Source organism: Gasterosteus aculeatus, chromosome 12, assembly GCF_964276395.1.
Source record: "Gasterosteus aculeatus chromosome 12, fGasAcu3.hap1.1, whole genome shotgun sequence".
Classification (NCBI taxonomy): domain Eukaryota; kingdom Metazoa; phylum Chordata; class Actinopteri; order Perciformes; family Gasterosteidae; genus Gasterosteus; species Gasterosteus aculeatus.
The window spans coordinates 1407304-1510650 of NC_135700.1; the positions used below are offsets into that span (position 1 = coordinate 1407304).

Below are 103347 nucleotides of genomic sequence, written 5' to 3' on the forward strand. Positions count from 1 at the left end.
ATTTCATGTGGTCAGCTGCTTGCATATGGTTGAAACAGTTTCTGTTTATTTCATCGTTTGAAAATGTTCACCTATCTAACTGTAGCCTCATTGATAATTAATCATAGATATTAAATACTATGTAATCACTAATGATGTATCCTATCTGACTAGCCTCAATGATCACTGTATACTAAATACTATGATGTTAATCACTAATAATGTAGAAAGACGGATCGAACAGATGAGGTTCAGCTACAATTTCAATTTAATATATAGTGATGTTCGTGCATTTAACTGTACAAGGACCACCACACTGATTATTGGCCTCTTGACGTTTAAGTAACAAGAAGACAAACGGTATGTGTGTGTGTGTGTGTGTGTGTGTGTGTAGAATGTGTTACTATCCAGTAAACTATTAACTGTTTTATTGTTGTTACTGTATCCAACCTTCTTTTACTTTAGGAAACCATTATAAATCTAATGCAGTGTGATGCAATACAACAGCCGTGAGTTAAATGTTCTCCTCAGTATTTTTTCATGTGTTTCTTCCATCCCATATGGATAAAAATAGATATATACAAGATATTGACCCTGTTTTGCTTTCTCTTCTGAAGCAGAAGAGACTTGAATCCTTAAACTCTCAGTTTGTCAAAAGACCACATGGTGATTGTTCACTGATTAGGGTGTCAGGCGATTGATGTTTTGCATTTTGAGGAGTTTCTGCCGAGGCCAATCGACCTTTTGTCTCCTAAACGACGGGGGAGTGGTCTGCGCACCCGTAGTCGACTTCCACTAACGAGAGAGTATTTAACTACTGTAGAGGTTGAGTGAAGTGTTACCCCCGATTTCCACCAAATGCGTCGGCTGCGGAACGGCTGAGCTGCGTGACAGCTCCGTGTTCCGTCGTCCGTCAATACCCACCAGGTCCGGATTTGTTGCGGAACGGCTGCGGCCATGATTGACAGCTGACGTCACAAGGCCCCATGTAATCTAGCGAAATCTGGTGTGATCGCCCGATATGTAGTTTCTATAAACTTAAAAAAACTTCAACAGGCCTGTTTCCGCCCATTATGACGTTTTCAAGGTGTAGTGTAGGGAAATATGTTCCGCCATGAGCACGGTGTATTTCATTTTGAAAATTAAACGGATCTTATATTTTGTTTCTGGCTGTTCTGTTTTTTTGCTTGACTTCCTGTCCTGCGTATTCTGCCCTATAGTGCTGCGCAGCGCTCCGGCATCCGGCAAAAATAGAAGCTCTGCGTATTTGCTCCGAAGGGCTGCGGATCGGCGGAGTCGGAACGCAGCCGTCCCGCAGTCAGTGGAAATACACACATTGACTTTAATGGAAACCTTTTGATTCCGCCGCCGTGCCGGAGCCGTTACGCAGCCGTTCCGGAGTTGGTGAAAATTGAGGGTGAGCTTCAGCGTTTGCATAACCTCCTAGCACGAAGATGAGCAGGACGAAGACAAAGGAGTCTTTCGTGGGAGTCAAGACGAGCTGAACAAAGACAAAGGAGTCTTTCGTGGGAGTCAAGACGAGCTGAACAAAGCCAAAGGAGTCTTTCGTGGAGTCTTCGGGGTGGCTGAAAACGGCTCCTTCTGCTATTTTTAATAATGTGTTTGAGCCCTTTACCTGTACCTCTCTTCCCGCAGATACTACAGGCCTCGGGCTAGATCTGCACTCTATCGTAACCTTTCCTCTCTCACCTATCCCACCCACTCCACACACGTCCAGCACCTCGTCACAGGAGGCCTCTGGAACTGACAGTCAGTTACTCGCAAGGCTGACTTCATCTCCAGCTTTGCTATCCAGCAGAGTCTCACAGAGACCTGGATCACCTGAGGAGAACACATCCACCCCAGCCGCTCTCTCCTCTGCCTTCTCCTTCAGCCACCCACCCAGGCCCACTGGTAGGGGTGGCAACACCGGTTTACTCATTTCACCCAAATGGAGCTTTTCTCTCTACCCTCTACACCCGTCCACCCCACTGTCTTTCGAATTCCATGCTGTAAAAGTTACTCATTCGGTAAAATTAAATATCGTTGTCCTTTACCGTTCGCCAGGCTACTTGGGTCATTTCTTGGAAGAACTGGACATGAACTGGTCATGTCCAATTTCCCTGAAAATGGCCTTCTGCTAATCCTCCTGGGTGACTTCAACATCCAGACAGAGAAGTCATCTGACCTCTTACACCTACTTTCTTCTTTCGCTCTGTCACTCAGTTACTCTCCCCTACTCACAAAGCTGGCAATCACCTTGACTACATCTTCACTAGAAACTGCTCTACCACTAACATCTCTGTAACTCCACTTTATGTGTCTGACCACTTCTTCATCTCCTACTCTCTCCCACTCTCTATAACTAACGACCGCATCAACTGACTCTGTACCTGTTCGTCGCAATATTCTCTCCCTCTCTGGCATCCTCTGTTCAATCTGCTCTCCCTTCAACTGACTCCTTCTCACTCTTGCATCCGAACGCTGCTGCTGAGACTCTCCTCTCAACTCTTTTCCTCCTCTCTAGACTCTCTGCCCTCTTACGACACAACGGACTGGCAAATCCCCTCCGGCTCCGTGGCTGTCTCAACTGGTGCGTGCCATGAGAGCCACCATGCGAGCAACGGAAAGGAGGTACGTAGCGTAAATATAAACAATCTGACATACGCTCCACTTTCAAACCCACCTCCTACTACTTGTGTCCCACCTCTATCACCCTCACTTTCCTCCTTCACCCCCCTGTCTCCTACCCAAATTCTTACCCTAGTAACCTCTGCCCGTCTGACCACCTGCCCTCTTGACCCCATTCCATCACATATTCTAAAATCTATCGCTCCTGAACCATCACTCCTTTCCTCACCTGTCTCATCAACAATGCTCTGTTATCTGGCTGCTTTCCCAATTCTCTGAAGGAAGCAGGAGTTAACCCACTCCTGAAGAAACCTACCCTCAACCAGAAAATAACTACAGACCGCTTTCTCTTCTTCCCTTTTTGTCCAAAACTCTTGAACGTACAATCTTTAACCAACTCTCCTATCTCCACTGTAACAACCTCCTGGACCCCCACCAGTCAGGCTTCAAGGCCATTCCACAGAGACTGCTCTCCTTTCTGTCTCAGAACAACGCCACACTGCTAGAGCCGCCTCTCTCTCCTCTGTCCTCATCCTTCTGGACCTCTCTGCTGCATTTGACACAGTCAACCACCAGAGTCTTATTTCCTCCCTTCAGGAACTTGGTGTCACAGGCTCTGCTCTCGTCCTACCTCGACGGCCGCACCTACCGGGTAACCTAGAGAGGATCTGTGTCGGAACCTTGTCCTCTTACTACTGGAGTTCCTCACGGTTCCATCCTGGGTCCCATCCCCTTCTCGCTCTACACCAACTCTCTCGGCGTTGTCATTCGCTCGCATGGCTTCTCTTACCACAGCTATGCTGATGACACCCAACTACTTCTCTCCTTCCCTCACTCGGACACCCAGGTGGCGGCACGGATCTCTGCCTGTCTGACTGACATCTCTCAGTGGATGTCCGCTCACCATCTGAAAATCAACCCCGACAAGACTGAACTACTTCTCTTTCTGGGAAAAGATTCTCAGACCCAGGACTTGACGGTCAACTCTGTGTTAACGCTCACTTCAACTGCTAGGAACCTCAACATGACACTTGACAGCCAACTCACCCTGACTCCCAACATCACTGCAACAACACAATCCTGTAGATGCACGCTCTACGACATCAGGAGAATACGCCCCCTTCTCACTCAGAAGGCGGCGCAGGTACTGATTCAGGCTCTTGTCATCTCCCGCCTGGACTACTGTAACTCCCTCCTGCAGGTCTCGCTGCTACCGCCATTTGACCTCTGTAGCTCATCCAGAATGCAGCAGCTCGACTGGTCTTTAACCTTCCGAAATTCTCCCACATTACTCTCCTCCGCTCTCTTCACTGGCTACCGGTGGTTGCCCGCATCCAGTTCAAAACATTGTTGCTCACGTACCATGCTGTGAATGGATCGGGTCCAGCTTACATCCAGGACATGGTCAAACCCTACATCCCGACCCGCACTCTCCGCTCTGCATCTGCAAAACTGCTTGTCCCTCCCTCACTGAGAGCAAAACACTCGACTAGATGACGACTCTTATCTGTCCTGCTCCGAAATGGTGGAACGAGCTCTCTGATGACATCAGGACCGCAGAGAGCCTTCACATCTTCGGCCGAAACTAAACACACACCTCTTCAGACTCCTCGACACCTTGACTAAAAGACTAACAAATTGTAGCACTTAAATTGTACTTGTAACCAGGAGTACACATAACCTTTTCAGTGAGTTACTCAGGTGAGTACCGGGAGATGGTGTTTGGTACTCACTCCATATGTAGCGTGGTCTTAATAAGTGCCGTCTTCCTCACTGTCCTCAGTGTCGCATTACATTACATGTCATTTAGCGGACGCTTTTATTCAAAGCGACGTACAATAAGTGCATTCAACCATAGGGTACAAACTCAGGAGAACAAGAAACAAGAAAGTACAATTTCCTCAAATAAGCCAATTTACAATTTGCTGTAGATGAGTGACGTTACAAGTACAATTTAAGTGCTACAATTAGTTTTTAGTCGAGATAGAGTCTTAAGAGGTGTGTCTTTAGTTTGTTTTTTATTATGTTGAGATGTGAGAATCCTCTCTCACAAGCTGCACTGCTTAAAGGCAGTGTAAGAGACAACTTAACCACCTTGTTGATGTTGGAGTAAGCTTCTGGGTTACTTGTATTTACTATTTGGACCAAGTCATACACAGAAGAAGTTCCCAGGCGTTTTCCTGCCTGCTTTAAGCGCATCCATTCTGTCACAGTGGTGTCTTTGTCAAGTAGTAAGGTGGCCTCATATTTCTTGAGAATGTTGCAAACCGTTGTGTTTCCAAAACTATAGAGGTCTTGCATTTGCTTAAGCCATGTACTAAGAAATACTAAGAAATGATCACATGACTTGAGGGAGTTATATCTCATTTCAAACTCTTCAATTAACCCCCTGAGTAAGTTTGTCTTGTCTCTGTCAGCTCTGTCATGGCTGTCTCGCCATCTGCCAAGTGGGCGACTGGACATTTCTTCTCGGCTAGCTTGTTTATTAGCGATGGCTTGCGCCACATTCACATGCTCCTTGCTCTTTTCATGTTTGTCAAATAAAGGATGGTTGAAATTCTTTGACCCTGTTTCGCTAGATGTGGATGTGAGCGGCAAATCTTGCACCACATTTCAGTGCACTCATCGTTCGCTTCAAGCCACTGCACATCTTGGAGACACTTTTCCGAAAAGAGTCTTTTCTTCGGCTCTGGCTCCAGTTGCCGTTTCTTTGTAGGTGGCGAAACGCCAAAGAAGCTGCTTAAGATCTGTTGATTTTTGGACATCTCTGACAGATTTAATAAGATGATCGGTCGAGTACGCAAAGGCGCAAAGTAACACAAGTGGCATTGCGCATTGTTGATTTACGTCGCGCATGCGTACCTGCGTACCAGTTATGTGCACCCCTGCTTATATCGCCACTTATCTATAGCAAATGGGCTTGAGTTTGTATCCCTATGGTTGAATGCACTTATTGTAAGTCGCTTTGGATAAAAGCATCAGCTAAATGACATGTAATGTAATACACCTGTGTAATCCAGTAAAGTTCAGCAGCCCCACAAACTACACTGGACTCTTTTAAAACTGGCCCGAAAACCTTTTTATTTAAGAACGTGTTTTTTTTACTCAATCTAAAGTTGTTTTTTTTCTTCCCCTATGTTTTTACTAGCTTTTACTTTTTTAACTAAGTTTTGCCATCTCTGTAGCACTCTGAGAGCTGATGATGAAGAGTGCGCTATAAATACAATGTATTATTATTAAGAACTGTATTAAAATGTATTAGCAAGACCAGCTGAAGTAAGCTGCTGTTCCCATTGCTATTCTCGTCCCGTCTTAGGTATTGAGAAAGGGCCAGAGTCTGATGCGTCCCTGATTTTTTCCTCCTGGGTTGAATCATCTGCACCTTCCCAGTGTATTTAAACAATGTTTGTCTGTTGATTGTATGGGGATGTTTTTCCTGCAACCTGTGTTATTGATTAGTGTTATTGTGTCTTGAAAACAAGTCTATGTTTGGGTCCTACTTCCGCCACTCTCCCGGGACAGAATGTACAATTGTTGTAATAACTTCTCAACTCCCCAACATCCTCCACGTCGCCATTTGAACAATTGGCCTTTTGTAAAACAATTTTTAACTCAAAGTTCTGAAAGAAATCAAGCAGACATGTCCAGCTTCAGCTACAGCATAATCTTTATTAATAAGATATTATGATCTTATCAAGCTAAAATGCATGTTAATAAATCAGTTATAAATACAGGAATTATGGATGCAGACAATGTTTTGTGATTGGATTACTACATTTATGGCCCTATTAATTCATGCTCATTGCATAATTGGCCAAAGCAAATGCTTGTCTTGGTTTTTGCCTCATCTCCTGCGTCGACGTGATTTGACGTTGGTGCTTGCCATTGTACTGGGGCCTGGCACAGAGCATTCTGTCTTGAGGCACTGGCAGTTGTCAATGTGGATGTAGGGAAAGCTGATCTCCGTGTTGTCGGGGCAGGAGAGCTGGACTATCCGCTCAGATGTAGCCACCTCCTGGCAGCAGGAACAGGTGTGCTGCAAGGATCTCATTGTGGTAGAGTAGCTGACCGAAGAAAAATGACATTGTGAAAAAAGGGGAAAAGGAGAGCGGCACTTTATCCTATCTATGTTCCTCAATATGGTCATTATATGATTGAAAATGCGTTTATACATAACTGACTATAGTTTCACTTTTAGTAATTTCCAATTCCCCAACACTTTTACAAATAAAGAACAGTATTACTGCCTGCATTGATGTAAATTGTGTCCCATCTAGTTTTATGATTTATATGTAATTGTTTAAAGTGTTTGTGTGTAGCACAGGGAAGGCAACAACCTGTTGTCCTAATGAAATTGATAAATCCTTGACTAAAAGTCACGATGACTCAGGCCAGTGCTGCACTGTTAACAACCATTCTTTTATCTACTTTAGTTTTGTGTACTAATTCTGTCTCATAAAGTTTCCCCAATGCTATGTAAATGCACCTGCAACGTGAACAATTGAAACACAATACTACAAAATTTCCCAGAGAGAAAGACATGAGGGGAACTCACAAAGTGATGGTGCCACAAGCTCCACTACAGGACGTCATATTGACCGGTTCTTTGGACTTGCAGCCCTGGCTCTCCAGATACATCGTAGTGGTGGACACGTTGCATGCATTACCCTTTAGAATACCTGAGGCAGCCAAGAGAAAAATGTTGAGGGGGGTGTACAGCTCATTTGCAGATAAAAACACCTGTGTGCTCCATAAAGACGCAAGCAAATGAAGAAACCTCTACACAACCTGGCAACACACCAAAAAATGTAAATGTAAATAATATGCGGGTATAAAGAAACTCATGGAAGCAATACATACAGAGGGGGCAGCATCCGTCCGGAGCTATCATCTCTGTTCCCTGCAGGACACACACACATTCACATCAGTATTCTGTAGTTCATGTTCTTTCACATTCACGTTAGACTGTGGCTAGCAGTGTGTTCTACCATCTTGTCTTAAACGTGTCAGAGTAACAATAATGATTGTGTGTGTGTGTGTGTGTGTGTGTGTGTGTGTGTGTGTGTGTGTGTGTGTGCAATCACCGATATGCATTCTTCAGGGTCATAGGGAGGACACACGGTCTTGGCCTCTACAGTGACAAACTGAGTAGCGATCTTCACACACTCAAACCTCACACAGGAGTTGTCAGCAGGAGTCCAAATGGTGCCAGGCTGAAGAATAGCAAAACAAAATGTTGGATCAGAGCCACTAACATCTCCTTGTGAACATTTATGGATTGTTCCTGAGCTGACTTTCACTGCCTTTGACTCTGAGCTTGTCTGCCCCTGCTTTAGAACAACTTATTTTGCAAATTTATAGGATTATTATTATTATGTTATGCTGAACAATCAAAAATGTAAAAAAAACAATAGCATAATTATTGAATTTAAAAGACAGTTGTTAGACTCTTGAAATTATAGATGTAAGCAATCCAATCCCTTTTGCTCTCTCACACTGTTATGCACGCATATACCAACCTGCAATGTCTTCGTTACGTTTGAAAGCACGATAACGCAGCTTGTTTGGAGACACTTCCCACAGCACTGACCAGCAACCGTCTGATAGTCATAACCCTGAACAGAGACGAAAGGACAAACTTAGCATAAGAACAAAATGTAAAAGTAGAAAACCAGCACTAGCTCTGGGAGATTTTTCCTTTGGGATTCAGGATGGAGTATTGGTTACTTTTGAGTTCACAGTATAGCTCATATTTTCTTTTAATTCCATTTGTAAGATCCAATTTGTGTACATGCACTAGTGCTTTAGCGCAAACCACAATTGACCTTTAAACATTCAGATCATGTGTGTAGGTCTTAAGGGACACTTATGAAATGGTGAACTGAAGCAAGATTTGATTTCGCTCTGACTTTTTCCTGAAGATATTCTGATGGAGGCTCAGCTCTGTTGAATTGTAGAAGGTTTCTTTAAATCAGCTTTACACTCCCTTAACTGACAGTTATACTCAGCAACACATATTTCACTGTTAGATGTCCAATTGGACCTTGTAAAGTAGTGCCTTGTTAAATGTGTTATTTTGTGACCAAATATTTTGCTCAATTGAATGTATTTTCATACAAAGTATTTGGTGTTATCATTGTTGTGCTGTGATTGGCACATTTCCAGCAGGAATGAAATCAGCAGATGAGGTCAGTTAAAATGGACTAAAGTACAAGCTACATACACGATACCTGTTTTAGCTTTTAATGTTGAAAAAAATCAACAAATTTGAAAAAATGTTCTCATCAACGGACTCATAAAGTGAGAGTATGCGAGAACAAACTTGTGAAATTGTTGAATAGGTTGTTGTTAAACTTGAATAAACTCACTAAATGTGTGTTTCTGAGTGAAATAGGGAGGAGAAGTACTGAGAGAAACCCATTTTACCAGAGGGCAGTGTGTGTCACATGGCGTCGGCTGACATTCCACTATGTTAAAACCGCTGCTGACATCTGTATTTTTACTACAAATGCAGTTGTCGCATGGCTTCTTCATGGGCACCACGTCTCCAACCTGGACAGACAGGGTGAGAAGCTCAGAAGGGATGCACACAATATAATGCAGTCCACAGTCCACCACCACTGCAAACTACAACTACTTTAGCAGCACACATAGTTAAGCAAATACCTTTAAAAGTATACACTGAGTGTGTGTTCATATGTCCCTTTTCTTTAAAGCTGAATTACCATCACTTTACATCAGTTTCATATAGAGATGCAAGGTCTCACCTGATAAACATTGTTTTGGAAGACACACACATCCTTTTGAATGACTGTGAAAGAAAGAGAACAACTAATATATTTAGAATGTGATGCAACAATCAGTGGCAGCAATGACCCTTGCTATTCAGTTCCAGTAACATGCACACGCATGGTACACTCACCGCAGGAAGCATTGGGAAAGCAGGTTCCCGTAGTGAGTTCCACAGTATAACCGACAGGACAAATTGGCATATCTGGACACGTCGTCACATTACAAACTGTTAAATGAAGGAGGGAATATTCAAAAGAGTTAATAAGAACAGTGCAGTAGCTCTTTCACTGAGGAATGGTAAAGAGTGCCTTCATTTTTACTACGGACAAAAAAAAGGTGTTATGTTGTGGTCATCGCTTTACAATAACTGTGCTGAACATACATCCCAGGATTTGTTCGTGCCATAGGTTGTTCATGCATCAGAACCCCAGCTGCTTTCATAACAGCTTTCCTTTTACACTGTCTGACACTAGAAGTTGAAGTCCTAGTGAAATGGAAGTAACAGGCGGTATTTAGATCAAATCTTCGATCGAATGGACTTTGTTGGGAGGCTTAGAATGTCGCGCAATGAGGAGCTACAGAGGACTGTGTCCGCTGAAACCAACAACTACCATGTTGGTAAAAGTTGCAGATCCATTGGTCGATGGAGGTCATGATATTATTGGATATTGGGCGGAAGCTATACATCTTGTTTTACAAAGATAATCTGATTGTGACTACAGAATGTGACTTTGATGTATATCAATTAAAGCAGTGCAAATTCCTTTATTCATTTCATCTTAACTCGTATGGATATGGATTTGAATAAATTATTCTCAGTAAGCTCTGGATGTTTCACTCATGCATGCTGAGATAAGCTCAAGACTCCTTCTGTTAAAAATGAATGGATAACACACCGACTATGTTGGAATTATAAATATGCTGTATTTAATAGATGTAGAATGCATTGCTCCCCTTCCTAGTGCTCACTTACCACACTTCTTCTCTTCACAGCAGCCAACGGTGTCAGTGACCATGACCTGACCCTCTTGGTCACAGCTGAGTGGTGGCTGTGCAGGACAGGAGATGTTACGGCAAACCACGTGAAATGTGTCCTCCTCACATGTACATTCCTGGCAGCCTTCTGTCCATGTTGAATTGGGCTGAGGACACAATGATTATTGCAGAATGATGACTTCTTTTCTGGCCTGTGAAAACGGTTACATCGAAAGGTACTAGAATTGCAGACAAATTACTTACCATTTTCCATGTTCCATTTGCCAGCTGACAAATTTCTATCAAGAGGAAAATATAAAGCATAAAGTAGTTACTGTCTCCACTTACCTAAATCCTTACAGGTCACTTTTAGCTAAATATACATATACATACTGAACGAAATAAGCTAAGCAGAAGTGTGCAGTTTAACTAATTGATTTGACATTTGACTGCACTGCGTGTGAACGCACATTCTATTTCAGTGCAACACAGAATGGAACGCTAGCAGTTCCTCTGACCTCTACACTCATCACTGCATTATACTAACACTATCCATAAAAAAGCCATCAAAAAGTGCTGCACATGCTTAAATTCCACATGTTGCCGTGTATTTTGCTATCGGCTCTTACCGCAGCTGGGAACGCATTCATTACTGGTGGAAGAGAGGAGGTGGGTTCCATTTGGGCAGAAGCAACCCTCCAGCTCCATTTCTGTCATTTTAGAGAACTCACTGACCGCGAAGATGAATTTATTGTTGTACCTGCAGACACAACAGCATATTATGTAAAGGCCACACCTTGATGTATGTCAGTCAAAGCATGAATGGATGGAATTGACTGCAACTGCTGTACCAGGATTCACAGGTACTCTCCACCTGGGGGCCACAGGCCCGATACACCTTGGGACTCTGGCAATGATAATCTATTGAGAGATGAAAAGAAATGTCATGTTTTGTAGTTGAGGTCAGTGAAATGATAAGTAGTAGTATTAGTGCTTGAATTTAACATCACATGATCTGGTTACATACCACAGATTCCATCAGTGGCTGTCCTCCAGTCAATACAAATTCCAGCCTCAGCACAGGCATCAGCATACGCTTGTAAGCTGCTGCAGCCAATGTGTTGAATGTGCATGTGGCACATGTCAAACTCACAAGCCTCAACAAATGGGCCGTAGCCGATTTTCGTGTGGCAAGCCTCGAACAAACTGGGGAACATGGGATTTATCGTCAGTGTGGACACTTCACACAAACCGAATTCTCTAAATGGCGATGCTAGCAAATTTCATTCTAAAACCTTTTCACATCTGTTTTACAATATACTAGAGACTTCTAATGTCTGGTATTTCAAAAACGTGATGAGATGTAAAGTTTGAACTCGTGTTTAGTAGATTATTTGCTCATTTTATTTTGGGCTAGTCATTGAGGACATGTTGGATAACCATTTTTTCAAACATTCACACACTGCCGGAACAGCCATTGCAGGCATTAAAGTGGAGCTATTCCAATGCAGGAATCCAAGGACAGAGGATGACGTGTGCCTTTTTAAAGAGATCTGCAGCCAATTTGCGATTTTTGATTTTGGAGTATGCAGATTAATTGAATTGAATGAAGGGTTCAGTTGAATTGAGCAATTTCCTGATTGTTTGCCACAGTTCCTCTTACCTGCTTTTAATGATCTCACACATAGTTGTATTGCAGACATCAGGCTGAGGTGTTGGTGTCGGGGGCACTCGTTCACAGTGACTGGTATTAGCACGCCATTCATGTGCCATATCAGGACATGAAGGATCTATTTTGCCACTGGGCAACCTGCAGTCATCTGTCCGGTTGTTGTCACATGTGCCTAGAGGAACAGACATAATATATTTATTGATTGCATAATGTTTCAAGTAGGTACAATAGGTTCTTTCTGTTTGACATATTAATTATGCATGTCATTTATCAACTGCTGTTCAAACTCAACATGCTATTCCTTTATACCGATGAACTCACCACACTGTCCCTGAGTGTTGCCGCCAAAATCACTATAGGGCAGGTAGATTCCGAAAATGAGCCCTGAGAAGGTGATCTTGGCTTGGATGTTAGGGATGACAAGCACTGTTTCTATGCCAGTGGTAATTAAACGGAAGTCTTTATTCTGGTATGCAAGACTTACAGGCTTGTCATTTACAGAAATCTAAAAAAAAGAAAGAAAGCGATACAATATGATATACACATCAGAAATAAGTGTTAGCATTTCTTTACAAAACAAAAGATATTGATGAATTAGGATCAGGCTTACTGCTGCTAGAATAATTAGTTTGAAGGTTGAATAAAGAATGGTTAATAGCAAAATGTAAATACCTGATTTGTGAAATTGCCATTGATATCATCCTGTGTTATAAAGATCTTGTAGCTTTGATAGAAGATGGTGATAGACTGAGGACAGGACAAGCCGTCACCACAGTATGTGTTATCAATCATAGCACTGAAGTTGTATTTGGGCGAAATCTCTTTCATCAGCCAGTAGGAGCAGTTGCCTTGAAAATCATAGTACGTTCCATCGAAGGTGACATAATGGGGGTCTCCCCAACCATAGCAGATACCTTCATATGACACATACACAATATTTTTAAAATAGAATTCCAATTAAATTGGTCAATGAAACAATATCCAAGGTTGAATTGAATGTATAAATAGAAATAAAAAACAAAAAATAAGACATTGTTCCGGGTAGAATACTCTATGCAACATTTGAGATTGTGAGACTTACATTGACATTCATAGTGGGGGCAACATCCATCTTCATCCGTCACTTCAACAGCAGGGAAATTATTTGCACACACTACAGGTTTTGAAGTTGGACACTGTATATCGTGATATGTCACATTGCCATCATGGCAGCTTCCTGTAACACAGTTACTAACCTTCCAAACTTCACCATTCTATAAGGAAAAGAATAGATTCTGGTTTGTATAGAACATTCAATTAGTTAGTCATGACAAGGAAATCATCATAGCATTTTAAACATTGAGCAGTACTTATGAAATAAACATAAACACTGTTAAATATGTGTGTAAAGTAAATAAAGAAGTACCTTTTTTGGAGGTGATACATTATCACACTGTTTAAAAGAGTGACAGTTGTCGACCTTAACTACTATTTGACAACTTGCATTGCAGTATCCAGTGAAACAGTAGCCATCATTGTCTGTCTCATTGTAGACCATGGAGCCTGAAAATTAGGCACAGGAAGATTGTTGAAACATACATCACACATCACAATGTTATTTAATTAATGAAGGGGGACTGTTATATTTTACTTAACACAGACGTATATGTGCTAATTACCAATTACACAAAATGAACCTACAGCAGGCTAGTGATCTGCAACAGGCCTAGATCTATGGTACATATGCCCAACTGTTCTCTGCTCAAGAGACTGCTTTGAAGGGAGATGAGCGTGCAGTAGCTCCAGAGACTAGCTAGCTAACTAGCTAGCACTTAAAATGGATCAGCTAACTACAACAGCTATTTCCTGCGGAGCTCCAAACTGTTTAATTTCCAAAGTATCAGCCAGCAGCAGAGAGGTGGGCTATTATAGTCATTTTTTTGGTTGATATTCCATCCATCCATCGTCAAACCGTTTATCCTTCATACAGGTGTTGTAAAATGGTGCGGCCCCTTTAAGAGCAGCACGTACGGAGCAGGGGTGAGCGAGCGAGAGAGCGAGAGAGTGGGAGAGAAGGAGCGGAATTTTTGTTAATGTTGTGTGTGGACGTAGCGACCGGAGAGACCCATGTGCTGTAACCGTGTTACTCAGTGTTCAATAAATCCTCAAACAAAGCATACAGCGGGCATTTTATTCACTAACCGGCAGGAGGAAGGAAAGTGAAGGGTATTAACCCCGAAGTATTAGCAACAGGCAATACTTGGCCCTGGAGAAGTGAACGAGGTCTCCCCTGCAGTCTCCAACTACGGTCAGAGACGGACAGGCAGGGAAGGTTAACACAGGGTAACGGGGGGATGGAGTCAATCTCAGCTAACTTTGGGCGAGAGATGGGGAAGACCGTGTATTGGTTGCCAGCCAATCGCAGGGCTAAACTTTTTTTAGGTAATACTTGTGATCTCGCCAAGTGGAGCAACGGTACTTATTGAAATAAACTTTCTTCAGCAATTCTGAGAAAAACTGTTGAACTAGTGTTAACAGGTTCAGAGGATTATGCTACCTCCATGAATGCTCCATCCTCAAAAATCTATTGTTATGTATATCAACAGAAGAGGGTTTAATTTGTAATAACAAAACATCAACAATTTGGTTATTGGGTTTCCAGTCTTTCTGATAATCTGCCTCATGTTTCCTGCCCTGTTTTACTGATGTTACCAAACTCAATCTCAGCGTACACACATTCATGACATTAATTGTTCCAGTAAACTAATAAGGAACTTAATACGTCTTGAGAAAGTAACATGGGGGAAAGTGTTTTTGAAAAAAGCTAAAATTGGCTATATGGTGTGTTCTCAAATGCAAAAATGTGTATCAAATAGACATAACTGTTAACATCACATTAACATTAACAACAAATGTTGTTAAAAGGTGTGTGTCTTTATTAAGCTGAACTTACCAGGCGTGAAATATATACCATCATGAAGGCAGTGGCATTTGGTTGTTATTTCAGTTGTGGTAGGAGTTGTGGTGGTTGGCGTAGTTGTTGGTGTTGTAGTCGTTGTTTCGGTTGTGGTGGTTGGCGTAGTTGTGGTGGGAGGCGGAGTTGTGGTTGTTGTATTAGTTGTGGTAGGAGTTGTGGTGGTTGGCGTAGTTGTGGGAGGCGGAGTTGTGGTTGTTGTTTTAGTTGTGGTAGGAGTTGTGGTGGTTGACAGAGTTGTGGAAGGAGTTGATGGAGTTGGACATCCACAGCAATTAAATTGAATTTCATAATCAAAACATCTTTGATCAGGCCCTTGTTGATTGTTGATGCATATGAGACCAACTTCCTTATTGCAGGTCACATTTTGACCCAGCTGCGCCATGGGCACTAGTGGAAAAGTAACAGCTCTACACTGGACTTCTTTGGGATCTGAGCATACAGAAAACCCAGAAGAGACTATGTCCTGGATGGATATATGATACCCGCCAGTAGGGCCCGGCGTAGACTTGCCAACCTCAATCCATTGTGACCAACCACATGTCATATCATGTCCCCCAGGGCAAGGTGTAGTTCTCGGCACCGGGGTTGTAGTTGTGGTGGTTGGCGTAGTTGTGGGAGGCGTAGTTTTGGTTGTTGTTTTAGTTGTGGTAGGAGTTGTGGTGGTTGGCGTAGTTGTGGGAGGCGGAGTTGTGGATGTTGTTTTAGTTGTGGTAGGAGTTGTGGTGGTTGGCGTAGTAGTGGAAGGAGTTGATGGAGTTGGACATCCACAGCAATTAAATTGAATTTCATAATCAAAACATCTTTGATCAGGCCCTTGTTGATTGTTGATGCATATGAGACCAACTTCCTTATTGCAGGTCACATTTTGACCCAGCTGCGCCATGGGCACTAGTGGAAAAGTAACAGCTCTACACTGGACTTCTTTGGGATCTGAGCATACAGAAAACCCAGAAGAGACTATGTCCTGGATGGATATATGATACCCGCCAGTAGGGCCCGGCGTAGACTTGCCAACCCCAATCCATTGTGACCAACCACATGACATATCATGTCCCCCAGGGCAAGGTGTAGTTCTAGGCACCGGGGTTGTAGTTGTGGTGGTTGGCGTAGTTGTGGGAGGCGTAGTTTTGGTTGTTGTTTTAGTTGTGGTAGGAGTTGTTGTGGTTGGCGTAGTAGTGGAAGGAGTTGATGGAGTTGGACATCCACAGCAATTAAATTGAATTTCATAATCAAAACATCTTTGATCAGGCCCTTGTTGATTGTTGATGCATTTGAGACCAACTTCTTTATTGCAGGTCACATTTTGACCCAGCTGCGCCATGGGCACTAGTGGAAAAGTAACAGCTCTACACTGGACTTCTTTGGGATCTGAGCATACAGACAACCCAGAAGAGACTATGTCCTGGATGGATATATCATACCCGCCAGTAGGGCCCTGTGTAGACTTGCCAACCTCAATCCATTGTGACCAACCACATGTCATATCATGTCCCCCAGGGCAAGGTGTAGTTCTCGGCACCGGGGTTGTAGTTGTGGTGGTTGGCGTAGTTGTGGGAGACGTAGTTTTGGTTGTTGTTTTAGTTGTGGTAGGAGTTGTGGTGGTTGGCGTAGTTGTGGGAGGCGGAGTTGTGGATGTTGTTTTAGTTGTGGTAGGAGTTGTGGTGGTTGGCGTAGTAGTGGAAGGAGTTGATGGAGTTGGACATCCACAGCAATTAAATTGAATTTCATAATCAAAACATCTTTGATCAGGCCCTTGTTGATTGTTGATGCATATGAGACCAACTTCCTTATTGCAGGTCACATTTTGACCCAGCTGCGCCATGGGCACTAGTGGAAAAGTAACAGCTCTACACTGGACTTCTTTGGGATCTGAGCATACAGAAAACCCAGAAGAGACTATGTCCTGGATGGATATATGATACCCGCCAGTAGGGCCCGGCGTAGACTTGCCAACCTCAATCCATTGTGACCAACCACATGACATATCATGTCCCCCAGGGCAAGGTGTAGTTCTAGGCACCGGGGTTGTAGTTGTGGTGGTTGGCGTAGTTGTGGGAGGCGTAGTTTTGGTTGTTGTTTTAGTTGTGGTAGGAGTTGTGGTGGTTGGCGTAGTAGTGGAAGGAGTTGATGGAGTTGGACATCCACAGCAATTAAATTGAATTTCATAATCAAAACATCTTTGATCAGGGCCTTGTTGATTGTTGATGCATTTGAGACCAACTTCTTTATTGCAGGTCACATTTTGACCCAGCTGCGCCATGGGCACTAGTGGAAAAGTAACAGCTCTACACTGGACTTCTTTGGGATCTGAGCATACAGACAACCCAGAAGAGACTATGTCCTGGATGGATATATCATACCCGCCAGTAGGGCCCTGTGTAGACTTGCCAACCTCAATCCATTGTGACCAACCACATGTCATATCATGTCCCCCAGGGCAAGGTGTAGTTCTCGGCGCCTGGGTCGTAGTTGTTGGAGGCGTAGTTGTGGTTGTTGTTTTAGTTGTGGTAGGAGTTGTGATGGTTGGCGTAGTTGAAGGGGATGTAGTTGTTGTAATCGTAGGTTTTGGTGTTGTGCTGCACTGCACTGTCTTGCAACATTCTGCCCTAATTGCATAATCCAGACATATCGGAGGAGTTTGTAAAATGTTCCTACAAAGAAGTCCTTGCTTATTACAGGTAACTTTCTGTCCCAGTTCTGATAATGGTTTAAGGGGGTAGTGTGTAGCCCTACATTCCACTGCCACAGGATTCTCACAGATATTAAATCCTTTCTCAATGGCATGTTGGATGGTATCGTTGTCTCCTCCTCCAAAACCCTGTTCAGGGTAATCTGAACTTATCCATTCTGTCCAAGTGCATAATTCTTCCTGGCAAGGTGTAGTTCTCGGCGCCTGGGTTGTAGTTGTGGTGGTTGGCGTAGTTGTGGGAGGAGGAGTTGTGGTTGTTGTTTTAGTTGTGGTAGGAGTTGTGGTGGTTGGCGTAGTTGTGGGAGGCGGAGTTGTGGTTGTTGTTTTAGTTGTGGTAGGAGTTGTGGTGGTTGGTGTAGTTGAAGGGGATGTAGTTGTTGTAATCGTAGGTTTTGGTGTTGTGCTGCACTGCACTGTCTTGCAACATTCTGCCCTAATTGCATAATCCAGACATATCGGAGGAGTTTGTAAAATGTTCCTACAAAGAAGTCCTTGCTTATTACAGGTAACTTTCTGTCCCAGTTCTGATAATGGTTTAAGGGGGTAGTGTGTAGCCCTACATTCCACTGCCACAGGATTCTCACAGATATTAAATCCTTTCTCAATGGCATGTTGGATGGTATCGTTGTCTCCTCCTCCAAAACCCTGTTCAGGGTAATCTGAACTTATCCATTCTGTCCAAGTGCATAATTCTTCCTGGCAAGGTGTAGTTCTCGGCGCCTGGGTTGTAGTTGTGGTGGTTGGCGTAGTTGTGGGAGGCGGAGTTGTGGTTGTTGTTTTAGTTGTGGTAGGAGTTGTGGTGGATGGCGTAGTAGTGGAAGGAGGTGATGGAGTTGGACATCCACAGCAATTAAATTGAATTTCATAATCAAAACATCTTTGATCAGGCCCTTGTTGATTGTTGATGCATATGAGACCATCTTCTTTATTGCAGGTCACATTTTGACCCAGCTGCGCCATGGGCACTAGTGGAAAAGTAACAGCTCTACACTGGACTTCTTTGGGATCGGAGCATACAGAAAACCCAGAAGAGACTATGTCCTGGATGGATATATGATACCCGCCAGTAGGGCCCTGTGTAGACTTGCCAACCTCAATCCATTGTGACCAACCACATGTCATATCATGTCCCCCAGGGCAAGGTGTAGTTCTCGGCGCCTGGGTCGTAGTTGTTTGAGGCGGAGTTGGGGTTGTTGTTTTAGTTGTGGTAGGAGTTGTGGTGGTTGGCGTAGTTGTGGGAGGCGTAGTTGTGGTTGTCGTTTTAGTTGTGGTAGGAGTTGTGGTGGTTGGCGTAGTTGTGGAAGGAGTTGATGGAGTTGGACATCCACAGCAATTAAATTGAATTTCATAATCAAAACATCTTTGATCAGGCCCTTGTTGATTGTTGATGCATATGAGACCATCTTCTTTATTGCAGGTCACATTTTGACCCAGCTGCGCCATGGGCACTAGTGGAAAAGTAACAGCTCTACACTGGACTTCTTTGGGATCGGAGCATACAGAAAACCCAGAAGAGACTATGTCCTGGATAGATATATGATACCCGCCAGTAGGGCCCTGTGTAGACTTGCCAACCTCAATCCATTGTGACCAACCACATGTCATATCATGTCCCCCAGGGCAAGGTGTAGTTCTCGGCGCCTGGGTCGTAGTTGTTCTAGGCGGAGTTGGGGTTGTTGTTTTAGTTGTGGTAGGAGTTGTGGTGGTTGGCGTAGTTGTGGGAGGCGTAGTTGTGGTTGTCGTTTTAGTTGTGGTAGGAGTTGTGGTGGTTGGCGTAGTTGTGGAAGGAGTTGATGGCGTTGGACATCCACAGCATTTAAATTGAATTTCATACTCTAAACACTTTAGTTGAAGCCCTTGTTGATTGTTGATGCATAGGAGACCAACATCTTTTTTGCAAGCCACATTTTGACCCACCTGCGACATTGACTGTAGTGGATAAAGAACAGCTCTGCACTGGACTTCTTCGGGATCTGAGCATACAGAATGATCAGAAGAGACTATGTCCTGGATGGATTTATTATACCCACCATTAGGGCCCTGTGTCGGCTTGCCAACATTAATCCATTGTGACCAACCACATGACATATCATGTCCCCCAGGGCAAGGTGTAGTTCTAGGCACCGGGGTTGTAGTTGTGGTGGTTGGCGTAGTTGTGGGAGGCGTAGTTTTGGTTGTTGTTTTAGTTGTGGTAGGAGTTGTGGTGCTTGGCGTAGTTGTGGGAGGCGTAGTTATTGTTGTTGTTTTAGTTGTGGTAGGAGTTGTGGTGCTTGGCGTAGTTGTGGGAGGCGTAGTTGTGGTTGTTGTTTTAGTTGTGGTAGGAGTTGTGGTGCTTGGCGTAGTTGAAGGTGATGTTGTTGTTGTAATCGTAGGTTTTGGTGTTGTGCTACACTGCACTGTCTTGCAACATTCTGCCCTAATTTCATAATCAAGACATATCGGAGGAGTTTGTAAAATGTTCCTACAAAGAAGTCCTTGCTTATTACAGGTAACTGTCTGTCCCAGTTCTGATAATGGTTTAAGGGGGTAGTGTTTAGCCCTACATTCCACTGCCACAGGATTCTCACAGATTTTAAATCCTTTCTCGATGGCATGTTGGATGGTATCGTTGTCTCCTCCTCCAAAACCCTCTTCAGGGTAATCTGAATTTATCCATTGTGTCCAAGTGCATAATTCTTCCTGGCAAGGTGTTGTAAACGTTTCAGTTGTTGTATGTGTTAAAATTTGAGGTGCTGTATGAGGCATGGGCGTTGTATAACATGCACTATTGTCACAACACTGAACTCTGACATGGTAGTTAAAGCACAAGGCCAGTGGTCCTGACTGGTCTTCATTTCTGCATGTCAGCCCCTCAGCTAGATCACATTGCACCACTTGTCCGACATTGTCAATTGTGACATTAGGGAATTTCTCAGCTCTGCATTGGATTTGGCTTGGCTTTGCACAGATCTTATGCCCTGCTTCTCTTAGCTTTTCGTAGGTTTCACTGTCTCCTCCTGAAGTTCCCAGTGTAGGGAAGGTAGTATCATACCATGGTGACCATTGACAGGGATTACATGTAACTGGGGAAGGCTCTGTTGAGACATACAATATAAATGTTAGTTATCTGGTCAAGCTTATGGCTTAAAGCTAAATATTTCTTAAGTTTCCAAAAATGAATATTTTTTCCTACCTGATGTGGTTGTCTTAAAAACAAAGGTGGTTGCAGTAGTGGTTGAAATGGGCATATGTGTTGTAGGGCATGGATATGATCTCTTATCCAAGGTGCCATTGATTCCACACACTGCTGTGATGCAGTTACCATGTCCATCTGTTGTGTTATAGATGGTATGGCCAGGCGGATATTTGTTTCCCAGATACGTGCAAGTGCATGCTTTAAAGAGAGGAAATGTAATATTAATATGATTAGCCATTTTAAAAAAAAGTTAGTATTTTTACAACCAAGAATCTCTTCCAGCCTTACCTTGGTCATCGTAATGGCATTGGATGGTCATTGAACTGCATACACTTAAAGAAAGAAAATATAAAATGTCGGTTTTGAATTGATTGCATTGCTATTGCATTTCACTTTACACAAAATTGTGTAACCTTCTTTGGTACATATATGTAATACATACCATGTTTGACAGTTTTCAGTTGTTGGCACTTTGTCACCATCATTATAGTGTCTTCCCTCTTTGTCGTAGCAGCCGCATTTTTCGCTCAAAACACATGTCATTGTATCCTCATCAAAGTATGGTTGTGTAGGAGGACATTTTGGATAGCAACCTAATTCAAAAAACAAACAAATGTTCACTTGTTCCTTAATGCCAAACTACGGCTACCACTTTTTGAATGTGTTTTTGTCTGAGCAACTTTTTAAACATATCTTTCACAAAAACAGCCAATGTTTAATTTAATTGAAATGATGAAAAGTTATGAAGACTTCATCTTGTGACATACCTTCTAATGGAGGTATCTGTGCAGAGCAGCTGCCTGAGGGACTCCTGCAGGTTTTTTGACAAGATCCACATGGCATGTAGTGCCATTCACATTCACCCGGGGGATTGTAGTAATCACAGAAAAGAGCTGGAAAAGATAATACTACTTAGTAAAGGCACATTCCAGACAGGACTATTTAAAGAGCATTCTAAAGACTTTAGGCCTATGCTGGTACTTATATTCAGCTTCCTACTACAAAGTGTGGATGACCTTCATGATGTCTAGAGACTGTAAGCGACCAATTACTGTAAATATTTATGGTGGTAACTAATAGGCGGACCCGGATGCCGTTCTTTCTGTTGCCTGGACCAAAAAACACACTTTTATTTTAGTTGGTCAAGTAGGAAAGGGGGTAGAAGGATAGTGGGGAGGACTATCACAGCTTCTGTTTTGGCTGTGATTTCCAAAAGTCTGACACCTTGTAAATTTGAGGTAATTGAATGATAAATGGGTTGTATTTTTCAGTTTAAAAAAATAACCTTTTTCACTCCTATATTGGTTTAATTGCACTTCTCAGATCTTGGGAACCCAGATCTCCAAATGGATAAACAGCATTTAACATTTAAACTCTAAAGGCTAGGGGGAAAACATGCATATAACTGATAACAAATGCTAAAAATGTATACATTCATGATACAAGTTACTAGAGATTTAATTAATTTTTTTCTCCCTTTGGCTTAAAAGTAAATTCAGATATACTTTATGTGTGTGTTCTTGTCGATTTTAAAAATGAAATATTTCATCTTGGTTACTCACGACAGATCTTCGGGGTTCTCCATGGTATACAGATGCCAGCTTGGTTACAGGATTCAGCATAAGCAGCCACAGCAGTGCAGAAACACTCGCAGTCTCCACCCGTGTTACAAGCACATGAGTCAAACACACAGGCCTCAAAAAAGGGAGCAGGATCCACCTAGAAGGAAGAGCATGATGATTCTTATCAAGTTAAACACCGTTCCATTTGTCTAAAATCCGCAGTAACTGATTACTTTCCAAACCCACATGTTATGGAATATAATATGAAATCTATTTACAAAACTTTACTTTAACTAACTAACATCACAATGCAGCCAAAATGCTTCTGCGTTGAAAATAATGTTTTAATAATAAAGTAATATATAATAATTTAACACTGTAAATGTGCAATATGCACTTTAACTGTTGATACTTTTTTTAATTTTCCTATTTTGTTATGTGACCTTAAGATGGAGAGCAAAAAGTCTAACCCTGTCTCTGTCTCTATGTAATAAAAACCTACAATGGAGTGGCAGGCAGAGAAGACGTCACTTTGTATAACGCTGCACTCTTTCTGGGCCCAGGCCTGTCTGTATGGGTTGGCTGTACAGGGGCTGGTGATGCTCTGAGCATCGGGGCAGCTTGGCAGATTCTTCCAGCTGTTTCCAAACACCAGCGAGCTGACAACAACATTATTGGATCTTGTGGTGAAGTCATTATTTGCATTGTTGTCATAGTTGCCACACAGTCCACATACACGACCCTGAAAAGAAGAGTTGCTTATGTCATGTTGGTCAATTTAAAAATCATCTTTGTGAACAAATAAATGGTATTCCTCTTAAAACACCAAACCTCCTTTACATATTGGAGGGTTACCTTATAGTTTGGGCTGAGCTTGATGAACAAACTGGTCTTCCTGTCCCACATGAAAATGAGTCCATTGTTGGCTTCAATAACCAGGTAGATGCCCATAGTGCTGTATTGGAATGGAACGGTTTCTTCATTGCCACTTGAAAGCAGCTGGTAGCTTCCGTCAGTTAGAATCAGTTCTGCACTCTAGAGAAACATCACTGAACGGTTTACATCAAATTTCAACATTCTCAGAAAACTTGGCCGCTGGAGCTAATGTTCACATTATAGGCGGCAATGTGAAGCTCTTTTTTTAAAGCAGCTCACATATTAAGTGGATGGAATCTGCATATTCATATTTCTGTTTTTTCAAGAGAGACATGTCTGGTCATTCTTTCAGTCAACATCGGCTCTTTGTTTTAATTTGTCACATGTGTTCTTTTAAAAAATGTTATATTAACTGTTTACCCCCAGGAAGATCTTGATGTTCTTGGAGCAAGTGGTTCCTGTCGTTCCACATGGAACATTCTCAGTAAGCACTCTGAAGGTTCCATTGTTCTGAGCACTACCACAGTAGTCCTGAAGAAGATAGACACACACACACACACACACACACACACACACACACACACACATGTATACAAATCCATATAATAGCTGATTGTTTACTCGCTGCTTCTCATCTTTTTCATAGCTATGATATAGCTATGATATGGAATGCTGGTATCCTGAAAGAAGTAACTACTGAAGCAGGGCTGTACTTTAAATACAGTTTTATCCCTTGAAATAAAAGAAAAGAGGTGGAAAGTGTAAATCATACCTACATCTAATTAGATTTAGCTAACGAAAAACATTGATTTGTATTTAATGATTAATCCATATTACTTGACTCTGTTACAGGCCAAAGAACTGCTGTGTACGAGAACGTAGCAGGACTATGTGTGAGTAGAAAACAATGGAGTAATGTTCCCGTAGATTACTCACAAACTTGTCTGAATTCATACCTGAGTGAGAATGTATTCGCAACTGCCATCAAAGGTGAAGCGCTTCTGATCAAAAGTCATGTAGTGTCCAGCACCGTAGACGGAGCAGGTTCCATCACACTGGTTGGTAGTGCACTGCCACTTCATGTCTTTACAAGTGCTGTAATTGGATACACATTATATCAGGCTTATAAAGTACATGTCTTCTAACCACCTAGCCAGACCTGCAGGACCAAACATCAGTGAAGTGCCGCAGGGAGGGGGAGGGAGGAGGGCAGACATAGGAGTTAAGCTGACCCAGATAGCACCAGATGCTGCTCCACTACCCAGACTACTCAAGACAGTCAGATGTTGGTTCGCAGGAAAATAGGATGGATTAAATATGACTTGAGGAGAACGGTGACTACTGAGCCCACATCTTTACAGAGATCAAGCAGTACTTGATGGGCAAACCACAGGATACAGCACAGGACTCTGGTGGGAGGAGAGGAAGCGGACTCTGGTTTTACATTTAGGATAAATGATGCTCACAGTGCAAGTTGATGGACATGGTTACAACTGCATTTTGCATCCCTGTGTCGCATAATACGTCAATACGTGATCTTTGAATCCTTGAATTTGTACATTTCCGTCACAGGTGGAGTTGTAACTCAAGTATCTAGTATAGTTGTGATTCACCTACCAGGTGTTGCAGTCCACCATGGTGGTTTGTCCAGGCTGGTAGGAAACACCGTTGTGAAGGCATGGACAGGCCTCTGGCTGGAGGCAGCTTCCTTTACCATCAGACACCATCCCAGATGGACACATACAGCCAGAAATGCACGCCGTGGTCACCTGAAGAATAGATACAATGTATAATCCACTGCTTGGGTGAAGTAAAGACGGTGCAGGCTCTGCAAGGCGCATGGGGAAAATATTTTGCTTTACCTCGAAGATCTAATGACCTGAATATAGAATCGAGCTATGAACAATAAATCTGTATTTTCAGACTTACGCAGGCCATGTCTAATGTGTCGCAGCTCTTCACACACTCTGTTCCTTTAGCAGCCGGACCATTAGCAGAGCAGTTGAAGAACACCATGGGAGGTGCACAGGTCACTGAGAAAACACATATGGGAAATAATTGGTTTTCTAACATGAATTGCGGTCACTACCGTAAGAGCCATTTACCACTCCTGATTTAATGCAACATCCAAGATGCATTTTTACACCAAATCAAATACGGTGTCAAGGTGTCAGAACAAATATTCTGTAACATATTTAAATGACGAAGAGTCACATTTTTTGAATCACAGGTAAAATCCCTCTTGTAGTAGGAAACACTTGAACCAACCCATGAGGTGAGTGGATGGGCTTGAATCTAGTAAAATAAAGAATCCTGGGACTCATTTGTTTTTGTTCCAAATTTGTCCCCTAAAATCCTCAAATGATGTAAATGATGAATGGACTGTACTTGTAAAGTGCCTTTGCAGTCTTTCAACCACTTTTACAATTTAAAAGGAGCACATTTGTTTAATGTGTTTCCCTTTTGATTTATGTCCACACGCACTGCTTTGTGCTGAGGTAAGGAAACATTGAGCACTACATGTTACAGCAGAGCCACTTCTAACAAAAAGTAGAGCAAATGTAATCGTTTCTTAATCTGTGCTGATGTCTCCCTTTTGACTTTTATATTATTCAGGAGTTTATTTGTATTTTCACTCATCTTTTCTGTGTGTAACAACTACTGAGCTGAAGATAACAGCTTCCAAAGCTCACGTGGTTCTGGTTTGTTTGGCCCGTGATCAGTTATGGTTTCAACCACCTGAGGCGGTTAATTGTTAGCTTCTGACAACTTTGACATGGTTATCCCACATCTGTTGTAACAGATGTAACATATGAGCTTTAGAGGGCAATGAAGCACTCGCTACTTACATGGTTGTGTAATCAGCTCCCCAATGCAGCCCAGTTTGCCATCCCTACAGGTACTAGTGGAGGAATTAAAAAGAGAAACGCATTAATATACATACCTATAACCATGCAGCACGCTGTTTAAACAGACATCATATTTTCTGTTCATCACAAATAACAAGAACAAATATGTTCCATCATCCAACAGCAGACAAAAGGAGTGAAGATCAAAAATGATTTGTTGGCTTTAAGAATCAGATAAAAGGTCTAATAGTACATTCATTTGACACAAACGTAATGCCATACACATCATTGCGATAACTAATAAAAACACGTGCAATATATCATGTGCACTTTACATACCACATGACCCCGTCCTTGGTGACCACCTGTCCGGCAGGCACCACGGAGCCTTGGTCATAACAGGGACACTCCTGGGGTGGGACACACTTGCCAGCGTCATCAAGGTAGGTTCCGTCAGCGCAGACACAGCCGTCGATTGGCGGGAAGGAGAAGTGACAGCTGAGGTCAGAGCTGCTGATGCAGCGGCAAGTGTGGCTGCTGGACGTGATGCTGTAGGTGTAGACCATGCTGCTGGGGCAGGAGTTGGCATATTTCCCTGAGGAGATCAGAACACAGAATGGGTGAAAAACTGTGAGACTGTGTCTATATGTTTGTTTCTTGTTTATATGCCAAATACATATTGAATTATCAATGTCAGTTTTCCTTCATTTATATTCAAAATATTTTGTTTTCTGCAAAATGGTTTCAACTGTTTGATGACAGGTCAACCAGTAAAACAGTATTCAATCCAATGGTGTGAAATTTAAGGAACTACGTGCAAACTGTAAATGGCACTTTCGTATATTTACATCCGGGTATTAAGGAGTCGGGCAATCTAATGCTGATACAAATGGCCCGTGGGTCTTAGTTCTCCAAGAGCCCCAAAGACCAAAGGTCACTCAGTTTGTAGTGTTACAAATCAATTCAAATCAGTTTGAGAATTTACAGCACCAAGTTAAGACTAGGGTATTATAAGAAAATAACATGACATTTATACTATAAGTTAAACTTCCAAAGCAGTGGTCGTCAAACCCATCGATCCTGATCACCTGTCAAGTAAACTGAGACCTAACTTCAGGGGTCCGTTCTATTCCAATTTTAAACTTGGTGCTTATTTATTTATTCACCTACATTTGCAGTGCTTGTGTAGTGCTTTTGTTTATTTTGGGATATCGCAATGTCTCCTAGAATCATGACTATAAATGTGAAACGTAATTGTTAAAGATTCAAACATTTTCGTAATTATTATTATTCTAATTATTTAAATCCGAGGATGTCTGAAGAGTTGATGTGGACGTAATCACCAACTTTTCAAACCCCTTCCTGCCTAGTGATACAGATGAGGTGTCAAAGGACAGGCATTTTGGGGGACTTGTCAGCAGAGACAAGTTTCCTCTCCACAGCAGATGTGCACTTAAAGTGAGTGCCTACTTTTGATCAACTTTCACAGATGCTGACAGAGCTGAACTGCACTTACTTTAGTTTTACTGACTGAGAAAGTGTTGTAACTTCAGTTGATAAATACAAGAGTTAATATCGGTAGTTCAGCCAGCCTGCTTATTGCAAATGTGTTTTTTCTTGTTTATATTGTGGATAGCAAATCATTTCCTTTTTATGTGGTCAGGGATCTTTAAAGGGGTTGGTGACCTCTGCTCTAGTGTGATATCACTGTGTGACAATCGAACCGAGTAAACAGCTATACCAAATACAGGGAGCTTGTATGTCAGAACACTCAAAAGGAATGTTATGTTAGGATGTTTTCATCACATCAGAGATCACATGACCATCCAAAACAAGGCCTTGTTAGGTCCCTTGTGGATGTTGACAAAAGTATCGACAATAAAGAAAAAGTTTCTTACCACAAATGGTCTCCCTCCAGCCGCTCATCTGGATTCCTGCTGCTGCACAGGCATGCACGTAGGAGGAGACGGCAGCACACATGCAGTCCTCACTGTTCTCACAGTTGCAGCTGTCATACATGCAGTTCTGCGATAAGGCAAAATCAAAAAAAAAGCAGTGCAGCGTCAGATTATGTCTCAAGGTCTGGAGACTGATCCACAGAAACACGTGATGGCTGTAGCGGTGAGCCTCACCTCTTTGTAGGAGTCAGGGCTGATCTCTGAGTGACAGGGGGCAAACACTCCTTCAGGGTCACTCAGCATGGAGCACCAGTGCTGGGCGTATTTCTCTGTCATTGACAAAATAAGGCCAACGTCAGTGATTCAAAGAACCCACAGTGAGAACAGAGAATCGAAAAGAGTCGGACTTACCATTGTCCAGACTAAGACTGCAGGGCCTCTCAAAAAAGGGCTTAACATCAGGGCAACCAGCATGTGTCTTCCAGCTGTTGACAAAACCAGTTGCTGTGGCATCTGGGACTCCGCTGAGCTTAAGGAAGTCATCAGCTTGGTTACTGTTGAAGTTCCCACAGAGACCTGCAAGCAGATATCATACATAATGACCAAAAATACTTAAGTGACAGACAGGATGGATTGCGGCAGGTACTCTGTCTACTATCCCAACTATTGTCTAAATGTAAACCAATTGGCTTTTGCAACTTTCACGAAAACTGTTTTAATAATTACAATTATGGGGTCCATCAATGATATATTTTAAAACTGTAGAAAACCAAACAATTTTCTTGTATTCACTGGTTGACTGTTTGCAACAACACGTAGAGATCAATAACAGCATCCCTGTTGGAGTCCCGAGGGATGCTGCCAGTCCGGGAACACGCATACGTCACTGTAATGCACGTACCACAGGTCTTGTCCTGGTAGTCACTGTTCACTGTGACGTGGAGCTGCATGACTGGCTGGAGCTGCACCTCCAACAGAACACCAACAGACGTCTGCACCAGGAGGTAGAAGGAGGAGGCTTCGATGGCGGAGATCCCAGCTGGGGGTTAAGAGAACAGGATGGGATCTTTTTAGAAGAGTGGGGGGGACGAGACAGAACAAATGACTGTCCAGGAGGCCAATCAAAGGATGCTGGCTCTGCAGTGAACATGGTCCAACTGATGGGGAGGATAGGGTGGGAAAGGCAACTGGATGTTCATTAAAGAAATTATGCTGATGAAGGGAGACGTTAGTGATTGCATTATAACGACAATGTTAGGATTTTTAAAAATAACTTAATTTCACATTTTTGTCATTACTTTCCATATGAATGAATGATTTCCCATCGTCTGGGTAAGTTAAGGAATAAAGTTTGGGGATGCTGCATGGGCAAATAACTTTCATCTTTTCTATTGTAGCATCCTGAAACAGCATGTCCCACATAGTCAGATCGTTCCGCTGAGAGCTGTCAGTGTCTTTCTGACTTTCTCCTTGATGACGTCAAACATTTGACTTTCAACATTCTAGTTTTGGGATACGGAAGAAAGTGCTCATTTTTGCAATATAAATTGGACTTTCTCCAACCATAGGAATAACATGTATGACTGTTTCTAATTGTGTATGGCCTTGAGACGTGACATAAGAGACTGACGACAGCCAGCAAGTAAATTCACCCCACACCCACACTGGCACTAAAACTCTCCCTCCAGTAGGTGTTGCTATAGCAGCAACTGGGACGTTGGTCCTCAATTGTTTCCCTGCCCCAGCCACAGGCAATGTGCATCAGACTGAGGGACTGCTGCCAGGAAGTAAGCCACAAAGCTGGAAACAGCTGTTTAAAGCAGCTTGTATTCTGTATTGTATAAAAATGCACAATTTTTATTTGGATGTCGATACAAAGGAAGAATTTAGATACCGTAGTTTAGGCCTATCGACAAATGAGGAATAAGGAAACAAAATGAATTGACTGTGCAGCACATCATCCACAAACACTCGGAGCATGCCGTTAGCTCCTCAGTCACAGTGTACTGTGTACTGTGATAATCTTTTTCTACAAATGAGACAAAGAGAGAGGACAAGACAGCGGAGCGTCTCTCACCAGCAGAGAAAGGTAGCTGAGCGTAGATGCCGTTCACAAAAACCTTGCCACTGGGTTGGATGGTGATCACCTTCATATGACAGGAAACCAGATGTTAGTAATGAAATCTTACCACTGCGGTGCGTTCAATGAGCTAACTATCCTGCTTACAGCTTTCCATTGAAAACAGTTACATTTAAAATATTGTCTATTTTATTCTTCATGAAATCCTTTTTGCATTTTTTGTATTATTATTCGGATTCTTGCACTGCTTTACCATGGAACAATGTAAAAGCCCTTTTTTTAAGTTTGATTAAAACATGAGACATCCTTATAATATGCTCTCTAGCAGCTTGAGAGTTGGAGAGCAGCTAGAGTCTAGCGGCAAGATCACAAGATCACTGGATGTACTGAAGGTACTGAAATGTAAAGAAATCATCATTCAAACATACGTATTTAAATGTATGAAGATGATATGAAGAACAAAACTTTTCTGGTTCTGTTTTATTAATTACCTTCCTAAAGTAATACAAATAATGCTGAATACCTTGTGGAAGAAAATGTTTTTGTAAAAGACACTTCATTTTGTAATATTGTTATTATGTTTCATAAAACACAGGAATTAACTTATCAGCTGCAAATCAGGACACCCACAATCTTTTTCCGATTAAAGCAAAGTCGTTTTTTCTGTGTGTATCGTACTCACATGAGCCCCTCCGGACAGACCCAAGGTGACAGACTTGAGGCAGGTTTCACTCTCAGTCAGTCCACATTGCACCAGCTCTCCCTGAACCACAAACTGGTCTCCACGGCAGTCCTGAATACACAAACACACAACTATACAACACAGAAACAACCGAGCTGCAGATGGCAGTGGATTTATTACTCCTGTTTGGTATTTTCCTGGAGTGGTGTTCAGCTGTGATGCAGACAGCTTTGTATCATGACGTATATTGTCTTGATTTTGTTGTTAATGCTAATGCTGATGATAAATCCCAACCTTGTATTGATACTAGCTTAATGGTTTGAGGTTGAGGTCTTGTCTTATATAAGAGTGTGTGTGTTTGTGTGTGAGTGGCACTGAGGATGAAGTGAACTACCTTAGCCAGGACGTAGGAGCAGTCCCCGTGGAAGGTGTAGTCCTTTCCGTCGAAGGTGTTGACGTGAGCCCCCCCCTCCACAGAGCACATGCCTGGACAGTTCTCCTCCGTGCACCTCCACTGTCCACCATCACACACGCTGGCAGCACACACAAGTTGGAAATATACAGACATTCTTGATCAAATAATTGTGATATCAAAACTCCCCAAACACTTTGAATATTTTAAATGTAGGTTTTAGTATTATCTGTAGATCTGTCAAGGGATGTCCTTAATGTACCACCTCCGAGTATTTAGATGAGTAATACACTTTCCCTCAAAACTTGTTGGATACCTCATCCTGTGAGCTGTTTGCAAAAATACTGAGCAGACTGCTCATATGAAAGGGCATAAACCTCCGTCTGAGGTTTAGTTGAATAGATGAAGGGATACAGTGTCACACATACGTCCACATCATAGTTTATTTTTCATCTTCACTGGGTGTTCACATCATAGTCTATTCATCTCCACTGCATGTTCACTAACTCTCCTGTCATTTCAGATCCTCCCACCTCGTCACCTGATTTCCTGCACCTGGTTCTCCTCACCCTCACCTGTGGTGCCTTCCCTCGTCAGTCACTCACTATTTAAGCCAGTCACATTCTGTTGCTCACTGCCAGATTGTCTTGTGTGTTCTACCAAGTTTTCCAGCGTTTCCCGAAGCCATCCTGTTTTTCTCGATTCCGACCTCGTCTGTTCCTCGACCCCGATTTACCTGCCTGCCCCGTTTTGGATTTGTCTGCCTGTCTGTGTGCCCTCCTGATTCTGACCCTGCCTGTCCTCGTCTACGGATTACCTGCCTGCCCCTCTGGACTTGTTTGCCTCCTGACGGATCTCCCGGTTTTGACCCTGCCTGAACCTTGATTAAAACCCTCCTGTCTTGTCCATCGTGTACGAGTCGTGCATTTGGGTTCTCCCGTACTCCGGTATCAGTAACCGTGACAGTACAATCTGGCCAAACATGAACCCAGCCGACCAAGAACGTACCGAGCCCGAAACCCCGAATCCAAGCAACATGTTGCAGCGCCATGAGCAGCAGCTCCACTTCATGGCTGAGGCCATGCAGTCTATGTCGGCCCGCCATGAGAGCAGCATGGAGTCCCTCCGCGACCACCTGCGGAACCTCGCCGTGGTGACGCGTACTCCGGACGTCACCCCCGCTGCTGCCCAAGCACCCACCTCCGCTCCAATGTCCGACGCACGTCTTCCTCCACCCGAGCGTTGTTCCGGCGCTCCCGGTTCCTGTCGACCGTTCCTGGTACAGTGTTCGCTCGCCTTCGAGCTCCAGCCGTCCGCGTTTCCCACCGAGAGGTCCCGGGTAGCGTACATTGTTTCCTTGCTCACAGGGAGAGCAAGGGATTGGGGAACGGCCGAATGGGCTAAACAGACTTCTATCTGTTCCTCCGTCGCGTCGTTTTCCGAGGCGATGCAGAGGATTTTTGACCATGCCACTCCCGGACGAGAGGCGGCCCGGGGACTGTTTGGTCTGCAGCAGGGAATACGATCCGTTTCCGACTATTCCATTGACTTTCACACCATGGCAGCGGAGAGTGACTGGAACCAAGCCTCGCTTCGCGATGCCTTCTACCACGGATTATCCAGCCGCGTAAAGGACGAATTGGCAGCTCGGGATCTCCCTGCTGGTTTAGACGAGCTGGTCGCCCTCGCCATTCGGATCGACGGCCGTCTGCGGGAGCGGAGAAGAGAGAGGGTCGCTTGCGCAGCTTCAGGATCACCGCCGCGCCAGTGGCCGGAACCGCGACGGGCACCAACCGAGGGTGGACCTTCTGAGTCTATCGCGGGGCCAGAGGCAATGCAGCTGGGACGGGCTCGACTCGCTCCGGCTGAAAGGCACCGCCGCCTGCAGGCCAACCAATGCATGTACTGCGGTCAAAGCGGTCATTATGTGAACGCTTGTCCAGTAAAAGACAGGGCTCACCAGTCAACCAGAGGGCGCTGGTGAGCCGGGAAGTTAGATTAGAAATGCCCTCTCGACCCCAAATCCGTGCCCAGTTGTTTTTCCAGGATAAGAGCTACACTGTTCCGGTTCTGATTGACTCGGGTGCAGACGCCAATCTCCTCGACCAAGACCTGGCCTTCAAGATGGGGATTGAGCAAATCGCTTTGGAAAGACCCATCCGGGCCACGGCGTTGGACGGTCGGCTACTCTGCAGGGTGACTCATCAAACCACCCCGCTGCGCTTGGAGATGTCAGGTAACCACAGTGAAGCACTCACCTTTCATGTACTTCATGCACCTCAACAACCAGTCATTTTGGGGTTTCCATGGCTTAGGAGGCATAATCCGCACATTGACTGGGCTACTGGGACTATATTTGGGTGGAGTCCTCACTGTCACGCGGTTTGTTTAAAGCCGGCGTCTGCCATTAGCCGCTCCGTGTCTCCTGAGTCCCCAGATCTCACGGGCGTACCCGAGGATTACCACGATGTAAAGGAGGTGTTCAACAAGGCTCGGGCCACCTCACTACCGCCTCACCGCCCGTACGATTGTGCTATAGACCTCCTTCCGGGCACCTCGCCCCCAAGAGGGCGACTATTCTCTCTGTCGGCCCCTGAGACTAGGACTATGGAGAAGTACATCAGCGACTCCTTGGCTGCCGGTCTCATTAGACCGTCGTCATCCCCGGCCGGCGCGGGGTTCTTTTTTGTGAGCAAGAAGGACGGATCCCTGCGACCTTGTATTGATTACCGGGGACTCAATAACATCACCATCAAAAACAGGTATCCACTTCCACTCATCTCATCTGCTTTTGAGTTGCTACAAGGGGCAACTGTATTTTCCAAACTAGATCTACGCAACGCGTATCATTTGGTCAGGATCAGAGAGGGGGATGAGTGGAAGACGGCCTTCAACACTCCCAGTGGACATTATGAATATTTGGTCATGCCATTTGGCCTCACTAATGCCCCAGCTGTTTTCCAGGGGCTGGTAAACGACGTTCTCCGCGATCTGCTCAATGTCTGTGTTTTTGTCTATCTGGACGATATTTTGATTTTTTCCAAGTCTACACAGGAGCATGTGATACATGTACGGCAAGTCCTCAAGAGACTCCTTGAGAATCACCTCTTCGTTAAGGCAGAGAAATGCAGTTTCCACACCTCGGAAGTATCTTTTCTGGGCTTCGTCATCAAAGCCGGCAATATTCAGATGGACCCTGCGAAGACCAGGGCGGTGGCAGACTGGCCCCAACCCTCCACCCGCAAAGAACTGCAGCGTTTTTTGGGCTTCGCCAATTTCTATCGGCGGTTCATTCGGAACTACAGTGCTGTGGCTGCTCCTCTCACCGCTCTAACCTCCCCACAAGTGCCCTTTCAGTGGACCTCGGTAGCGGCCAGGGCATTCGGGGAATTGAAAACACGTTTTACCTCTGCCCCTATCCTTGTTTTCCCAGACCCTGCTCGCCAGTTTGTGGTGGAGGTGGATGCGTCGGACACCGGTGTAGGAGCAGTTCTCTCGCAGCGGTCGTCTACAGATCAGAAGGTTCATCCATGCGCCTTCTTCTCCCGGAAACTGTCTGCCACGGAGAGGAACTATGACATCGGGGATCGGGAGTTATTGGCGGTAAAGCTTGCACTGGAGGAGTGGAGACACTGGCTGGAGGGAGCTGACCAGCCGTTTATGGTATGGACTGACCACAAAAACTTAGAGTACATTCGCTCTGCCAAGCGGTTGAACTCCAGACAGGCAAGGTGGGCTCTATTTTTTAACCGTTTCGAGTTTACTCTAACTTACCGGCCGGGCACGAAGAATGCCAAACCTGATGCCCTGTCCCGTCAGTACCAGTCCAGGAGCTGCGTTCAGAGTCCGGAGAACATTCTCCCCCCTGAATGTGTTGTTGGGGCAGTGGCCTGGGAGGTGGAAGAGGAAGTAAAACAGTCTCATACAGCGCAACCGGCACAGAGTGCCTGCCCCGATAACCTTCTGTTTGTCCCAGCGAATCTGCGCTCAAAGGTCCTGCAGTGGGGTCACTCTTCCCGCCTGGCTTGTCACCCGGGAGTGATCCGCACGCTAGCTCTGCTGAAACAACGGTTTTGGTGGCCCACCATGGAGAAGGACGCTAGAGAATTCGTCAGTGCCTGCATTATCTGCGCTCAGCATAAGCCCTCTCACAAGGCTCCATCCGGCCTTCTTCACCCCCTGCCCATCCCTCATCGTCCCTGGTCCCACATTGCCTTGGATTTTGTAACCGGCCTACCCCCATCTGACGGTAACACAGTTATTCTAACGGTAATTGATCGCTTCTCCAAGTCTGCTCAACTCATCCCTCTACCTAAGCTGCCTTCTGCTAAAGAGACAGCAGAATTGCTATTACAGAAGGTGTTCCGCCTGCATGGTCTGCCCGTCGATGTGGTCTCCGATCGGGGGCCACAATTCACTTCTCATTTTTGGTCTGAGTTTTGCAGGCTACTGGGGGCCACAGTCAGCTTATCGTCTGGATTTCACCCACAGTCCAACGGTCAGGCAGAGCGGATGAACCAGGAGATGGAGACTTCTCTACGCTGCATCTCTTCCCGCAACCCCCGCTCTTGGTCCCAGCAACTCCTATGGGTCGAGTATGCCCACAACACACTCCCCAGTTCGGCTACCGGGCTCTCACCTTTCCAATGTTCTAGAGGATACCAACCTCCGCTGTTTCCGGAGCAGGAACTGGAGGCAAGCGTCCCTTCTGTCCAGGCGTTCATTCAGCGGTGTCGGCGCACCTGGAAGCAAGCCCGCTCCACGCTCCTGCGTACCTCGGACCGGTATCAACGGTCGGCTAATAGACGTCGCACCCCGGCACCCTGCTACGTCCCGGGACAACGTGTCTGGTTGTCCGCCCGGGACCTTCCACTCAGAGTGGAGTCCAAGAAGTTGGCGGCTCGATTTGTGGGTCCCTTTCCAGTCTCCAGGGTCGTCAACCCTGCAGCAGTCAGACTCCAGTTGCCGCGGGCCATGAAGGTCCACCCCACCTTTCATGTCTCCAGGCTAAAACCTGTCCTGGAGAGTCCACTTCAACCCTCCTCCAGACCCCCTCCGCCCCCCCAGCTCATTGACGGGGGCCCAACTTACACGGTCCGGCGCCTACTCAAGTCTCGTCGACGGGGTAGGGGGCTGCAGTATCTGGTGGATTGGGAGGGATACGGCCCAGAGGAGCGCTTGTGGGTCCCGTCACGCCACATACTAGACCCTTCCCTGATCAGGGACTTCCACAGAGCACACCCGGACCAGCCCAGTGGGACGTCGAGAGCCGTCCCTAGAGGGGGGAGTTCTGTCACACATACGTCCACATCATAGTTTATTTTTCATCTTCACTGGGTGTTCACATCATAGTCTATTCATCTCCACTGCATGTTCACTAACTCTCCTGTCATTTCAGATCCTCCCACCTCGTCACCTGATTTCCTGCACCTGGTTCTCCTCACCCTCACCTGTGGTGCCTTCCCTCGTCAGTCACTCACTATTTAAGCCAGTCACATTCTGTTGCTCACTGCCAGATTGTCTTGTGTGTTCTACAAAGTTTTCCAGCGTTTCCCGAAGCCATCCTGTTTTTCTCGATTCCGACCTCGTCTGTTCCTCGACCCCGATTTACCTGCCTGCCCCGTTTTGGATTTGTCTGCCTGTCTGTGTGCCCTCCTGATTCTGACCCTGCCTGTCCTCGTCTACGGATTACCTGCCTGCCCCTCTGGACTTGTTTGCCTCCTGACGGATCTCCCGGTTTTGACCCTGCCTGAACCTTGATTAAAACCCTCCTGTCTTGTCCATCGTGTACGAGTCGTGCATTTGGGTTCTCCCGTACTCCGGTATCAGTAACCGTGACATACAGAGAAGTTTGAAAACCTTATTTCCCTTTCATCTGTTGTCCACCTCCAGAGCTAACATTAGTTAAGCGAGTTATGTGTGTGTGTTGAGTCAATAGTAACACAACCCAACCCATAAGTCAAATAAGTTTAATGCACCCTCTGAGGTACGAGGATGTGTTGACCCTTTAACTCAAATACTTCTATTTTTTTAATTTATCTTAATATGTTGTGCAACAGTCGATTCAGTACTTTGTCTGGCAGTGTTTTACTAATGAGCACATGACACCTGTCATTGATGGAGAGTGAGTGGTTTGGGATTGGGGGAAACCAATATGCGTGTGTTCTTGATGGTGTTACAATGTTAATTTTTAGTATCATTTACTTTATATCTGAAAACATGACTTATCTGCATCTTAGGGTTTGTCCTCAAACTGGAATAAAACATACTCACTGTGCTTTTTCTTGAAAACTAATAAAATTGTAAAATTTCTTTAACCAGCCTGATCTCCAAAACCTGTTTGTAAAAATGACTGGCAACTGATGACGTCACCCTATTCAAAGTGAATGGGGACCTGCACCCCGTAAACACACTTTGTGAAGTCTAACGATGTAAAATAAACGTGTTATGATTACATTTTTAACGAGAAATCCATGTTAAATTGTAAGAATACAATACTAATCCTAACCCCCTCAAAAAATCCAACATGGCGGAGAGACGTTCACTCAAGAATCCAACATGGCGGAGAGACGTTCACTCAAGGGGGGTGGTTAACCACCAGCTTAGTATGTATTGTTACAAATTTCTATGGCAAATATTTCGTATACATTTTTACGAACAGGTTTTGGAGATCACGTTGCTTTAACATACAAACATACAGGCACAGTTTATATCATACCATTTTTTGCAGTTACTGGAGTAGGACTCTCCAGGTCCATAGATCTTGCTGTCGTAGCTGCAGGAGCACTCGTTCATTGGGACACAACCCTTTCCATTCACATCATCCAGTACCATGCCTGAAAGTGATGAAAGAGACACACTGCTGTAACATAGCCTTTGTGCATCTGTGTGTGTGTGTGTGTGTGTGTGTGTGTGTGTGTGTGTGTGTGTGTGTGTGTGTGTGTGTGTGTGCATGTGCGCATGTGTGTGTCACTCTGCTGTACCTGTGGGGCAGAAGCACCCATCGGTGCAGTGGTTGTCACAGGTGTGGCTTGCCTCTGGGTTGGAGCAGGTATCAGCGCAGGGACTCCCACACTCCTTGTACTCCATTTTATTGGGACATGACTTCCCTGTGAATACATCACGTTTACTTAAGCTCTCAGATCTTCACTAACAAACTTTACTATTGTAGCCAGCTTCCGGTCCACACTGTCCCACCACAGTACACCTGAGCTGAGAGAAGGTGTGGACTATATGTAACAAAGGGCCTCATGCTTTATGATTACTCACTCGCACTTCATTGTTTGGTCTGTGTAAGGGTGTGTTACATAACATAAAATTCAAGACTGTACATAACTAATTCAACAGATTTCTCCAGCAAACACAGTCATTAGTTGGCTCCTAATTTAGCGGATGATGAGATCAATTGACTTATTGTTGGCGGAGGGGCCAGACGTAGATCAGCAGTTTAACCAAAGCTCTATGTCAAGGTTCATGACGTCTTTCATCAGCTATTCCAATAAGCTTTGTTGAATTATTATTATTACTTTACAAAATTCGGTAATGATGGGAAAATAGGTCCCAGTGAACATTTCAGGTTTTTTTTTTCTTTACTCAAATCCTAATCCTACGAGTGGGATATTCCATATTTAGTGTTTAATGAGGCTACTCACAGCAGAGCTCCTCGGTTCTCCAGTTCATTGGTTTTCCACCAGCATGGCTGCACTGTCTGGAGAACTCGGACACAGTGTTGCACAGGCAGAAGGGATCTGCGTGGCCATTAGCGGTGCAGTGGCAGAGGTCTGCAACACAGGCAGAGGTGAAGGAGGCGACGTCGAGCAGACCGTGGCAGCTGCTGAAGGCCGGCCCCGTAAGGATCTGCTCGCACAGGGGTTTCTACAGGACGAGAGGAAGTGAGAGAATCTGAAAAATAGCTCCATCATTTACGTCAAATTTGTAACGGAGGCTATACAGCTTATCAATGTCGCATTAGCTGAACCTAATGTATGACCAGGTGGTGGCTGAGGATTATTTAACGCTTCTGCTGACACACAAGAAAAATTGCAATGAACTACGAGACCACCTTTAAACCTCTTGCTGTGCTTCAGAGCATTCACACAGTGGCTCGTCGGCTCTTTGCAGCAATAACCCACCAAGCGGAACATTATTAAAAAAGTATTTAAATAATACTGAATTGAATTCAGCGTTACAAATATTTCATACAGAAGGACTCATTTTTTTGACCATGACCGATACGATGGGTTTTGGTGAGGATTACTGAATTAAAAAAATTTACAAGCACTTTTAAATATGGGATTCTGCATTTTATTATGTAGCCGCTAAATGAAACCCACTTGGCACATGGCAGCATTGAAACAATAGAAAACTTAACTTTAGTAGCATTCATTCAGCCGGCCCTGACGCCGACCGCTGAGACCTCAGGGACTGCCGGTGGTGTAATAATGATGTTGTATTGTATAGAACATTCCATATTTAACTGAGTGAAGCCTCACCATGTTGTTGCAGCTTTGAGTTGAATCCAGTGTGTAGTCAGAGCAGCTTTCAGTTGGACCATCCATTTTCCAGAACTTAGCAAAATCCACCGGGGATATTTGAACACCTGTTTGAACCATAAAAAAATCGTAAAAATTACAGTTTTGTGGCCTCAACTGACTGTTTTGTTAAAGTGGGTCAAAGTGTACCATGATTGTAGAATTCGTTGTAGAGCTGAACCCCGTTAAAGTCTCCACAAAGACCACATGTTTGGTTCTTGTACTTCAGGTCTAGTTCAACCTGTGAGGAAAAAAAAAGAATTGTTTAGGAGGCAGCCTCACTCTGTCCCACTAATTCAAAGCTTTGACAGTAATTTAAAAAAATAACTGAGCATCAATCCTACCAGAAAAGAGTCCTCCTCATTCCAGATTGCAACTAATCCCAGTTTTGCTTTGACTTTGATGTAGGTGGGAGTCTTCTCAATGAGCACCCCTCCTTGGCTGAATGGTAGGATCGCGCTGCAAAAATAAAAGTGTAAGTCCCATTACTTTGATGCAATATCCAGAGTAGAAAGGGCAGAGTTTTAAGGAAACACTTACGATTTGCCATCAACAATCACAGAGCCCTCAGACAGCTCCACCACAGTGCCCTCCAGCATCATGCTGATACTTTTGATGGTGTGATGGCCGCCAGCATCCTGTCTTCTCATCTGAATGTTAAAGTCTTGATAACTGCTCCGGCATGAAGAGGTCAGGACGTAGTTGCAAGTAGAGTGCAACTGGAAAACATCTCCATCAAAGGTCTTGAAGTGGAAGTCGCCCCATGTACTGCAAACCTGGCCGTTGTGGATGGGACTCACGCCTGTAAAGACAGGGAATTAAAGCACAAGAACGGACACAAATTACATACACTTTTCACCAAGATGAATGCATTCTCACACATTTTGAAGTTACTGATCAACAACAAGCAAGCTCACCTGTTATTTTCTCAGGAATCAGGGACATGGAGGGGATCACATTCACAGCAAACTTTGCCTCTGTTAAAAGAAGTAAAAGTTATTAGTCAAGTTATTTTTTGAGTAATCAATAATCAAATACAAAATTGCATTAAAGCAAAATAACGCTGTAGCACATAGATTCAACTGTTAAAAGTCTCATATCGCTAGGCTGCCAAAGATAATGTAGTAAATGTACCGCTGTGCCAAGTAGCTACAACGGCGGTCAAGGCCAGCCGTAGCAGCCACATGTTAGCCATCGCCATTTGCTCCTCCATGGGATGTCTGAGGAACTTAGAAGGGAGGCCCAGCTGTTTATATCACAGGGCAAGGACTTGGCAGGTGAGGGAGTGGCAATTTCACAGCTTGATATGGTGATTCATGACATGGTTTTGCTTGCGTTCAGTTTATTTCCATTGTCCCTGGTCCACTACGTTTTGTATAACTGATTTAAATGAAGGGCGAGGTTACAGAGCATCCGAACCGATGTCCGCCTCACACTTTGCTGGCACAAACTAGCACCTAAACCCCACAGCCTTCACTGATGTGGAATCCATGTGCACCATGACGGCCAGACTATTATGACGATTTTACATGATCCTTTACTTGTGATGTGTCCTTTGTTCATACAGTGAAATACAGTGAAATACATCATACAAGTATCCATAGTATTCAAACAAAGGCAGTTACTACCAGAACAGACTGTGGCTCTGGGCTTCGAGCAAGTAATCCTTAAAAGTTGGCAACTCCATGCCTGACTTTGTCTGATCCACAGTGTCATGGTATTCCACTGATTCTGATGTTTAGGGTTAGCAAATCCCCTCTATAAACTATCGCTAGTTTCATACGGAGGTCAAATGATGACAACTGAACTAGTTCCATTCAACTGAATCAAAAACAGAGCGCATACCAGCTGTGACGCTGAATCAAGTGTAAAGTATGGAAGGGGGGGACTTTCTATTCCCCTTACCATGGGACCCCGACCACACCTATTGTCAACCTTTATTTTTGATGTCAACAACACACCATCAAGCAAAAACCACAATGAGCCACACCACCAGAAGGAAGTGCTGTTTTGTAGGTGGTTGAACTAAACCTTTTCAAAACAGTTTGGGATAACCATTGTTTGAAACTCAAAACCCAAACATGTGTCCTGTATTTCAGAAGATGAATTAATCTGCCATAGCCCAGGGAAGAGGAAGATCAGAAGTTCTTCCTTTTCAGACTTTTCAGCTTACAGGAAACAGCTTTGGCATTATTCAAGGTCCGACTAGGAAACACCCTCAACTATCAAGTGTGATTCAGACATTTGGGAATAATAGACGACTATTATGAGCAATGACGGAACACATGGCAACAGATAAATAAAGACATTGGCATTGCTTTATCACATTTGGACTCAAACGATAGAAGGTTCAACCCATTCAAGGTGTGTTCTTATGTACGAGTGATTAACAGTTCTTGTCTTTTGTTTGCTTATCACAAGCAGTCATCTTAAACAATAGAAAGACTCAATAGTTACCCAACATGAATGGAAAGCACAGATTACTTGTATTCATTATATATCCATTAGTATTGTTTCACCATCTACCCGAATTAGATATGAAAGCTTTCTGAAAGGGGCCCTGCTGTGTACTGCACCACAGCATGGGTGTCACTGTGCCATTTACAAATCAACGCAAATCAGTGATTGTTTTCAGTCGTGCTATTTGACTGGTGTTGTTTCATAAGAGATCCTGTAAAACGAAAACATTAGCTGCTAAAATTAGATGAGATTGGTTTTTAATTGGGATTTAAGCTTATTCTCACTGCACAGCACTGATACAGCACTATATATGTATTTATACTAGTGCCAGATAAACAAATATTGAACCTGATTATTCACAATAATTGCATTGTAATGTGCAAAATTGAATAATGATTCAAAAGTAGTGTATTGCGCATTTTTATATGTGCAAACACTTAAGGTACTTCCCCCTTTACACAGTAGCAGTTAAAATATTTCTTGTAAATCTCAACTGCCATAACGTTTGTTATTGAAAAGTATGTTAGCCTCTACGGATAATATGTTTCTTTAATCGGGGAGAAACTTAACCAGTCTATCAACAGATTATCTTATTGATAACTAGATAGATATCTAGCTATCAATAATATATGTTCAGTTGCATGTGTCCCTGTTAATTCAATTCAATTCATTTTATTTTGTATAGCCCAAAATCACTAATTACAAATTGGCCTCAGAGGGCTTTACAGTCTGTACACATACGACATCTTTATGTTAGAGTGAAGTGGTCCAGCTCTAAGTACACAGCTGGGATTTACTGTGTAGGGACTTTAGTCTCTGAAGTCCATGCTTATACTGGGTTCATTTTGGAGAATCTCAGTCAAAAACACACACTTTCAGTGGTGCGAGTGATTAATAAATTTGGTTTTATAAACTCTGCTGACTGGAAGAGATACAAAATGAAAATGTCCATAAAAGAGTTTGGTACCTTTCTTCAGTTGTGAGGAAGAGCAGCCTAAGGCTCGCCCCCAAATGTTTTTATTGGTTAACACGCGTGAAGATACCCCTCTTATCAGCCCCGCCCCCTAGCATGTTATTGCGATAATAATGCGTCAAAGAACCCACACACACATGCTGATCAAACGATCACTAGCTGTCTTCAGTGGTAACTTTGCCTCTCAACTGATTGTAAAATTAAAATGTTGCACAATATTAGAATTCTCTGAGTCACGCTGAAATGTGACGTGGATTGGATGTTTGGACAACTTTCACCTCCTTAAACCAACAGTGAACACTGGGTTGAGATTTCGGTGCTTGCACCTGGTCTAAGTTATGTATAGGTATAAAATAAAATCATTGGAAAGATACATTTATGTCATCCAGAAGTATTTTACTAATCAATATAAGTAAATATAAGTAGTAAGTAGGGATATGCCGCATATGTTGGCTACTTTTATTTTACATTGTTACGTTTTTTTCAATTATGTTATATTATTTTGGAAGGTAAATGTAAATGTCATTACTATGTAGTGAATACAGGAAAAACTAAATGTTATTTTCTGTTAAGTGGAGACTCCCACTCTGTAACTACTTGAGTGAATTCAAATCTTTTGTGGATTTCAATTCGGTCCGTCTCCCTTCTATGTGACAGACTGCAAGCCAGTTGCAATGGTTGAATAGTTACTCATAGAATATTCAGTTCAAACAGTAAATGATCATTTTATTCAATTAATTCAATTAGAACTGCACTGACTGAACTAATCCTATTAAATGTGTTGTATCTCTGGTCTTGTCTTAGTGTCCTTTTTCATAAACCCAAACCAAAAATGTGTATTCCAACATAAAATGCACTAGACCTGCATTCTGGTGTGCATTGATTGATTACAACATACAACATACACCCGTGGTCATTTCAACATCTGAGTCTGCAACAGAATAAATGGTGTAGACTAAATTAGGAATTTTACAGAATGTCATTTTCTCAATTTTTGGACAAAGTGGACAAAGCCAATAAGTCCTGGAGAGATGCACGTTCACAGTTCCATTCCAACATTACCAATAACAGCCCTGGCAACTCCAAGCAACTTTTCTCTACCATAAATGACATCCTTAAACCGCAAACTCACTCTCATTCAGAAGCCACAGATGAGAGGTGCAACAATTTCATCACTTTTTTCAGAAAAAAAGTAGACACCATCCGCTCCCTGCTATCCAGTTTCTCTACACTGCCTGTCCCGACTGCTGACCCACAGCCTGGGATTTTCCAACCTCTCAGCTGTTCTTTTGCCATCTCACAGCGAGAAGTTGAGGACATCATCAAAAAGATGAAACCATCCACCTGTGCCCTGGACCCCTTCCCCACAGCCCTGGTAAAATCACAAAGGTCATTAACCACTCTCTCCGGGCTGGCCATGTTTCATCAACACTGAAGACCGCGTTCCACTAAATCAGAAGGATCTAGGCTAGTTTGGCAAGACAGCCTTAAAACCCCACCTTTTTAGGAGAGCTTTTTAGTGAACTCGTTTAGTTTTTTGTTTTCAAACTCTCTGTGTGTTTTTATTGTTAGCACTTAACAGTTTTATCATGTAGCACTTTTTCTTGAATATAAAGTACAAATTAAATGTATTATTATTATTGTTATTATTAAGTCAGTGCAAATACTGTACATGGAGGTTTTGTCGAAAAGGAGATTTTCCGAGGACGTGCAGTAACTTATTCTGTCATCGGGGCCAAAACAGAGAAAAGCCTGTATGACTCCCCACAAGGGGTCCGAATTGATGAGACAAAAAGAAGACAAAATGAAATTCTATAATAAGAGGAGGGGCTGAACATAGATTTTTATAAGCATTGGCCTAACAGACGACTGCTATTTCAGTGCATCCGGTTTTCTTCAAGATGTATTTTGCATAGGTGGAATGGTAAGAATAACAGGCATGCTCCCCCACATAGTTGCACATAAATAAGAATGTGATCTTGTGTTTACTTTGAACGGCCTATTTTTGGTTTAATGTTTTTTTCTCTTTTGCAAAGTTATAATATGACATCTGTGGACTCCAAATAGGCTGCATTGATGTGATGAAATTTAACTTTGTTTCTTGTCTTTGTCTATTCATTGCTTGTCTTGGTAGCATAGACAATATTTTCTTGATCAGAGGACAATGCAATAAATGTGATAGCAAGGCAACTTTTGCAGGACGTCATTACAATATCCATCATAACCACCCCAGTCTCCTGAGAGCTCCCGCTTTTCCATCAGAAAGGGAAGTAGCTTGGCGAACTTTCTCTCTCTTGTGAGTAACAGTTTCACTAATACTCAAGTTCCAATGACACATACATTTTCATTAATCACAGCTAACCTGCTACCTCTATTGTTCACTGCTGTCAGGTGTGTACTAGCAACACAATGCAACATGTCAACATTATCAAAGTTACAGCAGGCAGCCACACTGAATTGCTAAGGACTGACCAACACGTGACACCCACACCCCACATTATAAAATGCACTGCAATACATTACTATTATTCAATTCTTGTTATAATCACCTTTAATTTGTTGTTTTTGCTGAGAAATCCATTTATCATCCGAGCCACTTATCCTATTGAGACGATCCAAGGTGACTTTGGGTGAGGTTAACAGGAGAGCGACAGTCACACACATTCACACCTTGGGACACTAGGGATCCCAGAGGAAACCCCCTCTGACATGGGGAGAACATGTGAACTCCACACAGAAGGATAAATAAATCATTACAGCACCTAGTTATTTTCTATGTATAGTTGGACTGGCCATTGAACAAGGACATGGATTTAATATAGGGATACAACTACATCTTTACTGTAAAGTGCTTCACAATAAAATGTCTTATTATCATTATCATAAGCTGCATGCATGTTTCTGTTGGTATGTTTATTAGTACAGTACAGTCATTCACATTCACAGCTCAAAAACACTTACTGGTGGAGTACCTCTCAAGGAGTAACCAACTATTTTTGTCTCCGTAAGTAGTCTTTCATTACAATTAAGACAATTAGCTAGAGATGGTTTACTGGTGAATTCACAATACATGTGTTATTAACAAATCAGAGACAGTGATTCTCAAAATAAATATTAAGACATTAATATTGGTATGCATGTTATAATTGATGGTGACGCCTTAAAACTCAAATAAATAGTGCATGTAAGATTTCACCCTGGAGCTGTGTAAAGGCACTTGAAACACAGACTCATCTCATTTTCAACCACTTATCCAGGGTTGGGTCGCGGGGGCAACAGCTCCAGCACGGGACCCCAAACTTCCTTTTTCCAGGACACATCTACGAGCTCGACAAGAGGATCCCAAGGAGTCTCCAGGCCAGTGAAGAGATGAAATTCCCCCACCTAGTCCTGGACCTTCCCCCGGGCCAGCTGGCCGTGCCTGGAACACGTTCTTGTGGAGGCGCCGAGGGGGCATCCTTACCAGAAGCCCAAACCAAAAGCAAATGCAGTACTGCCCCTGCTGCTCATATTATCCAGCCAAACTCACACGTCCTGCACTGACGTTGTACCCGCAGATCCGTGGGTGAGTTACGCGTAACACCTGGCTTTATAGTACCATGGTGTCACATTGGTAATCGTGATTTTGTTATTTAGCCGCCGATAGCAGCATTACCTGGCCTCGTACCGCCTTCTGGAGCAGATGGATATTGCCTGATCGGTCAACGTGATCTCCAAAACCTGTTCGTAAAAATGTATTTGAAAATCTTGAACACACAAATTCGTAACAATACATACGAACTGGCGGTGGTTAACCACGCCCCTTGAGTGAACAACATAGCGGACCATGGCGGATTCTTGAGTGAACGTCTCTCCGCCATGTTGGATTTTTTGAGGGGGTTAGGGTTAGTATAGTATTCTTACAAGTTAACATTGATTTCTCGTTAAAAATGCAATCATAACACATTTTACATCGTTAGACTTCACGAAGTGTGTTTACGGGGTGCAGGTCCCCGTTCACTTTGAATAGGGTGACGTCATCAGTTGCAGTCCGTATTTATTTCGTATGTATCACTACGAATTTGTATGTTCAAGATTTTCGTATACATTTTTACGAATAGGTTTTGGTGATCAGGCAGGATCGGTGGGGGCTTTCCTTTCGTCAGTTCCTATCATTTAAGTGTTTATTCTATTGATTTGATTTCATCAAAATCGCATTGTTCCTCTTCAATCCTTGGTTCAGCCGAACCCTCATATTCAGCACTTTGAAGTAGACTGCGTGATACTCCAGCTCCGCCTCTAGAAAAGAGGGCATAGTGATCCATCCTTACTGTGTATACAGTAAAGTCCTTCTCCACAACTACCCCTAACTCCCCCCCACTCACTGCTTTGCCTCCTTTACGAAAGAAGCTGCCGCCCTCCAACGCCGTCGGTACACTACAACTATGGCGTTATATTTGTGCCACAATCCTGAGCGAGTAATTGTAAGTTTTGAGCACAGAGAACTATATTTTAGCGAAGAAAAACATATTCCGTGCGCGCAGTTTACTCAGGTGCCCTCTCCACAAAATGGTTTTCTGCGCGCAGGCAGCCGTTGCTGCGCTCGCTCCACCTCTTCACGCTGCGCTCGCTCGACGGTTCACTCACGCGCTCACGCGACTTGCAGCAGCGTTACATTTGTGCCACAAAACCAACCAATCAGAGAATTAACGAAGGTCAATTGTGATTGGCTGTTGGTCTCCAATCACAACGCTAGTAGAACTACCTACAGCATCGCGGAAGCTCAGCGAGTTGTTGAAGTTTGCAGCATTTGTGCTAAATGCTAATGGCCTGGATTAAAACACTTAAGAACACTTGTTCTTATCATTGCTTCGGTCATGTCTTTAGGAAGTGTTGTGATTGGAGACCAACAGCCAATCACAATTGACCTTCTTTAATTCTCTGATTGGTTGGTTTTGTGGCACAAACGTAACGCTGCTGCAAGTCGAGCGAGCGCAGCGTGAAGAGGTGGAGAGAGAGAGCGCAGCAACGGCTGCCTGCGCGCAGAAAACCAGTTTGTGGAGAGGGCACCTGAGTAAACTGCGCGCACGGAATATGTTTTTCTTTGCTAAAATATAGTTCTCTGTGCTCAAAACTTACAATTACGCGCTCAGGATTGTGGCACAAATATAACGCCATATACAACTGCCTCTGGAGTCCCACCAGATATCATAAACCAGAAGGCCTCCTTGCCAGTCGGACAGCTTGCCTGACCCCCGGTGTCCACTCCAGTGTTTGGAGGGTTAGCACCCCTTCATGCACATAAGACTTCAACGCCACAGCTTCAGCAATGGAAGTTTTGAACATACACCACTCTAGTTCAATGTCCTATACCTCCACAGGAATGCGAGAGAAGCCCTGTCGGAGGTGTGAGTTGAAAATCTTTTGGTCCGGGGCCTCCTCGAAACGCTCCCAGTTCACCCGCACTACGGGCTTGGGTTTACCAAGTCGATCCCAAGTTTTCCCCAATCCTCTGACCCAGCTCACCACCAGGTGATGATCAGCTGACTCCTGTTCCCAACTTCAGATCAGACGACAATTACAAAATACAAAATCATCATCGCTCTTTAGCTTAGGGTGCTCTGGTACCACGTACGCTTATGAACATCCAAACATGGTGTTTGTTATGGTCAATTCATGACTGAAACATAGACTGCTTTTTAGCGTTTATTTAGAAAGTAAGCAAGTAGACTTAAAAAGAATAAAGACTCATACAGGAAATGAAGAATTAATCAATGAAGAGACAATTGATTGGGTTTGACAAACACTGATTCATTAACTACTGATTCAATAACTACATTTATTATGGGTGTAAATGGGCAACCAGAACAGAATGAAGACAGACTTAGGCAATTATCTATTATTCCCCAAACCTCACAAAAATAAAGCAGCAGCTCATATCTTGTAATTATTATAGATGACTGACAGTTAGCATCTTGCTGCATTACCTTAATAAACAACTGTTTGTTGTTTGTGGAAATGCTCACTGCTTGCTGCATATATTTGTCTTCCATTCAATATACCAGATGTTCTTGCCCAGTTTTTAGCAAAAGGATCAACACTGATTTACTGGATAAACTCTCTCTCTGCTCTGCCACTGGATAAAGATTTGGTTGTACTCCATGTTGCAGATGCTGTACGAGCAACAGCTTTCATCAATCATTGTCGTAGGGATTAAATATCTTACCATTTGACCAAATACTGGTTTACTTTACTTCAAACTGTGTATTTTTTTAACTAAAATGTCAATGTCACACTGGTTCTGCAATGCAGGTTTGGTTGCTCTTGCCATGCTAGAGAGATATGCCACATGTTTAGGTTTATGAACAGTATCAGTGTATCAGGTTGGACTGATAGCTCTGGGCGATGTTACTGTTTGTCTAACAGGAGTGGTGCTGGTGAGAGAGCAAAACCCCAGGAGTAAAAAACTAGAGGGAGATCTCACCAGAGAAAGAAATCGTAGTAGCCTTGCCAGTAAGTCAGCATATTTCTCACCTATGGTTCACTGGTTTTGAAGTTTATATGCAAACTCATGTTCCACTATCATTCAGAAATTTACCATGTTCCAAATTAAATTTAGCAAATATACCCATCATATTCTTAGACCCTATTCAAATGAAACATATTGCAAATAAGGCATATGCCAGTATTTTTCATGACAGATACACAGTGCATTTGGTACATCTTTATCTATTGGGTTTTTATGGGACACACTGCCCCATAGCACATGAACAGGAATATTTGGTGCATGTAAAAAAACAGTTATTACCTGGTTTTTATAGGTTTTTGGTAAGATTTCTGAAGTACGGTTCGTAATTAACACAAAATGAAGAGATTTTAAAGAGTTAATGCAGGAGTAATATGATCCCTTTTCTTTGTTCTGGTTAATACACATACTGCAACTTTCTGAATGAACTAGAAAGGTTTAGAGACTTATTAGAGCAGCCTGATGATAAAGAATTGCAGTAATCTAGAAGTAACAAAGGCATGAACTAATATCCCTTTGAGACAGGAAGTGCCTGTTTTTTTATATATATATTACGTAGGCGAAAGGTGAAAGGTAGTTCGTAGGTGAAAGGTGAAAGGTAGTTCATGAAGTTTGTTTTATCTGAGAATTAAAGGACACATCCTAGTCGAAGATAACTCCAAGATTCTTTACGGTGCTGCCGGATAAGTGCAGGGAGCCTGTTTAGGGCCGCGGATATCAGTTTCGTAGATTGAACCAATCAGAAGAGTGTGATTTTGTTTTGAAGTTTTACTTGCATTCAGCATATGATAACACAAGAGACATTTCAGGGTCATGGTGAAATTTGACAACACGAGTATGAACTTTTAATCTACATGAAATAATCCAGTTTAGGCTATGCCTTTGAGTAGCCAAGGCCTGGCAACATACGCCTATACATTTCTAACACAGAAATAAAGAAACTCCACTCGTTCCCTTATAGACACCGACATCCCCATCAGTCCCCTGCTTCTCCGTCTCATCCGACTGGGCGGAGATGCCACCTCTCCTAAAGAATGTTCTTATAAGTTACCTGGCAGAGTGAGAAAACAAGTAGCCTCCCTGAGGTCCTGGTGCCCGGGGGGAAGTTTTGGTTGATAAGACAAATCGAAATGTCTTCAGAATCAAAATTGTATTTATTGTCTTTAAATACACATAAACATGAATCCAACATTTTGTAGCGAACGGAAACATTGATGGAGAAGAAGAATCTTTCAGTCCGTAACACACACATTCAGCTTCCCACAGGAGCTCTCTTAAGCTGGGTACCAGTTCATTCATATATATATATATATATATATATATATATATATATATATATATATATATAATCTAAACTATACATGTCATATTAAAGTTGTGAAGTAAAAAGTACAGTATTAGGTAGAAAGAAGCATCGAATTAAAATACCCTTAAAAGTTCTCAACAAGTTATTTAGTTTTGATGTGAAGGGCAATTCAAAGATGAATTCAATGTGAATCCCCACCGAAGTGAGAAACTCTGCCCCCGTGTGTGTGATGTGTGCTTACAAACATTGTCCTCCATCCGCCTGGGGGCGCTGCAGCGCTATGAAGCTGCTTTTATCAGCACTGCCCGGCAATCGCCTTTGTTCCGGGCAACAGCGTGCTTGCAGCGTCGCACGGTTTAAGAGGACGTTTTGATGAGAAGCTAGTTGGTTGTGACGTCTGTTAGCGGCATCAACATGGTGAAATTATCTGCGGAGCTGATTGAGCAAGCGGCTCAGTATACTAACCCGGTGAGGGACAGAGAGTTGGATCTACGAGGTTAGTTCAACTTACTTCATAAGAGTATCACGTTAGCTAACGTTAGCTTGCTCGGGCTTCGTGCGGGCCTCACGCAGCGCACCGTGACACAAAACGGGAGCCGTGTTTGTACTGCGGGATAAGCAGCAACGCGCCTCTGCGGGTTAATAAAGGTTACAACCGGTCAAATGACTATTTACGACATGTGGTAACTACGGCGCCCCCGCTGACGCTTTGCGCGCCAGAGTACAGGCCAGCGGCTCGGCCGTAAGGCGAATACAACTCTGCTCCGAACACAAGCGACCTCCCGGGAAACACATTTTCTGTCTATTATCAGCAACGCAGTACTGGCGGCCTTTAACTAACTTAAACCACAGTTCATTAACAGGGATCGCGGTTGGTCTTGCGAGATTTGCGTTCTTCTCGCGGGAGCTCACACATTGAGTGCGTAAACAGACGCTGTAAATCGCGTTCTGCTGCAAGAACGTACAAATCAGTTTTGTATCATAGAACACACACAGAATAATCCATTGCTTTTTCATTAACCACATTTCGAGGATCATGTTAATGCCACTTCCAGGTGGGGGGTCAGGATGGCTCCTCGAAGGCACATCCTGGCACTTCCACCTGGTTGATAATATTTAGTTTGCTGTTGGGGAAAGCTAAAAACAAACACGGTGTTGATTGTAGTTTGAACGGCAAGTATTGCATCTTTTCATGGCGTAGCTGATTCTTTCCCTGTGCCAATGAACTGCCTGACCGGTTTTATTCGTAACATTGTATGGATCTTCTGTTTGCACTGGAAAAGAACCGTTTGTGTTGTCATCTGAAACCATAAATGCTGTTGTACTATCGGCGCGTGGTGTTCAACGTGTCATCCTATGGTCATCACACCGGCTTTGGATTGGTCTAACTAAAATGGACTAGAGTACATCATACATCCTCAACTTTTAATGTTTTGTATTTTTACACCCTGCAGCTTATAAAATTCCAGTGCTTGAAAATCTTGGCGCCACTCTGGACCAGTTTGACGCCATTGACTTCTCTGATAATGAAATCCGAAAACTGGACGGCTTTCCTCTGCTCAGAAGGCTGAAAACATTGCTAATGAACAACAACAGGATTTGGTGAGTTAATGCTGCGTGCTGTAAAGTTTCAGAATATGTTCCAATTCAAAGCATTTTTTCTCTAGTCACTTCAAGGCATTGCTTTAACCTTTCTAATGACCTTTACTGTAATTAGGTCCAGTCAGCTGTGTGGTACTGTCCATAGGGACAAAAGGGGCTAACCACGTCCTCTTTGGTTGTCGGTCTGTGCATGTGGAGCGTTGACAGGCTCTCAACTTGTGTTGACGACAACAAGGCTTCTGGTGTGACTGGATACAGTAATGGGAGCATAAATGGCCCGTTAACAAATGGGTTCAACGTGACTTTGTAGCTCTCAGCTGCCTTGCTGTATTTTCTTTTCATCAGCACACATGTAGTACATGCTGTATGTGAGACGGTCCAAACCACTAAAGTGCGGCCTTTGTTTGAACTGGTCACCATTGACCAGCCAGTGCATCGCGGTCTGCTTGTAACTTGATGAAATGTTTCTGCAGTCGCATAGGAGAGAATCTGGAGCACTCCCTGTCGGCGCTCACCGAACTTGTTCTCACCAACAACAACATTCAGGAGCTGGTAAGTAAAGAGCGCTATCTGAATGTGGTGTTCATTTTGAGAGTACAGACTGGTTGACTGCTCATGTCTCGCTGCGGCCCTCGACAAAGGGAGGATTCATTGTTACACTTCACAGGTGTTGAGCTGTTTCTCTGGTAATTTCAGGTCATTTTTAAATGTATTTAGTTTCCTCTTTTTTTGACCTGGATATTTATATTCCGATATAGTTTGTTTTTCTGAATCAATATTGTTTTCATGTGCAGGGTGACTTGGATCCTCTGGCAACAGTGAAGACATTGACTCTTCTCAGGTATGATTTAATATGTGAATGTATTTGCAACCATATATTTGGTAGTTGCTATCAGTGAAACAGCGTGATTCTTAGTACCAACTTCAGTTCAATGGTGAACAATAACTGTATTTCAACATATGCTGAATTGTTTTTTGCCAAGTTTTAGTTTTTTTTTTATGTTACGATTTCCCCACCACAAAAATAATCCATCTCTGCATCACAAAAAGAAAAACGGTTGTTGTGCCCCAATGAATTATGGTCATACCTGTTTGTAATCACTGAATTTCCAGCTTGTTAAGGAATCCAGTTACGAACAAGAAGCATTACAGGCTGTATGTCATCAACAAAATGCCACAGATCCGTGTGCTCGACTTCCAGAAGGTAAAGCTCAAGGTAAGTACGTGGATCAGGCATGCTGTGCACTACGGGGGTGTGAACCTGGGGGACACTAGTTCGTGGCCAGACGTGGGGTGAGAGTCGGAAACGGTATAAACTTTCACTGTGGATATTAACATGTGTTGAACTCGTCTATCCTGGTGAACTGTACATTTTCTAGCTTTGCCCCCCTCGGGTGAAGCTCTGTCTACTTTATAAGAGTTTACTTTAACCGTGTGATATTGTCATAGGAACGCCAGGAGGCAGAGAAAATGTTCAAGGGCAAACGGGGGGCTCAACTTGCAAAGGATATTGCCAAGCGAACGAAAACGTAAGATGAAAGTCTGTGTTGGACAGCAGCTCCTCAGGATCACTGGACACGGGCTGATTCGACTGGTTCACCGTCAAAAAATCCAGACGTTGTCTTCCTTTAACGCATGCAATCATTCATGACAAAATTCCTGATTTAATCATCATTTTAAAATGCAGAAAATCCTTAACTGTGGGATCGGCACCAAAAGATCAACCGCCCCGTTTCAATCGGGAGCAAGCGCACAGCTTCCATGGCGATGGTCATAATCTATAAGTGGGCCATCAAACCTACAGTCAGAACCGTTCCCCACAGTGTTGCTCAGGACTGCTGTCTGTGGACAATGTATCAGTTTACTGACCCAAGAAAAGATACTATACATGAGATCACTACACTGAGGACTGAGAAGCCATCGTGTCGCTGTGTTGTCTAAATGAGGCTTCTTCCTTTCAGCTTCACGCCGGGGGCGGCAGCACAGCTGGAGAAGAAGAGGACGGGCCCGTCACAAGCAGATGTCGAAGCGATCAAGGTTGGTCGTGTGTTTTCACAGCTGCTCTTGAATCGTTGGGAATGTGATATTGTATTTTTGGCATTTAACAAAAAGTCTGACATGAGATGCTGCATCTCAAGGTTCATTCACCATCATTCCCACGACCTTTGGCGTCTTCTCGGGAGGCGCTGCACGTTTTACGTCTGTTGAGACTGCCAAAGAGCATTATCAGACGGTAATATGTTCTATGGCTACATTAGAGGGCCGTGGTACCTTGTCTTATCTTTTACAGTGCGGCTGTCGTTTGTGCACGACGTATGGTCACTGAGGTTGTGTACAGTCATTTAGGAAGATTAGTCTTTTGAAGTATGTTTCTATTTCAGTGAACACTTTAATTACTCCCATAATTATTACTATTCCCCCTCTGTACTAGTGTATCCACATCATGCCACACACACTGCCTATTGTTGAACATCCCCTCATTAAAACCAGTGCCATTTAGACAACAGATTATGTATTTCCTGTCATTCTAAGGTAAATAATGCTACTATCTTTGCATCAAAAGGGTATCTATAGGCTGACCTTCTGATTGACACCTTCTTTGAACCAATGCGAGCTGGCATGTTCTGACCCATCTGGTTTATAGCCAATAAGTCTGCATTGAATGAAAGGACACGCCCCTTTCCTTATTCTGTGTCAAGAAGGACCTTTATAACACCTTTATCGCCTTCCATTAGAGCCCCAACTTAAGACAAGTAGCCTAAGTAGGACAATGGTTAACGCGGCTTCTTCGGAGCCTCCAAACGGCCTTTTTTTGGAAACATCCCCTTAGAATTGGGTTAGGCTTCGTGCCGTGATCCCATTTGTGTTTTCCACCTAATTGGTCTCTGCTGCAGGGATCCGTTTGCAAAAAGATATTTTACTTCAGTGTCTTCAAACTTATTTGAACCGATTACTCCATGCCAGTAGTTATTACACTGAAGACCGGGGGCCTCGTTTATAAACGTTGCATACGCACAAAAGGCGTACGCCGCTCTCTACGCAATAATTGGTATTTATAAAAAGCAAACTTGACGGAAAAATGTGCGGTCCTTCAGGCAAGCTCGGACCCACCTGTACGCACAAAAACGGGTGAAATGAGAACCATCGGCAAATGCAAGAAACACGCAAACGTGTGTGAAAGTGTGTAAAACTAGACTGTTGTAAAAGAAATGCCAATACTGCCTCTCATAAATAACACAAACAGATACAAATTAACACATTTTCAAAAAGAAAAGTGAAATATGTTCTGCAATAATATTGGCATGTTATGCAATTCATCCTCAAAACACAGCTGTTGCTTGTCAGATGCAATTAAATGGAATAAAATGCCATGATGCCGTCACAATGCGTAATGACGCTGATGGCTGATCTTGCGCTCTTAGAAGATGTGGCACATGGAAGGATTGGCGCTGTAGTGCAGCGCACCATCGGCCTGTTTAAGGGCAGATGGCGCTGTAGTGCAGCGCACCATCGGCCTGTCTAAGGGCAGATGGCGCTGTAGTGCAGCGCACCATCGGCCTGTCTAAGGGCAGATGGCGCTGTAGTGCAGCGCACCATCGGCCTGTCTAAGGGCAGATGGCGCTGTAGTGCAGCGCACCATCGGCCTGTCTAAGGGCAGATGGCGCTGTAGTGCAGCGCACCATCGGCCTGTCTAAGGGCAGATGGCGCTGTAGTGCAGCGCACCATCGGCCTGTCTAAGGGCAGATGGCGCTGTAGTGCAGCGCACCATCGGCCTGTCTAAGGGCAGATGGCGCTGTAGTGCAGCGCACCATCGGCCTGTCTAAGGGCAGATGGCGCTGCCTCGACTGCACTGGAGGGAGGTTATTGTTTACTCCTGAAAGGTGTGAAACATCGTGCTGGCATGTGCTGTGCTACATGATGTGGCACAGCTTCCAAACGTGCCTCGACCCCCTGACGCCGATGTTGGCCCCGACCCTGATCCCCAATCATTGCCGGCAGTCTCTCATCAAGAGGGGACGGCTCCGGTGTCCCCTTTCCCACTCGGGGCAGACACACCTTGGCGATGGCGCTAAACGCTTTTTTGCATCCACTTTGATGTCAGACCATTTTTTCTTCATTTCGGCCGGTCCGAGGTTGTGAGGCTGCAGCGTTGCTCTGCAACCTTTTGCCACTCAAGTGCCTTTTTGGCATTAGTGATGTCCATACTGTGCCCTCCAAAAAGCATTTGACTTCTCCTTTTCACCTCCCAATGATCATTTCCACTTCACACTGAGTGAGGTTACGTTTCTTCGTTTTCCTCTCAGTGTTTCGCAACCGATGAATATTAATTTGTGGGCGTTCCACAGACTATCTATGGGCGTGACATGAAGCCGCAAAAGCTGCGCTGCATTTAGAAGTGATTGTGATTTATTAAGGGAAAACTGCGTGGGACGTGCGTGCGCACGTTTTTGTAAGTCTGAATATTTCTGTGCGTACGCACGTCCTACGTTTCATCCGTACACCACTCTTGGTGCAAATCCTACGCAAGGTTTTACAAATGAGGCCCTAGAACCGTGCATGTTGATCCAAATGGTTCAAGAACAGCTTTGTTATCTTTGGGTTTGCCTTGGACAGACGTTTGAGGCCAAGTTGACTGGAGTGGTAAGCGGGTAATGGCTTGAACGGATACTTGATTCACACCTTTTGTCATATTTCACTCTAAATCCATCATAATTTCCCTTGAATCCATGTTCCAGTGGGCTTAGCATAAAATGAATATCTCACCGGGTGGAAGAAACACCATTGATGACTTTATTCAATCACTCAGAGGAAAGCGCCCATCTCTTGCTCGTTTCCTGTAAAATGATCCCTGGAAGTCTTTGTAATAGTTCATCTGCTGACTTGAGCATTTACTTTTCAGATTGCCATTGCTAATGCTTCATCGTTGGCAGAGGTGGAGCGGTTGAAAGGGATGCTGCAAGCTGGTCAGATCCCAGGACGAGATCAGAGACCAGGTCAGTCTAAATACTGTGGAACATGAAGTCCCCTTTTGACGTATACAAGTACATTTCTCCAGGTTTCCTCTTTTGTGTGGTGTGGCAGCAATATTGCGTGATCTATCTTCCTCTGTGCCGTGGAGCAGCATCATTGTCCAAAAACGATCGATGACCACTAGGTGACCGCCTAGCGAGCCCCCAGCAAATGCAATTTCCTCCCGTTTAAAGTTGTCTGAAAGCTAGAGGGACCATTTTTAGAATACGATATTACTACTGTGAATAGTTGCTATTGCTGTGTCTTTCTTTTATAATTCTGACCTGCCGTTACAGATTTACTCTTAACTATAACCTCTGCTTCAAACTAGTGTTATTAAAGTAGCGTGACCAAATCATGATAAAGTTATCATTTAAAAAATGTACCTTTTTTATTATCATGGACCTTCGGCAAATCACTTAACAGCTCCTCCAAACGTGCAAATAGACCGACCACGACGGGTCGTTTGTCATAAATCAGCACAGATGTTATGCTGATAGGTCCAGAATTATGACAAATTAGCCGTCGACAGACACGCGCAGACACAGATCGAAAACACATGAAGCATAATAAAACCTACTTGCAGCTTTACCCTAATCTGAATTAGATTTTCTTTTGGTAACCTTATTGTAAGATTCATGGATTGATGAATGTTATTTTGTAAATCAGATCCATCTGGGATGATGGAGGAGGAGGGGGGGGTAGAAGAAGAAGAAGAGGAGGAGGAGGAGGAGGAAGATGGTAACACTGCACATATGGCTGGAGCTTCTGGAGAGGAGATGAACGAGGACGATCAAGAAGCGGATGAAGACATGGAACCAGAGCCGCATATTAATGGCTCCTGAATACCTGGTGATATTTGTTGAATTTCTTATGTAGTTCTTAAGTTGGACATTTTTTTTTTACCATACATTAAACTGTTTTCTAATGTTTCTCTGTCCAGATTCTTTTAAACTGTTTATGGGTCCACAAATGTATAGACATAGAGATTGAGGTGAGAATCAAATGCAGAAAGCTCCCCTACTTTTACAGATTTATGTGGGGTGTGATTCATGGATCACTGGATCTTATGCAACCAAAAGCATCATTCAGTTTGTCGTGTTCTTTTTCATTTTTATATGGACTCTTAACAGAACTTTACTGTCGACTTAAAGGCCAATTTCTATTTTGTCATGAAAATTAAAGTATTCGCTTCAAGCTTTGGTTTGTGCAATCAGTCAATATTACTAATGTTGCTTTGAAAAGTTGAATGCATAAGTAATTGGTATTATCTGTATTGTAATAAATGATGGCTTAATAGTCATAGCAGTCATACATGGTCAAGTACCGGGATACCTTGCCTGTCGCTTGCTGACTTTATTTTAGTGACAATATATTTCAGATACAATATAATTGATTACGATCCTGTTATAATTACTACAAGCTGGTTATAAGTCACCATAAGCGATCACTGTTTAAGGAAAGTGAAATGAAATATTAAATCTATGCAGCTCAACATACTACGTTGTCAAATGAGTCATGGGAGGAAAATATATACCGCCTGTGACGTCGCTTGAACAGTTTCCTGGGTTCCTGCGCTCCTAAATTGCATCACGACGCAGACACGTCACCCTGACGGCGTCCTGCGTCACTACGTCAGCCGACGTAGCGAAAATGGTTGACACAGGAAATAGTTCCTAGCACGACGTGTAACTCCGGAGCCGATAGCGTTTCGGTAGAAGCCAGCTCAGCGACCCGGGAGAAAAAGAGAAAAGCTTGTTGAGGTAGCCGTGTCTTTGTCTCCGATGGAGGACGTGGAGATCACAGATGTCCATGACGGTGTGGAGACGGCGCCCCTCACCAACCAGGACCTGAGCTCCGTGAGCCTGACGGGTACCAGCTAACAGCCGCTATTGCCTTGTTAATACATGCAGTCATACTGACACCTGTCCAGTTTACGTGCCTCTCTAACGATAACTATGTTACGTATTTGTGGGTAAATATGTTGCCGCCAAGAGTCCTCCTTTTATTTATGAATGCACAACTATTATCAGATTAGTGTGGTCTGGTTATAAATGTGTGGTAAATAACGGTCGCATGGTGCGGCCCACAGTCGGGGAGCTCCTGTCCCAGTACGGATGGTACCTGCTGGCTGTGACCGCCCTCCTTTACCTGCTCATCCAGCACCTGAGCAAGAGGAGATCCAGCCAGAGCTCCAGCAGCTCCACCCAACCATCACTGCAAGGTCAGCACCAGCACCTCCCAGTACCTGCTGCGTCACTCCCTCTGTTAGTTACCAGCTGAGTCACTCCCTTGGTTACCAGCTGCGTCACTCCCTCGGTTACCTGCTGCTTCACTCCCTTGGTTACCAGCTGCGTCACTCCCTCGGTTACCTGCTGCTTCACTCCCTTGGTTACCAGCTGCGTCACTCCCTCGGTTACCTGCTGCGTCACTCCCTCTGTTAGTTACCTGCTGCGTCACTCCCTTGGTTACCAGCTGCGTCACTCCCTCGGTTACCAGCTGCGTCACTCCCTCGGTTACCAGCTGAGTCACTCCCTCGGTTACCAGCTGCGTCACTCCCTCTGTTAGTTACCTGCTGCGTCACTCCCTCGGTTACCAGCTGCGTCACTCCCTCGGTTACCAGCTGAGTCACTCCCTTGGTTACCAGCTGCGTCACTCCCTCCGTTACCAGCTGAGTCACTCCCTCGGTTACCTGCTGCGTCACTCCCTCGGTTACCTGCTGCGTCACTCCCTCGGTTACCAGCTGCGTCACTCCCTCGGTTACCAGCTGAGTCACTCCCTCGGTTACCAGCTGCGTCACTCCCTCGGTTACCAGCTGCGTCACTCCCTCGGTTACCAGCTGAGTCACTCCCTCGGTTACCAGCTGCGTCACTCCCTCGGTTACCAGCTGAGTCACTCCCTCGGTTACCAGCTGCGTCACTCCCTCGGTTACCAGCTGCGTCACTCCCTCTGTTAGTTACCTGCTGCGTCACTCCCTCGGTTACCAGCTGCGTCACTCCCTCGGTTACCAGCTGAGTCACTCCCTTGGTTACCAGCTGCGTCACTCCCTCGGTTACCAGCTGAGTCACTCCCTCGGTTACCTGCTGCGTCACTCCCTCGGTTACCTGCTGCGTCACTCCCTCGGTTACCTGCTGCGTCACTCCTTCATTTACCTGCTGCGTCACTCCCTCGGTTACCTGCTGCGTCACTCCCTCGGTTACCTGCTGCGTCACTCCCTTGGTTACCAGCTGCGTCACTCCTTCATTTACCTGCTGCGTCACTCCCTCGGTTACCTGCTGTGTCACTCCCTCGGTTACCTGCTGCGTCACTCCCTCGGTTACCGGCTGCGTCACTCCCTCGGTTACCGGCTGCGTCACTCCCTCGGTTACCTGCTGCGTCACTCCCTCTGTTAGTTACCTGCTGCGTCACTCCTTCATTTACCTGCTGCGTTTCAAGTGTTTGAGTTTCTCATTGAGTCACCAAAAAGTCAAATATACTGAATAAACTGCCTCTTTTAATATTTATCGTTCTCTTCTGTAAATCCATACAAAGGTCTCTTCACATTGTCATACATTAGGTCATATACAGTTTAACATGAAAGCACATCAGTGTATGTTGATCACGGAGGCTCGACCATTTGGAGGTATTTATAGTGATACTTTTAAGTATTATAATAGTGGGTTTGAAAATGTAGTTATTCATGTGACCATCATGTCAAATGGTGCAACTGTTATGCAACATTAATAAGACAATCCAATGCCGTGGTTCCACTTGTCTTCAATGCTCGGTGTGGGATCCAATCAGCCAGACAACGTTCCGAGTAACTCCCCAGAAGAGAGAAGGCAGAGAGGAGATCACAAGGTGTAGCTGGTGTTAAATAACAAAACAGCAAAAGACTTGTACTTTCAATGTGACTTTAATGATCAGGTACAAGTGGTCACTCAACCAGGAGTCCAAGGGGAGTTTTTATTCCAACCAGCCATCCCAAACCTGTTGATTCATATTCTGTCCATTATTTGTTAGCTGCTGCTATGCTGCACATTGCTCAGTTGTGGAGGCTAATTGTCATGATTTCTACTGTGGGGAATGAAGATGCAGCATTGGTGGCAAGAAGACAAGAAGCCATGGAAGCAGCTCGCATGAAGATGCAACAGGAGCTCGATGCCAAAGCCGAAATCTTCAGAGAGAAACAAAGACAGGTGCAGTAGGCCCAAAAGGAATCTGTCAAAAAGAGATGTCAGACCAACTGAGTGTGATGTATTCTGTAAACAGCAAGAAGAACAGAAGAGGAGGCAGAAAATCGAGATATGGGAGAGCATGCAACAAGGAAAAAGTTACAAAGCAACCACTAGATCTTCTCCGGTGAGTGAATTATGCAATAATAATAATTAAACCCACCGTAGGAAGTAGCGGCGGCTGGGGGGGACGCACGGCTGGGAGATGACTGAGCCGTTGTAGCCGCCATGGTTTTGCATCGCATTAGCATCTTGGTGGGAGCTAAATACTGTTAGCTAGCTGTGCCCTTCAGCCGTGTGTCCCTTTAGACACATGTTCCCTTGGTCCTTAAATCCGAGGATTGGCGGTTTGATCCCCAGCTTCGTTACCATGGGTCCTCGGGGACATTTACCCCACGTTGCTCCCGTACCTGTGACGATGATGTGTACATATTAGCTACTGTCAATAGTAGTTTGATAGCTATTTGTTTGGTCGGAAGACTAGACTTCTTTATAATAAAAACAATGTACTTGTAGTTCTCTTTTGTAGTCTTTAGTAGCAGCTCTAATTTTAAACCCAATGAAACGTAGACTGACATGGCCGTACAATGTTCCCGTGTCTGGGGTCAGCAGGTTTAGAATCTGCTACCCCTCCGAGTCTCTGACACCACTTGTGTGTGTTTGTATAATTGCCATGCGACTCTTGATCAAAGACTCTGAGGGCTGTTAACGGAGTCCATCACTGTAATGTCTGACGGACGCTTTTCACTGCAGACCGCCGAAGAGGCCAGCTCGTCAACAACAGCGCTGAAACCGAAGTCGGACAAGAAGCCGCTTCGCAGTGCAGGTACGTCCTTCAAATGCTCATGCAAATATCATTTTAAACCATCAGAAATCTAAAATGATACCCATTTACTTTGTTCAAGTCATCCATTATTTTGCGTAAAGAAACAACATTCAGAAATAAATGTTTCCCAACTTGAATAAAAAGTTTTACCAAAACTACATTTTACAAGATTACATTTATACACATGACAACATCACAATTGACTTTCAAACAATACGTTTATTGCACAGATTATGAACACATTATGCTGTCTCTCAATGGAACCTCCATCGGTAGCACGCGCTGTATCTAAAAAGTGGACATTTGATCATTGCTATCTCGTTTTTTTTCATAGATCATAGCTCAGCTTGTTCGTTGTGCAATGAGTTATGTACAACAGAACACAAACGGTCCCATACTGCGTAGTGTAGCAGACTCCGCATGGCGCTCATTTTCATCTACAGTTCCACAGCAGCTCTCAAGTAAAACACAAACTCTGTGAAAGAATAACCCTTACCTAGAAAACCCACACTAAAGCCACGATACACACACACACACAAGCACTCATTGAGGCCATCGCATGAGGTCTGGCTTCCTCTTGAAACAAACGCACTGTTCTCATTCATCACTTATCTCCCAGGCCTCTAACAAACGAAACCACATGTTCAGTTGATACAGCGGTTTACCCACCAAGACGCTGACGTCTGCATGTAAAACTCACTTTTATCAACAATCTTGTATCCCCACGAATGTGTTGCTTGTGTTCCCACTTGCTGTAAAATGGTTGATGCTCCCAGTCAGAGCTCATGCAGGAGGCGGGACATAAAACCACCAGCAGACTCATAATTTGATCTGACACTACAGATTGATCCGAGTCTTCGTCGCTCCAGTCAGACTTCATGTAAATGAGCCGTCCTCCTCAGATGTGTGTATATGTCTGTTTTTTGTGCGAGTCCCGAGGCCGTGTCCTCCGCACACTCACGATGAGTAGCTCTATTCTATATTCCTAATGTGTGTGTTTCAGACTACAACCCCCTGACGGGACAGGGGGGAAGCTCCTGCTCCTGGAGACCTGGCAGGAGAGGACCCTCATCTGGAGGGTGAGGGTAAAGGAGGTTGGAGACGTTGGTCTGTTTGACCTTTGCCCTCTGACATCCTGATGTGCACACTGACTGACTGAACCAAGCTGACGATGTTTTCTTTTGATGTGTTTGATTTGTGTTTTTACTCTCTGGTCCTTCGGCTTTTTTCACCATCAGATACTGTGCTCCTCATTATCTGCTAATGCATTTTGGAATTGAAAGCTTGTAATGACGCCCTTCCTGTAATCGGTATGGAACCAGCAGGTTTGGCTGATGAATTTCAAAGTCAGTGTGTTTTTTTCTTCTATATTTTGGTACCAGCATAGTTTAGATTTCATGTTCCTAAAGTTACTGCTGCTGGATGTTTGTTAAGTTCATTACTAAATAAATAGAACATTCTGATATAGCTAGCATAGTGAACAGGTTGATCTATGGCGATGTAACAATGCTGTTTCTATACTCTATACTGCACATTTTTAGGCAATAAAGATTTGACCACGTTATATTTGTGTTTGTCCTGCTGTGAAAGTCCATCATGCACAGTGCAGGTTTAACAAACTGCCGACCAGTCCACGGTGAACCCCGCCTCTCGCCCGAAGTTAGCTGGGATAGACTTCAGCCCCCCCCCCCCCCCTTCAAATAAGCCAATTTACAATTTGCTATAGATGAGTGACAAGTACAATTTAAGTGCTACAATTTGTTAGTCTTTAGTCAAGGTAGAGTCTGAAGAGGTGTGTCTTTAGTTTGCGACGGAAGATGTGAAGGCTCTCTGCGGTCCTGATGTCTTCAGAGAGCTCGTTCCACCATTTCGGAGCAGGACAGCAAAGAGTGGTGATCTAGTCGAGTGTTTTGCTCTCAGTGAGGGAGGAACAAGCAGTTTATCACATGCAGAGCGGAGAGTGCGGGTCGGGATGTAGGGTTTGACCATGTCCTGGATGTAAGCTGGACCCCATCCATTCACAGCATGGTAGGTGAGCACCAATGTTATGTAATGCAGCAAAAGACAGACAAACGGTGTTTCCAAGTTCCAATGTAGAGTTGTCAGTTAATATTTAATGTACAGCCGTGGCCAAAAGTTTTGAGAATGGCACAAATATTCATTTTCAGTCTGCTGCCTTTGAAACACGTGCAGTAATCATTGCTTTGCACAAATAAGGCTTCACAGCCAAGGATATTGCTGATGGTAAGATTGCACCTAAATCTACTATTTATCGGATCATCAAGAACTTCAAGAAATGTGGTTCAATTGTTGTGACGAAGGCTTCAGGTCGCCCAAGAAAGTCCAGCAAGCGCCAGGATCGTCTCCTAAAGTTGATCCAGCTGAGGGATCGGGGCACCACCAGTGCAGAGCTTGCTCAGGAGTGGCAGCAGGCAGGTGTGAGTGCATCTGCACAAGTGCAAAAGTGAGGCAACGACTTTTGGAGGATGGCCTGGTGTCAAGAGGGGCAGCAAGGAAGCCACTTCTCTCCAGGAAAAATATCAAGGACAGACTGATATTCTGCAAAAGGTACAGGGATTGGACTGCTGAGGACTGGGGTAAAGTCATTTTCTCTGATGCCTTTTGCCTTTTCCAGCATGATGGGGCACCTTGCCATAAGGCTAGAGTGATAACTAAGTGGCTCAGGGAACAAAACACCGAACTTTTGGGTCCATGGTCAGGAAACTCTGTAGACCGTAATCCCATTGAGAATTTGTGGTCAATCCTCAAGAGGCGGGTGGACAAACAAAAACCCACAAAGTCTGACAAGCATTGATTATGCAGGAATGGGCTGCCATCAGTCAGGATGTGGCCCAGAAGTTAATTGACAGCATGCCAGGGCAAATTGCAGAGGTCTTGAAAAAGAAGGGTCAACGCTACAAATGTTGAATCTTTGCATAAACTCTATGTAATTGTCAATAAAATATTTTGACACTTATTAAAATGCCTGTAATTATACTTCAGTATACCATAGTAACATCTTACAAAAATATCTAAGAACACTGAAGCAACAAACTTTGTGAAAACCAATAAATGTGTCATTCTCAAAACGTTTGGCGACAGCTGTACACACTAATCATAATCCATACGTTTTTACTCATTTCCACTGGGAAAATTACATTGTTTACTCTGTTTGTTAGAATGCCTGTGAAAGAGTCCATGGGGAGTTTTTATTCCAACCAGCCATCCCAAACCTGTTGATTCATATTCTTTCCATTAGTTGTTAGCTAGGAGTTAACTAGTTAACTACTGTTAGCTAGGAGTGCACATTGCTCAGTTGTGGAGGCTAATTGTCATGAATTCTACTGTGGGGAATAAGCATGCAGCATTGGTGGCAAGAAGACAAGAAGCCATGGAAGCAGCTCGCACGAAGATGCAACAGGAGCTCGGTGCCAAAGCCGAAGAGATGAAGCGATGAAGAGGACGGTACGGTCATGTACATATTTGATGGACTGTGAAGAAAATCCAGAAAAGGACGTGACATGTTCAAGAAAACACTAGTCTATAACGTAACAGAGATCTTATTTTATTCATATGTGGAAACTGCGCTAAAATACACCTGATGCAGAGTACTTGAATGAATGAGGAAATGAAAGCCGATGTGTGATTGGCTGGGCTGCTGTCAGAGGGAGGAGCCTGTGAAAGACGAAAGAAAACCAGGTGACGTTGACAGGCTCAGTTACCATGGTGACTGACCCTAAGCTTTAGTAACCTCCCTTTGTGAAACAGACAAGCCAGAGTTTCCCTCATCTCAGGGTTAACAAACTGAGTTTCCACTAAACCCGCTTCATGAAACGGACCCCAGGAGCTCACACTGATGGTAACAGCAGATTGTGACAAATTACACATTTACAACCAAAGAAGAAGAGTCATTCACAAAGCCTCTGAGGCTGCCTGACTGGATGCCAGACCAAACTGGATTAGTAGCTCTACACGTGACAACCATCTCAGAGAGTACACAGCGCCGGTCTCTGGCAACCACACGGACTCTCTTACTTGGCAAGGAAACACGTTGTAGGTTCTGATGCCGTGTAGCAAAATGGTCAGAAGAGACTCAGATCGGATTTTGTTGACTGAACTGTGCGTCCACAGCACCCAAACACAGCAGAGCTACCGTGAAGCACTATGGCTTTTCTCTGACAATTATTTAAGAGGTTAAAGGGAAAGTAGATGCAGCTTCGTCTCCTCACAGTCTTAATGGAAAGCTGCTGCTCTGGTAGCAGCAGGTCCCATGAACACCACACAGGGCCTCAGAAGGAAAATGCAGCTTGTCACTTGCTTTTGGAAGAGGTTACTCAAAAAGGAAGAAATTGAGTATTTGTTGTGAACCACGTGTTTGGTTTGCTTCATGCTTCTGTGTGCTTTCGGGCGTCAATGTTTGACACTAACATATTTCATCGATATAGGGATGGCCTTCATTTAAAAATGTTTTTAAGAATAGTGTCAGATTGAATAAATGAATGATGCAGTGTTTGATCAATTACATTTCATTACGTAATAATGAAATGCCCCCCCCCCCTGTCATTCAAATTCAAGCCCTTCGGCCGTGTGGACAGGAAGGACTGTTAGATGTGCAATCCCTTATATATGTACAAGCGACGAGGTTTTTCCAGGACCTTAATACATTTAACTTCTGTGGAAAGAGAACCCACACAAAACTACTGTAGACCACGGCACCGACCACGTGGAGGAGCTGCAGGCCAGGCAGCTGCCTTGTGGCTGTTCTGCTAGAAATACCTTTTGGGGAGGTTTTCTTATGAAGAACAAACGTAGGTCTGCTATAACAAAACAAATATATAACAACAAACAACTCTTCACCTCTAAAACCTTACAAAAACTGAAAATACGACACAGGTGACTATAACATATGTTTTTCTGTTCCATCTTCACACTGAAATTGACATTACTTGTGAGCAAAAACATGAGCCTGGATTATTAATGCAGGCTCATTTTTCTGCTGCTTTCAAAGTGCTGCTACGTGGAGAAGTTGTTGGTGACTATTATATACAGTATTCTGGTGTCACAATCATTATTTAGGCAGTAAATAACTGAGACATATAACTAATATTATCATAGTTGTTTCAGTCGTTTGACTCTAAAAGCAATTTGAGAGCAACTGAAGGTCACAGACGGGTTTATTGACCACGTTTTGGGGGATTTTCATGTAAAAGTTGAGCGCTTCATCGTTCAATCAAATTGGGGAACGTCAATGGAACTACAATTCCCAGAGGGCATTTCTGCCAGCTTTAAATCAACAGTCTCGAACTTATAGAGCGTAGGAAGCAGTAGTCAGGTTGAAGCTATTCTCTGGGGTATTTTTTGTTTTTAAAAACAGATATAGCGACGAGTTTTGAATTCGCCTCCGCACCTCATGCTGGATTAATCTCCATGGCAACGGCGGCTGAGGCTCATGGGTACTGTAGTCTATCGAGTCATTCGCCAAACCAAGAAGTGTTATACAACATAACTCCTCATAAACACATTGAAACAGGGGCCTACTGTTTAAATATGTGTTCGTTGCGTAATCTGGCTTATAAAGTAGCGAACACCTTTACAATACAACATATCATGTAATTGTGTCCATTGTACGTGACCTAACGGACAATAAGGAAATAAAAAAAAACTGAGCCGCGATTGCAGAATGGAGAAACGAACTTCCGGCCCCTCCCACCCAAAGAGATGCAACAAGCCAGCCAGTCACAGCGTTTCTACGGAAAGCCGTTGGGTCAAACCACTGCCTGGTTAACCCCCCCCCCCCCCTCTCCCCTTCGCCATCAACGATCTCGACAGGCGGACATTCTTCCACAGGCAGGATTATGGTGAGAATGTGGCCGCTGCTCAAGGCAAAGCAACAAGCCGATCGGCGTTGAGGTGTCCCGATGGTCGCGAAGGAGCGACCGCTGGACGAGCAGAGGAAGCGGCGGCAGAGGACGGTTCAGGTGGCGGCTTCAAGGAGACTGCTGTGATGCTACGTAGGCAGCTGAAGGGAAAGGGCTTTTCTACTATGAGAGAGTGTGTGTGAGGCGCCCGACCGTTCTCCTTTTTGGTTTATGGACAGTTATTCGTTTTCCCGTTACCGTGTTGCTGTTTTTAACGGGTACCGCGAGGATACACGGGGAGCTGGGGACGTTTTGGGGAATGGCAGGTCGAAGCCGAAGAGCCTGGTTTAGTGTTCTGTTGGGGCTGGTGGTCGGCTTCACGCTGGCTTCCAGGCTCATCCTGCCCAAGGCGACGGAGCTGAAGAAAGCCGGGCACAAGCGAAAGGCGAACCCCGCCGGCTGCGGGCTGAACGGGGGTCACCGAACGGAATACAACGGCGTACTATGGCCGCTGCATGATAACGGTTCACCGGCGACCGAGAAGCCTGGGCCCGGGTCCAACAACTTCCTGTTCGTCGGTGTCATGACTGCTCAGAAGTACCTGAACAACCGAGCCGTGGCGGCGCACAGGTACGTGACGTGTCTGAGACGTGTGCTCATGTCCCCCCCCCCACCCAGACTAACGGTCCCAGCGACGGAGCTCACCGGGTCGCAGCCGGCCCGGTTTCTACCCGCCGTGCCCGTTAGTCGCCGGGGCGCGGGCTCCTTTCTGTCGGTAACACAGCGGGTACTGCGTGCTAGTTCCCCCACCTGTTTCCCCGCACGGAGCTCTACGGGGTGACGATACAGGTCCACTGGGTCCGCACCGGCCACGTTTGGGTGTCGTGTTGAAGCCACACGATGTGAACAACATGTGGCACGTCTGCGTCATCATTTTAGACGCAGTCCTCCAAACTTCATCCGGACGGATTCTGTGTCTTTCGGTTAGAAATGCATCCATCAATGGGTACTTGCGCTGCACCATTTAGCCTTTTAAATATCGTAAAATCTAAATGACACCATCTCACAGGAGCCTGCCCGTGTCTTGTTTTATCAGCCCACAATGTTGTCAAGGTTTCTTTTCAAATGACTTGAAGGTTGCGTTGGTCTCCCAGAGAACTATGGGAGGCCCAGTTAATGAAGAATACAGAATAAATTCACCCGGGGCTCCAAGTATCAAGACCGAACCCCAATGGGCTACAAAACCCCAATGTCTGGGTCTACGTTCAAGCCCTAGAAATAAGAAGTCCAATCAAAGCACAGCTTGGACCAGCAGATGTGCGGAGGTGTCTCCCCAGAAATGAATGCTTATCAATTGAGGCCATAGCTGAATGATCATGGAGGGGGGAGGAAACCTGTCGCTCTTTCTCAACAGCAGACATAAAGGTCATATTGAGTGCATTGAAACACAGCCACACATTAGTCAGCATATTTACATTTCAGGTTTTCAACATCAGTGACCTATTTGAATTGTTTCTTGGCTAAATGCCTCAAAAAACCCCGTAGTTCTCACAAGCTGAATAGAGTTTAGCGTTTTGTTCTCCGACATAAAAGCGGTCAGTAAACGCCTCCCTGGTGAACGTTGAATAGACACTTACCTCCTCACTGGAACACCAACCATGTGACTGGTGGAGCTCCTCTGTAGCCCAATGTTTAACTTTGAAGGATTATTCCCACTGCACAGGTCATAGATGTGCTATTAGTTTGAACATTATCTTGCTGATCAATAATCGACATTTCCTCTAGGTTTGTTTTTGCATTCATCTTACAGGCAATGTAAAGATCCCCCTGTCTTCTATCCCCTTAATTTACTACTAGATTACTATAACATTTTGACTCCTATTAATGAAATGTATAAAAACTAAAAAGAAGAATGTGTTGCTTCTCAGGTCTCCCTGCGTCTTTAGTAGAGGGACCAGCACATATGACTGTCAGGGCCGTTTACATGTCACAGGACAGCGTCACCGTTCTCCCCCTCCACGCCACAAAGCCTCGTAGCTTAATCACGGAGAACTTCCCACACTGTCTAATAGGAACTGTTACAAATATTTCACATCTTACATTTCACTGGCGTCATTGTCCTGTTCCAACAGCGGGTGGAAGGAGAAACCGCCTCTTTAATTCAACATGTGAGGTCGTCTGTGTGTTTCTACAATCCGATATGCATTCACCAGGCTGAACCCAAGTCGTTCTCACACGGGACCCTGATCACCAACATGGACACTTGTACGGTTAATACGCTCAAAACACACACACACACACACACACACACACACACACACACACAGCCGGGTGTCAAACAGCTGTGTAAGCAGATAACACCGATTCATTGAATATAATGGCAGGTTGTCTGCATGGACTTCATGCTATCCCTTTAGCCACACAGCTGCTTTACTTCTGCTTTGTAGATAAGAGATCTCTCTGTGAAGAAGCACAAACACACATTAGTTACAGCAGATGCTGCTACACAAGCTGTCTGTCCGTCAGGAGAGGGCTGTGTCGTGCCGCACACAGGCGGCCAATAAGAAGACATCTTTGTATGCGCTGCTGGAATCGAGAATAAAGGCGCGTGTGTGATGAACCTATTTAGGGTGTTGTCCTATCGTTGTTGTCATGGAAGTCCTGTCACACACAGCAAGTGAACCAGAACACGAGCACGGACCCTGACGGGTTTCTGAGCACCCGGGTACCAAAAGAGCCTTCAGGCCAGCGGACGATTCCATTGGCGTCAGAAATACTTTGAGGGACTATCAAACTATTATTTTAAAGATTATGTTATTGTTTGAATCTCATGTAACCATTTTTGCTGTGTTTAACAAATGCTTAATTCAATGTTAAAGTTCTTAATTAAATTATAAAATAATCAAGTAAAGTACTTAATTCACACAGAAACATGCTAAACTGTTGTTTGATATTTCATAGACTATTTATTTACTTTACAGTTACTTCTATTGAAGAGCCACTCCCCCAAAATGATCATAGTGAATGTAAACAACACATGTCTTTTATATTAGCATATTCTATAGCTGTTAAATGACACAGTCCAGTTCTGATTACATTCTGCTGTCATGACAACGGGCATCGACTCGTTTACTGTCTGGACGTGAAGAGAAAATAGGTTTGAAGCTTTCACACATTCCACATCCATGCAGTGTAGATTTGTTGGACAATCACATCAGTGTTCACACGGTGAGACCATGCGGTCGCCCTGACGCACGTTAAAGCCACCGACTGCACATGTGGACCACATCTGTATACACAGACAGACAGACAGTGTGCATAGGACCACATCCCCAGATCGCAGTCCAGCTGTTACGCTTCCTACAGGAGCAGAGATTTAGTCATGTACACGACTAAACGATTTCATTTAATAAACGGTGGTAGCGTCTCCGCTGATGACACGGCTCTGTGTGTTTACAGGACATGGGCACAGACCGTTCCAGGTCGCGTGGAGTTCTTCTCCAGCGAGGGCTCCGACACCTCCATACCGATTCCCATAGTGGCCCTGAGGAATGTGGATGACTCGTATCCGCCGCAGAAGAAGTCCTTCATGATGCTCAAGTACATGCACGACCATTACCTGGACAAGTACGAGTGGTTCATGAGGGCCGATGACGATGTCTACATCAAGAGTGAGAGGCTGGAGGGCTTCCTGCGCAGCCTCAACAGCAGCGAAGCCATTTTCCTGGGGCAGACCGGCATGGGAGCCAGGGACGAGCTGGGGAAACTGGCCCTGGAGCCCGGGGAGAACTTCTGCATGGGGGGGCCCGGGGTCATCATGAGCCGCGAGGTCCTCAAGAGGATGGTGCCCCACATCCGAGAGTGTCTGCAGGAGATGTACACCACCCATGAGGACGTGGAGGTGGGCCGGTGTGTCAGGAGGTTTGCTGGGGTCCAGTGTGTCTGGTCCTATGAGGTGAGCTGCTTTCATTTGTCCCCTTGTCCCCTTCTTTGCTGTCAGTTGCTCCGAATCCCTCTAGATTCAAGAGGCAAGGACCCCCACATAGAAGTGTTGATTTGTACACCGCACAGCAGACGGCGAGGTGGGGGCGCATGTTGGTGCGCTGTACGCGTGGCATACAAAACACCGGAGATCAGAAGCTGATCGGCCAATCAGCTGCTGGATGGATTTGTTTATGACAAATGTCCATGTGATTTACTCCTGTCCGCTGACCCGGATCCTTGCGTCTGAGGTGTCCTGTGGGCCGGCACTTGACCCGAGCTCCCAGAATAGCATTCCATTGGCTGGTCCAGTCGCCGTGTCCTACCTTCACTTGCGTGTGATGTTTACACAGCACTGTGTCGTGTAGAGTGGATCGTGGAACACTCACGGACATTATCTTTCAAGTGGTTTGATTGCTGGCCCATAAATCAGCCACACAATAGTTTCACGCAAACACGCTATCCACATCAATCAATGTGCATGTTTGTTCCAAAGGGGGAAGTGCTTCACACTCTCTGCACTTCAGCTCTGACGCCAAGCAGACAGCGTGGCGTCCCTGCGGGGGCGCAGTGAGTGTCCCTACATGTCAGGACGCGGTGGAGACACAAACCTGAAGTGTCTGAATGAGATAAGCGGAGGTGTGTGTTCAGTGTTATTGATCGCGCTGTGTTTCACCCCCACAGACCGCTGTGACCTGCGGTCTGTGTTACTGAGGGGCCCCAAATGCCCCCTCAGTCTCAATCTATTTCATTACTGAAACCAAATGTCCCCCCCCATCTCCCTGGGCCTCTGCCCGACCTGCACACCTGTCGAGAAGAGAGGGAAACTCACATGCAGGAAATCCCCATGTGTTTTATTTCAGACAGTCACTAAAAAAGGTGTTCTCTGAAGGGGGGCGGGGGGTATAAATGCTTTTAAAGAGTTCAGAGCACCGTGATTATCAGGATGATCTCATGAAGCCAGGTTGGGTTGGTCAGGATGATCATGACATGACATTTTGTCCTCGTCCATTACTTAATGAGCAGACCGACGTTCTCACGGTCGACAAAGGCCCAGGAAGTGAGCCACCCACGCTCCTGAGCACTGCCTCAACACGCTCTTCCAACTGATCCTAAAAAGCCCCCTTCGTTTCCTGTCTCTGAGCACCCAGCGTTGTTATTATGCCATTATCGTTATGAATATGATGGTGGTATGTCTGCACCTGTGTGCATGTGTCTGCTCTGTTGTTGCTTGCAGCAGCCTGGAGTGAGTCTGTTATATTGTCCACTCTGTGTGCTTCTTTCTAAAAGTATGCCCCACCATGTTTACTCTCACTATTCTAAAATAAACTGGAGCTGCAAGGCCAGAGGGGTGAATTAGCCCGAATTCCAGCTCTGCAGCATGAAGCTCTGCAGCATGAAGCGCAGGCATGAATGTGTGGCTGCAGCAGCAGGACACAGGCTTGCAGGACACGTGCTCTTTGGGAGACTTTATAGGCCACTGAAACCTTCATTAGTGTGAGTGGGCTCCTTCTGATACACACTCGCCCGGAAAAATGACTTCTTTCATCCTGCTCACGTCCCTCAAGTTCCAATAGAAGGCTTTATATTTGCTTTGATTTGACATCTGCATGCTTCTTTGAGCCGTTGGTGTTTGGCATGCTGTGGAGTAGTGACTTGGTCCATAAAGTTAATCCAGCACATATAGTATAAGTACACAGAACTTCTGCACTAATACACACTGGTCACAAACGATCACTCCAAGTAGAGTTTCTTTGATTGTTTGTGAAATAAAAAGTGAATCCGTTTGCTCAGCACTGTTCACAGAGCACACAAGTGTCACCGATAAGATGAAGAAGGGTGCTGGTCCTATTGAGCTGATCATGGCGTCAGTTTAATTTGACACTTATTACCGTATTTTGTCATTTCTGATGACATATTTTTAGATGAGACTAGAACGCTAAGGGGATCTTTTTGTTTTGTTTGTGACGGAAGCAGAATGAGCTCTGACCGAAGCGCGTGTTATTGCACCCCAACCCTTTAGCACCTCACGCTGTTGAGTTTGACAGCGCCTGCGTTTTAATGCACATATTGATAAACATGAATATGTGAGACAGATCCTTCCATTTTCAGTCTCTGAATAACCATGAAGGATCTACGGCAGGTGTGGCCACGCTTCTGCTCGCAAGCTACTTTTTCAATCTACCAAGTTATGACCCAACATCATTAGTTTTTTTCCCAATAGAAGGCGGTGGATTGGGCACCGTGGTCCATGGTGTCTGACTAAGGACTAAAGCGCCGTGCCAGATGTGAGGCCTGCTCACTGTATGACGTAACGGAGCCCTGGAGGTGAGCAGCAATCTGCTTTCCTCAGAAGCTCAGAGACCATTCCAACACGTACAGACAAGCTCCAACACGGCTAATAACAGGACTCCCAGAGTCCACCTCCTAATCCTAAAGGGTCCTGAGTGGCCTGAGAGCCCACCAAATCTCCCTGTGCGCTGCCTCATGCGCACTCGTGCTGCCAACAACAACACCATTGTGCTCTCACCGTACTGCTGCTTTTCGTCAGCATTAACTGCGATTGCCTTTTATCCCTTCCCATCTTAGCTCCGTTTGTACATAACATCAGAAATAACACCGGGCTCTCTCTCTAACATGCACTGCGCACAACTTCATATCTGATCTGAGCTGCTTCCTCTTATGTCTTAGATACGCAATGAGTGGAGGAAGCAGCCGTACACACGGTGTGCATGTATACACCCACGTGTACCGTGTGCCGCTGGAAACTTCTGCAAATGTACAGAACAGTTGTTCACAGGAACATGAAATAAATGCGTCTACCGTAGCCTTTTAGGGTGGATCTACGTCAATGCTGTCTGCAGAACTCAGACGGACACGGACAAAATCAGTCTGCAAACACAAATAGTGGCATGCATTATAATACCAATGTATCCTTGGTATGCATGACAATAATGTGTTCAGTCGTTATCCGTACTTCTTCACGGTCTAACTTGGGGATAAAGGTAGAGGAGGCACAGGAGCAGGAAGAGGAGAACACCAGTGGACATTACCAGCACTTACGGTTTAATGCCTCTCTGTTTAGCTTCGAGAACCGAGGTCATTCAATCAAATTCAAAATGATCAAAATGATTATATATATATAATATATATATATATATATATATATATATATATATATATATATATATTAATTATATTGTTAACCAATTGGCCTGCCGGTATACAGCAGTCTATAGCTGTCTAGTCCTGTCGTCCAGTCCATAGTGAGTGCGAAGCTCCTCGAGGTAACTCACTGTTCCGTATGCTGGTGGCAATCCGCCATGACACACACCGTACCAAGTCAGCCCAAATATGGAATCCACATGTTATGGGAAGGCACTATTATTGTGTGGAACCTTGGCCCAGGGACCACAGAGCGCACTGGGTTCTTCAGGTCAAAACCTCCACAGATCGAAATGACTGTGGGATCAGGGCCTTTGTGAACTACTCAAGTCTTAGATTTATGGCCATTTCAATACAAACCTCAAACTGACCGCAGACCAAGTGCTGCAGAAGTGTGATGTGTGTGTCTCAACTCCTCTCACTGGTCCAGTGTCCCATGTGAGCCCCACTGCTACGAAGGTCTGTGTCTCTAAGTGTCTGGACCAAAGACTGCATGTGACTGCATGTGAGGATCCTCCTCTACATAAATCCTTTATGTTGCCAAAGCCTCTCCAGTCCAAGGAGAAGGCAGTGACTGAAGTGGGACAGCGTGCTTTATGAATCAGTAGTATCCATCAGTAGGAACTCCCCAACGGCCCAGCCCGTATTCATGGGTGACTGTGGGTGAGTGGGGAGCACGGTCGTCCTCCAATCAGGGTTGTGGGTTCGATCCCAGGCCCGGCTAACCCACATGTTGATGTGTCCTTGGGCAAGACACTTAACCCAACATTGCTCCTGTAGCTGCGACTACAGTGTGTGAATGTTAGTTACTGATGGGCAGGTGTCACTGTGTGTGGTTCTCCTGTCATCAGGGTGTGAATGGGTGTGAATGGGTGAATGATGTCATGTAGTGTTAAAGCGCTTTGAGTGGTCGGAAGACTAGAAAAGCGCTATACAAGTACAGTCCATTTACCATTCACATATCGTGACCAGATCATCCACATGGTAATATAGTCCACCCGGCTAGGACTAGCAGTATTGTTTCTATGTTCTACTGGCATCTGGTCTGCAGTGCTGAGCCTCTTGGCCTTTGGTCTGCTCGTTCCCCCACAGGGAGCGAACCATGTAGTCCTTAATGACACTGCTCTAATTTCGCGTAGTATAGTGTACAGCATCAGGATGATCACAATGTCAGATATTACTCCTGTTAAAAAAGGCAGTGCAGACTAATCCACTCGGCCTATTTCTACATTTCACAATCAAAGCCCTAAACACATGGACTAGGAAACTGTATTCCAGAGGGAACTACATTTCCCCAAGAGCATTTCACTTACCGGGAACTCAATAAAGTAGCTTCTAGTAGTTTAGGCTTCATAAGGGTTGGATAACTAACAGACGTCTCTGCGTCCACAGGACAAATCTATTCCAGCCGCTTATGGAACAGGAATACAAGATATTGCAAAATTAGCCAAAATAAATCGCTTTGATGTGAGTATTTAGCATTTTTTTTGTGTTAATCATTTACGCCCTCTTTTTTTTAAAGGGTTAGGCCTATGACCCAATAATTGAAATCTCCTGATTACACAATCACACATCACGAGGCTTTAAAGTTTGGTGGATGTGACATTGTGGCGCTCATGCTGACCGAAGAGAGGGTCCGAATAAGAAAGTGCTGCTGCATGGTTCTTGGAAAGCCAGCTCCCTCCTGGTCTGGGCTCGGCCCGGTCTCCACACTGCAAGCCAGGCTCCTCCTCTGGCGTCCCGCCCACTGCCAGCTCATGTGCCTGCTTTCCTTTTTTCCTCTCTAATTGTATGCTTTCCGACTGGGCCAGGACTGTTAAAGCAGAATGCCCACATCTTTTCTTTAGTCTATTCACAAAGCCAACGAATTTACTCAAGGCGGATTAAACAGAACACTGGTTAACTGGACAATGAAGAAGCTCTATCGTCCTAAAGGGTCCGGACTATTAAATAAACCATTACACTCCCAACAGAAAATGCAGGGAGATTGCGTTTTGTGCATGTGGTCCATGTGAAGGAGTCCCTGGTGTGTTTCTGTGTTGGTTGCTAGTTAGTTGTTATGTGACACATGGTAATGTAATATCCATGAACGTATTGAATGCCATCTGAAATGATCATTGATAATGGTGGTTTCCTTTGTCATGTTCATAGCTGTCGTGAGGAGACCCTTTCTGTGAGATGGGCTGCTGAGTCCAAACTTTAGCAGTAGCATGCTCTTTCCTCTGGTCCTTCACACTTTGTTCTCTTCCAGCTCTGCTTCCTGCTTTCTGCTGTCTCGTAGCCAAAAGCCTTCTCCCGGTGCCGTCTGCTTGGCCCGAGCCGCTGGCTTTTACTGGCACTCTGAAGCTGTGCCTGCAGAGGCCTTAGTCATGCTGCTCGGCTCCTCCTCCTCCCTCTTTTTCTTTCCCTTTCTCCCCCCTTTTCAACTCTGACTGAAGTCCTGGCTAGAATTAAATCTCAGGGTAAGCACTGACTGTTCAGAGGCTGTAAAGACGAAAACGGGCAATAATGACACACTAAGTACAGAAGATCGGTCTCATCCATGTTATTGTGATACATTCATACGTATTTAGTACGGCCCAACATCAACAATGGGCCTCGGTGGACACCAAGCAGGGACATCAAGCCCGGGAGAGGGGGGTTGCTCATCACCGAGTTAAGCCCACAAGTGGGTTGATCAAGCCATTGTGGTAAATGGGCTTGTTGATGGCCTGTTGTACTATTTCAGTGACACGACTGCTGTAACCAATACCTTTCCTCTTCTCTGCGCCCTGCTTTTTCTGCGTCATTACATGAGGGCCATTTTACTGAATGCTTAGGGAGGCCTTTGGGTGCAGAACGGTCAGATATGGCTCCATATTTAGCAGGTCTTGCTCTGGTGAAATAGAGTTGGACGTTTAAGAAGACTTGACGTGTCAGGGAGATACATAAGATGAAGCTCAATGTAATGTTGAATAACCTGTTGTTGTCAGCTCAGCAGAATATCACTTGCTGACATCTTGCTCCCTAGTCCCATCTGTAGCCCCTCCAACACGTGCTATCATTTCATTATATATATTATAACATTATGAAAATATGAAATCTTTGATACTGAAATTGATTTCATGTTCCTATGGTTGGCCTCATTCCGTAAACATTCTGCAACCCTGCATTACTCTTGATACAGGCATGCAGTATCGTGGTTTGCAGTAGAAGACGATTAGTTCATCTCTTAGAAAAGGTGCCAATCATTAGTTCAGTTGTAGATATTATCGGATGAGTCTGTAAAAAATGGACGTGGATGAATAAAAGGCTCCTCAGAGCAGCTCGCCGTGCTCCTCGTCCACCCAGCAGATGAAGCAGCGTTAAGCCCTGCTGACGTCGGCCACATTGGGGGCAGTGCGCTGACCAGTAAGCCTTAATCTTTATCCAGCCATGCCGGGATGTGTTTGTTTGTCTATGTGCCCCCACCGGACTTGTTCCAGGTGTGGGGGTACGCTGTACTGTGTGTGCAGCTGGCATGCTTGCTTTTATCAAATAACAATCAAAAACCTTCCTTTCTGTTTCTTAATCTCCATGTACTATATAGTGTCAAAATGGTGTCCCTCCAGATGTTTTGTCACTCAGGAACAGCTGCACTGAGCCTCTCAAAGCAGGTTAGAGGTATCATGTATGAGACAGCCCGGCTAAATGTCCATTCTGGTTCTTCAGCGGGCATTGACGTAGGGTGGAGCTTAAACCTTGCATGTCACAAACTCCGTTCCTTGTGGCGACTCGACCAGGACTCGACCCAAGACCCAATTCAGGGTCCTTCGTCCAGCTGCGTCCCGTAAGGTCTCATATGGTCCCTGTTGGCCGGTCTGCGTGATGTGGGCTCTTCAGCGTTGGAGCTCTATCAGGGGAAAGCGTTGTGTTTGTAGAAGCACAGCAGGCAGCTGGAGCCCCCGAGCTTCTCCAGTCAGCGTGCTCGATCTGTCACGACACACATCACAGTCCATCACGGTGCTGCTTCTGAGCCTCCAGCATCCAATTAGAGCAGATTAGTTTCTAAGAGCCTTACAGTGGCCACACCATGTGTTTCCTCCTCCCAGATACAACTTCACCACAGCCTTTTACCTGCATGCTGCATGTTGTGGTCTACAGAGGCTTTAGAAGCGGTACATCCCAGGATCTGGATGCAGCTTCATGTCACTGCTCAGTCAGTGGGACTCGACCACTGATATAACTGCAGATTCTAACGTCTACTATTGATTATTTTCCAGTGAAATCCTCCTCACATGCTTTTTTGATGTATGATCTGCTCCTGTCAGTGTAAACCCTGATGAGTATGAGCAAGTAAAGAGTTACATTCCATGTCATTTAGCTGACGCCTTTATCTAAAGCGACTTACAATAAGTGCATTTCAACCATAAGGATACAAACCCAAAGAAACAAGAAAGTGCAATTTCATCAAATAAGCCAAGTTACAATTTGCTATAGATAAGAGCCAGTAGTAAGTAAGTATTTAAGTGCTGCAATGTGTTAATCTTTTTAGTCAAGGTGTAGTCTGAAGAGGTGTGTCTTTAGTTTGCAGCTGAAGATGTAAAGACTCTCTGCAGTCCTGATGTCATCACAACAGCTTCAACCAGCTGATTGTGTAAAGAAATAATAGTATGCCATGATATTAGTTATTTTGAAACTCGAAAATGTGTTTCATCCTTTTTGTGAATTTGTATTGTTCCTGAACAATAGAATCTACACACGTGTAGAAGAAGCAGGAACCGAGCTTCCATTCGCTCTCATTATAATTCATTCGTCTGCTGTTTGGGTGCTAATTTCTGAGCAGCCGTACTGTGACCCACTTGCTCAGGACCTGTTGCTAACAGCACGCAGCTAAAAGTCTCGTGGTAGATCTCAGGCATGTGGACTTGTGCTCATGCTCACGTTCACCCACGTACACATCGTGCATGTGGACCCCAGACCACTACAGGAGTAAGTCAGTACTCCAGCTCTCTGCGTGTAGACACAGACTGCGGCAGATGTCCTTGGCAGCAGTCCATCACACGGGAGTGTGAACCCTGGAAGAACATCAGCATGTCTGGTGTGGAGGTACACGAGGAAGGGACTAGATGTGATCATACCTGGATTCCATAAAGCACCATACCCTCACATGGCGGCAGCAGCTCCTGAGTCACCAGTCAATGAATTCCTTGGGACGTCCTGTGGGAGAAGACACGGCCACAGTGTGGGTAGCTGACAGATGAGCAGATCTAGCAATAAGGATGAATGTGTCTGTAGAAACATCAGTACTGGTTTGTTTCCTGCAGACGTTACCCAGCAGAAGGACAAACATGTGCTGCGCATTAGTCGCCTCACACTGATGGAGAAGAGTCAATGACCTCATTCATTAGAACGCGATCGCTGCCCCAATGCAATCAATGTAATGCTGGTTACAGTTTTCAGACATGTAACGCGTAACACAGATTCCACTGTATACAGGAGCACAGCAGTACTGTATGCATGGCTGTATATCCATGGCTGAACTCGTTAAAGTAAATTGATGTTGAACATCGTCGTTGGACATGAATTTCAGCGCTCGATCATTGTTCACTATTCTGCTGCTTGGCCCATTTTAAGGCTCAGTTTACAAATTAAATCATACTTTTTCCTTGTTGCTGTTTTCAAAGCCTCAGTCAGCTGCTGAATGTGGTGCACAACATTTGTATTATAAGAAGGCCGGCAGGATCTACAACAGAAGACTTTATTGTCCATGTTTCAAAGGCCGACACGTGTCTTTGGTTTGCATGTTCAAAGTCTGCTATTAAGAACGCATTAGAACACATCACATCCAGACAGGCAACATTAAAACACATCCACACAAGCACCGTATATTCAAGGTCAAATCAATATGTTAAATGTTGTGTCCTTACTAATTAAGGTATTTGATGGCATCAGGGACCATCCTTGGAGAGCTGGCACAGGGCCTGGGGGGTGGATTCCTCCCCTACGCCACAGGGATGGAGAATGGGGGCTAGTTTACGGTCTGTGGTCCAACTGTCCAGTTGGGAGGCTTTGTCTTGCTCAGACTATGCGTATGAAGGTCACATAAGAAGAAATGTTGTGAAATGTTTCCAGTGCTGTGCAGAATGAGGAGATACGACCAGATTACCCACATGCTATTCTCCGTTCATGGAGAAAGGAATGAACAGATTCCTAGACCATAAGGCCACTGATATAGATAATTTAGATTCTCTATTATATTATTAGGCCATCTGAATACATTCCGAATGTTAACCCAGAGTAGAATATAGAAAAGTCTTCAGTGTCGTTCTTTGCTCTCAATATCTCATCATCTCAGCGAAGCTAACCAAAAGTCTGGTCTCCGTGTCACCACACACACAGCCGAGCCCCGCGTCCTCAAAGGACGCCCCCGGAATATTACCTGAGGTATTTTTTTTACTCCCTAATGTCTGAATTGGCACAGTCCCCATAAATCCCGTAATGGTCGGGCTCTAGTTAGTGCGAGTGTTTCTGACATGAGACCCTATGAGTTTACAAAACAACGGCCCCCTTCCCAGTCCCTAGATGGGCCGTGTGGTGTCCTCGTGGCCAGTCTTGGTTTCCTCTCTGGAGATCAGCAGAAACTGTGTGTTTAGCTCTCCAATGGCCTCTGGGTGAGCTGGTGTCTTAGCCAAGCTGCTGGGTGGAAAGCTGGTGTGGGGCTGGTTTGCATGTGTGGGAGTGGGGTGAGCAAACTCCCCTTCCCCCATGTTGAGAGACCAGTGAATCACTGGGGGGCATACAAAGGCTCTGGAGATTGATGAGGAGGCCTGATAATGCAAAGAACCCAGTTGTACCTCAGAGGGACAGGGAGAGCAGTACGATCCAGGGGGGGGGGGTGCGTTCATGTAAATGCACAGGAAGCGAAGGAATGCCTTGCTCCTTCAGCAGTGTGTGGGGCTCTGGGATTAGAACGATGTCTTTGTCTGTGAGCGGCAGCTTCTTGGGGTTGGGTGGAGGGCTCCGGTTGCTGTTGGGGGGAGGGGTGGAGACGCCTCAGAGAGGGGAAGGGATTAGAGACAGGGGGCGATTGTGTACTTTTTCCACATGAATCAATCCGTAGCCTGTCAATTTAACGGGGGACATATTCAAAGTTCACTTCTACTGATGTAAATCCTGTCCTTGAACGGGATGCAACCAGTGGTTAACATTTCAATTGTGTCGCAGCGTGTGTGAATGAGTGTCCAGTCATGTAGGAAAATAAAACAACACAACAATAGCAGCTAGCTATTGTTGTGTTGTTTTATTTTGCTCTCTAAGTGGCTGGGTGAACTTCTGGACTTCCCTGCAGATCATTTGGTCTGTGTTAACTATTGTGTTCCTTATAAAATCTTTAAAAAAAATAGTCCTGTCCTGTGTTTCACGGGGGCGAATGGACCGGCCGGCAGGGAGGTGATATGTAGTTGTTGCGGATACGTGACTTCTGTGCTATAGTACCATATATATACCCACAGGGGGATTACATCAGCAGGGTGCCGGAGGCTTTTCGGGTGTCGGGTAACTCAGATTGATTGCATTCTTGGATGATTAATCTTTTAGGTGCAAGGTTGGAAGTCCCAAGGCTGCAGAGGGAGGCTGTCGAAGGGAAAAGGAAGGCCACTGGAAACATTTTAGACCGTGTGCATCATGGAGCTGACTTTGTACTCCCTGGATTCTGTCTCTGATGCTGTCTTGTCAGTCGGGCTGTGCCCAGTAGAGCCCCTCCAGGCTGTCTACTCCATATCCCCTGGAGAGAGTGAGCAACATCTCGCCTGGATCACTTATAATGTGTTTTCTACTCGCCACAATGTGTTACCCACATGAATCCATCTACAGCTTCATCACTTTCCTGCTCGCGTTTCTTTCTAACCTCTGTAGACTGCAGACTTGCAGACTCGAAGTGTTCTCATTTTTTCCATCCTCTCACTCTTTTTTTTTCACTGTTCCCTGCTTTCCTCCGAGGAAATAGTTGTCTCACCAAATCCACAGGTTTTAAGAAGGTAGAGGAGGTAAGATGAGGAAAATCCTCAAACCAGACATTTAAAAGGAGAAATGACTTCCAAGGCTGCCAGGTTCTCCACCTCTTGCCTTTTCCTTTTCTGTTTCTCCAGGTAGGCATAGACAGTGGTGTGACACATCCTGGAGGTGACTGAGAACACTGAGGGGAACTATCTGACCATATGGTCCATGTACGTGAGAAAGCTCACACCTCAAATTAGTTGAAACAAGTCAAAGTCTCACATTTTTGCATGACAAATCTCAAACTCATTTGGACCGAGACCGAGTCTTCATAGGCAGTGGGATCAACTCTTGCCAAGTCATGCGCTGTGGATCTTCGACATCACATGATCTTCCTCCAGCAATAATTGATTTGATGAAATGTGCTCCTTGTAATTCGATAGTGATGATTTCCTTTCTCCTCTGGTGAATAAATTGGAACAGGGATTGAATGTGTGTTCAGAGTGTGTGTGCGTGCCATCTCTCCACCTCTATCATTGACAACTTGGTGTCACGTGACAGGTTAGAATGCTGCGGAGCCCTACTGTTTATTAATTTCTTCAGCTCACTCCAGTCCACATCCCTGGCTCGTCACACACAGACTCATTGTGTCTTTCCTCCAGAGTACCATGTCACATTGATGCATTTCCACCATTCCTCACGCTGGCAGAAAGTCATATGATGCTGGCTTAGAGCACTGTTAACCTGATACGCTGTTTGTGTGACATACCTTAGTTTCACCATGACTGCACAGTAGCAGACTGGTTTTAGTTTGGCTCATCACCCCTCATCTTAAAGGGATAGTTTGGGTGTTTTCAGCGTGGTTGTATGATTCACTAACCAGTACAGAGTCGTTGTACAGGTATTAGCTACAGTAGATGGCAGACACCACAGCTCCAGGAACAGAACCTGCACAGGAGCAGAGCTATGACCTGCTGCCGGCCTATGCCCTGCGGAGCACCGCAAATATCCATGAAAGGCTGAGGTGACCCTAACATTTTTCAACCTGTACCCTGTTTTCTCATGTTTTTGTGTGACTTTGGAATGGCAAAATCTTTGAGGGAGTCCAATGCAGGCCCTTCCACATCCACTAAAAGCTGTCTCCTTCTTGTTGAAGTAGTCGTCATTCAGCTTGAGGAAGCGATGGTGCAGGTTCAAGTCCCTCGCGAGAGGACTACTCTGCTTGCTTGCGAGTATTTTTCTTGGACGGACCCAGTCACCATTTGTACATTGGACTAAAGTTGCCAGTGGGCAGATAAAGCTATTTTGCAATTGGCCAACAGTTACAGAAAACGCGCATTAGCGCCAAGATCAAAAAGTGGCAGGTGGCCGGTTGCTTTTTCAGACTGGTTTGATTGCATGGACCTTATTTGCGTTCTCGGATTTATACATGATTTGCCTTCAAAGGCCATCAAATATTCAATCCCACACCCTGCTAGCCCGTGCAATGCTGTGTCCTTGGGCAAGACAGCCCAACATTGCTCCTGTAGCTGGTTTACAGTGTGTGAAGGTTAGTTACTGAGGGGCAGGTGGCACTTTGTATGGTAGCGCCTGTCATCAATGTGTGAATGGGTGAGTGATGACATGTAGCGTTAAAGCGCTTTGAGTGGTCAGAAGACTAGAGAAACGCCATACAAGTACAGACCATTTATTCAAATGCAATATCGTTTTTAGTCAAAATAAACATTTTTTTCACCAACCACTGGTGGAAATAGCTAGCAGTTGGAACATCACTACCTAATTGGTATCCAATGAAGTTCTGGATTTAAGGACAATACTCGAATCAGGATAGGAATTTTACGAGACACAAATTGGGGGCATTTTTTTTAACTTGTGAAATGACATTTAATCTTTGTGAAAAGTAGTACATTTATTTATTTGGGCTTACCGTATATGCAATTGTAATTAAATGGCAGTAGGCAGTTGTCTACACACAGTGTTTTCTTAGATTTTTTTTAACCAAAACAAACAAAACATAAGTCAGACTCATTCAATTTTATTTGTATTTTGTAATTTCTCATGTTTAATAATATATTAAGCAACGTCGAACAGCTTGACCATTTTGCAGAACGCTGTCTTCTGCATCCGATTCACAGCTTCTACAATTGTCTCTGTTACTGAGCTGATTACTCTGCTTTATTTAAACCTAGCCTAGCCTGCATAGGTAACGTTTGTTAAATAGCTAATAAGAGCTAGCTAATGTTAGCTAACTAAATCATTTAAAACAATGAATACTTAGTTATCACTCACCGTAGAGGATGGTACGTTGCTCGGTCGTCTGTAACAAAAGGACACGTATTTCTTAATGTTTTCGCTCTCCTTGATAAAGTCAGAAGAATTTGGTGCTGGTGGACAACGACATTGGCAGTTCGGTGTCAGCAAGTCCCTTGAGAGCCTTGCAAAAAATGCGAGTGTTTTTCTTATGGTCTTCCTCCAACCCAAGCTAATGTATCCTCGATGCATTAGCTTGCTCGTTAGTTCGATGGATGCGTAGATTCCAGTTTCAGACAGAGACTGGATCTTCTCAAGGTCTGCTTCCCACGAATTAATCCAATGCCCACATGTCCTTCTCCAATGATGAGTGTATTCTGTCATAATGCCATATGTGCTCCAGTAACAAATTCATTGCCGCTATCGGCGGCCTCATCCATATAACACATTAAGGGTTCTAGTGGCTCTGTGCTCTGAAACGGTACCCAGCTGTAGCCAATGACGTTGAGAATGTTTTAGACAGCACTAAGCTACGCTCTGTGTACTCGACACAAAACCGGCCCTCCTCTCTCCAGAGACAGGATAAACAAAAGCAAACATTTTGGTGGCGGTAAAAAATGTGTGTCAAAGAGGACAGACCCATAGGACACGAATGTCTGCATGTGTTGAGATCAAGTGTTTAGACATCCAGTAGGTGTTGGAAGTTTATTTACTGTGGCTGTTGGATGTTTCCTCATAGAACAATGAGACGTTTCTTCCCCTTGAGCCTCAGCTAATGCACTCCCTGGCACCACACGCTCCAACAACAACAATATCTCATTAGGAAGTGGGAGACCTCATTACACTCAGTCTTTGTTGATTGTGCTCTGCAGTCGCTGTGACTCTGACATTCATTCAAACGGGAGGGGGGGGTTGTAAATGAAGGAGTGGATGAAGCTTATTATGAAGAAGAGCCAATGATCCACCACCACGGTCTCAAAGGATCTGCCCATTTACTTCCAAGGATGCGGATAATTGCAGAATAATTGCATCACATATACTCTGTAAGCGTTTGAGGCCATTTCCTGCTCCTAGTCAAAGGTCACTGTGACCTCACGCAACGAGCTCTTGGCCATGATTCAATAATGATTATGCTAATTATTAAAATGTACATGATGGACGTCAGTGTTTCTCCCACCATTTAACAGTGGGGTGCCCCCCCCACTCTGAAATTACAGCCCCCACACTTAAAAGTGTGGAATAAATAAATAGGGCTGTCATTAGATTTAAAAACGGATTAATCACACATTTTGAAATTCATTTATCTCCATTAATGGCGATTAATAAATGTTGTTGTTTTTCTTCTAAAGACTAAATCTGACAAGTAACACTTTAGAACAGAGGTCTTCAACAGGGGGTGCGCGGAGGTACTGAGGCAACATTTTTGGTTGATAAGAATTATTTTTGTTTTATTATTTTTGTCTTCAGAATCTGAATTGTTTTTATTGTCTTTAAATACACATTAACATTAATCCAACATATTGTAGCGAACGGATAAATTGATGGAGAAGATGTTATCTTTCAGTCCCACAGCAGCTCTCAAGCTGCTCACCGGTTCATTCACAGCTCCTCTCATGCTGATACGACATCACAGGCACCAGCCAATCAGATCCATTCATGCTCACGTCTAAAGAGGGCGGAGCTCAAAAATAAAAGATGGCGGACCGAACTCCATAGAATAGGGGGTCCCTGCTCCATCTCGCCATCAGTTTGGGGGACCTTGGCCTGAAAAATGTTGAAGACCCCTGCTTTAGAAAATGTGTATTTTAGACATTGTTGTTTAATTGTTAATGTTATTTTAAACACACAACTTCACACATTTGATCATCCTGAAGGCAGATTTCCCCCAGGTGGAACATGTTGAACTAGCAATTCTTCCAGCTAGCTTAGCCTAGCAGCTAGCATAGCATAGCGGTGGACACATTAACACATGAAAGAATTCCTATGCACAGTTCACCGCTGTATGTCGCGCCTCTGTTTGTTTTACGTCCAATGCAAAACGCTCTCTCCATCTTGAGCCACCGTCTTGCTGTCTCCGATGTAACTGACTGCAGCTGGCAGTCGTTTCGTTTCCGCGGTCAACTTCCGGTTTACTTCCGGAAGTAAACCGTTTATTTCCAAAAGTGAACCGGAAGTAAACAAAGGTACGTTAACTATGTTAAAATCTTTTGTTGCATTAATCTTGGACAGATTAATCGCATAGATTAATGCGTTCTTTTGACAGCCCTATAAAAAATACATTTTACGTACACAACAATACATCTGTTCGCACCAGACTAATGTACAGACAGACATATTTGTATATTGGTCAGTTTGTCTATGTAAGTAAGACGGACTGTGCATGTGAACGCTTCCCTTCAGCGTCGGCAGCCAGTGGCCGTCACATGGCCTGCTGCACGTGTCAGTGGCAACATCTGGACCGTGGGCCATAACCATCAGCGTACAGCTGTTGCTCCGGGTACCTGGGGTCGGACGGCCTCGCTGTTGGTGGATCAAACAGGTACAGGGTTGTAATTAAAGCCCCACTCCCGCCGTCCCCCTGGGCAGGTTGGGGGGGACAGACTGGCTGAATTACTCTGGAGTAAGGAGAGCTGGAGAGCCGGTTCCTCCCTGTTGTTCTGTCCTACTTACCAGAGATGTTGGTCCATCTCTGGTCTGGACGAGCTGTACCCAGCATGTAGTTCTGCAGTGTCCTTTTAGTGTTACAAAATGCTGTGTCGTGGTGTTTTTCCCTGTAAAGAGCGTTAGTAGTGGCTTATTAATGGTTGTTATAAAGTTATAACCGTGGCGCCATCTCAATACACCGAAGACAAGTAGGTCCAACCGCAGCGTCCCGTTGGTGGATGGTGAACAATTCAATTTGCTGCGTGCTGAAGAGCAGCAACAGTTGTTACGGCTATGCACATGCTATGTATGGCGGTGAGTGAAAAATTCATATAGTAAGGAAATGTAATACCGGTTCAACCCAAATGTTCTATATGGAATTTGAAAGACAGCCCCTCATGATGTTTTATATTGTGTCTACAGTTCCCCTGCATAATATTGGCAACGCTCTTGTTTAGCATATGCACAAAATAACCACAGAACTAGAAGACGTCAAATCTTTCTTAAAACGTCTTGAATGGGTTTTTTTACGCTTCCACACTGGAGTTTCATGAAGGTCCTCAGCTCACTGACACACACACACACACACACACACACACACACACACAGAGACTGTGTTCGCTCTGATTCAGCAGAGGGAAATCTGCTGTTGGGATGGAGGGACTGAGGGACAGATCTGCATGAACATGTTTATTTTCAGTGAGTAGAAACATTCATCTAAGAGCTTTCCTACACCCACGTCCCAGTTCCTGTTGTTCCTCCGGCTCCCTTGGGCGGCCCTCACTAAATGCTAGCTCCATGGACCACCAGGACTCCACAAGTATGCTGCTGCCCACCGCACGCCTATAATTACCTCCAACAATAAAAGGAAAGAAGAAGAAATTGACCCGTATTGGGTAGTTTTTCCCTTTCGCTTTTATGGACGGTTTTAATTTAGGCCTTTGCCTTAATGGTAGAAGCAGATCCTGCTGTGATCCACCCATCCTCTGCCGTCTGCAGCAGACCGATAGTAATGAGGCAGCCGTTGCTTTCTCAGAAAGACAAGTAGTGACAGGAAGACTCCGTCCATATCCCAAAGGATCAAAGCCTGGTTCCCTGTAGGCTATGGTCAGGTGACCATACTGAACTGGTGGCCCTTTGCTGTTAAACATTCATAATTTTATATTTATCAAGTTTATATCAAGCAGGGCTTAATGATACGCATTGCTTCCTTATTATGGTTAATAATAAATGAATCTACTACATTGTCAAATGCCAGAATGGATATAATGTCATAACTTGGGTTGCTGCCAAGATAATTGAACCGCAGCGTTGTTATATTTCGGTTTGGGTAAAGGAGGGTTGAAGTTGGTTCTTCGGTCGGGTTTGTCCATCGTTGTAGTCACGAGTTTTGGGAATACGTTGGCTTTTCTTAAAACAAGTCAAGACGTAGTAGGATACAAGGTGATGAAGACGTGTTGGTGCTGCTCACTGCTTGCATCTGCTCCAGTGCAGCCTCATCTAGACGGAAGTGAAGAAAGCTCTGCTTCTGCTTCTGAATGTGTGGACTCATTGTGGTTGAGTCCTCTGCTCCTTTGTTCTGTAGAGTTGATGGTGTGCACCTGCAGTGAGTTCTGTATAAGTATGCTTTAATCTTAGGTTATTATTAGGTATATTGTTGCTTTTTTTAAGGACACAGATTGTAGATATAAAACTAATTCAAATTCCCAGTAACCAACAATGAGGTGCAGTGTTTTATTTCAGCTTTGACACTTAAAAGAAACATTAACGCACAGCCTACACTATTATTTATAAAGTTGAAAATTTTTCATCTCTGCCACCATAGAAACAACCAGACGTACCTCGTCAAATTGCCCTGTTCGTGGCCATTCTGGACCAGGCGCTTTATTGCAAAGAATCCATACAATAATAAAATTGGGGGGGGGGGGTTGAATTTGTATTCAACGATCATGTTTTTGTATAAAGTTCTACTCACAAATGTCAAAGTCAAAAATGTAATTTTTATAATTTCTATTAGAAATGTTTGCATGCATGTCTGCTTATGCCAGAACAAAGATCGTCGTGTCATGCGGAACACGTCCTATGCCACGTTTAATGGTAGGAGCTCCACTCAGAATCACACCCACCCCCCTCCCTTGGGGAGATGTGGAAGTGGTACACCACACCTGGTAAATCCAGTTTCATGCTTTCGCAATCCAGACTCGTTCTGTTTTAGGACTGTGGGAAATCTTTCTCTTTTTCCAAGTTGTCTCAACTGTCATCAGTAATCGAGTCCTTACAGCGCATATCTCCGATCACTTTCTGGAGCCTGAGCTGAAGAAGACTTCTGGATAGAGGGAACAAAGGGCCTTTTCTGCTCCCTGTCACCGGACCTGTCCTCAGTGGACACACCAACCAAAGGGGCTGAGAGAATGCTGGAGTAATAGGAGCCCATATTCAGATAATGGCCTTATCACGGTCATTGACTTTCTGTTGTGATGTGCATCGTCTAGCCGGAGGTTTAATCTCACTCTAATGTATACGATCAAGTTCAGTAGTGCTATATTCAAGTAAGAATATGGATTCATAATCTTTGTAAATACATGTTTGTGCTGTCGGGGCCCGTTACGTAGGTTAAAACTTTGGGACGGCCCCACATTCCTGATCAAAACATTCAGTTTTTCAGTTGACTACTGTTTGGATGGCATGATGACTGTAGAAGCTCAGATTTCTCCTCCTTCAGGAACAACCTGGTATTAATTAACCGTACGGCCAAATGATAGAGGATAGAGATGGGACAACAGCACACAGCGAGTCCTGTTCAGCTCCACATCTCTGCTGGAGGAGTCCGTCCCTTAACTTCTTTATTGTGCTCAGACCGGCTAAAACAAGCTGTTGTTGTAAAAGCTTATCATTTTTAAAGTTGATGCTGGATTGTAACTGGAGTAAAACCCAGGTACAACCCAATAAAATGTATTCTAGATTTGGAATCAAAACTAAGCTGACATTTATATAATTTATGTTAAATCTTTCTTGATTTTTACAATATGATTGAATCCGATTTAAGTGAATCCAGCCTTAATGTCTACATGTGCTGCACATGATGTACACACTGCTGTCTAATGTCAGATAAAGATGATGACTGTTTGGGTCTGATGTATCCGGGTTCAGAGCCACTGTTGTCATGGAAACATTGGAGGGAAGCAGCTGGAGGCGAAGATAGTGTTACCCTGTTGCATTTGAACCAGCTGCTCTGTGAACTGGGATTCCTGCCGCTGTTGAATTTGATATAGTGTCATCAAAGGTTCTCCTCTCTGAACCTCTTCACTTAACATGAGTGAGTTTGCACAGCTATGTGAGCCAGCTGCTGCTCAGACCGGGTCAGGAGGGGACGGAAGAGGTATGGAGGATGCATGCAGATCACACCGTGTAGGGCAACACACACAAAGCAACCCTGAAGGCCTTTCTCCATCTGAACAAATATGTCCTGAGAAGAGCTTTGTAAAAGTCAGGCGTCTGTCTGCATGTGTCTGTTTTTAAAGGAAACCAGTGAATAGATTTGGACCTGGAATGTCTTTTTAGCAGTGTTTGGTGATGCTGTTCTATGAGTACAGGAAATTGTCCTGTTCAGGGTTTGAAGCAGCGATGAAGTCTGACGCTACGGACAGTGAGTTCTGTTGCTAAAGAGCTCCTATACGGTTATATAAATGGTTATGTATCCAGCCGGCTGTCCCTCTAATTTCCTGACCTGGCCCTGTTGTCTTTGTTGGGGGCCTCATACAATGAGTTCACCTGCTGACTCAGTCAGTCGCTCCTGCTCTCCTCACCAAGAGGCTCTGCATGTTTAATGCTCATTCCTTTTTTCACTCTCCTTTAATCGCATGTGTGTTCATCATTTGACTAACTGCACAATTCCCAGTGACGTGGCATCCTAAAATGTTACTGAAAAGGGTTCGGACAGCAACATAAATACCTTTTCAGTTGAAACAAATATTGAAATACCAGCTGGGGCGGTTCAGTGTAAATAAGGTCTTTGATTTGTTTTAGACCACCAAAAACACCATTTGCTGTAGCGTGTATCCAAAAATGGAACCTTGATACTTAGAACTACTTTCTGTATGTTCTAAATATAATGGCATTGGCAGCCAGCATTTGACAGAGTACATGGATTTCATGTCATTATTATTATGGCCAAAAACAATCCATTTACAGTATTTTGATAATCAAATCAAATGAATCAAATATGCTTGAAATGGTACTCAGCGGAGTCACTTTACTGGTGTTGTCATTGCATTATAGATGATGAAGAAGACTTAATAAGGTATGCATAAATCAAAAGTTGCTGCTTAGATGAATGCCTGCCAACTAAGCATAATGTTTATTTATTTCTATATTTGAAAAGATACATTTTCAACACCTTGTATTCCTGGATGAATTGTCTGATGTGTTATTGTCCTATTTCATGAATATAACAACAACATACAAAAGCCAGTAGTTACATTTAAAGTCAAAGTCCAGTGAAACACTTTGGGGCATTTCATTTGAAACCGATTCAGGAAGTTTTGAGTTTTAATTATTTTTCTCAGAAATATCTCAAAAGATCAGTCAAACCCGACTGATCTTTTGATGACCCAACATGTACAGACTGTTGATGGTACAAGCACCTCCCTTCACACTCATCAATACAGACCTATTTTGGAGCTGTCTTTGGAGAGTTGTGTAATTCGTTTGGACGGACCACCCTCGCTCACAAAGGGGCCAATTACAGCAGCATCATGCCGTCTTCAATTAGATCTGCATGGCCCGCTCAGAGGCTGCCCCCGTCTATTGTGCTGCAGATTACACACAGGCAGAGCGGCCATGCTGCCCACTGCCAGACCGGGCCTCCGGCCTCTCTTCTTCTACCTGCACGCACGCACACACACATACTCAAACTGGACATTTAGCACCACAACTTTGATTTAAACACTGAACACTGCTTACTCCGGGTACAGTTCTTAATTTTGTAGTGAAGTACTCCACCAGTTTAGAGCTGGTGTGTGTGAATGATTAGACCAGGACCTCCAAACATGAAAAGTGTTGTTCTGATCAGAGCCATTCATGCGTTGATCTGGTGGTAACTGACCCTCTGACCGTTAACCTATAGTAGCATTGAGGAGATCATTAAAACAACCTCAAAGAACCTTTTGACTTTCCTCTGCCTCTGTTAGAGCTCCGTTGGAGTTGGAGCAAGGATGCTGTGAGGCTAATGGCTGTGAAAGAATCGCACTAAGGAGTCATAAGTAGCAACGGTGACCACAGAAGTAGAGGTCATGTAATTAGGACGGGTCCTAATGATGGTGAAGCCCCAGGAGAGAGCCCTAAACATCCTGACCAATTGGCTGTCAGCTGATGAGCAGTGGTCTTACCCTGCTGGATACAGTCTGAGCCCACCACTAAACTGTGGGGAGGGAAAGTACCCATGTTGGCCCAGTCTGGGAAAACCGTCCGTTTCCAAAAGATTCCCACTAAAAGCGTCTTCCTAATCCTTGCTAGGACATGGTCTTCATATATCAAATTAATCCATTTTGTTCTTGTGCCTTCTAAGCCTGGGACACCATGTAGAGAAAATGTGCGAAACTTTTGAGGGTTGAGTGCTTCGGCGTGGTGGAGGGACATGGTGAGTGGAGGACCAAGGCCAAGTAAGGGAGACACCCCCCATGTGTGACGACGTTGGCAAAGCCCAGTACATCCAAGCAGGTTGTATTTATTAGTATTGATTCATTACAGGAATCATACAGGCTGTTTGTATCCAGTGCCTGGGGGCTGGTGGACACGCCAGACAGCCACGTTAACATGTAGAAGACCTATCAAATTATGTCTCCTTTAATAAACTTTGGAAAACGGACAAACTGTGGTCTGTAAGACCAGAGGGGGCGGAGCTTCAGGGCTCTGACACAGACTGCAGTCCACCTTTGCTGCTGGATATACGATTGGTACAAATGACAGCTTTAAAGCTTGATATGCTAACGAATGACACTTATAGCCTTTGTGTTTACAGGCGTCGGAATGGTTGAAGCCAGGCTGTGCTCCCTGTTATATACCCATGCTCATTTTCCTCAGTAACTAAGCAGAATGTGAATATCTCATTCAATAAGTAATCAGAGGATTGGGATTTAGTTGAGCAGTTTTCAGGCATACTTTCATTGAGGCATCAGAATAATAGGAATTCTAACATGTGAAATTTCACCCTCTCTTCAGCTACCAGAATTTTTGTTCATAAAGTTCCCAATTGTCAATTTAAAAGCATTAATTACCATGATTAATTATGAAAACGTGTGGTTGATCAGGATACCTCCAGATATCATAGTCTGAATGATGCTAAGAGAAGGAGGAGGCATCACTAACGGTCTTGGTTTGAAAGAATGCTACACATGAATCTCCGACCCGGTTTGAGATAAAGACCGACCCTTCACCACCAAGGGCATGGCGTTGCTCAAGACTTCCATTAATGACAAGGTCACAGTGTGTTGTGAATGGCAGGCTGCCCTCTCTTGGGTGCAGAGGAATTCTAGCTGAAGCCATGGAAAAGCAAAGAGTTACTCAGGCAGTTCCTGTGATCGTATTCAGCTTCAGGTATCATTTTCCGTAGCTCTCAGGGCTGTCCTGTCATTCCCCGTAAGGCCTTTCCCTGGGGATCAGCCTTGTGGCTGCATTCCAGAGCCGTCCTCTTAAATTAGGCTTTCTAGAGGCTGCAGGAGTTCTGATGCTCTCTTCATTGGGAGGGTATGCACACAATCCGTCCTTCTTGACCAGGGTTGAGATCCTGCCAGCAGCTCCAAAGCAAGTCTCCACTTTTAGCCTGCTTTTATTTGAGGAAGAGTACGTTTTTAAAATCCAGCAGGTCTGCAGTAAATACTCTCTTAATGGTTGCCAGCAGTGGACTGTGAACAACGCACTCCTTTAGGCCACTCATGATAACCAATAATCACCTATTTGTTGGAACCAATACAGCAATACAGAGGTGCAGAAATATTTACAAAGGGCTATATCGCCGCACCTCTGGAAATGATGCTTTATCATTTTATGTGTTTAAAGAAAAAAAGCCCTTGTCATAGCTTTCCATTAATGTTTTTTTGTAACAAACAGGGTTGGCAACTCTGGTTGGCAAACCAGCAGGCTCAGATTGCTTCTATTTAGGATGGTGACTTCCTTCACAGCACTGTAAAAAGTGGGGAAAAGGTTATGGATACATTTTTTATGTATTATGCAGTTAAGTTATATGTATGATGCGCCTAACCGGAGTTTGAGACCCCTGATATAGGGAGATAGCAGGGCTGAAATTTGCGGACCGGGTGAGATATGAAACTAGGTTGCGTTGATACAAACTTGTATTGATACATACTGAAGCAGGTTATGACCCCTACAAAGCAGGTGAGACACCTCGAGTGAAGATGGGGTAACGGTTTCCTTTTTCCGAGCCTTTGTGTGAAAGCAAGTTGACTCGCTCTCTTCAGACACCGCTGCAAATGGAAACTTCACACCTTTCTGCTTTTTACATGTTAAACTTCAATACAGACACTTGCCACTCTTTTAGCAAAAGACTATGTTATAACATATTTTACCATTACACTCCATATACAATGTCTTTTCTCCAAGTGTGCCAATTGATCCATAGCCACTGACGTTGGAGGTGGAGGGCACAACCTTGTTTCTGTACCGTCTTTTACACTTTACTCACTTTTCAGAACACACTTTTGGGGTTAGCTGCGAACATTTTTTAGAAAGACTTGGACAATTTAATGGAGCCTGGGAACAAAAATTGCTGGTCACACCTATATATCTTCATCTGTCATTAGTAAGTTGTGTGGTTCAGGCCAGACATGGCATTTCCTTTTAATGAGCCTGTGTACCATCCAGTGTTCCAAATGAACTCGTCCGAAGTGGCACTAACACAATCCATCTCTTGTCTCCACAGATGCAGCAGCTTTTCTATGAGAACTATGAACCAAATAAGAAGGGCTACATCAGAGACCTCCACAACAGCAAGATCCACCGGGCCATCACCCTCCACCCCAACAAGAACCCTCCTTACCAGTATCGCCTACACAGCTATATGCTCAGCCGCAAGATCGCAGACCTGCGCCACCGAACCATTCAGCTCCACCGGGAGATTGTTCAGATGGGCCGCTACGGGGCGAATGAGCCCAGCCGAGAGGACCTCCAGCTTGGCATGCCGCCTTCATTCATGCGCTTCCACCCACAGCAGAGAGAGGAGGTCCTGGAGTGGGAGTTCCTCACAGGAAAGTACCTGTTTTCATCCTCTGATGGTCAGCCGCCCCGCCGCGGGATGGATTCATCCCAAAGGCAAGCCCTGGATGACATCATCATGCAAGTCATGGAGATGATCAACGCCAATGCCAAGACACGAGGGCGGGTCATTGACTTCAAAGAGATCCAGTATGGCTACCGGAGAGTCAATCCCCTATACGGGGCAGAGTATGTGCTCGATCTGCTGCTGCTGTACAAGAAGCACAAAGGGAAGACCATGACAGTTCCTGTGAGGAGGCATGCCTACCTGCAGCAGACCTTCAGCCAGATCCAGTTCAGAGAGGAGGGGGAGATGGATGCCGGAGCTCTGGCCAGCCATATCAACAAGGATTCAGACTCTCTCTCATTTCTGTCCAATTCCCTGAAGATGCTGGTGCCCTTCAAGCTGGCCACCTCTGGCCAGGACCAGAGGGAACCGAAAGAGAAGAAAGTCAACATCTTGGTGCCCCTGTCGGGACGCTATGACATCTTTGTGCGCTTCATGGCTAACTATGAACGAGTTTGTCTGATCCCAAACCAGAACGTCAAGCTGCTGATCCTGCTCTTCAGCACAGACAACAACACAGAGCGAGTCAAACAGGTGGAGCTGATGAGGGAGTATCACATGAAGTATCCTCGGGCCGAGATGGAGATAAAGCCTGTCACGGGCTCCTTCTCCAGGGCTCTTGCTTTGGAAGTGGGTTCCTTGCACTTCTCCAATGATTCGCTGCTCTTCTACTGTGATGTGGATCTGCTCTTCACCAGTGACTTCCTCAAGCGATGTCGGACCAATACAGCACTGGGGGAGCAAACCTACTTCCCCATCATCTTCAGCCAGTATGATCCCAAGGTGGTGTACGCTGGGAAGGTCCCCAGCAACAACCACTACGTCTTCACCTCTAAGACAGGTCTGTGGAGGAACTACGGCTTTGGGATTGTCTGTGTCTACAAAGGGGACTTGGTCCGGGCTGGAGGCTTTGATACCTCCATACAAGGGTGGGGATTGGAGGATGTGGACCTTTTTAATAAATTTGTCCAGTCAGGGATTAAGTTGTTCAGAAGCACAGACACAGGGATAGTGCATGTTCACCACCCCGTCATATGTGACCCAAACCTGGAGGCAAAGCAATACAAGATGTGTGTGGGCTCCAAGGCCTCTTCGCACGGCTCCACCCAGCAGCTGGCCGAGCTCTGGCTGGAGAAGAACGACGACGGCTTCAGGAGACTTGCCAGCAATAACGGCTCAGTTAGGACAGCGTAAGAAAAGCTGGGCTGCTGCCTGCGTGGTGACTTCACTACCTAATTTATTTTTTACTGAGACATGGATTTTGAAAATGTCTTTTTTTTTTTCTTTTTTTTTTTAAAGGAAACATGGCGATGAACAACTCCTAGAGAACATCTGAGTTCTCGTACAGGATTGCAAAATTGATAAATGATCAAAGGGCCCGATGCCCCTCTAGCCCACAACACGTTATTTCAGGCAGGTGTTCCTAATGAAGTACACCGTCATTGTCCATGAATATTCCATATGTCTTGTGTGCAGAAAAAAGCGACTGGTGTCCACGTACTGGACCACCGGCGCTCCAAAAAGAACTCAACTGACTCACTGATTGTGAATGTTTACAAAAGACTGATTGTCAAAAGCAATTCATCAATGATCACAGCTGTCTCAGCGGCCGTGGTTCCGCTTGTCTTTTCAATGTGACACGTCATCCTGTCACACCAGGACTCATTAAATGTCCAGTGTTTACACTATGCGATCAGATGTGGCTCTCATTGGGATCCGATCAGGCCGACCGCATACCGAGGTGGTCTGGTTCATAGAGTTCAGATGCCAGTGAGTGTGGACAGCATGTGGACACAATCCAGACCATGGTCTCCCTCATCTCCCCAACTCTTGAGTTTCTCCAAAGGAAGAGAAGGGCAGCAGACCAGCTGAGACCGGCTGCTTGAGTCCTGTTAACTTACTGCTGATTTTGCTGCTTTCACATAACAGAACAACAAGGGAGAGTTCTTCTTAACAGCGTGAACAATTCATGGGAAAGTGTATTCATCACTGAGTTAGTGGAGGTCTGTTGGCATCTATTCTTCCGTAATACAATCCTCCTAATCCCCCAGGGAGGAGGAGAAAGCAGCCTGAAGCCTAACAGGGCTTTTATTGTGAAGAATTTACAGGAAATGAAATTATCTTTTATTTGTTGTTCTACATCCGCCGCTTTGACCTCCAATGCATCCGGTCACACTCACCAGTGTGGGTACGTGGACACACAGTTCAAATTATGCATACGGTGACAAAAGTCCCATTGAGAAGACAAATGTAACCACAGCCAATGGTTTCAGAGAGCCATTACACCATTTCATTTCCAATAGTTTCCTTCCTTTAACATTTAGGATTTTGGTAATATGACACAACACTGTTATTGTTTCTCCTGGATTTTAAAATTTTATTTCTGTGAACCCAACTGCTGGATTTTCTATCTGCAATTGATCTTTTGCTGTCTTATTTATTGAATTTGCAGGCTCCACTTGTTCTCTCTCACCGAGTTGTGTAGATGAAACGATTGTATAACTCTTGTCAGTTGTGGGATGGCGCTTTTTTATGTTGCTTTTCTTAAACTCATTATCACCAAAGAGTTTTGCACAGTCGTGTGTGTGTGTGTGTGCGCGCGTGCGTGCGTGCGTGTGTGTGTGTGTGTGTGTGTGTGTGTGTCTGTCACAACCATGACACTGACTGTATAATGGAGAGTAAACAGAAAAGCTGCATCCTGGGCCTTTGTGATGGGGAAGTGGGGACTATCCTTTCATCCTTTCATCCTCTCATTCTTTCATTCCAGTGGGTGGAAATGGGAGCAGCTCTCTGGTCAGCCGGCTGAAGGCCGACATCCCACATGGTGTCTCTTCCTATAAATGACTTTCTTTTATGTTGACAAAGTGTTGTGGCTGGTCCCGGCCCACAGAAGCTCCCGTGCTGATATCATGTGACGCTCACATGGTCTGGTCCTGTTACAGGTGTGAGGACAGAACATTTCCCAGTGACAGGCCTGTCGCGCATGGGCAGGTACTGTACGTTGCAGCACGCCATTGGGTTGATGCTCCTCTGTCAGCACGAATGGCTGATTTTAAGACTGTCCGTGTTTTTTATTTTCTTGTATTTCTTTTGTATTTTTTGTTCTTTCAACTCTGTCCAACTGGGCAAGGTTTTCTATTTAAGAAGAATTAAAATGGGAGAAAAGTATGTAGGTGTGCGGCTCTTTGTCTTTATTATTCACACTTCTTAGGATGACGGAATCAACAATGAAAAATGCGCCGGCTATAAAGACTAATAGCCAATGATGACATCATATCAACGATTAATCTCATTATGTACACGCTGAAGGGAAATGGTAAGCAGTCCAGTGATCTCTGGTTAATACTCCGCGCCCATCTACACACCGCTCCAACCATGAAGACAACCAGTATGGTGGCCATTTTTAGTTTTTAACCAAACCCACACACACACACAGATTTGTCGACTTCAGCACGCAGTATAAAACCAACAGACAGATCTTTCCATCATCTACAGCTACATGAAGTGACCACATATATCCAATCATTTGGGTCACAGTGCATTATGGGAGGATGTAGTCCGCAAACCAATCACAATGTTCTCATTCTGCTGAATGCACTCGTCTATCATCTGTGTGTGTGACGCACGCACACACACGGGTATGCCTTGCATGTTTTTTTAAAGACACACATGTAGACAGCGGGTCCTCTGTGACACTTCCCCTCCTGCAGCGGGCATGCTGTGTGAGGCCCGCAGGACCTTTCAACTTCTGGGCCCCAGTATACAGGGACCAGGTCTACTCCACATCTTTGCTTTTTATTATATTTGGAATGCTTTAGAAACCGGAGGTCTTAAAGCTCGTATTTTACAGGATACCCGATTCATTCCATCGTATTTAATGCTTGACCTGTGTCTTTACAAGGCTAGTACAAAGGCGATGAAGTGGTCCATAACTATGACATATGAGTTGACAGTTCCTCTCTGGCCTGGGCGGTTGCTTTATGGCCGGTAACAGTCTTCTGGATCCATCGGCGGACACTTGGAGCTCACATGACTCGTGTTCATTCCATTATTTTCCTCTTCTAATAAATGGTCAACATGACCTCCTGCGTGTGTGATTCCGGGTCATTCTGGGAAGCAGGAAAGTGTAGAAGGAGTCAATGTGAGCACATCACCCCCCCCCCCCCCCCCCCCTTCGAGGCCTTTATGTGGGACAACTGCTTCTGTGTCATCGGCGAGAGAGACTGTGGCAGCCGGCATCTCGTCACAAAGGCAGGTAGTATTAATGTCTGCGCCATTGCGTTGCCTTTTTCCTGTTCCGCTACTAAGTATCTATGTCAGACCCCTTTCGAGGGTTTCTAATGAAAGTTACCCGTTTCTCAGTTTGTAAAAATTGTCTGTGTTTTGGTTTTAAAGTGACTGATGTTTGGTTTGGAGATGACCTTTAAGCTCGCTTCAATTCAATTAAATTCAATTCAATTCATTTTATTTTGTATAGCCCATAATCGCAAATTACAAATTTGCCTCAGAGGGCTTTACAGTCTGTACACATACAACATCCTCTGCCCCGAAACCCACCATCGGCACAGGAAAAACTCCCCAAAAAATGAAAAAAACTCTTACAAGAGGGAAAAAAGGGAAGAAACCTTAGGGAGAACGTCAGAGGAGGGATCCCACTCCCGGGATGGACAGACTACAATGGATGCCATGTGTACAGAATGAACAATGTATAATCATGCAATTATATGACAGAAATTATTCAAGTAATTGTGAGTAGTAAGCCAGGCGCACAGCAGGACCACTGCAGGGGCAACCACCATCAGATAGAACCATCAGATAGAACCACCATCACATAGAACCACCATCCACAGAAGCCTGTGGGGTGGGAGAGCACAGAGACTTTAGGAGAGGGTAATGTCGGTTTATGAGTACAGTAATATAATTAATATCTAAAATAATGATGATGATGATGGCAGCAGCAGGCGTCAGCATGGCCACGGCAGGTGTCAGGACCAGGGTCCCGAAGGAACCACAATCTACGGAGACCTGATAGGGGAGAAAGCACAAAAAAAAAAACTCCCGGAAAGAAGCCGAATTAGTCATGTGCATTAATAAAACTTGAATTATGGTAGAACGAGAGCGTGAGAGAGGAGCTCGGTGTGTCCTAAGAATTCCCCCGGCATTCTAAGCCTATAGCAGCTTAACTAAGGGCTGGTCCGGACTAACCTGAGCCAGCCCTAACTATAGGCAGAATCAAAGAGGAACGTTTTAAGTTTTACTTTAAAAGAGCTGACCGAATCTGCCCCCCGGACTGAAAGTGGAACCTGGTTCCACAAAAGAGGAGCTTGATAACTGAAGGCCTGGCCCCCAGCCTACTTTTTAAAACCATAGGAACAACAAGTAACCCAGCATCTATGGAGCGCAGTTGCCTTGTAGGGCAATAAGGTGTTACAAGCTCTTGAAGATACAACGGTGCCTCACCAGCAAGTGCCTTGTAGGTGAGGAGAAGTACCTTAAAATCTATTCTTGATTTAACTTGTTAATACACGTGCTGCAGCATTCTGAATCAACTGGAGAGGCTTAAGAGATTTACAAGAGCAGCCTGATAACAAAGAATTACAGTAGTCCAGTCTGGAAGTGACAAACGCAACTAATTTTTCTGCATCACTTTGAGACAGGAAGTTCCTGATTTTTGATATGTTACGTAGATGAAAATAGGCAGTCCTTGAAGTCTTCTTTATATGCGAGTTGAAGGCCATATCCTGGTCGAAGAGAACTCCCAGATTCCTGACGGTGCTGCTGGGTACCAGAGCAATTCCATCCATAAAAACTGTATCACGTGACAGCTGGCTTCGAAGGCGCTCTGGGCCTATCAGGATAACTTCCGTTTTTTCTGAGTTTAGCATCAGGAAGTTGCCGGTCATCCAAGTTTTGATGTCTCCAAGACATTCTTGAAGTCTAACTAGCTGGTCCGTCTCTTCTGGCTTGATCGACAGATACAGTTGAGTATCGTCTGCATAACAAAGGAAGTTTATGCGGTGTTTCCTGATAAGATCGCCCAAAGGAAGCATATAGAGGGTAAATAAAATCGGTCCAAGTACAGAACCTTGTGGGACTCCGTGACCAACATTGGTGGTCTTTGAGGATTCACCGTTTACAAGCACAAACTGGGATCGATCCGATAAGTAGGATTTAAACCAGCTGAGTGCAGTTCCTTTGATACCAATTAAATGTTCTAGTCTCTGCAACAGGATACAATGGTCTATGGTATCAAATGCGGCACTGAGGTCCAGCAAGACAAGAAAAGAGATGAGTCCTTGGTCCGATGCAAGTAGAAGATCATTCGTAATTTTCACCAGTGCAGTGCTCGCTTAGGACCACAGCACTGCTGGTGCCTTACACACCAACGGAGTCTTGCTGGGCTTTTCATACGCGGATGGTCGCTGTGTTTTTGGCATGTTCACATGCTAACATCAACACGTAGTAAAACAATATTGACATAACTCAAGGGCTCCATGGTAAACA

General features: G+C 44.6%; 4 protein-coding genes and 1 long non-coding RNA gene across 5 annotated transcripts; 3 read left to right on the plus strand and 2 right to left on the minus strand.

Moving 5' to 3' along the window:
- Positions 1-6259: 6259 nt before the first annotated feature.
- LOC120807852 (mucin-5AC-like) lies at positions 6260-40975 on the minus strand. The gene is made up of 48 exons (XM_078085417.1): positions 40894-40975; positions 40677-40736; positions 40300-40561; positions 40104-40218; positions 39910-40000; positions 39721-39827; positions 38881-39103; positions 38212-38337; positions 37947-38064; positions 31211-31349; positions 30817-30927; positions 30132-30201; positions 28956-29093; positions 28466-28630; positions 28289-28383; positions 28055-28181; positions 26496-26751; positions 26157-26209; positions 25237-25340; positions 24925-25076; positions 24264-24402; positions 23728-23838; positions 23287-23466; positions 22934-23173; positions 22432-22588; positions 21637-21762; positions 21312-21462; positions 21158-21201; positions 20867-21067; positions 14982-20768; positions 13455-13591; positions 13131-13302; positions 12722-12963; positions 12371-12554; positions 12041-12221; positions 11405-11583; positions 11229-11298; positions 11007-11137; positions 10642-10676; positions 10376-10544; positions 9533-9628; positions 9378-9421; positions 9037-9162; positions 8130-8225; positions 7695-7823; positions 7471-7510; positions 7166-7289; positions 6260-6674 (listed from the first exon to the last, which is right to left on the minus strand). The coding sequence occupies exons 1-48, from the start codon at positions 40970-40972 to the stop codon at positions 6455-6457; spliced, it is 12102 nt and encodes a 4033-aa protein (XP_077941543.1). The 5' UTR covers positions 40973-40975; the 3' UTR covers positions 6260-6454.
- Positions 40976-51234: 10259 nt separating this feature from the next.
- On the plus strand, positions 51235-58812 carry snrpa1 (small nuclear ribonucleoprotein polypeptide A'). Its single transcript, XM_040203029.2, has 9 exons — positions 51235-51499; positions 52458-52605; positions 53079-53157; positions 53400-53446; positions 53719-53821; positions 54055-54134; positions 54567-54642; positions 57506-57599; positions 58285-58812. Exons 1-9 carry the CDS (start codon positions 51418-51420, stop codon positions 58458-58460), a joined length of 885 nt encoding a protein of 294 aa, XP_040058963.1. The 5' UTR covers positions 51235-51417; the 3' UTR covers positions 58461-58812.
- A 361-nt stretch (positions 58813-59173) lies between these two features.
- selenos (selenoprotein S) lies at positions 59174-64219 on the plus strand. The gene is made up of 6 exons (XM_040203043.2): positions 59174-59487; positions 59708-59839; positions 61687-61793; positions 61867-61956; positions 62583-62655; positions 63659-64219. The coding sequence occupies exons 1-6, from the start codon at positions 59400-59402 to the stop codon at positions 63736-63738; spliced, it is 570 nt and encodes a 189-aa protein (XP_040058977.1). The 5' UTR covers positions 59174-59399; the 3' UTR covers positions 63739-64219.
- On the minus strand, positions 61712-62233 carry LOC144385328 (uncharacterized). Its single transcript, XR_013451562.1, has 2 exons — positions 61993-62233; positions 61712-61815 (listed from the first exon to the last, which is right to left on the minus strand). It is a non-coding gene; the product is annotated as an uncharacterized LOC144385328 (long non-coding RNA).
- A 2208-nt stretch (positions 64220-66427) lies between the features above and the next one.
- Positions 66428-100011, plus strand: chsy1 (chondroitin sulfate synthase 1). The gene is made up of 3 exons (XM_040164490.2): positions 66428-69143; positions 71973-72468; positions 96445-100011. Exons 1-3 carry the CDS (start codon positions 68833-68835, stop codon positions 98035-98037), a joined length of 2400 nt encoding a protein of 799 aa, XP_040020424.1. The 5' UTR covers positions 66428-68832; the 3' UTR covers positions 98038-100011.
- Positions 100012-103347: the final 3336 nt, after the last annotated feature.

Excerpts from the sequence above, each read along its gene's own strand:
- LOC120807852 (XM_078085417.1), bottom strand. The coding sequence starts at position 40,972 with ATGGAGGAGCAAATGGCGATGGCTAACATGTGGCTGCTACGGCTGGCC. Across the intron at positions 25,077-25,236 it reads ACACATTAGACATGGCCTGC|GTGACCACGGCGTGCATTTC; the intron begins GTAAGTCTGAAA and ends TCTATTCTTCAG. Across the intron at positions 6,675-7,165 it reads GCTTGTGGCACCATCACTTT|CTACTCTACCACAATGAGAT; the intron begins GTGAGTTCCCCT and ends TTCTTCGGTCAG.
- snrpa1 (XM_040203029.2), top strand. The coding sequence starts at position 51,418 with ATGGTGAAATTATCTGCGGAGCTGATTGAGCAAGCGGCTCAGTATACT. Across the intron at positions 52,606-53,078 it reads ATGAACAACAACAGGATTTG|TCGCATAGGAGAGAATCTGG; the intron begins GTGAGTTAATGC and ends ATGTTTCTGCAG. Across the intron at positions 53,822-54,054 it reads TCCAGAAGGTAAAGCTCAAG|GAACGCCAGGAGGCAGAGAA; the intron begins GTAAGTACGTGG and ends ATATTGTCATAG.
- selenos (XM_040203043.2), top strand. The coding sequence starts at position 59,400 with ATGGAGGACGTGGAGATCACAGATGTCCATGACGGTGTGGAGACGGCG. Across the intron at positions 61,957-62,582 it reads CAACCACTAGATCTTCTCCG|ACCGCCGAAGAGGCCAGCTC; the intron begins GTGAGTGAATTA and ends TTTTCACTGCAG. Across the intron at positions 62,656-63,658 it reads GAAGCCGCTTCGCAGTGCAG|ACTACAACCCCCTGACGGGA; the intron begins GTACGTCCTTCA and ends TGTGTGTTTCAG.
- chsy1 (XM_040164490.2), top strand. The coding sequence starts at position 68,833 with ATGGCAGGTCGAAGCCGAAGAGCCTGGTTTAGTGTTCTGTTGGGGCTG. Across the intron at positions 69,144-71,972 it reads CGAGCCGTGGCGGCGCACAG|GACATGGGCACAGACCGTTC; the intron begins GTACGTGACGTG and ends GTGTGTTTACAG. Across the intron at positions 72,469-96,444 it reads AGTGTGTCTGGTCCTATGAG|ATGCAGCAGCTTTTCTATGA; the intron begins GTGAGCTGCTTT and ends TTGTCTCCACAG.